The sequence below is a fragment of the Ursus maritimus genome, unplaced genomic scaffold, assembly GCF_017311325.1.
Source record: "Ursus maritimus isolate PB19 unplaced genomic scaffold, ASM1731132v1 scaffold_7, whole genome shotgun sequence".
NCBI classification, from domain to species: Eukaryota; Metazoa; Chordata; class Mammalia; order Carnivora; family Ursidae; genus Ursus; species Ursus maritimus.
The window spans coordinates 78,663,952-78,808,130 of NW_024426885.1; the positions used below are offsets into that span (position 1 = coordinate 78,663,952).

Here is a 144,179-nt window from a genome sequence, read left to right on the forward strand (position 1 = left end):
ACTAAGACAGTCATCTTGTAAAGTCCTGAATTAAAGTCCCCTTCCAGGATTTTATGGAGCTCTGGTCTGGATTGCTCACTAATTATCTCCAATGTCTAGAGACCATCTATCTGGTAAGCTGCCTTCCTGCAGATGAGAACCTCGAACGGACTCATTCCTCCCAGAGGAGGCTACGTCCACAAGCAAAAAAGGAAGGGTCCAGGAACAAAGCTGCCAGAAGGGATCACTTAAAAATTAATAAGGAAACCAGAAAGCCCAGCCTTGGCCATCACGCATGGCGTCGAGCAAGCTCAGCCTACATACAATGGTGAGAAAACAACCCAAATGTGTGGTCTTTGGGGTTTTAGCCTACAAAAAAGCAAAAGTTAAAAAGTAAATAATTAAATTCTTAAAGAAATATGTATTATGTGCCAGGTACGATGTCCTAGATGCCAGAGAGAGCTCAGGGGCTACAACCGGACCAAGATCTCTGTTCTCATGCAGCTTGCCGTCTCATGGAGGAAGAAAGCTATGGGCAAATTAAAAAGAGGAATACGAAGTGTGTTGACATGGGACTCGATCCCAGGACCCCCGAGATCATGACCTGAGCCAAAGGCAGACGCCCAACAGACTGAGCCACCCAGGCGTCCTGCAGGTAATTTTTGTACACCAATTTGAAAAGCACTGGTATGGAAACTTGAAAACAAAGCAGGACGTTGGCTATCTTGGGGAGAGAAAGAGGGAGCATTGGGGTTTGAAGCAGGGAAGCATCGATGAATGTGTGGCAAAAGCAGATGTATTGTCAACCAAGAGATGGAGAGGAAAGACCCTTAAAAGGAAAAGAAAACTCCACAAATGATGGTAAGTGTTAGGCCAATTTCTCCTGAGTACCAGAAACATGGGGCTTAGAATGCTTGACTTGTTTCTGGAGCCTTTTCTAGGAAGTAGGGGTGAATGTGTTTGTGGATATTTTTCTTATTGTGGTAAAATAAATGACATAAAACTTACCATTTTTTTTAAGATTTTATTTATTTATTTGACAGAGAGGGACAGCCAGTGAGAGAGGGAACACAAGCAGGGGGAGTGGGAGAGGAAGAAGCAGCCTCATAGCAGAGGAACCTGATGTGGGGCTCGATCCCATAATGCCGGGATCACGCCCTGAGCCGAAGGCAGACGCTTAACTGCTGTGCCACCCAGGTGCCCCAAAACTTATCATTTTTAAGTGTACCTTTCAGTGACATTACGTACACTCATAATAGTGTGTAACCATCACCGCTGTTTCACGAGCTCTTTCATCATCCCAAACAGAATTTCTGTACCCATTAAACACTAACTGCCCTGACCCCCTTCACTCAGAGCCCCTGCTAACCACTAGTCACCCTTCCGTGTCTAGGGACTCACCCATTCTAGGTACACACCTGATACACCCTACATACACTTAGACCACATCTAAGCGGAATCACAGAGTATATTTGTCTTTTTGTGTCTGGCTTATTTTCCTTCACACAGGAAGTGGAGTTTTAAAGAGACCGTCCCTCGTTTTACAGATGAGGATATCAAGGTCCAGGGAGAGAAAGGACTTAACAAAAGTGCAGCCCTGAGTAAGAGGCCAACCGGGGCCCTAACACCAGAGACCAACAAGTCATAGCACGGTGGCTTTCAAGGCTCTTGGGCTGCAGCTCTAGAGAACGTGACCCTGGACATTCTGACACACACAACAAATCCGAAGCTGCACAGAACAGCTTACACTAGGTGTGATGCAAGCTGACTTCTCTATTTCATTTTTTCGAGATGCCGATTTAGACCTGTTGCATTAATTTCATAAACAAGCAGTTTGAAAAACATTGCGATAGAATATGCTTTAGAAACTGATACCTGGGTGGCTTAGTCTGTTAAGTGTCTGCCTTCAGCTTGGGTCATGATCCCAGGGATGGAGCCCCACATTGGGCTGCCTGCTCAGCAGGGAATCTGCTTCTCCCTCAGCCATTCTCTCTCTCTCTCTCAAATAAATAAATAAAATAAAATTATAAAAACTTAAAATTTAAATTAAAAATTTTTGAAAAGAAAAAAGAAATTGATACCCGCAGCTGAGCAGGGTGTAAAAAATTTTGACATGAGCATGACCAGTGTCTCAGTCATGATAATAAAACCCATCGTGTGGACTGTAAGATGTGTGGTTCAGAAATGTAGTTCCCCATAGTCTTCATTAATGCAAATATTCACACAAAGCTCACAATAGATGTAGACTGATTGAAGATCCCGGCACACGATAATTACTATTGTTTAAAACTACAGGGGTGCCTGCCATTTCCTCCCATTTGTGCTCTCTGGCTCTTCTCTCTCTCTCAAATAAATAAAATCTTTTAAAAAAACAACCCAAAACCCTACAATTAAGGGGGCACCTGGGTAGCTCAGTCGGTCGAGCATCTGGCTTTCGGTTTCGGCTCGGGTCATGATCTTGGGGTTGTGAGATGGAGCCCCGAGTTAGGCTCTGCGCTCAGCAGGGAGTCTGCTTGAGATTCTTTCCCTCTCCCTCTGCCCCTCTTACTCATGTGCACTCTCTCTCTATCTCTAAAATAAATGAATAAATCTGCCAAACTAAAATTAAGTAGAAGTCAAATGAAATAGTTCACGCATTAACAATGTTTACTACATGCAAGTACCCTTGTAAGATTATACGTCTGTATCTATAAGCTTTTTTTTTTTTTTTAATTTTTTATTTATTTGACAGAGATAGACAGCCAGCCAGAGAGGGAACACAAGCAGGGGGAGTGGGAGAGGAAGAAGCAGGCTCCCAGCAGAGAAGCCCGATGTGGGATTTGATCCCAGGACTCCAGGATCACGCCCTGAGCCGAAGGCGGACGCCTAATGACTGCGCTACCCAGGCGCCCCTGCATCTAAGCTTTAACCTTACAACGATCCTATAAGGCAGATACTGTTATCATTCCCATTTCACAGATGAAGAAATGAGTAAACAATATAGTATACAGTCGATGTAAAATTTCACAAATGTTACAACCAGTTTGTTTCCAGCAGCACAAAGGGGAAGGGTGCAGTATACTTGCAGACCTCTGGCTGAAGCTCTGGCAGAGACACGCATTAAATGTTCGTAGCACCTCTGGTCTCCTAGCTCCCCCCGCTCCCCGCCCCCACACTGAGAAAAAATGCCTCAAGAACAAAAACATTTTGATTGGCCCCCGAGGGGTGAGGGATTTTTGTTCTCTTCAAAAGAGCCTAAACAATCAAGGGAAGTTGGGCAACCCATCTTTGCCCTACTTCCTGCTTCCGTTTTCACCACTAAAGCCCTGTGGGGGGCGCCTGGGGGGCAAAGTCTTAAGCGTCTGCCTTTGGCTCAGGGCGTGATCCTGGCATTCTGGGATCGAGCCCCACATCGGGCTCCTCTGCTGGGAGCCTGCTTCTTCCTCTCCCACTCCCCCTGCCTGTGTTCCCTCTCTCGCTGGCTGTCTTTCTCTCTCTCTGTCAAATAAATAAATAAAATCTTTAAAAATAAAAAAAAATAAAGCCCTGTGGGTTCTGCACACTAGCCCCCCCCCCATTCCTCTGGCCAAAGCTTGTCGCCCTGTCCTCTGGCCAGAGGAGGGCAGCACCACACCCTGCTGCTGTCACAGCCACTAGAAGTTTTAACCCTTTGCTTCCCTAAAAATCTTCTCTCACACTTGACCGTGAGTCCCTTCAGGGACATTACTTATTGTTGATTGGGTCTTCTGTGCCTCGGACAGAGCCCAAGGTTGACCTGTTTGAAAGGACTCGGATGTCCGTCTGCTGGGACGGGCTAAAAGTAGGCCACGGAAGATATGGTCTCTTTTCAAAGTCCTGGCGGGTAGGGGAAGAACTGGGCTGGCAGGGCAACTTTATGGTAAGGAAGCTGATCCCATTTATAAGGTGTCGCATCATGACATCAAATAATACAATGAAATCCAAGTGTGTTCATTGGGCATATCTCTTCCTCACTTCTTCCTGGGGGGAAGGGAGGTTCACTTCTTTCCTGGGAGAAAGGGGATGAGAGAGAAACTATCTTCCGTCTTTTATTTCCCCTCCACAACAATGCCCTAATTCTGAATCTAACAGGCCAGCACACAATTCTATTGGTTGATTATTTTTACACCCACTCTAGCCTGCCAGAAGACAAAATAAATAACTTTTTGAAACTTCAGTTTTTAGTCCCGGGAGTTTTTACAAATAAAATGACACGTGTTGAGACAAATTACATGCTTAGAAATCTGTCACTAGCATCAGTTTTGCATAAAAAAGTACTCAGCAACTGTTACAGGCGGCATCTCTTTGTTGGGGCTGGAAATAATGTGTGAATAGCTATGCTAATTTAGGGGCAATTTTCAAGTTTCACGACTACATAAAAAAGCTAAAAGTTGTTCAATAGGGTGTTGGTAGGCTTCTTTGTTGATTTATTATATCTTGACAGACTGATATGATTGAAGTGAATTAAATATTAGACACGCTTAATATTTTATACGTGATACGTCACCATAATAGCAAAGTACACAGATCACATTATTGACTGCCTTTGGATTTTAAAAATCTAGATTGTTATCCAGGTGAATACCACTTCATTATTGCCTGCCTTGCTCTGTCATTTGAAAAAGATAATAATTACCCTTCTTCCCATTTTAAAGCATGGCAGTCATCAAAACGTTGAAGGTGTTTTTGTAGGCGGTGATAGCCCACAGCAAGGACCTCCAGTGAGAAAGTCAAGGCTTTCATGGCCATCGATCTCCGAGCCTGATTGACACACCTCCACGTCGGTGCTCCAGCACTTCCCAACTCCGTGTTTGTTGCCAGATGCTCCTTAGGCCAAACTCCTGCAGAATGTAAGAATTTGGGAACGGGGGGAGCTGTTAAAAGTATCTCTTTGGGGCACCCAGGTGGCTCAGTAGGTTAAGCGTCTGCCTTCAGCTCAAGTCATGATCCCGGGGTGCTGGGATTGAGCCCGGGGACAGGCTCCCTGCTCCATGGAGAGTCTGCTTTTCCCTCCTTCCTCTCTCTCTGCTGTCCTGCCCCCCTCCCACTCATGCTCTCTCTCTCACTTGATCTCTCTCTCTAGCTTTCTCTCTCAAATAAATAAATAAAACATTTAGGGAAAAAAGTATCTCTTTGTCTTCAACAGGGTACTTCACCTTGGAAGCAGCAGATATCCATTTAAACTAGAAAAAAAAAATTCATTTTAAAGATACAGGAACGCTCCAAAGAAATGAGCTACCAAGCCATGAAAAGACATAGAGGAATCTTAAATGCAAACTACGAAATGAAAGAAGGCAATCTTCCAAGGCTACGTACTGCACGATTCCAAAGACATGACATTCTGGAGAAGGCAAAACTATGGAGACAGTGGAAAGATCAGTGGTCGGTGGGGACAGATGAATGAGTGGCGCACAGAAGACGTTTAGGGAAGTGAAAATATTCTGTGTATCGTAATGGTGCATACATGTCACTACAAGACCAAGAGTGAACCCTAGTAAACTTGGAGCTTTGGGTGATGGTGATGTTGATGTGTCCAAGTAGTTCATCGTTTGTAACAACTGGACCACTCTGGTGGGGGATGGTGATCACGGGGGAGACCGTGCATGTGGGGGGGAAGGAGGTATATGGAAATCCCTGTACCTTCCTCTCAATTGTGCTGTGAACCAAAAACTGCTCTGAAAAAAATACAGGGGTGTTTCTTAGACACCAAGACCTGGAGGTGTAGTTTGGTCTCGTGGGGGATTAAAATCTGGAACTCCAAGCCGAAGTCAGGCAGCTACACCTGTCTCTGTGTCTTTGTCTCTGGGACTGCAGACCCTCTCGCGTCTGACTTCCCTTGTGAAGGGGCATTATTCTCGCTCTGGAAAACACGCTCCTTTTTGCCTCCAGCAGAAGATAGCCTTACTCTGTTCCAGTGAACAACAGAGCCTAACCAGTGCCTCTGAACATGGAGCTGTCTTCTCATTTGAAATTGTTCTTAACCTGGGGTCCGTGTGGGGTTCTGTGAATTTGGAAGGGATATTTAAAAAATAGCATGTTCATATTCACTAACCTCTAACTGAAATTCGTTATTATTTTCAATAATGAACGTAGGATACGAAGCACAGCGAGCTTGGAAGACCGGTCACTTAGTCACTGGGACGTACTTTATGATGTGCCTCTCAGACTCTCTTCCAGGAATGAGGACGTATTCGCCAGGTGCTCAGAAAGCTGTTGGGAGAGTGGCTCTCAGCTGCAGGGTCACCTTGGGTCATCAGCTTCCTGGGGCTGCTTAGAGCCAATGATTGACCGATGCTGAGATACATAGGCCTTGGCCTCTCCTGATTCAAGACAGCTTTGAACTTCCCTTCCCTTTCCTTTTCTTTCCTTTCTCTCCCTTCTCCCCCCCCCCCCCGACCCCACCCCGGGTACACTTCTTAGTAAACCTCCTGAATGCCAGTCTCCAGCTTAGATTCTGCGCTCTAGGGCCATCACCGAGAGAAAGCACCGGTATTTTCATATCACAGCAGTTGCAGATATCCTGAAATATTATATATGCTCATACCCATTTCAATATTACAGTAGTTATTAGACTGCTCAATCTTGTTACTTAATACATTAAAAAATATATTTTACTATATTAAATTTGCTTTTAATATTCTGATAACTGTATTTCAATACAATTGGGTTTTTGTCATCTCATAAATTTTATTTCATGTATGCAAAGGATGGCAGAAGGGGATACCCCAAAATATGCCACTTTGGTATAAGAATTATTTTGAGTGACCAGGAAGATCGGGGTTAGCTTAGAAGGGTTTTTGTATGGGTTTCTCTAGACCCCGACTTCCCATCCCTGGTGACAAAAGTTACTTTTCTCCTGGTACAGGGAGGACATCTTCCATTTGGGAGTTTTTAGCTCTTGCTTTCGTGAAGAAAAGGGGGAAAATCAGAGACTCCTTCTTGCACCTGCTGTTTCTCAAGTGCCTTAGCTCAAAATAATCCTGTCCAGTCTCCACACAGATCAGGGTGAGGTTTTTAAAATAACACAACAACATTTCTGGAGTAAGAACTAAAATTATAGTTAGCATTTCCCAAGTGTTGACTACAAACAAGACTCGGCCACTATTGCACTTTGTAACAAGGCTGTGAGGACGTCCTACCATTATCACTGTTCCACACATGGGGAACCCAGGACTATGGAAGACAAAGAACGTCCAGAATCACACAGCTCATAGTAAGTGGCAGAAGTGGGATCATGGTTTCAGAGCCAAAGCTCCCTCCTTTTCTCTTTTTGAAATAACTTTTTTAATCATAAAATTTTTCAAAAATACCCCCAAATATATGGAAATGTATAATAAACTCCCATGTACCTATCACCCAGATTCAACAATTTCCAATTTTTTACAATTCTATTTTGCCTATCACTCCCCCACCACCCCCATATTTCTTTCTTTCTTTCTTTCTTCTTCATATCTGGAGTATTTTTTCTAAGATATTTATTTATTTATTTATTTATTTATTTATTTAAGAGAGAGAGAGAGAGGGAGAGAGAGAGAAAGTGGGGGGAGGGACAAAGGGAGAGGGAGAGAATCCCAAGCAGACTCCGTGCTGAGTGCAGAGCCCGATGTGGGGTTTGATTTCACATCCCCTGAGATCATGACCTGAGCCAATATGAAGAGTCGGACACTTGACCGACTGAGTCCCCCAGGAGCCCCTATATCTGGAGTATTTTTAAGCAAACCCCAGACATCATAGAATTTTACCCAGTAGAATAGTGGAACCCAGTAGAACACTTCGGTGGAATGATGTTTTAAATATGCCAATGTAGTTATACCATTCTCTGTTTAAAACATTTGAGCAGATTTCTCTTCCACTTTGGATAAAACCTTAACATGATCTGTGCAATCCTGAGTCAGGGGCCCGGGCTCACCCACAAACCCCGTCTGCTGACTCTCTGCATTGCTCCAGAAAATGCTAGGCAGACCCATCTTCCTTCAGTATCTCTAACTCTTCTTCATTGGCATGGCCTTCCTCCAGCTTTTCATAACCCTGAGAGGCTTCTCCTTCCCCCGTCCTCCTGTTTAAACACCCCTTCCTTGGAGAGCCCGTCCTATGCTAATCTACAGTCCCAGTTCTCCCCGGTAATTCTTTCTTACACCATCCTGGGCTTTGCTTTCATCTTGCTTCTCACAGTGGATAATTCTACATGTATTTGCCTGTGTCTCTGTCTCTGCCACTGAAGCCGTAAGAGATTTGCCAGTCTTGTTCACGGGTCTATACCTCGTCTCAGCGTGGCGCCTGGTACATGGTGCGCACTCACGAAAATGTACACGTGATGTATCACTTAACAGGAAAAAGTGGAAGTATTAAAGGAGGAATAATAAATTTCGAAAGGATGGCCTATTTTACTTCAACATTTAATTTCCCAGTGTTCCTGGCTACATTAACAGATATGACTGGTTAGCAGCACCAACTGATGAAGGATTGGTAAGTTATTTCAGATTATCCCCCTAAAAAGACACCCTCTTTCCACCATAAAAATGTGTCCCCATTGTCCTCAAGAGCTAGAACTTTATAACATACTTTTCTTTTGGTTCTAAATACATACATTTTTTAAAAAATGCTTTGGGGGAGCCTGGGTGGCTCAGTTAAGCGTCTGCCTTCAGCTTAGGTCATGATCCCAGGGTCCTGGGATCAAATCCCGCATCAGGCTCCTGGCTCAGTGGGGAGCCTGCTTCTCCCTCTGCCCGCTGCTCTCCCTGCTTGTGCTCTCCCTCTTTCTCTCTCTCCCTCTGACAAATAGATAAAATATTTTTTAAATAAATAAACGCTTTGGAGGTCTTGAGATCATAAACAAGAAATTTGGGTGGCTTTCTTGGAGATGTTAGGAGTTAGTTCCTAGGAACCTGTGTCCAAGGCAGTGAGCATGAAACAGTCGTTTCCCGTCACCATGAAGCTCGGATGGTCTGTCATGTGTTTTATCTGTGTCAGGTCCTGTGTCATCCTGCGATCCTGAATTACGGTTCTGCCGAATCTCTATCGCAGTCTTTGCAGCCTATGCCCCGTGAATAAGATGGAATTAACGTCCAGCGCTCCCTTGGCCGCAGTGACTGATGTAAGGGGCTCAAGGTGCTGGGCCAGAGTGCGTTTGGCATTACGATTTAGTTGAGTGGCCGAAAGGGAAACACTTGTTCTCTCTTTGTTCTACAATGTTTGTATTAGAAAAGTCATATATGTATATTGTGAAAATGGGGAAGTGCCGAGAAACATAAGGAAGAGAATGAATATTGCTGATGATCCCGCCACCAAGAACTAGTCACCATTAATATTCTGGCTTATTTGCTTCCAGATGTTTTCTTCCTTTGTGAACGCGCTGAGATTTCTTCCCCTCGACCTATAAACGTGCTAATTTTGTACAGTCTACGCTCATTTATCTCAGTCATATCCTATACATCTTCTGTTACACACGTAAGAGCAAACGAAACAGATTGCTTTCTAGCTTACTTTTCTCATTTAACATTATAATTCAAGCATTTTGTTCATAATATAGAAACTTTCTGAAAACTCTGTCACGAGCAACTATTATATTACAGTGAAGGGATGTGCCACAATTTACCCAACGATTTCCCTACTCCTGGACCCACCAGCTGCTTCCATTTGTCACTGTTACGAACTGTGCTCTGATCAACATCTCTCTGTATAATTATCTGTACTTATTTTCATTTTTAGAAATGAGATTCCTGGTTACAGTTTATACATTCAGGTCTCCCTTGCTATCCAAAAGTTTGCTTTTATGCCACCTCACTTTTAAAAAACACTGACGGGGCACCTGGGTGACTCAGTCGGTTAAAGATCTGACTCTTGATTTCAGCTCAGGTCATGATCCCAGGTCGTGGTCACGATCGAGCCCTGAGTTGGGCTCCACACTGGATGTGGATCCTGCTTAGGATTTGCTCTCTCCCTCTCCCTGTGCCCCTCCCCCTGCTCAACCTCTCTCTCTAAAAAATAAAATAAAATAAAATGTAAAATAAAATAAAATAACACTGACATTACTGTACAGGATTTTTTGCTAACATGAAGAGGATTTTTGCTTTTACTAAATGGTAATTGTTTCTTTTTGTTGGGCCATTATGGCTTACAAAAGCTTTCATAGGCACGCTCTACTTCTGGATAGAGGGGGAAACTGTATTTTAAGGTCTAATGATGCATATGGCCAGGAACTTGATTTTAAGAAGAAACATATGTTTTGTGAATGCAAGGGCCGTGTTTGCTCACCCGTTTCCCCAGTGACTAGAGCATTACGCACATTGAAGGTACTTAGTAAAATATTTGCTCAATGGATTAACATATGGCACCAGACACAGAAAATAAGGGAAGTTTCAGAAAACAGCATCTACCCGTCAGCCTCTCTCCTGTATCCGAGATATTTTACAGTGGTTGATAACTATATGATAACACTTACTGTGCCACCCTGGGAACTACGTAACTTCTCTGCGTCTAGTTTGCTCCTCTGCAAGACGAGATCGACACCAGCCCCGCTGAGATGTGGTGAGCATTACATCAGGTGACTTGTGCGGAGATGCCCTGGGGTGCCAAACACACGGGAATTGCTCAATGTATGTTTTCTATTACGACTTCATATAACTGAGAAATCCTGAAAAGATTTTTTCCTCGAAAGGAGGTACATAAGGAAAACTGATGATTCTATGTAAGCATCTCAACAAATGAGTCAAGAAACACAACTATGAAGGTTTTACAAGACTTCGTGACTTTTTAAATTCCTTGTTGGTTGTTTTTTACTATCCCAGGCCTATTCCCTTGAGTGGCTGGCAGAAAAATCTTCACAGGAAAAAGAGCTCCTCTTGCAGTAGAACAAGGAAGGGGCAGCTGGAAAGACTGGTGGGGTGGAAGGGGGGACAGCTGAGCGAAACAGAGGAGGACACCTGAGGGGATTCAGAAGGCAGGGAGCAGGCCTAGACTGAGAAGGGCTTTGAGACCTGAAGACTTTCAGACCTGGACAGGCTGCTCGATTGTGTGGCCAGGCCAGGTCACGGGCAGCAGTGCTGGTGTGGATGCCGAGCGAGGATCGAGCAGGTGCTGGGGTCAAGGCCAGGCACTGTCACACAGAGCACTGACTGGAGGAGCTGTGCTATGTATGGTCATTTAATCTACGACCATCATTGCAAGCCTGCTATGTGCCAGGCACTGTTGTAGGCCCAGGGCAGTCAGCAGTGAACAAAAAAAAGGCAAACACTTCGTCTTTTGTGGAATTATATTCTAGTGGGAGGATATAGACAACAAAAATTAAACATAATACATATGTACACGATATAATATGTAAGAAGGTGATAAAGGCTTTGAAAATAAGACAGCTGGATAACGGGGATGCCAAGTGTGGGTGGCGGAGGGGAAGTCTGCGATATTAAGTGGGGTTCGTATGGGTAGGTGGTGTTTAAAAAGTGATGTTGGGGCCAAGTCTTAAAGGGGGTAAGGGAGGAAGGTGCAAGGATACAGGGAGAGTGTGGTCCAGGCAGAGGACAGGCAAATTCGAAGGCCCTAAGGTAAAGTGTATCCATTTTTGAGTAAAATCAGGGAGGCCAGAGTGGCTAGAACATAGTGAACTGGGGAGAGAACAGGAGGAAGCAAAGGTAGGGACATTAATGGGGTACCCTTCCGTGTAGAGCCCAGGAGGCCATTGTAATGTCGGGTAGTCCTTGATCAGAGCGTCTCAGTGATGGTCTCTAAATAAGAGGGGCTTCCTTGGGCCACGTTCAGGCTGCTCAAATGGAATGTAGGTACATGGAATACACTCCTTTTTTTTTTTTTAAGATTTTATTTATTTATTCGACAGTGATAGAGACAGCCAGGGAGAGAGGGAACACAAGCAGGGGGAGTGGGAGAGGAAGAAACAGGCTCATAGCAGAAGAGCCTGATGTGGGGCTCGATCCCATAACGCCGGGATCACGCCCTGAGCCGAAGGCAGATGCTTAACCACTGTGCCACCCAGGCGCCCCCGGAATACACTTCTAAATGCTGCTATTCAGTTATTCTCCATGGTTCCTTCTCCCTGTGAGAGGTGGAGGAACTTGTGCGCAGCCCCAGGGAAAGAAGCGGGAGATGAACGTGGTCCCAGACAGGTACTCCCTGGGTACTGGCTTTGGAGACCTTTGAGTATGTTGTAAGAGTCTGGTTGCTGGGTCCAGCCCTCCTGCTCCTGAACCTTCCACCCCTTCAAGGGCATAACTGGGGACCCCTCAGTTTTTGGGGGCATAGGACTGTCTCGACAGACCCCAGTATGGAAAAAGCTTGCTGAAGTGGAGGGTCTAATTCCCCAAAAGGAAACCAACAATGTGGTAGTGCCTTTCCACTAAAAGAATCTTTCTAGTGATTAACAAAAGCATTCACGGGGCGCCTGGGTGGCTCAGTCCATTAAGTGTCTGCCTTAGGCTCAGGTCATGATCCCAGGGTCCTGGAATCGAGTCCCATGTCGGGCTCCCTGCTCAGCAGGGAGTCTGCTTCTCCCTCTCCCTCTGCCTGCTGCTCCCCCTGCTTGTGCTTTCTCTTTCTCGGACATGAATAAATAAAACCTTAAAAAAAGAAGCACTCACAATAATGAAGAGGAGGTGAGTATGATTAAGGACTATGAGTATTCAGGCTCTCTATGAGTAAATGTATCAATTCAACATTCTTCAAAATACTCAAAATTCTCCAGGTTTAGAGTCAAAAGCTAAAGCATTTCTTTACATTTTAAGATATTGGGGAGTGAAAAATATTGTGCCTTTAAGAGCTGCTTACTTTTATTTTTTTTATTTTTTGAAGATTTTATTTATTTATTTGAGAGAGAGAGCGCGAGAGAACACGAGGGGGGTGGGCAGAGGGAGAGGGAAAAGCACAGTCCTCACTGAGCAGGGAGCCCGATGCAAGGCTCGATCCCAGGACCCTGGGATGGTGACCTGAGCTGAAGGCAGACGGTTAACCAACTGAGCCACCCAGGCGCCCCTCAGACTTATTTCTAAACACGTGTGGTCTCTATATGGAAACACAAAGCTTCGGAATATTTAAATTTCAGTGATATTGAAACATTAAAATAAATATTTAGAATCCCCCTTATATATGTGTTTTCAGTTCATGTGAATATATGTAAAATAATACTTTAAATAGTTTAAAAAACAAAACAAAACAGAAAACTCTGCCAAGAGATACGGTCAAATGAGGGACAGCTACGTAGCTGGAATTAAGCCACTTGGAGGAGCTACTCTTTCTGAATGCTTCTGCGTCAGTCACCTTCACAGACATCTCTTTGCTGGTGTGACAGGTTGCTGACCTTAGATCTTAAACCCAGCCCTGGGTTTCCGCTTCCAGGTAGAACTCCAGATCAGACCAGCTTGCTCAGGTACAATGCTTGCTGGCCTTCCCAGCTCCTGCTGCAGTGGAACGAGCCTCCAGTCGCCCACAGGCTTGGCTAGTAAGCCCACACTTCCAACAGCAATTTTCCCCCTGGAACATGTTCTCCTCAGTCCTCCCACCTCGGGAGACACAACTACCACCTTTTTAGTTGTTCCGACTAAAAAGCTAGAAGCAATTCTTTGACTCACACTCCTCCCCTCCACCTGCAGCCCCACCACTGCTACACTCCTGGTCCATACCTTATCATCTCTCATGCTCCCAAGCTTGCCCTCCTAAAGGCAGTCAGAGGGGTTTTTAAAAACCTGTGTCAGATCATCTCACTCTTCTGCCTGAAATCCTCCACATCCCTCATGGCACTAAAATGAAATTCAAATTCCTTACCTTGGACTACAAGACTGTTACTTGACCAGACTCCTACCCACCTTCCTGCCTTTATCTTCACCCCTGGCTGCTATCCTCCAGCCGCTCTTGCCCTCCTTTGTTTCCTGAACCCACTCAGTTTGCTTCAGCCTTTGTATATTAGGTGTTCCTTTCCCTGGACCCTCCTGCAACCCCCTCATCTTCTCAAGGCTAGCTCCTTTATCACTGAGATCTCAACTTAAACACCATGTCCTCAGAGAGGCCTTCTCTAACCCCCCAGTATAAAGTGGGGGGGGGGGTTTCTTCTACTGGGGTTGGATTCCATCTAAGAATCTGACATGGGATGGTTCTCTTCATCTCCAGCCCATAATTCTGGACAGCTTGTTTCTCCCTGGCCACACGTCTAACAGGTCTGCATGCCCCCTTCATCCCTAGGGGGTCTCCCAGGGAGAGAGAGTGCGTGAACTAGCCTAGGTCCAACAGCCCAACTTGAAAGACCCAAAACTCACGCCCTCCTACATATAAATTAGCAGCATTATCTTTCCACTTTATAGAACATTTTGCATTTATACATGAATGTTCTTGTAACAACTAAGACTAATATCCATCTCGAGTTCTCTGCTATTTCTGTCCTATAGAGAGGGAAGAGGCATCACTGTGTTTCCCTTGAGAAACACAGAGAATGCTACTGAAATGATTTTAGAAGCTTAAAAAACAAGCGGTGAGGGGCGCCTGGCTGGCTCCCACGGGGGAGCCTGCGACTCTTGATCTCACAGTTGAGTTTGAGCCCCACATTGGGTGTAGAGATTACTTCAAAATAAAATCTTAAAAAACAAAAACCATGTGGTCGATGCTATTTGAAATATGCAAAATGAAGGTCAAGAGCCATAGAAGCAAACAGCCTCAGCAAAGGACACACCACTTTGGGTTTTGAGTCACGAGAAAAGTTAACGGAGAAGAAAACGGTCTAGCAAGTAGACTAGAAATAGAGGCTATTTTTGCATTTTAGGCAATGCCCGCCAGGAGTGAGTATCTCGGTTTGACCCTGCTCTCTTTGGCTGTATTAGTGAGTTACTCTTTGTTCTGATTAGAAAGGTAGTCAGGCTAGAGCCCAGGGAGGTCAACCACAGGCAGACACACGGGCGGAGTGAGGCCACACTGCCCCCTAGAGGTCTGCTGAGTGGGCGCCCGCGCGAGCCGGCCGCCGCCTTCTGCGCACGGAGCTCCCCGCCTGTACGATCCTGCCCTGCCGGGGTGGCCGGGGACTTGCGCGGCGCACAGCGGGCCCCACTCCTGAGCGGACCTGCCGGGTAGTCTTCAGCCTGTGGGAGGCTCAAGTCCGGGAGAGCCATCAGCCCCCGGGGGGACACACCGTGAGGGAAGCTGCAGTCGCCTTGTCCCCAACGCAGTGGCCAGAAGGAGCCCTGCGGAACTGCCCCCTTCCGCCCCTGCCTCCCCTCCCTCGGCCTGTGCACAGTGGGAGCACAGGGGTCACCAGGAGCCACCAGAGAGGCGGTGGGAGCTCTCCAGCTGGCTGCGGAGAAGGGGAACCCCGAAGGAAGCTTCTGGTTGGGGGGGTAGAGCAGCGGGCAGCACCGGGAGGAAGCAGGACCTGGGCTGCGCAGAACACAGGAAGCTCTTCTGACTCTCGGAGAGAACCAGGAAGGGGTTCTCTGGACGGGACTAGATGTTTCTAGAGGGAGTGGGGCCTCCGAGCCCTGGGATTTACGTGATGTCCAGTCCGTGTGTAGGTTTGGTGTTCTCACTGCTCGGGGATGTCAGGAACCATACAGTTCACGTGGAAAAGCCCACCCATTTAATCCAGTCACGTGCACACCACCACTTTTTACCAGTTTGATACATGTCCTTCCAGTCTTCTGCCTATTCCTATGCTGTGTAGACAACTTCATTTCCTACCTTCTCGTTGATAACAAAAGCTCTTTTCCTTAGTGCTTTTGAAAAAACGAGTTTGATAATTTCGTATAAAGTTACCGCCATGTGACCCCGCAGTGCCACAGCTGTGCATTTATCCCAGGGAAATAAACACTGGCGCCCATACAAAATCCTGTACACGAGGGTGCAAAGTAGCTCCACTCACCAACAACCCAGATGCCCTCCGCGGGTAAGTGGGTAACCGAGCATACCGCGGAATACCACTCAGCAAAGAAGAAGAAAAGAGCTCGACCACGCAAGGCAGTGTGGAGAACCTCAAAGGCATGCCAAGTAAAAGAAGCCAGTCCCAAAAGATCCAAGTGCATGAACCATTCCTGAAAAGACCAAACTGTAAGTACAGAAAAGAGTCCCGGTGGCCAGCGTGGGGGTGGGTGCAGGAGGTGCCGGCGCAGGAATAGCACGCGGGTGTTTGGCGTGACGGGACGGTATATGGTGGTGGGACGGTTTATGGTGGTTACATAAATCGATAGAGATGCCAGGACTCACAGAACTGTGTACACAAAAAGTTAGTTTCACTGTATGCTAATTTAAAAATAGGCCAAAATGCCTCCAAAATGCCTCTAATTTAAAATAATTTTTAATAAACGTTCCAGCAAAGGGCTTGTGTTATTATTTACCCACCTCTTTCCCTGCTGCAGGACTGTTAGATTGTTCCTGTTTCTACTTAAATAAAGCTGTCCTGAAAATTAAAGGGGCATACGTCTTTGTTCAGATTTAGGATTTTTTCATTAGGATGGAACACCGGAAGTGGCATTACTGAGACGATGCGTACGAATATTTTTAGAACTCTCGGTATCTGCAGCCAAAGTGTTTTCCGTGCAGGGTCATGTCAGTTGACCCTCGCACCGGCAGTGTCTGAGAGTCACTGAATTGGGCATAGTTAAGTATGTGAAATTGGAAGATTTATTCAGAGTTGTTTGGAGGATCCTTGCGGGGAAGGAGTAAGAGAAACAGGTGGGTGAACTTCTAGACCAGAAGAGAAATCAGACCTTCAGACCTGGAGATTCTCTGCTTCCTATTTTTAGGCATTTCTGATAATGCCGCCTTTCTCCTTACTTTTCTTTGTCCCAGTAGCTTTTCTGGATTGATTTCTGTTTTCTTATTTCTTCTAATCCCTCTCTTTTAGCCCTAATGCAGGAGCAAAGTTAGGTCACCAAAGTGGGAAGGCTATTTTATATAATTGACTAAGCAATCTTTTTTAAACACCAGTCATGTGAAAGGCACTGTTCTAGGCACTATGAGTCTGGGCACAGAGCAAGAAGAATGGAGTCTGCTGGCCTGGGACATACAGCCCGGCAGGGAGAGATGAAGATAGTATCACTTCCCGGCCCAGGACCACCTTTCCCTTTTCTGTGTTGTTAATGATAGCACCAAATACTGTAACACCAACAGATACTGTGTAGCCCTTTGAAGAAAGGGTGATAGATGGCTCCAATTGGCGTTCGTCAATTTCACAAGCCGTGTGAAATTAAGCTGTGCCTTGCAAGATGGGTGCCTCCACATCAGTGCATTCCAGGTAGGGAAAGCAGAGGTGGGAGTATGGGGGTGGGACTCCTTCTCTCTGATGTGCTTGTATGAAAACAAACAACCCGTGGTGGAAAAGCTCCTCTGCCGAGGTAAAGAGAAGCTGACTTCATAGCCCATTTGCATGCATCGGCTTGCTAGGGAAAAGGGGAAGGCCTATTCCCCGAAGCAGCCTTCCTCTCACACAGATAGAGATATCATGTATAATAAACTGGGAAAACTTGTGAAATGAGACATCTGTTCTGCACGCTCAGGCACCAAGGCACTCTCAAGTTATGCATTCGCACTTGTGATGATGAGCTGAGAATGAGTCTGGAAGGGGCCTCTCTCTCCAATAAAAAAGGTTCATCATCTCTCTCCAACTTGTATAATAATTATTTTGGAACACTTTGGGTAGGAAATTGAAAGAGACTGGAGGAAAGGAATGGTGACAGAACTGAAGAGGAATTGATGAAAGAGTCAATAAAGCTAAGAAATGTTGGGAAATGAATTTTAATGATGAACTGAACAATGCCTTCAGCTAATTTAACCAATTCGACAAAGCCGTTATATTGTATATATGGTGCTTATTTTGCCACAAATCTATGTAGACTGGAAGGTACATTATGAAATGCAAAAACCTCCTGTATTCAGCATCCGAACAAATGCCTAGATGCTTGAGAAGATAAAATGTGGATAGTCTGTTATTATATGTTTTTAGGACAGGATGCTTTTTTCCCCCTGTAATAAACATTTCATTCCTTCTGGATGCAGTCAATTTCCCCTATAAGGCAGCAGCTGTATATTGTTTTCTAACGTACTATTGCTTTTCAAGTTCACTCCTGACCTTGTAATATACAATAACTCATAAGTCCTACCAGATGGCCAAGGTTTCTGCATAGCAAACAATTAACAGAATGGAAAGGCAGCCTATGGAATGGGAGAAAATATATGCAAACTATACATCGAATAAGTGTATTCGTATAAGCAATAGCAAAAAATCAAATAGCCCAATTAAAAGACAGGCAAAGGACCTAAATAGGCATTTTTTTTCAAAGAAGATAAACAAATGACCAATAAGTATATGAAAAGGTGCTCAACAACACTCATCATCAGGGAAATGCAAATCAAAACCACAATGAGATACCACCTTACACCTGTTGGAATGGCTATTATCAAAAAGAGTAAAGATAATGTTGGCAAGGATGTGGAGAAAAGGGAGCGCTCATGCATTACTAGTAGGAGTGTAAACTGATACAGCTATTATGGAAAACAGTATGGAGTTTCCTCAAAAAATAGACCAAGCTACCATAGACCGAGCAATCTCACTTTTGGGTATACATCTAAAGGAAATTAAATTTGTATCTCAAAGAGATGTCTGCACTCCTGTGTTTATTGCAGCATTATTCCCGATAGTCAAAAAATGGAAACAACCTGAATGTTCATCAACAGATGAATGGATGAAGAAACCAGTGGTATGGATCAACACTGGAACCTTACTCAGCCTTCAAAAAAGAGGTCTTGCCATTTGTGACAACATGGAGGACATCATGCTAAGTGAAATAAGTCAGGCACAGAAAAACAAATACTGCATGATTCACTTATATGTGGAATCTAAAATACTCAAACTCTCAGAAGCAGGAACTAGAATGATGATTGCCCAGGGTGGGGAGGAGGGGGAAATGGGAAGATGTTGGTCAAGGAGCACAAAGTTTCATTTATGAAAGGTGAATACGTTCTGGAGTTCTAATGTATAGCAATGTGAATACAGTTAATAGTAAATACTATGTCGTATACTTGAATTTTGCTAAGAAGGTAGATCTTAAGTGTTCTTTTTTTTTTTAAGATTTTATTTATTTATTTGACAGAGATAGAGACAGCCAGCGAGAGAGGGAACACAAGCAGGGGGAGTGGGAGAGGAAGGAGCAGGCTCCCAGCAGAGGAGCCTGATGTGGGACTTGATCCCATAACGCCGGGATCACGCCCTGAGCCGAAGGCAGATGCTTAACCGCTGTGCCACCCAGGCGCCCCGATCTGAAGTGTTCTTATCACACACACACAAAGAAAATAAATAAAATAACTATATGATGCAATGTATATGTTCATTAACTTGATGATGGTGATTATTTCACAATGCATACATATACATCAAGTTCTATATCTTAAGAAAAAGAAGTCTTAAAAAATATTAGATATTCTTTTTAAAAATATTTTTTAAGTAAACTCTTTGCCCGATGTGGGACTTAAACTCAGGACCCTGAGATCAAGAGTCGCATGCTCCACTGACTGAGCCAGCCAGGCGCCCCTATTAGACGTTCTTTTTAACTGAATAAAAATGAAAACACAGCATATTAAAATTTGTAGACTACAGATAAATTACTACTTAGATGGAATTTTTTAGCTTGAAGTACTTATATGTTAAAAAATGGACAAGGAGGGGCGCCTGCGTGGCACAGCGGTTAAGCGTCTGCCTTCGGCTCAGGGCGTGATCCCAGCGTTATGGGATTGAGCCCCACATCAGGCTCTTCTGCTATGAGCCTGCTTCTTCCTCTCCCACTCCCCCTGCTTGTGTTCCCTCTCTCGCTGGCTGTCTCTATCTCTGTCAAATAAGTAAATAAAATCTTTAAAAAAAAAATGGACAAGGAATTTGATTATTTGGCAGAAAAGCAAAACAAAGGTCCACTAAACCAACAAATGGTTATCAATTATACTTATAATCACAGAAATGCAAATCAATATGTCACTTATCCTAGATCAGAAAAAAAACTGTGGACAGTCTTAAGTGTTAGTCAAGATATTGGGATGTGGTGGCTTTACTTATTTGCACCGTGGTTTTAGAGTAGAGTTTAACAAAATTGGTGAAGTTGAAATCTACTTGTAGATACGTGCCCTGTAGAGACACTTTCACAAGTCCACAAGGAAGCCAGGATAAAATGTTTATTTCAGAAAAACATGTTTATTTCAACATAGTAACAGTGAAAATGGAAAACTATTTGAATTTGGGGATTATTACTTCAAAACACATGATAAATTATATCATATGTGGTGTATTCACAAATAGAATATGACACTACAGCTGAATAAATGAATTTGAACTACATCAGTCAGAATGGATGCTCCCAACACAGAATGTGAAACGAATACACACAGTAGTAATTACAGAGAAATAAGGCAGATGTAATGTTCAGAAGCACAGAGCAGCCGGAAAAAAGACAATGAAGATGTGAAAACATGGATGGGAGGTTTCAGAACAACCTCCCCGGGGAAGGAAAGCAGATGAACAGACTCTAGAAAGACCACAAAGGGGTCCTCAATTGTTTCTTCATCTCTTTTCATTGTAGTCTTTATCTTAAGACAAGGCAAAATGTCAGCCACATGGAGATTTATTTATATGCTTTTCTATATATGTGAAATATTTCATAATAAAACGAATGGATACAAAACAAAACCGTTAGTGGGCTTGTGAATCACCGGGAACCTTGTTAAAATGCAGACTCTGCTTCAGAGGTGGGGCCTGAAATTCTGCATTTCTAACAAGCTCCCAGGTGATAAGGCTGCTGTTAGTACATAAGCCATGGTTGGAGTAAAAAGATTCTTAAGTGATAGTTCTTAATCTTATCTTCCCACTAAGGAAATTTTATTTAGCAAAAACCATTAACTCTTAGTTGTTGAAACTGGTTCAGTATTCTCTTTTACTTCCTGTGTTGAGTCCTGGAATGGAAAGACATTCCTAGGTGATGCTAATAGGTAGCTAACATTGAAAAGCACTGGTCTACAGAAAGTAAAGAATTCAAAGCATCTAAACATGGGAACTGCCTGTAAATGACATTCACAAATGAAAAAATAATAATTGTGATTTTTTAAAACTGTTAAAAAATGAAATTGTTACTCAGAACACGAGTGATACACAGAAATATTGTTTACGGAATTTAGAGGAGAGCTCTACTGGGTTGGAATGAAGATGGAACAAGACTGTGCCCACCCAGAGTCCCAGGTGTGGAATGAGCATAGGTGACAAAGGGAGTGAGTAGCTGAGCTGAGGTGAGCTCTTCTACGCCTCTGGAATCCTGCTTTTTCTGGAATGGAAAGCCCTTAAATCTTCTTGTTATACCGCTGGCCAGATGAGGTTGCTTTGCAACTCAGAGCAATCAACATGTTTGCATATTGTTACAATTTTGCCATTTTCCCACCTAGTGTAATCTCCTGGCTGAGTTCGAATTCTGACTGGTTGAACTATACTTAGTAGGACCTGTCTAATTCCCGTTTTAAAAGGGTAAGTTTCTTAGCCATTTTCTTAATCTGAAACGGTTGAAGGTAGCTTCAGGTGTGTTGCGGGGTATGTGCATGATGGGGTATTCCTCCTTTGCCTGGAATACCATCCCCCCTACTCCTACTGCATTCCCTTATTTACTCTCCTTCCCATTTTAGGACTTCTCAGACTAGCCTTTGTCAAGGGATCATGGTATTTTATTTTATTTTATCTTAACTTATTTGAGAGAGAGAGAGAAGGAGGGAGAGAGAGAGCACACACATGAGCAGGGGAGGGGGCGGAGGGAGGGAGGAGAAGCAGACTCCCCGCTGAGCAGGGAGCCCGGCTCCATCTCAGGACCCCGGGATCATGACTTGAGCTGAAGGCTGACACTTAACCGACTGAGCCACCGAGGCGCCCCAGATCATGGTATTTTGGAAAGAACTCAGATTGTCTGGGGGAGTCAGTTACCTCCAACACTGTGATGGTTTTAAAGATATGTCCTTACAAAATCTTCGCTTTTCCTCCCTAAAGAGAAGGGGCTTAATCCGCCTTCCTTAGTGCGGGCTGGACTTAGGGACTCAACTCTAAGCAATGGACACGACAGATGTGACGCACTGGCACTTTTGCAATCTGGTTCGTAAAAGGCTGTGGCTACTGTCCTGGGCGTGCATGCTCATTCTTCCGCTCTCAAATTGCTCACACTGGGGGAACCAGCTGCCGTGCTGCGAGGCAGCCTATAGAGAGGCACAAAGTGAGGAACTGAGGACTGCCAACAGCCATGGGAACAAGTCTGGAAGGAAATGCTTCCCTGGAGTGAAGCCTGCAGATGACTCTGGTCGTGGCTGACACCCTGACTGCAGCCTGGTGAGAGAGTCTGTGGCAAAACCACCCAGCTGAGTGGCTCCTGGACTCCTGACCACGGAAACTATGAGATGCTTATTTTCTTAAATTGCTAAGTTTGGGGTCATGTCTGAACTGACTACCAGAATGGAAAGAGATGTTCGGTTTCAGGGTGAATCCATGGATCAGTGGGCCCAACAGAAATGAAATGAGTGTGTGTGTGTGTGTGTGTGTGTGTGTGTGTGTGTGTGTGTGTTGAAAATATATCCCACTTCTTTGGAAGTGAAAAATGAATTTTTGAAAAAAACAACCAACCACATTCTTTGTTGTTATGGAAACCATTTGATAACCCTTAAGCATCTCCCCCCCACACACAGTCTCTCTCTCTCTCTCTCTCTCTCTCTCTCTCACACACACACATAGAGTCACACTCCCAAGAGAGTAGAGGACAGTAGCTTAGAAGATAAGAGGAAGACTGGCTGAACAACTTAGGCCCATGGGAGCTGCCCTGAAAGCAAGAAGTACCCTAAGTTAGAGCTGTCTGGTTTTATTGTTTTTTTTAAAATATTTTATTTATTTATTTGAGAGAGACAGAGCGAGAGAGCGGGAGCAGGGGGAGGGGCAGAGGGAGAGGGAGAAGCAGGCTCCCGGCTGAGCAGGGAACCCTGACACAGGACTCCATCCCAGGACCCTGAGATCATGACCTGAGCCAAAGGCAGACACTTAACTGACTGAGCCACCCAGGCGCCCTGGGTTGTCTGGTTTTAAATGACAGAAACCCAATTCAAGCTAATAAGCAAAAAAATGTAATTTATTGGTTTATATATATGGGAAGTCTGGGGGTAGAATGGCTTTAGAACTCTTGTCTATGTAGGCTTAACTGATGTCACCTGTTCTCTGTCCCTCTTTTCACCTCCATCTCTGTCTTATGCTTTGTCTTCTCCTGGGGCAAATGGCTTTCTTTGGCCACCAGCAGCCCAACTTCTCATACCAAGTTTACCTCCTTTAGGGGGAAGAGAACATCTCCCCTGGCATCTATTAATCCAACCTTGGGAACACTCTGATTGGTCAGCGTGGGTCACAATCCTTTCTGTGAAGTGTGGTTGGGGTTGGGGGTCAGGGAATATGCTGTGATTGACAGGCCTGCCTGGATCACAGAGAGAGAGGGTGAGTGCCTAAGGGACCCAAGAGGAGGAGGGAGAGAGGCCTGGGCAAACGAAAATATAACCACCACACTGCCATACCACCTGGAGGCTTGACAGAAACAAGCACTTCTAGACACACAGTTGCTGTTCTTAAGGTGCTCCAGAGAGAAATGGATTGTCTTCTAGAAACTTCTAGAAATGGAAGTCCCTGGAGGCCATGGCAGGCCATCAGGGCATTCCTACTTAGAGTTTTTCTAGTTGTAAGGGTGAGAAGTGAAGTATCCTCCATTCAGCAGGAGAGAGGAATTAGGTCAATTTGCCCTCATATTTTGGAGAAAGCTCATTTGGAGTTTCAAAACACAGAGAGAGTGAGGATGTAGGAATGTGTGGAGGTGGTAGACATCTGCTCATTTTTTTTCTTAAGCAAATTTGAGTTGGGATTCCAGCTTATGCAACCAAAAGATCCTCATAAAGTTGGTTTTTAAAAGATGCAGATTTTTCTATTAAAGATACGGTAAATGAGATGTAAGTGACTTTATTAAACTTTGTATTAGAGATTAAAATATTTTGCACTGGAAAGTGAATTGAAGAGCAAAAATATGCAAAAATGTGCCAACTGAATCCTCTATATTCAGAATCATAGCGTGTTAGAACTGAATGAGGCTTTAGAGATCCTAATTAACTGGTTTTCTTTTAAATGAGAACAAGTATCTTTTCAAATGTTTAACGGCTGTATTTCTTCTTCTGTGGGTTGCCTTTTAAAATTCTGCTGTCTTAAACCATGAGAGACTCTTAACTATAGGGAACAAACTGAGGGTGGCTGGAGGGGAGGTGGGGGGGGGATGAGGTAACTGGGTGATGGGCATGAAGGGGGGCACTTGTGATGGGCACGGGCTGTTCTATGCAAGTGATGAATCACTAAATTCTACCCCTGAAACTAATACTACACTATATGTTAACTAACTTGAATTTAGATAAAATCTTGAAATAAAATGAAACAAAATAAAATAAAATAAAATTCTTCCACCTTTCTTCTATTGGAGAATGAATTTGTTAGCAATTTGTGTTCTTATATGAAAAATATAAACATATCTGTCATATACAATACACACCTTTTCCCCCCATGTTGTTAATGCTGTTTTTTATATACACAAATAAGTTCTAGATTTTATGTATTTAAACTGATTCATATTTCTTTTTATGGATTATATCTTTGCACTTGTAATTAGCAAAACTTTCCAATCCCAAAATACAGTCAATATTCACTTATATTGTCTCATAGTTATTTTATGCTTTATTTTATCTAATTTTAAAAATTGATCTGTAATTCAATTATATGTAAGTTTAATTTGTGAAGTAGGCATCTACCTTTATTTTTTCCCAAATGGTTAGTCAAATGTCCCTGTACCATTTATTAAGTAACCCATCTTTTCTGTATGCATTTGAAATGTCACCTTAAGTTAAATATTGTCTTTATATTTATGTGAGGTGGCAAAACTGCTCAAAACATTTATTAACAGAGAATAATGTTTTATGTAATTAGCACTTGACTTTATAGTCCAACTTCCAGAATGGGGAAAAAAAAAAGGGAAATGACAGTTTCCAACGCTATGAACAGTGTTTGTTGGCATTTTTGAAATTACAGAACTTGAAAAAAATTCTGACGTTGCTTTATTTCAGAGTAGAAGTTAGCTGCACTTGAGAACTTTATACTCTCTGCAGTTTTCCTCTGCCATTTGCAGATTTTCTAGAGGACTTAACATCTGGTACTGAGAAAGCCTGAGGAAGGAACTTTGCCGTCAGGAAATTTTTCTAGGGATGTTAGGATTGAAAAAAGTGGGGACTGTGCATTAAAGATTTGAAAAGGGATACTTATGCTTCAGATTTTAAACTCCAGGGGCACCTGGGTGGTTAAGTCAGTCGGTTAAGTTTCTGCCTTCAGTTCAGGTCATGATCCCAGGGGCCTGGGATGGAGCCCCACATTGCATTGGGCTCCCTGCTCAGCGGGGAGTGCGCTTCTCCCTCTGCCCCTCCCCCTGCTCAGGCTCCCTCTCCCCCTCTCTCCCTCTCTCGCAAATAAATAAATGAAATCTTAAAAAAAAAAAAGATTTTAAACTCTATCTACACAGCTCCTATTTGGGATGGATTATGTACCTTCCACCAAAAAAAAAAAAAAAAAAAAAAGAGAGAGAGAGAGAGAGAGAGAGAGAGAGTTGTTCAAGTCCTAACCCCTGATCTTTCAGAATGTGACCTTATTTGGAAAGAGGATCATTGAAGATGTAATTAATTAAATTAATATGGAGTTAGCACAAATAAATGGGAAGACATTACATGTTCATGGACTGGAAGAATTAATATTGTTAAAATGTCTATACTACCCAAAGCAATCTACACATGAAATGCCATCCCTATAAAAATTTACATGACATTTTTCACAGAGATAGAACAAACAGTCCCAACATTTGTTTAGAACCACAAAAGATCCCGAATAGCCATGGCAATCTTGAGAAAAAAGGAAAACTAGAGGCATTACACTTCCACATTTCAGACTACATTGCAAAGCTATAAAGTCATCAAAACAGTGTGGTATTGTCATAAAACCAGACACACAGATCAATGGAACAGAATAGAGAGCCCAGAAATAAACCCAGGCATGTATGGTTAATTTACAACAAAGTAGCCAAGCATATACAATGGGGAAAGGACAGTCTCTTCGATAAATGCTGTTGGGAAAACTGGAGAGTCACATGCAGATGAATGAAACTGGACCCCTATCTTACACCATACACAAAAATAAACTCAAAATAGGTTAAAAACTTGAACCTAAGACCTGAAACCATAAAACTCCTAGAGGAAAGCATAGGCAGTAAGCTCCTTGACATCAATCTCGATCTTGGCGAAGATTTTTGGATCTGACACCAAAAGCAAAGGCAACAAAAGCAAAACTAAACAAATGAAACTATATCAAACTAAAAAGCTTCTGCACAGCAAAGAAGAGAAGGCAACCTACCAACTGGGAGAAAATATTTGCAAATCATATATCTGATAAGGGGTTAATTTATAAAATATATAAAGAACTCCTACAACTCAATGGCAAAAAAACAATTAAAAATTTTTTTTATTTTTTAAAAGATGTTATTTATTTATTTGGGGGGTGGAGAACCAGAGGGAGAGTGAGAGGGAGAAGCAGACTCCCTGCTGAGCAGAGAGCCCCATGCTCTCCATGGTCGTGAGGCCGGGCCAAGGCCATCAAGGCAACGGTGCTCACAGCAGCACCTGACCCAGGCTCATCGTATCATACACGGCCCCGGAATCCTGCTTGTTGTCCGTACCCCCACCTCTCGCAAGGACAGTCCATCCTGCCTGTGGGGACTGCGGGGGGCGGGTAACGCTAAAGACTCCCTGTATCGCTGTCGGTTTGCCGTGGAGCTTGGCCACGTGACAAGCCGTGGTCTGCATCCTAGTCACCTTCATGCCTACTGACAGGGTTCTGGGACTGAACTGTGTCCCCCCACATTCATGTACTGAAGCCCTAACCTCCAGTGTAACTGGATCTGGAGATACAGTCCTTAGGAGACAATTAAGGTTACATGAGCTCCTAAGAGTGAGACCCTAATCTGAGGGGACTTTGGCCTTATAGGAGGAAGAAATGTCTCTCTTTCTCTTATTCATTCTCTCTGTCTGTTTCTCTGTCTTTCTCTCCACCATGGGAGGACGCGGCAAGAAGGAAGCCATCTGCATGCCAGGAAGAAATATCTCACCAGAAACCATACTGGCACCTTAACCTCAGACTTCCAGCCTTTCTAGAACTATGACAGCATAAGTGTCTGTTGTTAAGCCCCAGACTATGGTATTTTGTTGTGGCAGCCCAAGCTAATACACAGGTTCAACACTCAAAGGGTTAAATACACATACTTCTTGGGAAGTGGCCATGTGGCTCTCCCTGCTTGGCCGTTTTCCCCTTGCCTGCCAAAACCCCAAGTCTGGAGGGCTTCAGGCCTTTTCTCTGCTCTACCTACATCCTTTCCGCGGACCTTTTATCTCAACCAGGCCCAAGGCTTTAAATACCACGTAAACACCAGGACACCCAAATCCGGTCCTCCTCTCTTCCCTCTGCAGCAGGCCCATATGTCCAACTGCCTTCTTGATGCCTCCACTTGGATAAATAATAGGCATTTCAAATATTTAAAGGTTCAAAACAAACCCTTCAATTGCCAACCCTGCCCCATCCATGCTGACACCCCCCCACTCGAAAAGTCATCCTCGATTTCCACTTCCTGATTCCCTCTGCCCACATCCAACCCAGCAGCAAGTCTTGTCAGTCTTACGTCTGAATGAGATTTTTATGTTCTAGCATCTCCTGCTTTCATTGCCACCACCCTAGGCCAAGCCACTGTGATCTCTTGTCACAGTCCCCTCAGTGATCTCCCTGCCTTATAACCCTTTACTCTGTCTTATAATCTATTCTCCATTCAGTAGCCAGAGTTATCTTTTTTCACTTTGATGTTTTACCAAAAATCATACGTGCACAGAGTTTACGTAGGCAAAGCAATCAACAAACAATGTCACCAAAAACAAACAAACCCAAGCCCTAAACTCCTCCCATAAACATTTTCCAGAGAAATTATTTTTAGTACATCAGCTCAGAGTTGTCTTATTTTTTGGGTTAGGTTTATTAAGGTATAATTTACATAGAGTAAACCTCACCAATTCACCTTTAAAAAAAAAAGGTGTACAAGTCAATGGCTTTTGACAAACATACATAGTCATGTAACCACCACAATCAGGACATCGCATATTTATTTCCTCTACCCACAAAACTGTATTTTAAAACATAGACGGAATCATGTTAACCCTTTTGGTCAAAGGCCCTCAGTGACTGTGTCTGAATTTGAATGAAATCCATACTCCTTCTCCAAGCCGTCGAGGCTCTGCAGAGCTCACTTCTGTTTACTTTTCCGATCCACTGTAATAACGAGGCCCCTTGGTCAGCACAGCCCCATCTGTGTTTTCATCCTACCTCAACTTCGCCCACCTTGCTGTTCCCTTTCCCTAAACCTATCTTCCCCTGATGCTCCGCCTCTCTCACCTTTTCTGATCTTCTCCCAAGTAGCTTTCACGGCGCCCCAAGTAAGTGCCAGTCAGATTATCCTGTTTCTTTCCTATCACAGTTGGGGATGATTTTGTTAACTTGTGTCTTTGCTTATTCATGTCTTGGGCCACCGGACGTAAGCAAGATAAGGGCTGGGACTTTGTCCACCTTTCGTAACACTGGATCCCCAGCTCCCAGATCATTACTTGAGCACATTGTATTCGGCTATTTGGCTGAACCATTTGGAATTGCTAACATATGACCATGTTTGACCTACAAAAATGGCAGTCGTAAATCATTCAACACAATGAATATTTGCTGAATGAAGTAATGAAATGAAATTTTATGTTGCTCCCACCAGGAGACCATAGACAGTTACATTTGTGTGTAGTTTGGTCTTTCTGAGTTCTTTGGTCACTTCTTATCCCAAAGTGCCTCCAGAAGTACCACTGGTGTTTCCAAACAATACTTTTCCATCATGAGAATATTCTTCTTTACTGAAACAGATATCACTAATAACTTAAATGCAAAACTTAACAGTAATACCTCTTTGAGGAAATTTACTAAGAGATGGAACTTTAGTTGGTTAGTTGGATTGAAGCATATCTTACACACAATAAAACTCACCCATTTCAGATCATAATTGGATGAATTTTGACAAAATTGAGTTACCGCCACCACACTCATGACAGAATTTCTCACCATGCTAAAAACTTCTTTCTTTTTAAAAAGTCGGTTCCCTTGTCCCTGCCCATCCCCAGGCAACCAGTGATCTGCTTTCTGTCATTATACTTTTGCTTTTTCTAGAATTTGCCTTCCAAGGATTTACATGAATGGGATCATATGTGTCCTCTTTCGTGTCTGGCTTCTTTCACTCAGCATAGTACTTTTTAAAAAATTTTTATTTAAATTTCAGTTAGTTAACATACAGTGTAATCTTAGTGTCAGGTGTACCATATAGTGATTCAACACTTCTATACGACACCCGTGCTCCTCACAGCAAGTCATCCCTGCACCCATCTCCCCTCTGGTAAGCATCAGTTTGTTCTCCATAGTGGAGTCTGTTTCTTAGTTTGCTTCTCTTTTTTTCCATTATGCTCATTTGTTTTGTTTCTTAAATTCCACATATGAGTGAAATCATATGGTGTTTGTCCTTCTCTGACTTATTCCACTTAGCATAATACACTCTAGCTCCGTCCATGTCGCTGCAAATGGCAAGAGTCCATTCTTTTTTAAGGCTGAGTAATATTTCACTGTGTATACACCACATCTTCTTTATCCGTCCATCAGTTGATGGACACTGAGCTGTTTCCACAATTTGGTTATTGTTGATAATGCTGAAGGAAACAGGGGTGCATGTATCCTTTCGAATCAGTATTTTTGTATTTCTTGAGTAAACACCAGTGTTGCAATTGCTGGATTGTAGGCTAGTTCTATTTCTAACATTTTGAGGAGCCTCTGTACTGTTTTCCACAGTGGCTGCACCAGTTTGCATTCCCACCAACAGTCCACGAGGGCTCCCCTTTCTCCACATCCTAACACCAGTTGTTTCTTGTGTTGTTGATTTTAGCCATTCTGACAGGTGTGAGGTGACATCTCATTGTAGTTTTGATTTGCATTTCCCTGATGATGAGTGATGTTGACCATCTTTTCATCTGTCTGTTGGCCATCTGGATGTCTTTTTTTTTTTCCTTTAAGTAGGTGCCATGCCCAGCATGAAGCCCAAATGGGGCTTGAACTCATGACCCTGAGATCAAGACCTGAGCTGAGATCAAGAGTCAGATGCTCAACTGACTGAGCCACCCAGGTGCCCCATCATCTGTATGCCTTCTTTGGAAAAATGTCTATTCATGCCTTCTGCTCATTTTTTAATTGGATTATTTGTTTTTTGGGTGTTGAGTTTTATTTTATTTATTTTCTTAAAGATTTTATTTATTTCAGAGAGAGAGAGCACAAGTTGGGGGACAGGCAGAGGAAGAAGGAGAAACATACTCCTGGACGAGCAGGGAGCCAGATGTGGGACTCAATCCCAGGACCTGGGATCACGACCTGAGCCAAACGCAGACACTTAACTGATTGAGCCACCCAGGTGCCCGGGTGTTGAGTTTTTTAAGTTCTTTATATATTTTGGATACTAAACCTTTATCAGATATGTCATTTAGCATACTTTTGAGATTAATCCACTACTGTATTAGTTTATTCCTTTTATTTCTGGCTGTTTTTTAACTTCTGTGCTTTTTGGTGGCAGGCATCTCGTGGACCATTCTCAGCTTTGCAGAGGCGGATGGTTTTCTTCTGAGGTGACTCTGAGGTGACAGCACCAGGAGGTGGTAAGGCCCAAGGAGAGAGCCACTGCCTGTGGCAGGACGACCGCGCACACGCGCTCCCTGTGCTGCTCACCTGCTAGGAGACCTAGGGAGGCTGCTTGGCCTCCCTCAGCCTCTGTCCTCAGCTGGGACGAGGCTGATAAGACTCCCTGTCTAAGGGTTTGTGTGAGGAGCACAGCAGTTCATGATGTGAAATGTTAGCACAGGGCCTGGCATGGAGAAAATGCCTGATACATGGTACCTCAGCTCGGCTTTTGGAACTAGAGAAGATCCTGCCTCTCCCAACACGTCGCTAGCTTAGCTTTTCTTTTTTTATTAAAGATTTTATTTATATATTTGAGAGAGAGAGAGCGCGCGCACAGAGGGAGAGCGAGAGGGAGAAGCAGACTCCCCGCTGAGCAGGGAGCCCAACACAGGACTCGATCCCAGGACTCTGGGATCATAATCTGAGCCTCGAAGGCAGATGCTGCACGGATGGAGCCACCCAGGTGCCCCGCCTAGGCTAACTTTTCTTTTTCTTCTCAGCCTTTTACTCAACTCAGCTTCTCAATCCCTAAATGACAAAGCCGCGGAAAGGGAAAAGAAGCCCAGGGCTGAGGCTGCCATTTGCTCTTTGAGAATTCCGCTCCATGTTTCCCTCCTTCTTACTTAGGTTGACTTGCAAGGCCGCTGCCCAGGCTTGCTCCCCACTCCCGGAGAAGGGGCTCTGAGCTTCTGCTCTCCAGTCTAACTGCTGATCTACATCCAGTGCCTCAGGGGTAATCACTGGCCCCCAACAAGTGGCCTTCAGGTATCAAGCTCATGGTCAAGGCCTCCCTTTGAGCAGACCAGCCAAGTGCACAGAGAAGGCCGTGGTTCCGTGACAGTGTACTGCAGTCAGACGCAACACCAGGGAGGCAGGACGCTTCAGGCGGCGGCCCCTCCCTGCCTCACTCCGCTCCCCTCAGGCCCTTCCGCCTGGAGGATGATGGTCGCTGAGCAAGGCCCGCGTCTCTTGTGTCTCTGGCGCCAGCTCCCTCTCACTGACCCCTGTCTCTCTGCCTCCTGAGCTGGCCTCACTTCCCCTTGCCCACCTTAAACCACAGGCCAGCTCCAAGGCACGAGGCAACCAAAACCAACGCCTGCTTTTGTGCAGACCATTCCCAGATCCCACCCTGCTGGATTTCACACCGATTGACTACTAATGATACATATCCCACTAAAATTTTAATTCCAAATGTCCACACTGGTCTCTGTACTTGCCCCCACACCCCAGTGGCTGCTCGGCCTCAGGTGCCCTCCTTCTGACCTCTGAGGTGAGAAGCAATGAAGGCCAACGTGACGCTCCTATTTCATTCAAAGAAGTAGACTCTCACCAGGTTTGCTGTCCATTCTTTTGGACTCTGTCCTGAGTCTTTCTCTCTCTTCTCACTGTCACCATCATCAGGATGGCAAATATTTCCTGCATGTCTCTCTTCCAGACATGATGCCGGGTGGACCACCTCACTCGATCCATGATGGCCACCGTATGAGAAAGCTAGTGTCACACAAACGGTCCGGTTCTCACTGCTGTTGCACAAGCTCCTTCTTTTTCTAGAATGTCCTCTGTTCACATCATTATGGAATGTCCCCTTCATCTGAAGTCCTCGGGGGGCCCTTCTCCAGCTTCCCCACCTCACATGGGTCTCCCTTTCCACTGAATGTCCATCACACTGCATATCATGACCCCAAAGTCAGGACAAAACTATTCTTTGGCTGTCAAATATATTAAAATCATTAAAAGTTAAATTTTCTCCCATTATAAGAAGGATACATGCTCATAATAGTAAATTTAAAAGGTAGGAAGAAATGACTGCTTTCCACGTGGTCTTTATGCATGCCTTTTTCTGCTCGTGTTTATCTTGTGTTTGCGATTCAGTATTATAAAATATACATCCCTACGTTCATCATCAACATGACTTGAAATTACTGAATAATATACCATCGAGTGAACTTACACGTTTTCTGTATGATTGGCTTCAAGGAGATAAAGTACATGAAGTAAAATGAGTTACCTGACACATAACAGGCAATAAAAAATTATCACACAGTATATCAATTGATTTATGTCTTATTGAAGGCTTCAAATGGAAGGAAGTCTGATCTTTTTATTTTCCAAATTACTTAGTGCAGTACCGCGCTCATACAAAATGCTCAATCATTTTGGGGGAATAACTTTTTTTCTCCTCATGATGAAGTAAGGTATGCTGACCGCAAAAAATCCAGAAAATAGAGAGGAACATATTGAAGATAATCTCAGTCCTCAGAAATAAGCACTTGAGGGGCACCTGGGGGGCTCAGTCGGTCAAGGGTCTGCTTTCGGCTCCGGTCATGATCCTGGGTCCCGGGGTTCAGTCCCAAGTTTGACCTCCCTGCTTAGCGGGGGCCTGCTTCTCCCTCTGCCCATCCCCTCCACTTGTGCTCTCTCTCTCTCTGTCAAATAAATAAATGAATAATCTTTAAAAAAAAAAATAAAGAAGCACTTTAAACATTGTCTGTGCCTTTTCTTTGAATCTAGATTTTCTGTTTTCTACATGCACGCAGGCCCACACACAAAGCTGAACACGTACATGAAAGAAATATCAGGCACTCAAAATTGTCCCCCCCGACACCTTATGAAATCTTGCACAATAGCTCCCTCCGCAGTGGAAAATGTCTTTTGCTCTATCTGAAACAAAGGGCACTATGCAATAGGGTCAGGCTCTCCAACGTGATTAACTCGGTAAATATTCTCAATGTGAGAAAATAAACACAAAAGACTTCCCGTCCTAGCAAATTTAGACCTCAGATAAACAAATTTATCCTGGAACTAGAGGTTCAGCAAGTTTAAGGTTAAGGAGCAGGTTGGGGACAGTTCAGCTCTTACATTTTGAACATTTTAAAGCGCAGGGGTTTGGGGCTCCAAGGGCAGTGGAACAATCCCCAGGGGGCACGGGCAGGCTGGTGCACTCCACAGGCATGCCGCGTCGAGCCACAGAGGGAAAGGAGCGCCAAGGGAGAAGCAAGTACATCCCGTCTTTCACCTAACCAACTACCGTGAGTGACACTCCCAGACGGTTGCTATTCATAGCTGACTGAGGTTTTCATTTCATACATTACTTTCTTTTCATATGGATCTTGAAAAAGTCACAGATAAAAGCCACATTCATTTCCTAATACTTAACAATAACTAGTTCGAGAAGCCTAATATGTTCTCATATTTTTGTCTTGCTCCAGTCTTATGATTTCCCAAAATAGATATATTATTGGAAGAAAGAGTTCACGGGCAAATGTCACACTTTGCTTGATTCAGCTAATTACATTTCTACTTTTGCTTAGGATAAGACTAATTTTCCTATTCTGCTAATAAACCATGTGATAGCAAAACACCTTTAGTACTTTTATGCTAGGAAGTGCCTGTGACATTTTAAAGAATTGGGAAGCTATTTCAGATAGGCCATCATGTGCATAAAGATTAATTTATTCATGTGAAATTGTTCAATAACCAGAAAAGGCTGATTTAAATAAAACCATTTCACAGTCATTTTTTGGTTACGGACACTGATTTCTTGCAAGAAACAAAGTGCCCAGGTACATGAAGAAAGGCTCAAACAACGGTAAACAAATATTGATTGCATCTAGCCAAGTAAGCAGCAGCTTTGGTTTTACAGATGGTGTTAACTTGTCATTAACTATATTTAAATGCTTATGATGAAACCTTGAAATTGGAAAAACAGTTTTGTTCCTGAGTCTCATGAATATTTTCTAAATCTTTTGTCCTAAATTCCCTGCCTGATAATCACCATTTTCAGTGAAGAAGAGGCCATAATACGGGATCAATCTACATGGAAACATTTTTTTAATCTGAAAAGTTCATATACATCCTACTTCTAGAAAACCTGGAAACTGCACAGAAAACTGGAGGCATTAAAACCTTTAATAAGGAGGGGCACCTGGGTGGCTCAGTCGGTTAAGTGGCCAACTCTTGATTTTAGCTCAGGTCATGATCTTAGAGTCCTGAGGTCGGGCTCCATGCTGGGCCTGGGGCCTGCTTAAGATTCTCTCTCTGCCCTGGAACCAGAAAAGACCCTGAATAGCCAAAAGAATGTTGAAAAAGAAAACCAAAACTGGTGGCATCACGTTGCCTGACTTTAAGTTATATTACAAAGCTATGATCATCAAGACAGCATGGTACTGGCACAAAAACAGACACTCAGATCAGTGAAACAGAATAGAGACCCCAGAAATGCACCCTCAACTCTATGGTCAACTAATCTTTGACAAAGCAGGAAAGAAGATCCAATGGAAAAAAGACAGTCTCTTCAACAAAGTTGGAAAAACTGGACAGCCACATGCAGAAGAATGAAACTGGACCATTTCCTTACACCATACATGACAATAGACTCCAAATGGATGAAAGACCTAAATGTGAGACAGGAATCCATCAAAATCCTAGAGGAGAATACAGGCAGCAACCTCTTCGACCTCGGCCGCAGCAACTCCTTGCTAGACTTGTCGCCAAAGGCAAGGGAAAGAAAGGCAAAAATGAACTATCAGGACTTCATCAAGAGAAAAATCTTTTGCACAGCAAAGGAAACAGATGACAAAACCAAAAGACAACCAACAGAATGGGAGAAGATATTTGCAAAGGACATATCACATAAAGAGCTGGTATCCAAAATCTATAAAAAACTTATTAAACTCAACAAATAATCCAATCAAGAAATGGGCAGAAGACATGAACAGACATTTCTCCAAAGACATCCAAATGGCCAACAGACACATTAAAAAATGCTCAACATCACTCGGCATCAGGGAAATACAAATCAAAACCGTGATGAGATACCACCCCACACCAGTCAGAATGACTAAAATTAACAAGTCAGGAAATGATAGATGTTGGCGAGGATGTGGAGAAAGGGGAACCCTCTTACACTCTTGGTGGGAATGCAAACTGGTGCAACCACTCTGGAAAACAGTATGGAGGTTCCTCAAAAAGGTGAAAACTGAGGGGCACCTGGGTGGCTCAGTCATTAAGCATCTGCCTTCGGCTCAGGGCATGATCCCAGAGTCCTGGGATCGAGCCCCACATCAGGCTCCTCTGCTGGAAGCCTGCTTCTTCACCTCCCACTCCCCCTGCTTGTGTTCCCTCTCTCGCTGGCTGTCTCTCTCTGTCAAATAAGTAAATAAAATCTTAAAAAAAAAAAAAAAGTTGAAAACAGAGCTACCCTACAACCCAGCAATTGCACTGCTGGGTATTTACCCCAAAGATACAAATGTAGTGATCTGAAGGGGCAACTGTACCCCAATGTTTATAGCAGTAATGTCCACAATAGCCAAACAACGGAAAGAGCCCAGATATCCATTGACAGAAGAAGGGATAAAGAAGATGTGGTAGACAATGGAATTTTATGTAGCCATCAAAAAATGAAATCTTGCCATTTGCCAATGGCAATCCACAATGTGGATGGAACTAGAAGGTATTATGCTAAATGAAATAAATCAATCAGAGAAAGACAATTATCATATGATCTCACTCATATGTGGGATTTAAGAAACAAAACAGAGGATCATAGGGAAAGAGAGGGAAAAATAAAACAAGACGAAACCAGAGAGGGAGACAAACCATACGAGACTCTTAATCATAGGAAACAAACTGAGGGTTGCTGGAGTGGAGGTGGGTGGGGGAATGGGGTAACTGGGTGATGGACATTAAGGAGGGCATGTGATGTAATGAACACTGGGTGTTATATAAGACTGATGAATTATAGGCCTGTACCTCTGAAACCAATAATACATTATATGTTAATTAATTGAATTTATATAAAAAATGTTTTAAAAAATGAAAAAACAAAAACAAACAAAAAGATTCTCTCTCTGCGCCTCCCCGTCCTGCTCACATGTGCAGCCATGTGCTCTCTCTCTCCCTCTAATTAAAAAAAAATTTTTAAACCTTTTTTTTTTTTTTTTTTTTTGAGAGAGAGAGCAAGTGAGCCCGGGGAGGAGAAGAGGCAGAGGGAGAGAGAGAATTTCAAGCAGACTGACCCCTGAGTGTGGAGCCCCATGTGGGGCTCGATCCCATGACCCTGAGATTATGACCTAAGCTTAACCCACTGAGCCACTCAGGTGCCCCCCCAAAAGAAAACCCTCCAATAAGGAAATCAATGTTAGTGTATTTTGGATGTTGTTACATTTTTGAAGGACTTTCTTTCATATCACTAAGTTCTTTCAATTTTTTTTCTGATTTCCTACAACTGAGCTAATTACTTTTGGGATTATTTCACATTTATCTCCCCATTTAGATAAGCCTCATGAGTGGAAGGACTGACTTTATTCCCAGCATTTATCACATAATCTACAGTAAATAAATATATATTTCTATATACTTGCCGCCTGCAAGTACTTACTTAGGGTAAGAAGTTTCCCAAATTTACTGCTCTCATTTCATTTACTCAAAAATTAATTTCAAACTCCTAGGAATACCCCTTCATCTCATTATTCTAGGGTTTGGTGAGCAGAGTGTGTGTTTCCTTGTGTGTGCCCTTTCGGAGCCATCTAGATTGATATCACACCCTGAGATCTCTACCTTTCTCATCAGCAAGTCACAAAGCCAGTTCCTAACGCCCTCGTCAGTTTGCTTGGTTGAAGTCCGGTGGCCAGGATGTCCTTCTCAGGATGCGCGGGGATATGATGAAACAAAGACAGTGATAGTAATCCCTTCACTTAGTAGCCAAGCCACTCTCACCGCTTAGGTAACACTCTACCAGTGCAATGGGGGGTGGCGGCATTGAGACTGCAGAGGGCTTGGCAGGATGTCGGCTGGAGTTCTTCCAAACATGCAGTCCATAATCTTTTCTCTTTCACCTCTCCTTCAGAATGTTCTTCCATAAAAGACCCCTTAAAGTGCAGAAGGAAAGCTATTTTGAGCGTGGACTTTGTCCTGCAGTGGTGTCAGGATGGAAACCGTCAGTGAGCTCCTGCTGGGGGCACCATCGGGTGCTCCGTGCTAATATCTCCCTAAAGCTCCATGCTCCGGATGCCAGCGCTCATTACTTCATGCAAATCCCAGCAAGTAACCAAAGATTCCCCAAACTTTAGAACTTCCCATGTCCCTTTCTCTCCAACCTTCCCTTCTTCCCAATGTTGTTGGCCTCATGGCCTCAAGGGTCCAGCCCGGAATCCACAACATACCCTAGTCCATGGTTATGACTAAAGCCCAGAAAATTACACACATGATCTCATTTTTCACTTTGGCTTGGTGAAAATTAATAGGTACTGAGGGTTTTTACAGGTAGGACTCTCACTTTCAGTTTGTCTAATTCATCCTGACTTCTACATTTAATCTAACTCTAGAGCTATTTCTTCCAGCTCCTTTGAGATAAAAGGCACAGACCCCAAGCCTTCCACTTGGTTCTGTGATTAAATGATTCTCTCTAGAGCTAGCTTCCCTACTGTCGGTCGAGCAGCTCCCTTGTTCCGGATGGAGATATTTTCTGTCTTGGACTTCTGTCATCTTGAAAGCAAGGTATTTCATTCATGCCTGTCTTCATCTTCTGGTTGACATATTACCCATACTTTCAAGCCATAGTGTTTCTAAAACAATTCATATTTCTTTTACTATTAAACTCCCTTTTCCAAAGTTCTCCTCTGCGGCCTATAATCGTCCTTCTTGATGTCTTTAAATCCTCAAGGAGGCCTTAGACCAGGAGTACACATTTTCCTTCATCATTTCTCATTACCAAATTTAGAATGACAGAATATTTTTCACATCATAGATCTTTTATTCTTTTAAGGAGAGGCATTCTCAAGTGGTCATAGGTACCTAGAACTGCTCATAGTATTTCTGGTAAGGGCGCATAGTGAATAGACGAAGACATTGTTTGGCATTGAGTTTATATCTTTCCTGACAATGCTGGTCCAATTTCAAAAAACATACTTATCTAATTAAAAAACAATTAATAATACAATAGTAATATATATTCACTGTAGATTATTTAGAAAATAATCTTAGCTAATCTCACCACCCAGGGAGAATTTATATTTTTCCTTTCAATCTTCCTTTCTATACACATATATTTAAACTTGTCTATTAAAATGTGATTGGGGGCACCTGGATGGCTCAGTCCAGTCAGTTCAGCATCTGCCTTCAGCTCAGGTCATGATCCCGGGGTCCTGGGATTGAGCCCAACTGGAGTCAGGCTTCCTGCTCAGTGGGGAGTCTGCTTCTCCCTCTCCCTATGCTCCCCTCCCCCAGCTCATGCTCTCTCTCTCTCTTAAATACAACCTTTTTAAAAAAATTCAGTGGCATTAAGTACATTCCAGTGTTGTACAACTATCATTACTACCTCTTTCCAAAACCTTTTCATCATCCCACATTGAAACTATGTATCCATTAAACAACAGCTCACCATCCTGCCCTCCCTACAGCCCCTGGTAAACTTTATTCTTCTCCTTTCAGTCTCGACGAATTTGCCTAATCTAGGTGCTTCCTATATGTGGAATCATATAATATTTGGCCTTTTGTCTGGCTTATTTCTCTTATTATAATGTTTTCATCCATGCTGTAGTGTATATATGAATTTCATTCCGTTGTACGGCTGAATAATATTCCACTTTACGTATACATGTTTATCCATTCATCTGTTGATGAACATTTGGTTTGTTTCTACCTTTTGGCTATTATGAATATTGCTGCTGGGAACACTGGTGTATGAGTTTCTGTTTGAATCCCTGCTGTCAGTTCATTTGGGTTTACGTTCTCGAAATGTAATCCCTGGATCATATGGTACATCTATGTTTAACTTTTTGAGGAACTCCAAACTTTGCAATGTGACTTCACATTGTACGTTCATGTCAGTAATGCACAAGGGTTCCAATTTCTCCACATCCTTGCCAACACTATTTATTTCCCAAGTTTTTTGTTTTGTTTTGTCTTAATAATAGTCATCCTAATGGGTAGATTTTGATTGTATCAAACTTTATTTATTCTTAAAAGATTTTATTTATTTGAGAGAGAGAGTGCACAAGTGAACACGAGCAGGGGGAGAGAGAAGGGGGCGAGGGAGAGAGAGAAGCAGACTCCCTGCTGAGCAGGGAGCCCAATGTGGGGCTTGATCCTAGGACCCTGAGATCATGACCTGAACCGAAGGCTGTGTCAAACTTGTAAAAAGCATGCCGTTTAAAATGTCGAATACTTTCTTATGGTTTACTAAGGAAAACATCAATCCTTTGCCCTAAGACAATCATTTTTATTTCATTTACTGGGCACATGGGTATCTATTTCCACATCTCCAGAGAACATGCATTGACTGGTATGTCTGGATCTACAGTTCTGGGGATCAACTATCACTGTAGAGAGATCGGGCTGGGCAGTTCAGTTAGGGAAACTCTGATGCCACTGCTTCCAGTTTTTTCCCCCTGGGCTGGTCAGGTAAGATTCTTCCAGTCCTCTGAGGAATAAAGTGGCAGCTTAGAGCTCACGGAGCCGGGGAGAACAGGGTGGATGAGCAGAGAGGGCTCCACGTGCATACATTCTCACTCTTTCCCATAAGGTCCCCCCCAACTTGGACCCTGCTGGGGGTCCCATAGCCAGAAACTGGTTTTACTCTCTTGAGGATACACCTCCAATGAAAGAGGAATAGAAGCACAGCTTCTCAGAGGTCAAAGGGCTCTGGCGTTCTGATTCTTCAATAAACGTTCAATGCATCTTCCTTTTTCAGTCTCTCTTCTTCACCTCATTTCCGGAAGAATCTGAGGCTGCTAATTCCTGAGACTTTGAGGACTTTCAGTATAAAACAAGTTGCCCCTTGGCTTTGCTGATTCCGGCAAAGTAACTTGGTTGTGGGAGGCCTGCTAAGTCTTCTACAGCCCACCCACCATCTTTCAAGTTTCCAGTTTTGTTCTTGTCATTTCTTCCACCCATTTCTCCTATCTTAGAGGCCTTTAAAAAATTCAGTCATTATTTTCGGCTCAGGTCATGATTTCAGGGTTGTGAGATGGAGCCCCCATGTCCGGCTCTGTGCTAGAGCCCCATGTCTGGCGTGGAGACTGCTTAAGATTCTTTCTCTCTCTCCCTCTGCTTCTCTACCCCCTAAAAATATATATATATATATATATGTATATATATACATACACATATATATATATAAATTTTTTAAAATTCAGTCATTTTAATTGGATTTGGGGGGACCAAACTTTGATGCAATTTACCCTCTGTACCTGGGAACTCTGTTGAATTTCTACCAAGCGTAACCCAGACAGCTGATAGCGATAGTCCTGTAAGTCTGAGGGTAAGCATGGCGCCTGCAGTGTGCTCGTTCACCAGCGGGCTCTTCACTGGAGCTGGTCTCTGGCATGCGGCTGCAGGGCAGCTATCAACACTTTCCCCCGTGCTGAGCTAAGACAGGACATAGGTCGCAGGGAATGCACGCATCTGTCCACAGCGTCTAGCGTTCGAGTGCACTGGAGACAGAGTACATTGGAAGGCTGTGGAATTGGGAGGCTGCTGCCAAGCGCCACTGGTGTACTGAGCAGTGTAGAAAACAGGGACAAAGCGAATATGAACCAACTGAAACCCAAATGTGACATTCAGGGCCTCACTGGCAGCTTTGAAAGATACCCTCATCACTGGGGACCAGAGGGATGGTGGAGCTGAAGACCGGACATGAACTTTAATTAAGAGTGGCAGAACTTCAGGGAAGGTGACTTCTCGGCCTGGGCAAATCCCTTTGACAGCCTCCAGGTCCTCAGAGCAAAGGAGTGGGACCGTGAGACTTGGAGCACAGATACTTGTTAGACACTCAAGGGCCTCAATCACCAAGATTCCCTTGAACACTCGGGACCTACAGAGATGGCCCGCTCCCCTGTTGGAAGATAGAAGAACTTCTCCTTGCTTGAAAACTACATAGAAGCTTCAAATATGCCGAGTAGTTTACAAAACGATGTTGGCCCTGCTCAGAATTTGCCCCCATGTCTCTCCTGGCCACCAGGCAATTCTAGGATCAGACTGTAGTACAATTCAAAAGGGGAAGTGAAGGGTTTGCTAAGGGAAGAGAGGGATAAACGGCAAAGGAGCTGCAGGACCCGGCTGACATGTGCCAGCAGGAACCCAGAGAATAAGTCTGCAGTGGGTTCCAAGGGGACAATCCAGTGGGTGGAATAGGAGTTAACACCCGGGCAAGGGCCCCAGAATGACTCAGAAGTTTGGCTTTCCTCCTATTTCTGTGACATTCAGAACCATGTTTACTAACGGATTGTTGCCACAAGTACTTATTGGCCATTGGGTAGGCACAAGGCAGTGGGTCTTCAGGGCTCCACAGGACAGACGGGCCCCCTGACCTTGTGCAGCTCAGTGGGAAGGACTGGTAGCCGACTAGTAAACACAAAGGTAAAGCAGATCAGGCTGCAGCCACGTCTCTGCAGGAAACAGCCGGGGTGCTGTCGCAGGGACGGGTGGAAGGGACAGCCTAGTTCAGCCAAGATGGTCAGGAAGGGCCTCTCTCTGGAGGTGATACGAAGCTGAGAACTAAAAGATAAGAAGCCAGCCACGCGAAGAGCTGGAGTAAGAGCTTCCAGGCTGAAGGGCAAGGAAACACAGATATTGAGGTGAGAAGGAGACTGGGTGTCTTCCGGAAACTGATAAAGGTCTGAGCTACATTGACACACTCCCTGGGTGTTGTTTTGCTGCTTGGGCTTTAGAACTTGACTTAATACTTGGAGCTTTGTGCTCTGGGCAAAAATGCCTTTGACGTACAGAAGAGATACCTATGTTGTAAAGTTTTTGCTATGAACTCACACATTATTATTTTTGGATATAAACAATAACATTAGTTTCCATTTATTTATCCCATTAAATGCCAACTACTTTATAAATATTGTTATCTCATTTAACTGTCCCAGAAATCCTGCAAGAGAGTGAACATTACCCCATTTTACAGATGAGGAAACCGAGGCTTAGAGAGACTTAGTAGCGGCCACAGGATTTCTTCCACTACCTGCCCCCAAAACCTATCCCAGCAGACTTGGTTGTGGGTTTCCAAATGTAAAACTCTAAGGCCTTTATTTTAATTTCAAGTTTTGGCCTGAAATGTAGCATATTACTTTGGGATACAAAACAAATGGAAAAGAGCCTCTCCTTGACATGTACAGTCAACATCAGTGTTCTGCTTTTCTACCCTGCATCTAGGAATTCTCATCTTTTCTTTTTTTTTTAAGATTTTATTTATTTATTTGACAGAGGGAGACAGCCAGTGAGAGAGGGAACACAAGCAGGGGGAGTGGGAGAGGAAGAAGCAGGCTCCCAGTGGAGGAGCCTGATGTGGGGCTCGATCCCAGAACACTGGGATCACACCCTGAGCCGAAGGCAGATGCTTAACGACTGCGCCACCCAGGCGCCCCTAACAATTCTCTTCTCAAGCGAAGAGGTTGCTACTTCAACAAACCAGCCCAGGTTTGATTTGGAGGGCAGAGCTAAAACCAAACCCGGCTTGGTTTAAGTCAAATTCAGCAAATGAAAGGACCAGGAACTAATCAGCAATAACAACAAAAACAAAGTAAGATTATATCTGAAGAAACTCCTCAGGTTTTTATATTCCAGAGGGATGCTGCCAGAGACTTACCAGGGACGTCTGGAGAGAACCAGGAATGAATTTACAAATTAAACTCTTATTTTAAGGGCCAGTCCAAAGGCTACAAATACAGTAATTAAAATTCAGGCATGTATAAACATATGAACAAGCCAATTTCGTATTGTTGCTGGCCCTCCAGTTTCTTAATTACAGAGTAGAAAGTCAATGTTACCGTCTCGAAATCCCTGGGATAATTACAAAGGACTAAATGACGGCAGATTTTCTTGGCCCAGAAATATGCTTGTCAAGTTAGTGCAGGATCAGATTCAAAGGCTGTTGCCTACATGCACTGAGCAAGAGTAATGAAAGGGTACGTTTGGTCAAATGATTCAAGGTGGTAGAAAAGACAGGGGCTGTTTCAGCATGATAGTGAGGAGAAGAAATGGCAAGAGGAGTTCTGTCTAGTCAAAGTAAGAAATCCATTCCAAGTTTCCAATGACTCTCACTCTACCCAGAGACGCACCTGATGGAGTTGAGTGACTGGCAAGACTAGCTAGAGAAAGAGGTGGGACGCTGGCTGAGAGGAGCCCAGGACACAGTTGTTCTCAGCTGGACCGGGTACTGCCCTGGGGTAATTTTAAGGAAAAAAAGAAAAAGGAAAAAAAAATAGTATGTCCTAGGCCTCATCCTAGACCAAATGAATCAGACCCTCTGGGAGTGGGGCCTAGCTATTAGTATATTAGGAGAACCCACACATGGCTTACATTGAAAATCACCAGCTTAAAGGGACTTGGGGCTATGACGCAGAGTAGAGGGAGGACAGGAAGGGCACACTGGCCATGCGTGGCCCTGAGAGGCTGAAGGAGCTGTGTCCCTTGATGGGCTATGAGACAGGAAGAAGAGAATGAGGCACCACTCTCCACCCCCTAGCTCCCGGTGGACTTTGTATGGTTTGGGAGATAGGACTCAGTCATCAGTTAAAGGACCGTGGCTCCTTCTACTCTGTTCGTGTATGACCAGTGGAGATAACCAAGTGTAACATCGGACTGCCCCTCCTTTAAGTGCACAGTACTGCTATATTACTTTCCAGGGTTGTTCTTAAAACGGAAATAGAAAAGTTCCAGATGGACCCACTCTCTCTGCTGCTTGTCCCCTATAAATTATTTCAGTTTGAGCTGATGTCTGCAGACCGACGGGGTGTGGTCACTACCTTTTGATGGTGACCGGGCCCCTCACAGCCTGATCTGGGAGAGTTTAACGGAGCTACCTACGTGTGGTTGATGAAAAAACATTACAGGGACTCCGTCACTGCTACTAGTGCCTACGAAAAGAAAGTCTAAGAAAACAGAAAGATGTTTCCTCTTCAGGCCTTGAGTTGAGGCAAATTTCAAACAAGTTCAGACTACAGAGGAGACCAAGAAGCTGAGATTTTAAGGATCCCAGGGCAGCTTTTTTTCTTTTCTCCAACATAAATGTCTCTATTGGTCCCGATATGTCCCATGTTAATCATTTAATGGACCTCAGTACAAGTGCAAATGTTACCTAAGGTAAATAGCAGCGTTCTCAGTTTATCACATTAGCCAGTCAGCTGGAAGAATCCCAGGAAAATTGGAAAGAATCAGTAAGTTCTAATAAATAGAGAGAGCTTGGGTGGGGGGGGCTGGGTGGTTCAGTCGGTTGGGTGTCTGACTCTTGATTTCAGCTCAGGTCATGATCTCAGGGTCATGGGATCGAGCCCCACATTGGGCTCGTACTGGGCATGGAGACTCCTTATGATTCTCTCTCCCCTTCTCCCTCTGCCCCTCCACCCCCATCTCCGAAAAAAAAAAAAGAGAGAGAGAGAGAGAGGGAAGTGAGAGAGAGAGAGAGAGCTTAGGTTTGGGATGCTACCTTGGGTTGGTAGACCTTTAAACTGGGAGGCTCCAGACTTAAGTAAGTCCCCTGAACTCAGTGGGTATATGTGGCTGCCAAAGACAGGGAACACGGACAAAGGACTAAAGAACTTCGAAGGCATATATTGGCTGCTTTTTACTCTTTAGGCTAGAGTCTTCTTGAACATGATAAATCCTGCTCAACTAAAGGAAAATGTTGACAGAGTTAGGATGAAGTCTCTTGAGTTCTGTTCCCTGAGGTTCATGGTAAATCTTAGGAAAATGTGCTAGATACTCACTGTGGATCAGCCTTTGAGCCACTCTCTGTAAATCATGTATTGCATTAGAAACCTGAATAACAGACAGGGTGATTATATTTTCCCTTCTGACAAACAAGGGGACATTTCAGTCAAATATTCAAATACTCAAACACCCTCTTTATGCTAGGGATGGAAGTACAAGGTTATGCAATATGAAAAACCAATCTTTGAGGAGTTCTAACTCCATGGGAAATAGATGGATGTGGAAGCAACATATTATCTGCCTAAGATTCCATTTGTCACACATCTATCCTGCTCTTTTCTTTGCCATGCTGTAAGTTTTAAGATTCTCAAGCACATTCTATTCACTAACTAATCAAATAGCTTTGAGAATGCATCTCGTGGTAAGAATCTCAAAAAGAGAAGAAAGCATTCCCTTAGATCTGCAGAAGAGCACATATCATCCCATATTGTCAAGCCAGTTCTGATCAAGTAGAGAATTCAGCCCCATTCACAAAATTATCTCTCTTATTCTCTTATCCAGTGTGAAGACTTATATAAAAACCATATAATCTTATTCAAATCTTTGGTTTAACATAAAAGTCTTTTAATCATTTTTTTTAAGAGAGAGAGAGAGAGAGCATGAGTTGGTGGGGGGGGGGGACAGAGGGAGAGGGAGACAGAGAATCTTAACCAGGCTCCATGCCCAGCACAGAATCTGATGTGGGGCTTGATCTTACAACCCCAAGATCAAGACCTGAGCTGAATTCAAGAGTCAGGCACCCAATGAACTGAGCCACCCAGGTGCCCCAACAGAAAAGTCTTTTAAAGACACCTAGCATTCTCAGTCTATTGCTATATCCTGTGAAAAGAACCTTATAATCGCTAGAATTCTGTAATTCTGAGTGGTTGACTTATGTAATAATTTCTTGCTTGAGGAAAAATGTTTAAATTGATCTCTCTTTTCTGAGAAGGATAAATGCATGCAAGATTTCTTCACTAAGCATGAAGAGCTTCATAATGTCCTTCTTCTCCCTTCATATATAAAAAGGTAATAAACCTATGATTTTGTTGCATTCCTTTTTCAAACCAAGAGTTTGAGAGTCTTTGTCTCCTTTAAATTCACACTGCTAAGTGCTCTGATAGAAGTTAAACTAAGAGTCAAGAAGAAATAACAGTCCCTTTTGAGGATGAGGACCTGAGAAAGCTTCACACAGGAGATGACATTTATGATGCTGTAACAGAACAGTCAGATTTCTGCGAGCAAAGAAGACAGGAAGGGGTTGGTAAGGGAGCGATTCTGGTGGAAGGAGCAGTAATGCCTTGAAAACACAAAGTGTCATGTGTTGAAGGCATACTGCCTATTTCAGCATGGTGAGGAGTGGGAACTGGCTACTCAGTGAAGCTGGAAGAGTTGGTTGGGTCAGATCAAAAGCTGAATGAAGCATTCTGGGACTTTAAAAAATATAAGCAGTGGTGTGCAGTAAAATACTTCTGAGCAGGGAGTCATGTGATTTGCTATTCACTGAGAAATGGAAATAGCAGCTATTCACTGAGAAATGGAAATAGCAGATGTACTGAAGAGAGGAAGACCCGGTACAGGCATACCACTTAGGAAGTCACCTGAATAGTCTCTGTGGAGGTTGACAAGGTCTGTGGCAATGGAAGGAGAAGGTGAGCATCAAAGATGTTCTAGAAGTGTAATCCTCTGGAAATGAGAATGAAGACGAGAGAAAGGTTGGATACATCTACAGGTTACTAAAAGGGGTTGTAGCATCCTTCTCTTTTGAAATGTATACTCATAATATATGCACTTTTTGTCTACAGGATGTCTCAGAGGTGAGAAATAGGGGAGCAAATTGCATAATCACTGGAGGTGTGATTAAAAACCTAGGATCATCAATGCAATCTATTTCGGAGGAACCTATCAACAACAATGGGAATACACTCTATCTCTTGTCTATGAAACCACCGCAGCATTTCTACTCTAGAGATGTAGTACTCTCTGGCCCTGGAATGCCCATCTTCCTCCAGAGTGACTTCCAACTTCGCTCATATCTCAGACTATTTCTGTGTGAATCATTCAACCACTTCGTTACACATGTGGAATGAGTTTTTACCAAGACTCAGTGATTGAATATTATAAGATGATCTATAAAACCTTCATCTATTCTTTTTGAGTCAGTGGCTCCCATCCTCTGAGTACCTACTCTTTAATTTAATTTAATTTTTTTTTTGTCTTTAAGTTTCTATGGTAAACACTTTTGGTAACATTTTTCACAAAGGATGAATTATGAACGTAAATGATACAAAGTAAGCCATTGATGCGGCTCGTCATTAGGATAAGTGATGTTAAGGACTTCTACAGCTCCAGTTTGACAAAAGGGGCTCACCTGAGCAATAAGTCTCAGCGTTAAGGTACTCCAACTTGTTACGTTTTCAGATTTAATATTAGAAAAGTTATGATCATGAAATATGCATCGACCAAATGAATTGAAAAATTACTTTCATCTCCAGTCAACCATATTGTATTATTTTCCAAGGGATGAATTTTGATGTCATGTAGAAAAGCTTCATTCTTTGAGTTATCTGTAATATTTCTTATCAATAGAGCCAAAGACCTTATTGGTATTTTCATTATAAATTTCAAACTACCAATGAAAATTTAAAAGTCAATGCCAATTTATAAAAGAAGGCAGAGAGGAAACGTATATTCCTAACATATTTTGGAATAATCCAAGAGAGAAAATAATTTTCTCTGGAAAGGTAAGACTGAATTGGGTATTTTGAATGTGTATTGTTGAGGTAAGTGAAACGTCTGATCCTAGAAGCTGAGAGGACGTATTACTGAATGATTATTTCACCTAAGAGGTTTATCTACAAGGAAGTCTTGAAACAAGAATATGTAATTAATATTTATTTCAATCTTAGCTGAATGTATTTTACCAAATGTCATTCATGCAGACATTCACTAACTTATCCAGAATTTATACAACATCATTTTTGAAGTAGGTACAGTGTTAGAGACAGAAGTGACTCAGGTAAAAGATCCCTCATTTTGTGGAGTTTATGACCTAGGGAGGGAGAGAGGTATTGGATATATAATCTCTAATTCATTCATTTACTTATTGACAAATATTTACTGAGGCTCTATCATGTGTCAGGCATTGTTCTAGGAACTGTGGATATAGCGATGCACAAAACATAAAAATGCCTGCCCTCGTGGAGCTTAACTTCCACTTGTGGTAAGTGCTACAGAGGTAAATGCAGGCTGCTGTGGAAACCCATTCAACCCAAGGCCCACAGTTGGTCTGACTACTTGCTCACATGCCTCCTGGAAGGAGCTGGGAACCTGAGCTTTGCTGTGTTTCCTTAGGGGTGGGTTCAGCCTGTACTAGACTGGAGAGCATGAGACTGGGGGAGGAGGGCTTTGTTTATGCCTAAAGACCCTGTACCTTGCAATTACATTTTCTGGAGCATGTTAACCACCTGATTGATGAGGTGTACTTGGGTCAGTTAAGGGTGTCTCTTATGCATACCTAGACTGGGCTATATGCAGGAAAATTCCAGCATTGTACGTCTATCTGTCTGTCTGTATGTATGACTATAGGTGAGGAGATTTCTCTGCTTCCAGGACATCTGCTAGGACCCTCACTAAACAGGGATTATCATCTACATACATCCTCTGGAGAGACATTTGGAACTAGGAAGCTGCACATCTTGGTTTGTGTTGGAAAGTTGCCCATGTATTTTAATTGTGTTGACTTCCTTCTGTGTCCTTTAGGTGAATTAACTCTTATTGTCCAGGTGGTATCCATGTCTGATCTCTCCACCGATCTAAACCTGTTACTGAAATCAGCCAATTTGCAGATGTGCAGCTTAAAGTGGATTCAATAAATATGATACAACATCTGGCTTTACTTGCAATTTTAAAGGTGATGATAAAAATTATGGGAGAACTTTTAAAAGCTTCCTAGTTTAGGCATTCCATGATATGACCATACACTACAGGGGCCACAGAACAGGGTCAGCTCCAGCCCAGCTCATTTCACTATGAAGGCCATCAGAGGGTAACAACTCATCTCTGCATGGACCCATCAGCTGCCTTGATGGGATGGTTTGAGGGAAGCTGGAGAAGACTGTTCTTAACCAAAAATTTTCCCACCCTTACTTCTTGCTCAGAATCCAATTTAATACACGGTAAGTGTCTTAATTTGCGATTACCCTAAAGCAGACCATTCAACAAGGACTTGTGACCAGACATTTTATTTGAAGGTGATCCTAGGAATTAGACATGAGGGAGTGGAAGGAGTGAGACAAGGAAGAGAGAAAAGCTCTGGAAAAACCTGAGAACAGAACATCCATCCTTATCACACCTCACGTGAGTGCTCTTACTTTATAAACCAATATGCTGCTAAACTAAGAGAGAAAAATACCCCTACATTATTTTTTTAATGTTTTTTTATTATAGTATGTTAGTCACCGCACAGTATATCCCTGTTTTCACTGAGTTTTCTGTTGTTAAAAGAACTTATGCCCATTTAAGAGAACATAACAGTTTGAGGAAAGGATACGGAGTAAATGACTAGAACAGATGACTCACACTGATACAGAAATAACGGAACAGACAGAAGAGCTCTTCTGCAATGTAATGAGAACTCTCAGGGATACAGAATTAGAGAGCACAAAGTAATTCCTGAAACTTAATACATGATTTCAACTTAAAATTCAGTAGAAAGCCTGGGGGGGGGGGGAAGCACTAGCAGAAAAAAAATTAATGATGTGGAAGAATAATGAAGGAAATATCTTATAACACAAAGCCAAAATATAAATAAATAAAAGCAATGAATGACAAGTCCACAAAAAATGAAGCACAGATTCAGAAGACCTTATGTGCATGGAATTTCATAAGATTACTAGAATCCAAGATGAGTAAAAAATAATTTTTTTTCAAACAAAAGGTCTCACATATCTATTACTGAAACAACCCACAGGTGCAGAAGCATTGTGTAGCAGCGAAAAATCACTTTGCCGATACAACAGGTCTATTGCTCAGGTGGTACTGATGTAGTTTACAGGGTATATGATGCAAGCAGGGGAACTTCATGTGGCATATCTATGTCTGCCGCCTCATGTGTGATCGATCCCTTGCAGACCCAGCTTGCGTCTCCTCCAACACCTCCTCTTGGAGCTGTAGCTTACCTGTTTTCATCAGAATCCACTGGGGAATGGGATGATTCCATGTTTGTTTCTTGGCCAGGAATCACTTGATCCTGAAAGTCTTGTGAGGAGACACAGCGAGGAACACACAACCACCCACACCACAATGGTGGAGGAAGGGAGCCAAGATGAGTCAAACTTTGATCCTGGGAAGCTAATAAGAATGGGAATATGAGCAATAATAAGAAAAACATTAATTCTGTGATATAATCATTCTTGAAAATAAGTTTTGTTATCAAATTTGTAATTTTTGCATACTCTTCTTTTTGCTTCTTACAGTGGAAACTAATACATTGTGTTCATGACTTTAAATTAAAATGTTAAATTTGCAACACAAAGTATTTCTTAAATCCTTATATTTTAATTTGTTACTTTATAAGCAGTATAGAGATATTCAGAGGAATGTTGATTGTTTCATGATTTAGTAAACACTAATTTTCAATAGATATTTATATTAGTTTACCAGGATTGCCATAAAAAAGTACCACTGACTAGGTACTTTGGGTTGCCCAGGGTACATTTTTTTCTATGCTGCTTAAACAACAGAAATTTATTTTCTCACAGATCCGGAGGCTGGAAGTTCAAGATCAAGGTGTCAGCAGTGTTGGTTTCTTCTAAGGACTCTCTTTGGTTTGTGGATGGCAGTCTTCTCCTTGTATCTTCACATAGCCTTCCCTCTGTGCTTGTGTCCACAAACAATCCACTTCTTTATTTCTTACTCAGCTCGGGTTCTACTAATCTTATATGACCCAAGAGAAAAAGAATGCCGTCTCGGTCAAGTGAAGGTGGCAAATCCTGGGTTGCTGACTGGATTGAAATTTTTTTGGAGGAGGGGTTGAATTGGAATCAGAATAGGAGACCCATTAGCAGATAATTCACATTCGTACCACTCATAGTTAGATTTTTATTACAAAGTTTCACTTACCACATCATGGAATTTTTTTCCAAACCTATCTGTTAGTTATTTATTGAAGTTGTAACAAATTACCACAAACTTAGTGGTTTAAAACAACAAAAATTGGTTCTCTGACAGTTCTAGAGTTTGAAGTCTGAAATCACTTTCACAGAGCTAACATCAAGATGTTGTCAGGGCTGGTTCTTTCTGGAGCTGCTGAGAAGAGAATCCATTTCCTTGACTTTTTTCAGCTTCTAGTGGCCTCCTGTATTCCTTCGTTTATAGCCCCGACCTCTGTCTTCAAAGCACAATGCTCCATCTTCTGTTCCAACACCCCACTACCTCCCCCTCTGACTTGGACGCCCCCTGTGACCATCCTACAAGGAGTGTCGTGACATCAGCCCACCCAGATAATCCAGAATCGTCTCCTACCTTAAGGTTCTTAATCCATCCGCAAAATCCATTTTGCCATATGAGGTAAAATTTACAGATTCGGCAGGATTAGGACATGGACATCTTGAGAACTCATTATTCAGTTTACCACACGATCCTTAATACATTTCATTTGTATAGATTTAAATTTTAGAAAACTTGATGTTTTTACTAGAATTGAGGCTGGCTGCACCTAATTTTTATCCTTTCATAATGATATATTGACATAGTCTGTCAGTATAACTGGAAAGTTATGTGTGTCTTATCAGTACTTCATTATAATTATAGGGTCATCTAAACGTTACATTACCTGGAAGATGAGAAAATGAGTGTGTGAAGTTAGCTTTCTTTAGGAGGGACATTTGCCCAATTTTTCATCTTGAAGGACACCTTCAAACACACCATTGGACTCTCATTTAAATGGTTACTGTGTGTGACTAGGGGGTCACACTATTAACTATTAACTCCTGTCCCCCAGGGAGATCCCACTTTATGATTAGCCCTTCCTTGATATGTTTTTTTTTTTCCTCAGAACTGTTGGAAAAAATTCATGAACACTGGTTCACTCTTTCTGTCCATACAAATAGAAACAGGAACTTAACTTCTTCTTTCTTTCTTTTTTTAAAAAAGATTTTATTTATTTATTTGACAGAGATAGAGACAGCCAGTGAGAGAGGGAACACAAGCAGGGGGAGTGGGAGAGGAAGAAGCAGGCTCATAGTGGAGGAGCCTGATGTGGGGCTCGATCCCATAACACTGGGATCACGCCCTGAGCTGAAGGCAGACGCTTAACGACTGCGCCACCCAGGCGCCCCTTAACTTCTTCTTTATTAATGGATATACTTAATAAAAATTGATGTATTATTATTATTAATAAATTATATATTCTATAATAAACATTATCATATTTACTAAAATTAACAAAAGCTAAATATAATCTATTCATCTTTTTAGGAATTACAACTATCATTTTTTTTTAAAGATTTTATTTATTTATTTGACAGAGAGAGAGACAGCCAGCGAGAGAGGGAACACAAGCAGGGGGAGTGGGAGAGGAAGAAGCAGGCTCGTAGCGGAGGAGCCTGATGTGGGGCTCGATCCCATAACGCCGGGATCACGCCCTGAGCCGAAGGCAGACGCTTAACCACTGTGCCACCCAGGCACCCCTACAACTATCATTTTTACACCTTGTATAAATTTTCCTTTTGCACATCATTATAAACTCATGGTCTTCTAAAAATTCAATGGTTCTAATTTAACATGATTATTATCATTTTTTGCAAGTTGGCTCAACTTGGTCATAGGGAACCCCCTAAAATTGGCCTCTTTGGCTTTTTAGAATTGCCTCCCAAGATTTTCAGAATACCCTGACCTCCTAGAGAAAAAATACGAATTTCTGGATGCCCCCTGATTGTTTCCTGCCCCAGGACATTAAATTAACTATCCTCAGGAGCCTTGGTTTCCTCTAGTAGAGAATGACATTAGCAATCAAAATCTGGGCTCCAGAGGTGTGTAACAGAAGTGTCGGTGATGAGCAGAGGACTGCTTCTGTGGCTGCTCGGGACGGCCATGGTCAAGATTTCATTTCAGGGTTCACAGTGGTCATTCCAACTTAACACATTCTGTTCTTGTACCCTGCTTATTGGTGTATGGTTTCATCAGTCACTAAGACTTTCCCATGTTGACACTGGTAAACGAAATAAAATAAAGGTCAGCAGTGGGAGATTATCTTTCATCTTTCAAATGGGCAAAGATTAGGATTGATGATGCTCAGTGTTGGCCAGAGAGAAGGGAAATACGACCTTCTCATGGGCCGTTGGTGGTAGCGTACATGGGTATAACGTTTTCAGAGAACTTGCAACATCTATTGACAGGCCAATATTCTTTAGCCTAGAAATTCCACTTTTAGGGATTTACCTCACATATAAATTCATACACACTATGTGTGACCACTGCAGCACGGCCTGAGCTGGTGTGTAACAGGAAAACATCTAAATGCCATTGTAAGGGGACGATTTAAATAAATCATTATGGTACAACTGTACACAGTGAAACGCTACAGAACCATTAAAAATAAAGAGGCTATACATGTTCCTATGGAAAAACACCTAAGATGCATTTATGGGTTAAAAAAAATAAGGTAAAGAAAAAGTCTCTCATCTATGGAACATAAGAACTAAGAAGATCGGGGTGCCTGGGTGGCACAGTGGTTAAGCGTCTGCCTTCGGCTCAGGGCGTGATCCCAGCGTTATGGGATCGAGCCCCACATCAGGCTCCTCCGCTATGAGCCTGCTTCTTCCTCTCCCTCTCCCCCTGCTTGTGTTCCCTCTCTCACTGGCTGTCTCTATCTCTGTCAAATAAATAAATAAAATCTTAAAAAAAAAAAAAAGAACTAAGAAGATCGGTAGGGGAGAAAGGGATAAAGAAAGGGGGGGTAATCAGAAGGGGGAATGAAGCATGAGAGACTATGGACTCTGAGAAACAAACTGAGGGCTTCAGAGGGGAGGGGGTGGGGGAATGGGATAGGCTGGTGATGGGTAGTAAGGAGGGCACGTATTGCATGGTGCACTGGGTGTTACACGCAACTAATGAATCATCGAACTTTACATCAGAAACCAGGGATGTACTGTATGGTGACTAACATAATAAAAAAATATTAAAAAAAAAAGAAAAAGTGTGATCCCATGTGTGTATGTACACACACACACACATATAGATATATATATGTAGCTATACATATTTGCATTCTAATAGCAAATGGCTGGATATATAAGAAACGATGGTTTTACATCCGGAAATCTGAATGGAGGTGGCTAGAGAGAGGAAGATATACTTTATAATAATAATCTTTATAAATACTGTCAATATTATCTCAGGGAAAACAGTTTTATTTTTGTGCTCATCAGTTTATATTGTTAAAAAACAAAATTCAACTGAGTAAGATTCAAAGATCTTTTGGCTTTATTCAATGATTCACAAATTGGGCAGCACCCCATTTAGCAGACAGAGAAGAGCTCTGAGGAGCTGTACAAAATTAAAGGCTTCTGTAGCCAGAAGGGAGCAGTAACAAGAAAGATATACTAGCAGGAAGTGGATTGGTTGGGGCAAGGTCACTTTCCTTTATGGGATGGCAGGGATCCATCAGGCAGATTTCTTCACTACTGCTGATCAGGTGATTCCTGATTAATTGGTTTGAGAGTCCATTTCTGGGACAGATCGAAACTGTAATTAAGTCTTGGTTTGGTGACCTGGGGCTTAGCATAAGTAACTCCATTTTGGTCCTGTTTTTAACAACATGGACTAAGAGTTAAGTTTAACTTTTATTTCAGATTTTCTTCATTATTTACTGAGAATTCCTTCTTGCAGTAGTTTCTCAGTTTTCAATAACATCATTCTCTACACCGAGTCACTGCTGGGCTTTGTTTCCCCTAATTATAGTGTCAGTACCTGGTAAGAAGATAAACTCCCTTCCCAAGGAATCTGATTGCATTAAAGGCTACAGTGTTCTCATCTGACAATAGTAAAACAGAGGCTGCATGGCCGACCAATGACAGTTTCTTAAGGGGGAAAGGTAAATTTTATTAAACAATGAAAACCCTTTACAGCATGCCTTCATTTTGCTGCTCTAATGGCCATTCTTCTCCAGCAAAAGTGGTTAAAAGGAACTGATTAAAAGAATTGAAGGGCGAGTTAAATTCTTAGAGATTTTCAAAGAATAATACTATTTCCCTCAAAATCACGCATCTGTTGCGTAACAAGTAAGTTTCAATATTCAGAGGAGACTACAGAAATATGAGATCAGAGAAATCAAAGGCTGCTATTAAGTTTTATTTCCTTAAGTATCTCCTCTCTGGGATTTCTTGTTCATGCACCTCATTTTTATCCAACCAAGTAACTCATCAAACACCATACTTATCAAAATAAATACCATGACCAGGACTGGACTAAGATTTGGGGCTATATCTGCTAAAAAAAAAAAAAAAAAAAAAGCAGTGTTTACATTTACAAATGTATGAAACAAAAAGAAAAAATAGAGGGTCAATCTATAGCTAAAAAAAGACTTAAAAGACTATTAACTAAGTTCAAGATGTGAACCTTGTGCATAATCTGAGTCCAGAAAGCACATTTGTAAAATGACGAAAAAATTAGAAATTTAAATTCTGCCTGATATTTGATGATACGAAAGCTGCTCAGTTCATCTCTAGGTGTGACAGTAGCATTGTGGTTGTTATAAAAAGGACTGCTTTTAGAAACACACACTGAAACATTTGCAAATAAAATCATACAATGTCTGAGACTTCCTTCAAGATATTATAAAGGTGTGGGGAATAGGTAGGGTTGCAGTAGGGACAGGATTGGCTATGGGTTCATGGTGACTGGGGCTAGGTGATGGTACAGGAGGACTTATTTTATTCTGTTTCTTTCATCTACTTTCAAAAAAATTTAAAAATCTGCCCTTCTTCCCTCCCTTGGGAAAAAAAAAGGTACAAATTTCATCCCTACCTTCCTGGAGTTTTCAGTCTTAAGTGAGAAAGCAACACTCACCGAGTGACTAAAAGATGAAGTGTGTTAAAAAGGAGAGTGCAGGGGCGCCTGGCTGGCTCAGTCAGTTAAGCATCTGCCTCTTGATTTCCACTCAGGTCATGATCCTGGGATCCTGGGATTGAGCCCCAAATGGGCTCCCTGCTTACTGGGGAGCCTGCTTCTCCCTCTCCCTCTGCCCCTCCCCCTGCTTGTGCTCTGTCTTAAATAAATAAATAAAATCTTTTAAAAAATGAGCGTGCAGGGTGACAGCAGACCTTGCAACTGAGCAAGATACCTAGAGGTGGAGGGAGGAGTTAGTTGAATGTTTCTTTAATGAAGTTTAGTTGGAATGAATATTGAAAGTGGGGCGGAATTGTGGGAGGGGAAAGATAGAGGTATTTGCCAGGCAGGGAACAGCATGTTAAAAGGCCTGGAGAAGTGGGTATAGTATATATATATCTTACAGTCTGTACAAGGTAAAATCGGATGTAAAGTTAAAAAGTCAGCTGAATATTTTGTTTGCATATGGCACAGCATTCACCTGCACTTGAAACAGGGATATCCACATTATCTTTTGGCGCGTCATCTCCAATCACACGTGACTAAATTCAATGAGCTGTGTTCTCAGTATCACGGATGTAAAGTCAAATAACACATGGTTGCTTCCTGTAAGAACGTCACAGTCTAATGACAATGACAGATACATCTATACCTGTCTATACCTTCTCAAAATGAAATGTGACAAGATCTCTACTAATAGAATACAGAGAAGACTGTAGGTTTATAGAGGAGGAGTGGTTCCTTCTGCCTATTAGGACAGTGAAAGGCTCAGAGGATAGCATGCCACTGGAGCCAGGTTTTAAAAGTTAAGTAGGACTTGGTTAGTCAAAAACAGGGAAGATAGGGCATTCGAACTCAAGGGAACAGCGAGAACGCCCGCTCAGAAGCCTGAAAGTACATATATCTGGGGGTTCACAGGTCAATGATGTAGTTAGAACATATAATTAAAATAAATTTAAAACAAGTCTTTAGTGCTGTGATAACATGTCACATGGACACTTGTATTTTTCATGCCCTTCACAAATAAATAAACATTTGCTAGCTTCAGGCACAGGCCTTTCAGGAAGGAGATGCCAAAGGGGGGAAATGTACAGAAAGCGCAGAGGGGCAGTGGGCAGAGACAGAAGCTGGATTAGGAGGTCGACATTTTTTCTTTTTTTTCGTCTAAGAGACTGATGACAGGTACAACTGAGTTAACACCAAGCATCAAACAAGCTTTTGGTAAATGAGTTTGGGTATTTTCATGACGTCAGAGCTTCCTTGCTGGCTCTTCTCCTGTACCTCTGGGTTTGGTAGTTTTTCTGGGCTTTGTCCTGAATCTCTCTTTAAAAAAAAAAAAAAAATCCTGGTAGTTTCTTTTTCCATGACCTCAAATAAACACTTAAGATTGTATTTATCAACAGCTTCAATGTCTCTTCTGAACCCTATATCCATATATCCAAGTGCTTTCATGCCTCACCTAAATGTAAGACCTACAACACTGTCCTCAGTCCTGCCTTGCCTCCTGTGTCTTCCACATCTTCACTAATGACACCACCTTCAACTCTCCTCCCTCTTTCTTCCCTACNNNNCAACTCTCACCAAGACCTTTTGGTTCTCCCCAAATCTTGAATCTCTCCGTATTTGTCCTTTACTACTGTCACTTGCATCAAAAGCACCGTCTTCACCAGCTTCCGCGATTGCCCCAACCATGTGTTCTCCATCTGAGAATGAAAAGATTGGGTAATTCCCCCCTAAAGGGATTACATCCCTTTAATGGCCCCCCTTTGCTCTTTGCTAAAATGCAGAATCCTTAGTAAAGCTAACAGCAAGATCCGACCCCTGCCTATCTCTCCCATCTCATTTCTAATCATTTGCTATGTTACTGTTGTAGTAGCTTTTAGGTTCTTGAACGTGTTAAGATCTTTTCCAGTCCATAACCTTCACACCTGGGAAGTTCTCTTCCACTCTCTTGGCTGGTTATCTCTTTTAGGCTAAGCTTTGGCTGGGACTTAGACGGTGAAAATGAGCTCCATCACTTACCAGGCTGGAATACTAACCATGGGTAAAGCCGGCCACAAAGTTTACAGGAAACTATTTCTCCCCAGAACATGCTAATTCTCCCAAGGACAAGCGTCATAACCACAAGCGCCATAATCACTCTTCACTGAGTGATTACTGTTGAAAATCTTTGTTCTCCAAAACCACAGACTATCATAAGCTTTGTTGTTTGAAACTATACATTAAGAATAAAATATCTCACTCTTGCCTGGAGAGTCTAAGACAATTTGATATATAGAATCACCCTTGATTTCCAACCCAAGTAAGATAAGGGGGTTCTGGATACAACACTCTGCATCTATCTTAACTTTGTAGTTTCTAAGGAAACATGACGCCGGATCCTTCTTTGACCTGATGTTGACCTCTGGTTTGCTTTAAGTCTATTCAAACACTGCTTCATTTATATTTCACTGAAACTCCATTCTTACCCCAAATCCTATAATAACTTTATCTTTTCTTGGTTTGGCCAGATAGGCATCTGGCCACACAATTCTTCTGTGTGTAATCTCCCTCACTGCAATGGGTCAATAAAGCTGACTGTACAAGGTGGTCCCTTGTAGGATAATTGTGCTGGGACAAATGACACTTCTCCAGAGAGGCCTGCTGTGATGTTGGAGCCCAGGATAAAGTAGTGTTCCCAATGCACTCCATGATAAGCCCATTCTGCTTCTCTTTCATGGTTTACCATATCCTTCAAGACCCCAAAGCGATGCAATGATTTACCCAAAATATCTAGTCAGAAATATTAACTAGTTATATTGTTCTACTCTACTGGTAGCTGTATAAAGTTGAGAGCAACCTAAATGTTCACTCCTTAAAGTCTGAAGCCATTTAAAATATTCATTGCTTCGTACCACACCTCAGGATGTTTGAATGGTGCATAAAAGCTGTAAAAATCTGTAGCAATTGGAAACACTGTTTTAACCGATTTGAAAAAAATAAGTTTCTAAACAATTTAAATAACATAGCCAAATAAGTAAAACAGGCCGGATAAACTGCAAATGAATCAGAAAGAAAAACACTGAAATTGAAGGGAAAAATTCTAACATATTCTTTTTGTTGTTTCTTTTCTTATACATATTTTGTTGGGTTTTTTCCTTACTCTGAAAGCAAGGCATAGAATTACCAAAAAAAAAAAAAAAAAAAGCAAAATGAACATAAAGGACACCATAGTTCTGGCTGCTCGCAGGTAACAGAATTTAACACCCGGTGCAACTTCTTTCCTAAACACACATTCTCGCTCTTCCTCTGAACACAACCACCTTTTATCCTAAACAACCAGCATCCCTGTCCCGGGAGCCTTTCGGTAACTGGTTTCCAAGCTCTGAAGCCTGAGGGGGGAGCCGGGAGGCTGAAGGCTTGAGAACAGCATGGCAGCAAGACTGAAATAAAACTTCCCACGTCGTGATTTTGCCTTGGGTTCATTCTGAAGTCTAAAAACAACCAATCAACCACTCAGGAGCTGTCTCGCCAGCAAATGAATGAACAGGTGTATGCATAAGCAACATCGGTTTAACACATGTCTCTATGTCATGTTCAAGTTCTCCTAACAACGCTGTTTCCATCTTCAGGATAAAAATTCAGCATAGTGTTTTCAGCTCTTGACATGGGCTAGTGTGGGCACATATTAATCTCCTGCCCGGCGCCCTTCCTATCCGACACCACCAGCCCGGGCTAACTAGCACCTTATCGCTGCACATTTTCCTCACCTCCCTCTAGGCAGTGACATGAGATGTTTAGTTTAATCCTAAGTACTTCAGTTACTGCAAAAACAGATACCTTATCAATGGGATTTGACCCGAGGGCAGAAACTCCACCGTAGTCATCAGTCCAAACGTTATGAGCCTTTTCTCTTTTTTTAAAAAAACTTATACCAGCCATCCCTCATCTACATTCCAAATCATCAAATATTTTTATCTTTAAAACGTTTGAATTTCTTTAAAAAGTGTTTAATTGTATTCATATGTAAAACAGAATAATAAAAATAATAATAAAAGTGGCCCAGTAGTAAGCACCGCTGCTTCGTACTTCAAAGAACATCCGCTAGATTTCCTATTGTTTGCAAAACAAATCTACAAAATATACATTAAATATTCCAGTTAGGAACAACAACAATTAGGCAAAACTTCAACAAATCATACTTGTGCCTAATGTACCATGTAGCAACATTCATTATGAAGTAGTTTTAATACAGAGAACATTATTTTTTCCAGATATTATAAGAAAACAGATCTTTCTCTTGGGAACATCTAAGCCATGTGAATATTTGACTTTCAAATGCCCAACATAGAAATGGCCACTTGCTTCTTGCTTTCCTAAGCCCCCATGTGGATGAGAGCCTAGCTATCCTGAACTAAACTTTCCTGAATCCACGGACCTGCCCACCCCAACTTCTCTTTGTATCTTCTTTCTTTTCTCTCAGACTTTCATTCTCTTACTGGTAGCAACTGCCTTTAAGGTATCACAAGTAACAGAAATAGCTTAGCTCCTGTCTATTCTCCTTCGGCACATGCCCAGTCACACCACTACTACAGGAACTTAAAGAAATTAACCTTATAGAGCCTGTCTCCTCATCTATAAAAGGAGGTAACGGTACCTACCTGGAGAGGTGGTAAGGATTTTTGAAATGAAGTACGCAAAGCTTTTAGCACAATGCTTTGTTGGCAAATGCACTGTAAGTGGTAGTGTTATCTACATTACTCTCTTCAGCAAGGAGAGCAATCCTTCACAAACCCATAATCTTAAGTGAGTGATACAAAAATAGTGGTTGTGATAAAACTGTTTCTCATTGTTACTTTTGTAACAATGACTCTGGAAGTAAAATTTGTCATTGCATTAATTGTGTTGCTGCTTTAACAAATTATGACAAACTCAGTGACTTAAATAACCCAAGTTTATTATCATAAGGCCTGGAGAAGGGAAGTTTAACATGGGTCTGCAAGACAGCTTTCCTTGTGGAGGTTCCGTAGGGAGAACCCAGTTCCTTGCCTGTTCCGGCCCGGCTCCTAGAGGCCACCCACATTCCTCGGGGAGTGGCCCCACATCACTCTGACCTCTGTGCCTCTCATCACCTCACCTCCTCTCCCATGGCTGCAGCCCACATCCCCTCTCTTCACTCCCACCCTCTTACTTTCCGTAGAGGGACCTTGATTACTTGCTTACACCAGATCGTTCAGAATACCCTCCCCATTCAAGATCCTTAGCTTAATCGCATCTGCAAAGTCCCTTTTTATCATGTAAGGTCACGGAATCACAGGTCTCAGGGATTTGGATGTGGACAACACTGGGGCCATTATTTAGTCCACCAGAGTCATTTAAAATGATCAGGCCATTTAACCTTCTGGAAACTGCCCTGAAATTTCACCAGAATCTAGAGAAAACTTTCTATCTTCTCATTTTTCACTAATAAAATCTGCTTTTCTTTAGGTGTAACCAGATGATAAAAATAATGCCATTTCTGATTCAATATGTTTTCCTAATTTGGTTAATTATCAATGTCTTGATAGGATAGTGTACTACAAGGTCATGGCAAATGTGTATTCTGTGTACACATTCTGTGTACACATTGTGAGACGCAAACAACCATATCCTCTGGGTCAATTATTTCATAGTCCTGAACGATGTACTCACCAACTTGCAAGACAAACTACTTCTTTTTATTGTGATAAAATACATATAACATAAAGTTTGCCATTTTAACCACTGTTAACTATACAATCTAGTGGTGTTAATTATATTCACAATGTTGTACAACTATCAACACCATTTCCAAAACTCCCTCATCACCCCAAACAGAAATCCTGTACCCACCGAGCAATAACTCCCATTCCCTCCACCTCCTCCCAGCCCCGGCAAACCTCGAATCTATTTTCTGTCTCTATGAATTTGCCTATTCTAGATATTTCATTTAAGTGATACATTACAACTTGTCCTTTTCTGTCTGGTTTATTTTACTTACCATAGTATTTTTCAAGGTTCAACCATGCCGTAGCATGTATAAATACTTCATTCTTTTTTTTTTTTTTTTTACAGATTTATTATTTATTTGAGAGGGAGAAAGCACTCATGTGAGTGGGCGGAGGAGCAGAGGGAGAGGGAGAGAAAGAATCTCAAGTAGACTCCACACTGAGGGGGATGCTTGACGCCGGGCTCGATCTCATGACCCTGAGATCATGACCTGCGCCTCAGTCAAGAGCTGGACACTTAACCAACTGAGCCACCCAGGCACCCCAGTACTTCATTCTTTTTATTGCTGAATAATATTCCATTGTACGTGTCATACCACATTTTGTTTACCCACTGATCTGTTGATGACGCTTGGGTTGTTCCCACCTTCTAGCTGTTATGACTAATGCTGCTATGAATATTGCTGTGCGAGTGTCAGTTTGAGCCCATGTTTTGGTTATACACTAGACGTGGAATTGCTGGATGATTAAGTATTCTATGTGTAACTTTTTAAGCAACTGCCAGACTGTTTTCCACAGTAGCTTTTCCATTTTACATTCCCACAAGCAATGTACTAGAGCTCTACTTTCTCCACATTTTCACCACTGCTAGTTATTTTCTTTTTAATTTTAACCATCCTAGTAGGCATGATGTGATATTTCCTGTATCTTTGATGTAAATCTTTTCATGTGCTCACTGACCATCTGCATATCCTCTGGGGGGAAATGTCGATTCAAGTCCTTTGCCCATTTAAAAAATTAGGTTTGTGTTCTCTATATGTTTTGGATATTTGTCCCTTACCAGGCATATGATTTGCTAATATTTTCTCTCATTTCATGGGTTGCCTTTTTACTCACTTGAAGTCCGACTTATTGTGTATTTTGTCACTTATACTTTTCATGTCATATTTCAGAAAATATTGCCAAACCTAAGTTTATGAAGACTTTTTCCTAATTTTTCCCCAGAGTTTTACAGTGTTGTTGTTGTTTTTTTAAAAGACTTTATTTATTTATTTGACAGAGAGAGAGACAGCCAGAGAGAGAGGGAACACAAGCAGGGGGAGTGGGAGAGGAAGAAGCAGACTCCCAGCGTAGGAGCCTGATGTGGGGCTCGATCCCAGAACGCCGGGATCACGCCCTGAGCCGAAGGCAGACGCTTAACCGCTGTGCCACCCAGGTGCCCCTATGGTGTTTTTTTCTTTTTTTTTTTTTTTTTAAGTTTTATAGCTTTTAAATTTAGGTCTTTGATCCATTTTGAGTTAATATTTGAATATGGTATAAAGTAAGGGCCCAACTTCATACTTTTGAATGTGGATATCCCATACCACTTGTTAAAAAACTGTCCTTTCCTCACTGAATGGTCTTGGCAACTTTGATGGAAATCAATGGAACATAGATGTGAAGGTTATGTCTGAGTTCTCCATTCTCTCAAGTCCACTGGTTTGTAGGCCCTCCTTATGTCAGTACTGCGCTGTCTGGAGTACTGCAGCTTTGTAGTAAGTTTTAATGTCAGGAAATGTGAGTCTTACCACTTTGTTCTTTTTCACATTGTTTTGGTTACTCTGGGTCGCTTGAAATTCCATATGAATTTTAAGATGGGCTTTTCCATTTTTGAAAAAGCACTGTTGGGACTTTGATAGTGATTACACTGAATGTGCCTATCATTCTGAGTAATATTGTCATCTTAACAATATTAAGTCTTCCAACCCACGAGCACAGGATGCCTTTCCATTTATTTAGGTTTTCTCTAATTCTTTCAGCAATATTTTGTAGTTTTCAGTGTGAGAGTGTTGTACCTCATTGGTTAAATGTATTCTTAAGTATTTTATTCTTTTGGATGCTATTGCAAATGGGATTGTCTTAATTTCCTTTTCAGATTTTTCACTGCTAGTGCATAAAAATTCAACTGATTTTTGTGATTTTTGTATCCTGCAACTTTGCTAAATTCATTAATTAGATCTAAAAGGAGTGTGTGTGTTGGGGGGTATGTACACATATTTGCATGTATTCTTTATATAATCTACGATATAGAGTTCTTCCATTCCAATTTGGCTGTACTTTATTTCTTTTTTCTCTTGTCTAATTGCTCTGGAACTGCCAATATTATGCTAAGGAGAGTGGCAAAAACAGGTATCCTTGTCTTGTTACTGGTATTAGGGGAAAAGCTTTCTCTCCTTCCCCACTGAGTATGATGCTAGCTGTGGGTTTTTTATATATAGCCTTTATCATACTGAGAAGGTTCCCTTCTACCCCTAGTTTATTGAGTATGAAGGGATGTTGGATGTCGTCAAGTGCTTTTCCCACATCAGTTGAAAGGACCGTGTGTTTCTCCCCTACCTTCATGCTATCCATGTGCTGTACTACACTGACTGACTTTGCATACTAAACCACTATTACGTTTCTGGGATAAATCCCCCTTGGTCGTGGTGTATAATCCTTTCTGTATGCTGCTGAATACTATTTGCTAGCATCTGGTAAGGATTTTTGTGTCTACATTCAGTAAGGATATTGGTCTGTAGTTTCTTGTAGTGTCTTCTCAGGCTTTGGTATCAGGTAATGTTGGCCTCATAGAATAAGTTGAAAAGACTTCTTCTATTTATTTAATAAAAGGCTTTTCTTTGTTAGGAGATTTTTTTTTAAATGAATATGTTGTTATTTTCTTCATAAATAGAAACCACATCACTTTATCTGTTACAGTGAATAAGGAGAGGCAATAATTCAAGAGAGCTGCAGAAAGCTTTCTTATGCACATAATAATAGAAACCATGCCTTTGGTGAGCTTTTCCTTTTGATCTCTGTTCCCCCACCCACATCAGTATGTTGCTTCCGGAACGGGACTCTGCCTTCGAATCTTATACTAGTTGGGAAGCTAGTCCAGCACCTTGCCTTAATAACAGAACAGAAAGTTGTTGGGAGATTTTTGATTGTTGATCCAGTCTTCTTACTTGTTATGGATCTATTCAGATTTTCTTTTTCTTCTTGAGTCAGTTTTGGTAGTTTGAGTGTTTCTAGGGATTCGTCCATTCCCTCCAGGATATCCAATTTGTTTGGTATACAACTGTTCATAGTATTCTCTTATGCTATTTATTCTGTAATCAGTAGTAACATCCTTCTTTAGCTTCTGATTTTAGTAGTTTAAGTATTCTCTTTTTTCTTAATCTAACTAAAGGTTTGTCAATTTGTTGATCTTTCCAAAGAACCAGTTTTAGGTTTCATTGACTCTATTGTTTTTGTATTCTCTGTTTCATTTATTTCTGCTCTAATCCTTACTAGCTTTATTTTTTTCTTCCTCTTTACGGCTTCAAACTCAATTTAATATATTCAGGAATGAGTTTTTTCCTCAAATACCTAAAATGTAAAAATAAATAAGCATGTCTGTGTCTTCAGACAAAGACTAGCCTACTTGTTAGATTTACTGTTTCAATCCACATGAACAGCTCTCATACAATGAACAGAATCTTACTATGTCTTCATGAAGATGTTCAGGAGGTCATGAGGGAGAGCTACCCCAGACTGAATGTTAAGGCCATCCTCTAGTTTTCAAGACTGTGTCAGCCTGAGAGACAACAATACCACAAGCCTCTCTGGCACCTGCAGGAAAAACTGAAATCAAGTCTCTCATTTTCAGATTATGGCGTCATCAGAACTTGGTCTGTTTTTGTAGAAAACAAGCATGACAAGAATCCTATGATAGCCTGTGAACAATGATTTCGCCCCTTGAGAAAAAAGCATGGATCTAAGTGACACACTTACTATAATGTGATTTCACAACACTCCCCACAGATGCGCTCCGAAGTCCCTAAGACTAGCTTTCTAAGGGTGTACTTGGAAGAGTTGCCTTCTCTCTGATTTTCATTTGCATCTCTTGTCTCGCTTTCACACTTCACCTTGTCTGACCGAGATCACCATCACCGGATACCTCATCCTGCCCACCTATCTCCTACTCCTCCCTGGGCTTTCCATGCCTCATAAACCATGATCATTCTGAGTGAGACACCCAAGGTCAGGTCTAAGGAGATGGGATCAGGTGACTTCAGCAAAATCAAGAAAGGCATTGACAGGTTTAGCAGAAGGAGTTAAGGGGTTAATAATTACTTACACCAATTAGGAGACTTTCTACGGAAAATAATGAAACACTAGTTCAAACAGTAAAGACGGTTATTACCTTAGATGACAGGAAGCCCATGGGCGGTATACTTCAGGTTTAATTCAACAGCTCAACGGCATCATGAAGGACTCAGGTTTTTTCCACATTCGGCCATGTCATCTCACTGTGTTGGCTTTGTTTCCAAGCTGGCTCCTCACTGGTTGCAAGACGGCTGCAGCAGGTCTAGTCGTCACAGTTGGACATGCTAACGTCCAGGGCAGTTGCCTTTTCCTTATGTGTACCATTCTCTTGCATTTTAAGTTTGAAGATTTTTTAAAGATGATAGTTACAGTTATTGGCATCTCTGTGCTTTCAACCCCTTTCATCTTTCCAAACCATGAGTTGCATCTGTTAAAAACAAAATGTTAAGATAAAATAAAATTTTAAAAATAAACTTCATGGAATAGATGCTGAGCGAGCTGGGGATTCTAAAGAGTTGGATAGAGGGAGAGGTGCATAGACTAGTAGAAGGTGAGAATCTCGTGGGGCTTGAATCCTGCAGGAATAGAAGTTTAGAACCAGGAGCAAAAGTTCTGAGCCAGGACTTCTTGGCATCTCCATTTTTTGTTTGTTTGTGTGTTTGTACCTTCTTAATTCTAAAAGATTTGTACTCTGTAACTTGCCCTGGCTAAATTCTCTTAATCTTATGTTCTAAACTGTCTCATTTAATCAATAACAAGTACTCCACTATCTTTGAAATATCCATTTTAGGCATTTCATTCACTGAATGCCATCTCCTTCCTTCCAGAATATTTAACTATGCCAACTGTAATATTTCTTTGAGTCATTAGGATCTCTGATCCACCCATCCTATAAAGTGTTGACTATTTATCACCCCATCACTTGTCTTTTTTATTTTTATTTTTTTATTTGTCCTTTTTTAGAACAAAAAAAAATTTACTCAGAAACTGCTCTCCTGTCTCAGTGACAAGAATTGAGTTACATGCTCTTTCCTAAACCAAAACTGGCAAGAAAAATATAGTTACCAGGATTGGTTTAAACCAATCAGGACTTTTTCTTTAAGTGGGGACAGAGTGACCTTCCTGAGAGGTGAATATGTACATACTGATTCAAGAAAAAAGAGAGAATAAATGTTGAGTGGTTAACTAATATAACTACTGTAGTATTATGTGCAATATTTATCCTTTTAGCCCCATCTACAAATGACACTTTTTAAGGTCACTGTTCATTTGTCAGGAATAGGTATCAGGAAGAGAAACACAAAGATAGCTCTCTTTCTACTAATCATAATCTAGAACTGGTTCTACTTAGTACCTGTTAGATGAGATGACTTTGCAAGGCATCTAACCTCTCTTTGTTTTGATTTCCACATCCACAACATGATATAAATACTGTTCTTAATAGGTCATGGGATAACCGGGAAGGTAACATAATTACGTTGCATACATACAATGCAATATTATTTCCACATTTTATCTTCCCACACTGCTTATCTCATTTATTCATTCATACATACACCCTTTTAAGAAATAATTGCTGACAGTCTACCTGATGTAAGGAATGGATATTTGAGCATCAAAAAAGTTTTCACCGTCACTCTTGCATCTAAGGTATTAACTCAGAATGATTTAGCAGCAACTGTTTCATCTGTTGGAGTACAGAATCAGACAGGGTAGTAAAGGATACAAGACAGGGTAGGTGGGGTGATGAAGGGTGTTGTTTATGGAACCATAATGGTTGCTTCGATTGCAGTGTGAACTGTCCTGTTTACTAAAGTTGCTGCAACCAAGTGTGTGAGTCCACAGATGCCAACACTGCTTTTCTAGCTTAAGTAATGCTGGATTTTAATACTTACCGATAGACAATGTAGGCAAAGGAACTCAACCCAAGAAAGACAAATTGATGTTACAAGAAAATAGTGAACAGGGATGCCTGGGTGGCTCAGTTGGTTAAGCTCTGCCTTCAGCCCAGGTCATGACTGCAGGACCCTGAGCCCCATGTCAGGCCTCCTGCTCAGTGGGGAGCCTGCTTTTCCCTCTCCCTCTGCCCCACCCCGCCTCATGCTCACTCACTCTCTCTGACAAATAAACAAAATAAATATCTAAAAAAATAAATGAATAAATAAAAAATAAAATATGTGTGTGAGGGGCGCCTGGGTGGCTCAGTTTATTAAGCGTCCAACTCTTGGTTTCGACTCAGGTCATGATTTCAGGGTCCTGGGATGGAGCCCCATATCAGGCTCCATGCTCAGTGGGGAGCCTCCTTCTTGCTCTCCCTCTGCCTGCAGCTCCCCCTGCTTGTGCTTGCTCTCTCTCTTTGTGAAAGGAAGGAAGGAAGGAAGGAAGGAAGGAAGGAAGGAAGGAAGGAAGGAAGGAAGGAAGGAAGGAAGAGAGAGAAAGAAAGAAAGAAAGAAAGAAAGAAAGAAAGAAAGAAAGAAAGAAAAGGAAAGAAAAAGAAAAGAAAGAAAACAGTGAACAAAAACTGAAAGATTGGCTCATGCAGGGGCTAGTGAGACAACATGAAATTGACATTTATGTACTAAGTAAAAAACATTCTTCCTGATAAAGAGCTAATGAATAACTTTTCTCTGAAAGTTCTCTGTTTGGGGGAGTAAGGAAATACTGATGGTTTTGAAGTCTGCTAACCAATTGTCCTAGAGGTCTAATTGCTCAAAGAGATTTTCCAATTTTGGAAAACTAACATTTCAGAAAAAAATAAGATGTTTAAACAATTGCTATTGTCTGTGCTTGTTCTTGAAAAATACAGGTAGGAAGAGAAATTTTTTTCCCAAGATTTAGAACATGTTACTCATCTTTGTGATGGGGAAACAAGATATTTCAGAGGGGACTTCTGGAGGAAATTATGCCTCTGAACAACAGTACTGGCATAAACAGGAAAATCATTACAGAACACGACTAGAAAGTGAACAGCTACAGTTTTCTCCTATTAAATGGAAGGAGCAAAGCACAGAAAGAATCCTGGCAATTTAAACATTGTATCCGGTTTCTAAAATAGTTCAGTGGATTTAGAACCAACATTTGATGGGAGGGAAGAATTCCCAACATCAAAGTCCCAGGATGTGTCAAGACACTAGAAGAGAACCTTTGTCACTGCAAAATAACTCCCTTAGCAAGGCATAATAGAGAATGGAAAAAAGCAAGTCACCTCCACCATTGGGCACGGTTCAGTGAAGTTCTACTCATCAACTGAAACACAACGTTCAACAATTCAGCTTGGCTTTTACATGCTGGGGAACGATGTAGTGGTTAGCTACCAGTGATGGTGATATTGTTCCTTTCAAACAAAGGTATCTTATCCGTGGAGTCTGGTGATCTATGCAACCTCCACATTCAAGCAAGGTTGGAGGGACTGCTGTTGAAGCATGGATCACTCCAGCCGTGCATGGAACCTTCTTCTGTTGGCTCTTTCTACTGCAATAAAAAATAAGCATTTAATCAATAACCAGGAAAGGAAAGATGAAATAGCAGGGCAGTAAGATATTAGAGTTAAAACTTTCTTGGAATAGGCACAAAATTAGTTGCTTAATGTAGTTGTAAGATAACAAATATCTATGACAAACTGGCCATTGCCTGTTTACTTGGCTAAAGGAAAAGGGATAACAAGAAACATTTTAATTATATTCAATAAGAGTTACAAATTGAGGGGTGCCTGAGTGGCTCAGTCGGTTAAGCGGCTGCCTTCAGCTCAGGTCATGATCCCAGGGTCCTGGGATCGAGTCCTGCAACAGGCTGCCTGCTCAGCGGGGCGCCTGCTTCTCCCTCTCCCTCTGTCTCCCAGCTTGCGCGCTCTCTCTGTCAAATAAATAAATAAAATCTTTTTAAAAAAGTTACAATTTGATTTGGGGCCAGAAACTATATAAAGTCTTTATGTAAACTGCCTCATTTAATCCTATCAATAACAGCATAACATAGGTATTACACCCAATTTATAGAAGAAAACAAATTGAGTCAACAGTTTACCTTGCTCAAGATCTCATGGATATTAAGTGATGAAGCTAGAATTTGAGAACCAGAAAGTCTAACTTCAGAAACCATGTTTTTAATCAATATTATCTATGCTTACATAGATAGCTACCCTATCCCCCAAAGCATTTAGCCTTTTCCTTTCCTTATTGTTTCTTTACCAATAAGCCTCTTCTTTAGTAACCTTTAAAAAAATATTATAGATGTCTGTAACTTAAAATACTGTATTTGACACCATGCAATCTTAAGAGTGGAACAACTATTTTAGAAGTCCTTTGAATAAATAATCTGGGAAAAATACAGTATTCTTTAATATAGTGGATTCATTAGAAAAGTTCTACTTAAGACAAATTAGAATAATACAGAACAATAGAATTCAATTGTTTTCTTTTCCACTCTGAGGTACACAACGGATAATGTTTTCTGGATAAAATTGCAGAACCACTAGCAGTTCAAGTCTTCCACTCTCTGTTGGATCCCCAGAGCTGGCAAACCAACTTTTTACTTGTTTCCCATTCCTCTCAGTTGCAAATCCTTTCCCACTTCTCTCAGTTCTAAATCCAATCCATTTCTACATTCCAAAGACCTAAATCCTATTCTTCCATCTCTTCAGATAATCTTGCCTCCTATATCACTGAGGAACCCGAGGCCGTCAGGCTTAAAATCCATTAATTCCCTCCTGCTAGACCAACAAATGTTATCTACATGTACATCCATCCTTCCAATCTTCTCTCAGAAAAATAAGGTCTTCTCTTGTTCTGGTCCAAATCAAATTCTCTGTGCTCTTGGTTCCATGTGCTCCTCTCTTCAAGGAATCTGAACCACTAATTTTCCATTCTATCTCTCGTGTTGTGGTAGATTGTCAAATACATTGCTATCATGCTTACAACCTCACATGAAGGAAAGCGATCCACCTGTGGTCTTTACCAAGAGGCAACCATGTTTTATACTATGCAGACTCCTGGGTACTAGTTGATAGGACAAGGTGGGCAACTATCTCAAAGGGCAGCCAACTTACAGACGGGCCAGAGAATGAAGACGTGGCCTGACGTGAAAAGATGAGCAGGGCCTGTTGCCTACTCAAAACTTTTCAAAGGTACTCACTGCTTTAAGAATGACAAACCATTTTAAGGAAGATGAGTGGATTTTTATTATTAGGAAGGTTATGAAATGATCTTTAATGCATGTCAGTCATGCTTGTGAAAGTCAGTCATTTTAATGTTCAGTGTAAGTTTATACAGTGTAGTTGCTAGAGAGCTATGCACCTTAGCACAGGAGTAACATATATTACTGAACATTATTGATAAAAATACTATTCATAGCAGCCTATTATATGAATTTCAAATGTCATCTGTGATTCTCACAATAATTCCACAATGCGGGTTCTAATATTCTTTCTTTTCAAAAAAGGAAACTAAGGCCCAGAGAACTTGAGTTGCTTCGTAAGGTCACTCAGTTAATGACTGGTGGAGCTTGGCGTCTGGATCCAAGGCTTATATACTCGTCATCCTCTTTATACTATCTCTGGCTTTTTCCTAGTGAAAAACGTGAAAGCATTGCTTAACTTTATCATTTGTCATCTTGGCCATAACGACAAAATGATTGGAGCTGGTTTAATAAATATATAAAACAGCGTAACATTAACAGATGAGGAATGAGAGGAAGGAAAAAAAATCAAGCTAAGGGCAAATTTAGTGTATAGGAATGTGTGCCATTGATTTTATGAGTAGGTAGACAGGGTCTCTAAAGATTACTTCATTAGGAAGGATGGTTGCCTTTGGGAAGAGTTGGTGGTACCTCCTGAGGATACAAAAGATCAGGCATGAGAGGTGATCATTATTAGGCACATATATTAAGCAAAATATAATGACATGCAACTGGCACAAATGCTTGCTGAATGCACTTAAAAGTATCATCAGGCATTTCAGCCGATAAAACGTAAGGTTAGGAAGTCCGCAAAGAAAAGGTAGATGTCCACCAAATATTAATTTGAGCAAAGTTCTGTGAAAATATCACTGACCATGAATACTCATTCCACAAAACAGCATATCGAAAAAGGAACATCTGACAACGGAAAGATGGCTTTCGGCTACAGAATGTCTTAAAATTTGCAGCGTCCAAGTGGAATCTATTCTTGATTTTACACCATTTTGTTCAGTGGTTAACATTTAGAGGTACACCTCTCTGAACCAGAGATGCCTGAACAAGGAGAAAAGTAGTTAAGATAGAGATGGGCTTACCAAGAGCAATTTAGTAGTGTCTTTGAAGGAAAAGCTCCATTACAAAAACATGATCCAAATTTCCTTGAATTTGGATCACCATATGACTTCTTTAATCTTTATTCTTTTCGCAACAAAGTGGTGTTCAAGTGGAAAAACCAAGGTATTGTTCAGATTTATGATTTTTTTTCTTGGCTCAAACAAAGATTCTGAGCAATAACCTATGAAGACACGTAGCTGATTTGAGTATGTAATTACACAGGAGCGGAGTTTCAGCTTGGAGTGGTGGTAAATAGAGAGCATGTTTGCTCCACACAGCAGATTAGCTCATACTTAATAATGCAGTCAATCTGCCGGCCTAAGACTCCACACGCCAAGGGATTAGGGTTGTGCTGTCCCTACTCTGCAAGTCTCTGATGCCAACAAGCACAATCCTTCCGGGGTGCCGCGTCGCGGAGCTCAGCTCCGCTAGCCCAGGTCCAGACACTACCAAAGGCTCGGGAATTGGATTTCCTGGAGAACAGAGCCTTTCTCCGGTTCTGGTCGGCCTGGCTGTATGCTAGAAAACAGGCTTGGACTTCGGCCGGCTTGCTGGGGCACGGCCCGGAGATGTACTCTGTAAACAGCGTCAGGCGCACCGCAGGCGGGTGGTTCAGAGAGCACATTTTCTACACCGCAGGTGAACGGGGCGGGGCCGCCCTAGTCAGCCGGTATTACAACGTGTCCTGTGGGGGCCGCCTCCGAGACACAGGCTCAGTCCCGGCTCATTCCCGCCCCAGAGCATTCCAAAGAGCGGGGCAGTGGTTGAGTCAGTCCGGAGGCGCCTACCACGCGGAAGCTCGCCCACGCGGGAGACCCAGCCGACGCCAACTCCACCTCAGCCACAGGTCTCCGAAGCTCCCCAGCGTTTCGTGCCGGCGCCACCGGAGCCGCACGTGGGAGCCCCCAGGCTGCCCCAGCGCTCCGCACCCCAGCGCCCGCGCCGCACCGCGAATTCTGGCGGCCCGGACCCAGGCAGGAAGCGCCGTCGGGACCCGCCCCCTGCCCGCCGGAGCCGGAAGTCGCGACCCCGGCCGGTACGTCGCCCTCCGCGGGCCGCGCCGCACCATGCTCCGCGGCCCCGAGCGCCTCGTCAAGGTCTCCGTGGCGCCGGTCGCGGCCCTGGCTGTGGCGCTGCTCTCGTCGCTCTCGCGCTGCTCCCTCCTGGAGCCGGAGGATTCCGCGGTCTCGGCGCTCAGCCCTTACTTCGGCACCAAGACTCGCTACGAGGATGCCAACCCCGGGCTGCTGGCGGACCCCGAGGCGCCGCGGAGGGACCCCGAGCTGCTGGAGGACACCTGCACCCCAGTGCAGCTGGTGGCCCTCATCCGCCACGGCACCCGCTACCCTACGGCCAAGCAGATCCGAAAGCTGCGGCAGCTGCACGGCCTGCTGCAGGCCCGCAGGCCTGGCGACGGGCGCGCTGGCTCCGCCGGCGGCCGCGACCTGGGCGCCGCGCTGGCCGACTGGCCCCTGTGGTACGCGGACTGGATGGACGGGCAGCTGGTGGAGAAAGGGCGGCAGGACATGCGACAGCTGGCGCTGCGCCTGGCCTCCCTCTTCCCGGCTCTCTTCAGCCTCGAGAACTACGGCCGCCTGCAGCTAGTCACCAGCTCCAAACACCGCTGCGTGGACAGCGGCGCCGCCTTCCTGCAGGGGCTGTGGCAGCACTACCACCCCGGCCTGCCGCCGCCCGACGTCGCAGGTGACGGCCCGGTGTCCCCTCTTTCCCTCTGCCCCCAGGCCCCCGGGTGCCCATCCTGTGGCGCGTGTTCAGGGCTGGGCTGTCTGTCTCCCTTGTCCCCATGCAAATCCGTTTATCAGGGATGCAGTGGACACCTTCCAGGGGCTGGACGCGGTAGTGGACGTCGGCGGACCCGACAGGAGAGGAGACAGCCGGGCGAGTTTCTCGGTGTCCCGTTCCCAGACAGAACTGCCCCCTCTCCGAGCACCGGCCCTGCCTTTCCTCCCTCCTTGGCATCTAGTGCCAGGACTTCTCCTCCTCAGGCTTTGCTTCTGAAAAGTGGTTTTTTTTGCTTACCGACTTTTTTTTTTAATTACATATTGGTCCTGGACCCACATCCTGTTTTAGGAAGCAACTCTAAAACTTTCTTTACTGCTGTGCTCTTTTCCTTCTGTTTCGGTCTTATATATACTGTAGACTTACCCTCCCTGTAGCTATGGTTCATGGTCACACTCAGTACTTCATTACTTTTCCAAGATTAGAGAAATCATCTAGTGGGGCCCTTGTACTCCACAGGTGAAGGAACTGAGCCCAAGAATGTGCTTTGTTGATTGCCCTTGGTTAGTTTGAGGACCAGAGTCAGGCCTGAAATTCATGTCCCCCCTCAAAAAATGTTTAATAGTCACAGATACTAATAATAACAGACACCTCACTCCTGCTATATGGCTTTGTGCCAGGCATGCCTGACATTTATTTCTCTAAATCCTTACAAAAGCCCTCTGAGGTTGGTAGTATTTTCCCCCTACCTAACAGATGAGAAAATTGAGCCACGGAAGCACTAAACAGTCTGCCTCATTTGGTGTGGCTAGGTATGGACCCAGGAAATCCGATTTAGAGCTTGGTCTCTGAGCCTTTATAGTCTACAGCATCTGTTCGTCCTGTAATTTAGGAGTAAGGATGAAAACATACAACATGTTTGACAGAGAGATGAGCAAGTGTTAATATTTTGTTGGCCAGTTTTAAGATCAGAGATGAGGTGAGACATTGTTTAGTTTTAAACCCAAGTGAAAAATGAGAAGTAAACTGGTTTGTCCTTTTTCCAGTTGTATCTTCTCTTACTCAGTTCACCCATCTCCAAGAGATCGTTCTGTTGCTTGTGTGTCATGTTACTGCTATGTGGGTAGTTCTTTTGGCTGACTTCTTTACGCACTTGTTGAATTGTGCTTTTTAATGATTAATATAAGTGAAAATTCCCTGCAAATCTGTTAAATTAAGTGAACGTTCAAAGCAGAATATACTTCACTATGACACAGTATGTAGCATATACCAAAAAGGGGCTACTGGCCCTCCTGGGATGAGGTCTTAGAGATTGAGCCCTTTGCCTAGCTACTTCATTATACTCTGTAGACAGTTGTTTTGCCTGCTGTGTACACCTGGGCTTTCAAGGGACGCCACTGAATTAGATTTTGTATTCTTACAGCAACAGGACAATACCTTTGTTTTTGTTTAAAGAGCAGCAGTAATGAGTTAATAGCAAGGATGGAGAATCCAGATCCACTTGGGAAATTGTGCTTTGAGGTCACAGAGGAAGAGGACAAAGGTCACTTATTTTCTGAGTCAAGATGTTTTCCGAACTATAATCCAGTAGCAGTGACATTGGCCAGGATTATCCATTTCAGGAGACCCTGAAATGGACACACGCACACATCAAAATAAATACGTTTTTTCACACCCACATCCAAAGCAAAACGCTATGACTGATTTGATTTTCTCATTTTGTATACAGCAGTAATATTCTTGGTGTTCTTTTCATGGTAAATAATTGGATGTTTGAAATCAGTGTGTTTTGAATATGACTGAAGAAACTTAAAAGGCACTCCAGTAGTTGAGGCATGGTTGCAGATGTTTTTTAATACATATTTGCTGCCAAATTGGGGGAATAATGGAACTTAGTAATTCTAAATGGAAAGCATTGGGTAGCTTTAGTTTTAAAATAAACCGAAAGCAGGGGCGCCTGGGTGGCTCAGTCGATAAGCGTCTGCCTTCAGCTCAGGGTTTGATCAGTCCTGGGATCACTGGGATCAGTCCTGGGATCAGTCCTGCTCAGCGGGAAGCCTGTTCTTCCTCTCCCACTCCCCCTGCTTATGTTCCCTCTCTCGCTGGCTGTCTCTCTGTCAAATAAGTAAAATCTTAAATAAAATAAAAATAAAATAAAATAAAATAAAATAAAATAAAATAAACCGAAGGCAGAAGTACTAATCACCGTGGTATACAGAAGATCTGAAATGTTGATGTGTTCAGTGCTGTTGTTGGTAGATTTTGTCCAAAGCAGAGTCTTTTGTAAAGAAACGCATTGTTGGGGGAGTTAGTAGAGAACATAAAATACCCTATGTAGACTTTGGCTTAGAAGAGAAAAACAGATTTGATCTGCCGAATTAGTCTCTCAACATTGTCATTAGGAACTTTGTTAGTTTTCAGTTTGCTTTCTCAAGTTTTCTATGCCTGACAGAAACAGTGCTTACAGAACAACATTTGTGCACTCCTTAGGATTTTCATGTCTAATTATTTTTGTTTTCTTTCAGAAAATACTTATTTCAACCACCTTTTTTTCCCACTGTGTAATGCAGTAACATTTTATCTCTGATTCTCTGTTTCTTTAGTCTTTTCTAGCATATACTCTCATGAATTAGTCATTACAAATGGGAAATAGTTATGCCCTATCTTTCTTGATCCATGTGTGCTTATTTTACTCATTCCATAAATAACAGGTTTTAGTGTTCTTTTTCATACTTGGAACAAAATTTTCAATAGTCTGTATTTATGTTGATGGTGTATATATATCCATATGTGGTATATATTATACGTGTGTGTGTGTGTGTGTGTGTGTATATAATTTTTTTTGCCTTTCAGACATGGAGTGTGGACCTCCAAGGATTAATGATAAACTAATGAGGTTCTTTGATCATTGTGAGAAGTTTTTAACTGAAGTGGAAAAGAATGCTACAGCTCTTTATCATGTAGAAGCCTTCAAAACTGGACCAGAAATGCAGAACATTTTAAAAAAGGTTGCAGCTACTTTGCAAGTGCCAATCAACAATTTAAATGCAGGTAGTGTGCCCATTATCTTTCATTCGAACTCTGAAATAATGTAAATAGTTCTCAAACTGAAAATGAAAACATATGGAAGCATAAAGTAATTCCTCTTAAAGGCCCACAGTTGATTTTACATTAAGAAAATATGTTCTAAGTCAAGAAAATTGTGTGTCTGATGTTTACTGTTTTGAGATTCATATACATCTTTGAGCTTTATCTAAATGTACAAGATTCTTGCTATATTGTGGAATTCTTTTTTGAGAGCAGAAGTATATAACGCTTCAACTCTAAGCATTATTTATATAAGTTATATTTTTGGAATTATTTCTCTATAAAATGATAAAAGTGGAAAATTATGTAAAATTCTTTAGCTTTTGAAGCCGTTCAGAAGTGTGTATGTGTTAGTTTTGAGAAGGGGTATTAAAAAGTAAAAAAGCAAAGTAGTGTAGGTATTTTCTTTGAGGCTTTTAAGCCTGGAGATGCTAAAAAAAATATGAGCACTCCTGTCTGTCAAAAGGTATTGGGGTGGATGTGCTGTCTGTTGCAGTTGGTATGCAGCCTGGTACATGGAGGTGGGGGGGTAAGGGGGTGGTGAAAGGGGGCACTGTCAATAATTATGCAGGGAAAGCAGCTGGAAAGCCAGGGTGTGTGCTCGTCTACCAATAGGAAACAAAAAATACTGAGATTTTTCTCTGATTTCCAAGAATTTATAATTCATACAGCAAACGTTGACATACATACAAAGAATGTGGATTCCTTATACTGTGAATAAATTTCCAAAAGGGTAGAAGTAGGAGATGTTGGGAAAATAATAGACTAGGCTCATGGAGCCTGAATGCTTTATAAACATCAAAAAAGTGAAGATGTATTTAAAATTGAATTTTTTGGGGGGCACCTGGGTGGCTTAGTTGGTTAAGTCTCTGCCTTCAGCCCAGGTTACCATCCCAGAGTCCTGGGATCAAGCCCTGCGTCAGGCTCTGTGCTCAGCGGGGAGCGGGCTTCTCCTTCTCCCTCTGCTGCTCCCCCTGCTTGTACTCTCTCTCTCTGTCAAATAAATAAATAAAATCTTTTAAAAAATTTTTTTTAATTGAACTTTTTCTCTTTCCCCAAAGTGGCTAAACATTGTGGACACCTACAGAGGTTTAAAAATTATTTTAGTGGATAGCTCAGTTGGTAGGGCACGTGACTTTTGATCTCAAGGTTGTGAGTCCATGTTGGGTGTAGAGATAACTTAAAAATAAAATATTAAAAAAATTATTTTAGTGGGAAGTAATTTAAGCCTATAGGTAATAATAAAGGCTGATATAATGATTGAATGTTGATATACCCACAACTCAGTTTTATCAAATTTTAACATGCTGCAGTTAGTTGCTTTGAATGAATTGAGGTCCCTTGGTCCCTCTCCAGGATTTTATTCCTCCTCTTTTTTTCCCAGCGGGAGTCATTGTCATGAATTGAGCATTTTTTTTTAAAGATTTTATTTATTTATTTGTCAGAGAGAGAGTGCACGCACAAGGAGGGGGAGCAGTAGGCAGAGGGGAAAAAGCAGGCTCCTCACTGAGCAGGGAACCCTGTGCAGGACTTGATCCCAGGACCCTGGGATCATGACTTGAGCTGAAGGCAGATGCTTAACTGACTGAGCCACCGAGGTGCCCCTCAACTTTTAATTTTTTATTTAATGTGTGTAATTTTAGTCCTACATTTTAAACTTTATGTACAGAATTCCTTTATATTAACTATACCAGTATCTAGCCATTACTCGGTTAGTGGGTGGTTAGACTGTTGAAGATTTTTTAGAAAACGATTTTATTTGGGTTTTACTGATGAAGTAACTGAGAGCAACATCTTTTTGGAGGCAATATAAGCATACTGGTTAAAATCATGGGTTCTGGAATTGGACTGTTTGTATTTGAATCTTGACTCTGTTATACCGTTGGCTAACTCTGTGGTTTTTACAAGTTCATTAATATCTCTAGGCCATAGTTTCTTTCTCTTTAAAATGGGTATAGGAATTGTACCTTTCTTTGAGGATTATTGCAAGGATTCTATGAAATTAATTCATGCAAAGCATTAGCACAATGCTTGACAGAGTAACTGCTCAAAACCATTGTAGCTATTTAAATACATTTTTTTTTTAACATAGAGGGATGATGTATGTATTTTCTATAACTCATTTTTACTTAGCAGTAGATCTGTCTTACCTAGATCTGTCTCGTTCTTTTGAATTCTGTGTGATTTCATAGGAAATAGGAGTCAGGTTCTGGGTCAATGATCGTTAAAAACTTACTTAACCCATCAGATTTTACCGGTGGAGGGGACTGGAGCTAATACAGTGCAAATTTTTTCTTGTAGGAAATCATTTTCCTGCTGAGGTTTTTCTTAGTTTTTCACCCTTTTAAATGATGCTTCAGTGAACAGTTTTATAGTCCGGTTTTTGCCCTTGAGAATTAATGAAGTGAATAACTTTAGGTGGAATTGTTGGGTGAAGGACAATGAATATTTTACCCTTGACATACACTTCCAAATTGTTCTCTGTAAGTATAGAAATTTATATCAACAATATATGAGAATGCTCATTTTCCCCTGTCTTATCCAATAGTGGTTGTTAATTAGTCATTTTGATTTTTGCCAATTTGATTAATGAAAAATGGTATATAGCTTTAATTTGCAATTTCTTACTCATGAAGATGAGATAAGCTTGTCTTGTGTCTGCTAACTACTTGCATTCCTTCTGGAGTTTGCCTTTTGTCCATTTCTATTAGATTATTTTTATGTTTTTCTTATTCTTAGGGACCTTTTATATGTTATGGATATATTAATTATATATCCTTCAATTTTGCTGGAGAAAGGATAAATCCTTTACTTATTGTATGTTGCTAACATTTTCTCTTAATTTGTTGCTCACTTTTTAAGTCTGTTTATGGTGCCTTTGACTGTACCTTTTACGTCTTTTATATAGCCACGGCTGTCGGTTCATCATGGCAGTTCAGTGTTGTATTTTGCCTAGGAATCCTCTCTGACCCCAAGATTGTTATTCCTTTATTTTATTTTAGTTTTTTAATGTTTAAATCTCTGATCTAGCTGAAATATTTTTGAGGTTCCGAAAGACTGGCAAGGAAGTCAGCATGGTTTTAATAGATGGGTCAGTGCTGTAACTCATCATGAGAGTTCCCACCCATTTTGCAGGTGGGAAGGTGAGACCCGAGAGGCTGGAGCCACTTGCTCAGGATGATTAGTGGCAGAGTTAGGTCTCATAGCCTGTCATCCTCTTCACTGTTTCTTGGTGAAATTTTTCTGTCAGCTCCCTTCCAGTTATCGAGTAGACCATTAGGACTGACTTTCATAGTTTCAGAACTGGAACTTTGAGTGTGAATGAGTCAGGTTCTTTCATCAAACATCCATGGTACTTAGGTGTTAGGAAAGGATTATCAACTCTTTTGTTCATACAGGCAAAGTTTTTAAATGGCTTTTACATGTGTTCTCAGTTAAATGCTCTTTTTGTGCTATATACGGCCTTAAGGAAGTTCTTTGAACTCAAACCTGGTTCCTTGGGAATGAGGAAAGACTGAAGTTAAAAGAAAGCAAAGTATAGGGCAGCCCTGCGGTGGCTTCCGTTCTCTCCTCTGTAGCATTGAGCAGCAGACGTGTGCCTGTGATAAGACAGCACGGCCACCTGTCATAGCCAGGGACTTGGTGCCCTATCCTTCTCTTCAAAACACAGGGGTGTCTAAAGGTAATATAATCAATTCATTTGCAATGTAAAAATCCCAGGTAACTTAATCTGAAATCTGCTGCCTGACTGAGCAGCTAAGTCTGAAAAATGGATGGTGTTAGCACGCTCTCTCTCTCCAGTGTGTGATTTTTCCCTCTTTCTCTCCTTGACCTTTGGTTTCCCCTTCCTTCTGACCCCCGATTTACTCTGTCCCCCTCCACCTTCTGCAGTCTTCACTCCGTTTTTGTATCCTTCTGTCTGTACCCCTTTCTAACAGTTATGACGTGAAGCGTTTGTTGTGTTGCTAAGAGAACTGTTTAGTAAATGTACTTTGTTATTACTCATTTTCAGGATGGGGACTAAGAGCTTTTGTAACTTTATCTTCCCTCCTCCAGCCCTCTAAAATGAACAAAATCAAGTTACGTTTAGCAAGTTCTTGGGTTAAACTCTGTTGGATTTGGTAGGCAAACGTACTCTTAACAAACACATTACTTTTAAAACCAGGAAAATGGTAACTTTTAGTTACCAGTGAAATGTCTTAGTTTCATTGGACTGGAATTTCTGCCTCCTCATGGTTTCCTCCTGACAGCTCCAGTTCCGCATGTTTCGATCGTACAGAGTAGGTCTTAACTCTGATAATCAGGAAAAAGCCGAATCATCTTTTCTCTGTGCTGAACCTACGCAGGTCCTTGGACCTTGCTGCACGTGGCATTCTGTTAATATTCAGCCTTTGGAAGATTACAGAGAACAGTGACTCACAAATTTTACCTTTCTTTTTTCCCCCCAGATTTAATTCAAGTAGCTTTTTTTACCTGTTCATTTGACCTGGCAATTAAAGGTGTTAAATCTCCTTGGTGTGATGTTTTTGACATAGATGATGCAAAGGTAAGTATTACTTTTGGAGTTTCTTTGTGTTTTTTGGGGTTTTTTTTGTTGTTGTTTTTTGGCATGATTTTTCTCGTTGTTGTTACTTGACTCAGCTTTTCAAAAAACAAGCAGAGCAGGGAACACGAACTGTCTTTGACTAACTCATAATATTCCTTGCATAGGGGATGAATTGTTTACATGGGGTCTACATACTTAGAGTTTGGGTTCAGAAAACTTTGGAAAAAATTATTCCATGATTAGATTTCTAGGTCTACCCAGGTAAAACCCTGTTTTACCCATCAGCAGATTTTATTGCTGGAAAGGATTGTAGAGCTATTAAAATCCAAATTCTTTTTATAGGAAGCCAAAGCTCAGAGAGGATGAATGGTTTTTCAGATACCTAACTTTTTTTTTTTTTAATAGTTTCTGTGATAAATTGAGCTCCATGTTCCACCTGGTGATGGCAATAAGTCCTCCCCAGTTTCTCTCTTCCTGCTTAATATTTCCTTTCTTTCCTCTTCATTCATATTGCTTCTTCCAGCTGACTTTAAGGGAGGCAAATTCTGGTCATTCCTGGGTTGTTGGGAGCCAGAGAGATAAGGTAGGAGAGTGTTAATTGTTTTCGTGAGCACTGAGGATAGCCACGTTGGATAGAATTCTGGTGTCTATATGGATCGTTCAGGAAAGTGGACTTTGAAACTTCAGTCATCTCTTGCATACATAAAAAACATTCAGTATGCCATGTGAAAATCAATTATTAACTTCAAAACTTAACATCAGATTTTGAAAAGAACTGTACTGTTTGCCAGATACCAGCAGGCTTTTAAGCTGAGAACTAATATACATTTAAGGATAAACAAGTGCTTTATTTTGTTACTCAAAGACTGGAGTGGCTACAGCCAGATTAAAGGTGGTTTTATGTGTTCCTGGGCTCATGTGGTAATGGGGCTTAGCCCGGTGAGTTGGAAGCAGCAGAGAGGACCCTCAGTGGATGACTGCTCTTAGACACTGAGCACCGATGGTAATGGGTGTGTTCTGTTTCCTCTCTCTCTGCTCCTCTCCTCTAACTGTCCAAAACTCATCTCTTAGAAGCTTCCTGACCATAAAATTAATAATTATGCCAGTATGGGTATAAACTGAAACTTATGGTCACCATTCACATGGGTCAAAATACTCACCCCTTTTCTCCCTACCCAGATTGCTCTAGGGAAAAAAGTTGATAAACAGAAGTAACTTCGAGTACTATGTAAATGATTGATGGGTGTTGGCCAAGGGAAATTCACCTCTTAGCAGAAGAACAACTTCATTTGCCCAGGTTACTGCGGTTGGTGGGAGGTTTGGCACGTCCTCACCTGACCCCTGTTCTCTGCTCTGCTCCTGTTGTAAGGAGTTGTATCCCTGTGGTCTCTTCCAAGTACCCGTGGCTTCTGGTTTAAGTACAAACTGGTTTCCCTGTGGAGAGGATGCACATCTCACATCGTAGCCAGCCTCCACCTGTTCGTCCTCTGGACACCTGCTGCTTTCCCTCCCTTTTCCTTATTTGAATCCTTCTCCTTTGAAACATTTTACTCTTGCTTTTTGTGCATCTGTCTCTTCCGGCAGGTAATTTGACATAATCCAAAAACCCTGGAAGTCATGATCTGGGTTCAAGTCGCACTTATGCTTCCTGTGCCTTGATTCCTATATCTGTTAAAAGATGGAACCGTATTGAGTTACTCAGGTACACGCCCTATAATTCTAAGATTCTGTAGGGGTTGACTCCCCCCCCCCCTTTTTAGGATTAGCCTTTTGTCTCTTTTTTGCTTGTGAAGAGTTTCTCTCTTTTTTCCCTGCAACTTATTTTGAAAAATTTCAAACTGATACAAATTGTAAGAACGATACAATAAACATTCACATTCTTCACCTATATTCACCAGTTGTTAACCTTTCTTTGCTGCATTTGTTTTTCTCCACATACAGGAGTTTCCTATTGCTGCGATAATGAATTACCACAGACTTAGTGGTCTGGAACAATACAAATTTATTATCTTACAGTTCTGGAAGTCAGACATTCAAAATGAATCTTACAGCACAAAAATCAAGATGCAAGTAGTTATTCTTTGTGGAGCTCAAGAGGAAAATCTGTTCCTTGCCTTTTCTAGTCTCTAGAAGCCATCTGCATTTTTTTTAAATCACTCTGACCTCTGCTTCTATGGTTAATCTCCTACTCTGACTGTCCTTCCTAACTACTCCTTATAAGGATTTTTGTGATTATGTTGGCACATGTAGGTAGCCCAGAATAATTTTCTCATTTTAAGATCCTTAATCACACCTGCAAATTCCCTTTTATCGTGTAAGAGAACACAGTCGTAGGTTCTAGGGATCAGGATGTACATCTTTGGGAGGCATTTGTTCTGTCTACCACATATATATAATCTTTTTTCTTTGCAGACATCAAAGCACTTCACCCTTAAATACTTGGGTATGTACCAAAAAAAAAGAACATTCTGCGACATAGACAAAATATAATTTTTTACATATATATGTAATAGTGCAGTATTACCTAGTATATAGCTAATACTGAAGTTTTTGCATTTGTCTTAATAAGGTTCTATATTTAGAGCTTTTTTTTTCTTTAAATTCAGGGTCTAATGAAGGATCACTCATTGCATTTACTTGTCATGTCTTTTTAGTTTCCTTTAATCTAGAGAAGTACTCCAGCCTTTTGTCTTTTATACATTGGCGTTTTGCAGGTGTCTAGGCCTTTTTTTTTTTTTCAGAATGCCTTTGTGTCCGATTTTCAACTTTTGATCAAATTAAGGTTTAAGCATTTTTGACAAGAGTACGTGTAAGTGATGTATCCTCAGTGCATGTCTTTTTGTCACATTGTTGATGGTGACATGTTTGGTCATGTGATTAAAGTGATGGCCAGCAGATTTCTCCCTTGTGGAGGTACTTTGTTACCTTTGTAAATAAAGAACTTCTTTCTTTAATCGACCGTGATCTGAAAATTTGAAATACATCTTTATTAAATTAATTGAATAAGAACTTCCTTTTTATATATTAAAAGCAAATAAGCTTCATCATTAAAAAATTCAAAATTCTCTTTTGATTTATGTTTCCTGTGATTATTTTCTCTTTAAATGATTTGATAGAAAATAATTTATCTATCTCTGCTTAGAACTTTTCACTGTGAAATAGGTTTATATAGTGAAGTATTTACAGATGAAATAAAGTGATGTCTGGGATTTGCTTCAGAATAATCCAATGGTGATGGTGGGATATAACTAAAACAGGATTGGCAAAATGTTGATTATTATTGAAGTTGGATGATGGGTACACAGGGGTTCATTATGTTACTGTTCACTATTTTTCACATTTGAAATTGTTTATTAAAATATTTTTAAGAATTGAAAGAGAAGAGACATTTATGAAATTCTGAGAATCACAGAGATTATTAGATATCCAGAACCTTGTGAAATGCTGGACCATGTGTGCCTTCATTCAACAAATATTGTTTGGGTGCCTGCTCTGTGCTAGGTAGGCACTTGGTTGGAATGGAAGATTCTAACATAACATAGGCATGGTCCTCTTTAAAGAGTGAAAGATACAAACCATTGTAAGTCAATGGGATGGCTATAATAGAGATATATATAAGGTATAGGGATACATAAAGGAGAAAGTTGATTTAATGGCAGTCAATCTTTAAAAAAGAAATGACATATGAACTAGGTACTTTTAAGTGGAATAGCTTTTTGCAGCTTTGTATATATCTTTGTATATACCCTGTAATGAGGATACCTTGATTTTCTATCTCTTCTGGAATCAGTTTTGGTATTAATATTTTCTTATAAAAATCATTCCAGTTTCAGGCACCTGGGTGACTCAGTGGGTTAGGAGTTCAACACTTGGTTTCAGCTCACTTCATCATCTCAGGGTCGTGAGATCAAGCACTGCTTGGGGCTCTGAGCTGGGCTTGGAGCTTGCTTAAGATTCTGTCGCCCTTCCCCTCTGCCCCTCTCCCCCCAGTTGCTTGTGTGCTTGCATTCTCTTTCTCTCTAAAAAAATCATCCAAGTTTTCAGATTTATCTGTAGAGTTTGGCAAATTTATCTCTTAGTGTTTTTTAAGGTTTATTTATTTATTTTAGAGCTCGCTGGGGGAAGAGGGAGAGGAGAATCTCAGGGCTCGATCCCAGGACCCTGAGATCATGACCTGGGCCCAAATCAGGAGTTGGACACTTAACCAACTGAGCCACCCAGGCACCCCTATCTTGCTGTTGTTTTAAACAAAATATTTCCCCTCTGTATCTGAGATTATTTCCCCACTATTATTACTTGTGTATTTGTATTTTCATAGTTTCCTTCATTACACTAATTTAGTCTTTACTGATTTTTGATTTTTTTTACAAGTAATGGTTTACCTTTATATATTTTTTAGTTTTATATAATGAAATCACCCACCTTTTTCTGATATCTAGTTTTTATTCAATATTATGTTTTTATTCTAAGATTTTGTTTATTCATTTGAGAGAAGAGAGAGAAAATATGCACAAGCAGAGGGAGAGGGAGAAGCAGACTCTCACTGAGCAGGGACCCTGACCCAGGGCTGGATCCCAGGACCCTGAGATCATGACCTGAGCTGAAGGCAGGTGCTTCACCGACTAAGCCACCCAGGCGCCCCTATTCAACATTATGTTTTTAAGATTTACCTATGATGCTGCTAGAGTTCACTTGTTTTCATTGCTATATAGTATTCCATTATATGAATTATCACGGGTTTTTTTCCCCCAACCCATTATCTTGTTGGTAGACATTTGGGCTGTTTCCAGTTTGGGGCTATTTAAGAACATTATCGTGTGGGTCTGTCGGGGCATATACAGACAGATTTCTTTTTTTTTTTTTTAAGATTTTATTTTTATTTATTTGAAGAGATAGAGACAGCCAGAGAGAGAGGGAACACAGGCAGGGGGAGTGGGAGAGGAAGAAGCAGGCTCCCAGCAGAGGAGCCCGATGTGGGGCTCGATCCCATAATGCCAGGATCACGCCCTGAGCCGAAGGCAGATGCTTAATGAGTGCGCCACCCAGGCGCCCCTACAGACAGATTTCTGAAGGTCTGTGGTAGAATTGCTGGATCACAATTCTTGTAGAACTTCAGATTTACTAGATAATAATGCCAATTGTTTTCAGCGTTGTCCTAGCTTATGTTTCTGTCTTCTTTTCATATCTTTTTTTTTTTTTCTGCTTTTGACTTTATATTCTTAAGTCTTTGGAATTCATGGTAGTATGGTTCATTTACTCAGCAGTTTTCATCCGGCTGACTGTTTTAGGTATACAGCAGTTTTCTTTTTCATTTGCATGTTTGTATAGATGCTCTGCTGGTCCCCCTTTTTAGTTATTACTCATCTTTGCAGTGAGTTCTGCTGTAACTCCTTCCTACCCGGCCAGTGGGGATGAGTGGCCATTCAGAGATGAGTAGTGTTCCTTCCAGTTTAGAGTTGTTCTCCTCTGAGATCCTTGGCAGGTGCTTCCTGCCCCCACGGAACACCAGTCTGCCTCCTGGTTGTGTATTACATACTGTTCAGGGGGGCTCCCCGCAGGCTTCATTCTGATGGTCTCATGGTTTCAAGCAAAGAGCTGTTGATTGTGCTCCTCCAAGGGTCCCCCATGCTTTGAGGATCTGTCTTCCGCTGGTTTTGTTTGATTTTCCCTGCACTTGGCAGTCCTCCCTTGTTTATGGTTGTGGTCAGGGGGATAAAGGTCTCCCAGTCTCTTTGATGAAGGCATTTATTTGCCTTTCTCTTTTTCATTCATTTTTTTAGGGGGATTTTGAGAGAACAGAGACGATGTATCCTGATTCCATCATATTAAAACCTGACGTTTTGTTTTTATTTTCTAACGAAGAACATTTGTAATGCTTTGTCATAAAATGTGGTGTTTGGCATAGTCTCATAGGTACTGATACAGTTTTTGAATGTTCGTGTGTTGGTGTTGGTGGGGTGAGGTCTGGAACCGAGGCCAAGAAAGAATTCTTGAGACGTCTTTGGTGCAAAAGTGGTTTTATTAAAGCACAGGGACAGGACTGATGGGCAGAAAGAGCTGGTGCCCCGGGGTTGTGAGGAGCAACTGATTGTATACTTTGGGGTGGGGGGAGGTAAAGATAAAGGACGTTTCAGAGGGATTTTCATCTGCTAAAGAAGACTCACGGGATATTGGAGGCCTTGCTGTTGTCTGATGGAGGCTGCTGTTGCCTCTAGCAAGGTATTAATGTGAAGACAGTTGGGAGCCTTCCAGAGGAATGTAGTATGCTGCCTTCCTCATTTGTCAGTGGACTGCAGGTTATAAGGACATTTAATTTTAACGGTATTTCCTTCTGCCTTTGTTTCTCACATCAGTTATCGTTACCAATTAAGGAAATTTATTTCTTGCTTTCTAAAACCTTCTATTGTTTATTGTTTCTAAAATCAGGAATGTGTGCTGAATTTTTGTTATCCAGGCAGATGATTGTGGTTTTTTTCTTCTTTAACCTTCTAACATAGTAAATTGTGTTAGTCATTTTCTAGTATTGAATTATCCTTGCATTCCTTCTTTCTTAAGATAAATTCTCTTACAGACTGCTTTTTCTCCAAGTTAGAACTCACATTTTTTGTTTTTCATGTATTTCTAGCAATTTTTCGTTAACTGCTGGATGTTGTGAATATATGTTGTCGAATGTCTTAAATTTTGTTGCCTTCCTTTAAAGAGTTTTGAATTTTGTTTTATTTTCTAGTTAGGTTACTTGTGGGTCAGCTTGATCCTTATGAGGTTTATTTCTGAGTTTCATACTCTGGATCTGACCTACAAAACTCGAAACACCTTTTTTGTAAACATGCCTTTACTGTTAAATTTACCCTTCTGGGGGTCTGTATTGGACGTCTGGGTGTGCACTGAAATTCTCCTACTTAGACTGCTTGGAACTTGACTGTATCCCAGCCTTGTGATAGCTCTGGAATTCAGCTTATAACTCCCATAGCATTGAGCAGCAGAATCAAGAGGACCCCCAGATTTCTGGAGCGGTTTTTCTGTGTAGCTTCCTCCTTTCTCATACTCTGCCCTACTAATTCCAGCCCCTTGACACTCTGCGTTCTTGACTCAGCAGGACTGCAGGATTCTGCCTGACATCCCTTCCCACTGCCCCCCCCCCCACAGCTGCAGGCCACAGTTTCAAAGTGCCTCCAGGCAGAAACTTGGGCAACTAGGGTTGACTTTGTTTTCTCTCCTCTCCCTGATCACAGTTCAGTGCTCATTACTCAAGGATGGAAAACATTTATTTTCCAAAATTTTCCCTTTTCCTCCTTGTTTATGTCCGGAGGGCATGCCTGGTATCAGTTACTCCATCATGGCAGATGGTACATTCTTTCAGTAGAAAGCTGAATTTTTTTTGGTAATGCTTTATTTTACATTCATTAAATCATGTTTATAGTGAGGTTGGTTTATGGCAGGGGCTCTCATCTGTGAACGGTCCTCTTCCTGGCCTGGCCCTAGTCCTTTTCCTGGGTGGGGGTTAGAACGCAAGGGGGAATTTTTGTGTGCACCAGTGACTAGGAATTGCAATGCAGTGGGCTAGAGTTTTCCTCGCCCTTCTCCTCTCTGCTTGCTTTGTTCAGTTTTGGGTACAGGCTTCCATTATCCTCCTAAAATGAGTTACGAAGCTTTCTGATGTAGGAAAAAACATCAGGGTTTGAAGCTGACTGCCAAGAAAGAAGACGTCTTTGGTGCAAAAAAGGTGGTTTTATTAAAGCACGAGGACAGGACCCGGAGGCAGAAAAGAGCTGCACCGGGGTCATGAGGAGTGGCCCATTATATACTTTGAAGTTGGGGGGAGTTAGGGCGAGCATTAGTCTCCAAGGAATTTTGGAAGCAAGGTTTCGAGGACCTTGAGGGGAGCTAGCTGTTGTTGGGAAAAGGTCATTTATTACCGTCTGATAAAACCTTAGTCATAAGACCCTTCAGATGTATATCGGTGGGCCATATGCTTGCGGGGGTGATTGCCAACATGTATCTTGGGGGGTTAGAGATACAGGAAATTTCCAAAGGAATTTTTATGTGTTTAAGTAGACTTACAGGATCTTGGTTGGGGGTGGGGGTGGGAGTTCAAGCTAGGGTTGCCTTTTGCCCTTAACAATATGTCAGCCTCCAGGCAGTTGAGTCCCTAGGGGAATGTCACTCTGCCTGTTTCAAGGACTTGTCAGTCGGCTGTAGGTAGTAAAAGAAATGTAATCATTTTTCTCCTGCCTTTGTTTCCCACATCACTTTCCATCCTTCCCTGTACCCTGGAATAATTTAATTATTAGAAACTAACTCTTCTTGAAGGTTTGGTAGAACTCCTACTTAAAACCAAATATGCCTGGTCACTCTCAGGTAGACCTTTGTCTCTAGTTATTTTGTATAGTCAGATTTTTCTGTGTCAGTTTGCGTAATTTATATTTTCCTAGAAAAACTGCTTATTTCATTTACATTTTCAGATCCTTTTGAGATGAAGTTTCAATAGTGTGCATGTATGATTTTTAAAAAATCTGCAGACATATCTCCTTTAGTTCATTTCTGATACTGTTTTCTTGAATGGATTTGGCAGAACTTTAATTCTTTTAATTTAAATTCTTTCATTTAAAAAAAATGTTTACTTTGTCCCTTTTGCTAACTTCTTGATTTAGTTGCCTCTTTAATGTATGTTTTGTTTTGCTTTTGGTATATGGCAATGGCTTACCCTTGTAGACTTATTATGGCTTGCCCTCAGTTTCTCTAGGGGCTTTTTCGGGGAAGAATAACTCATAATTACGGCAGTCTTCTCTTGTACCTGTTTTTATTTTTATTTTTATGTAAGCTCTACACCCAACGTGGGGCTTGAACTCTAACCCCCTACCCCCAGATCAAGTCACGTGCTCTACCAACTGACTGAGCCAGCCAGGCGCCCCATTTGTACCTTTTTCCATTGCATGTTTTAGTCCCCTAGTTTTAGTATTTATCTGATCAAATGATACATGAGTACAAAGTTTAACATTGAAAGAAAGTCTACCTTAATCACCAATTCCAATTCAAGACCTCCCTCTCCACAGAGACCAGTCCCTCCTGTAAGTTTGCTGTGTACCTTTTAACCCTTTTCTGTGCTATTTATAATCTATATCATCTTTAAACAATAAACAGTATAGTGTGTGTTTGTAGCTATACATGTCTTGGTAATAAATGGTATTATACTGTATTTATTATTCTTAACCTGCCCTTCTCATTCGGTATGTCTTGAAGAGATCTTTCTGCATCAGTACACGTAGATCTACAATATAGAAGTTTTACGTAACTGCCTAGTATTCCATAGCATGTGTATACCACCGTTTAGGCAATCATCTACCTGTTAATGAAATTTCAGTATTTCCAGGAATCTCTTTTTCCTGCTCTATAAGCAGTGCTGCTGTAAGACATTCTTATACATTCTGTCTTGTGTTCATCTGTGGCTATGACTTCATAGGAAATGGAATTAAATGGGCCATAGAAATGTGTGCTTTTATGGATTTTGCCAATTTGCCCTTTAGAACATCTATACCAATATGCATTCCTTTTCTCTATCCTTGGTCTACTTTTATTATTGTTTTTGTAAAACTGATACATGAACCAAAGTAAATTGTTTCCTGTCTGGTTTCTAGCTTCATAAAATTCTCACAGTTCCTGATCTATTGTTTGCATCTTTCTATGCTATAATGAATATTCTTCTATTTGTATCTTTTTTTCTGCACATATTTTTGCTATCACTTGAATATAATTTTCGCAGAAAGGGGAAGTGAGTGCGTGTCTTTAGCCCTCTGTCCTGAGCTGTCATGGATGCTGGATTATTGGCCATGAGCGCGACGAACTTGCTCTTGCATGCCAGCCTCCACATTCCCACGGTTCATATTTGTTTCATCATAAATCTCTACGTGGCCTGGACTTTTGGGGCAACTCTTAAAAGCTTGAAATGGCAAATATAAACTCAATAAATGCTAAGATTCTACTATACTTTGTGTAGAATGGTAATTAAACAGTGTAACCTTTTCTGAGTATCATTATTAAATCTGGGAATCTGTTAACATTAAAAAATGTCATAGTAATGATTTTTGAAATTTTTATTTTTAGGTATTAGAATATTTAAATGATCTGAAACAATATTGGAAAAGAGGATATGGGTATACTATTAATAGTCGGTCCAGCTGCACCCTGTTTCAGGATATCTTCCAGCACTTGGACAAAGCAATTGAACAGAAACAGAGGTAAAAACTTAAAAAAAGATTTTTTTTGGTGTGTATTGTCTTGAGTGTCCAATTAAGCTTCTGGAAAATGTTTTATAATGTATGGATTTCAAAAAATAGGTTTTCCTTGTGTTTTTAAAAAATATTTTAATATAATATTTAGGCTTATGAAAAAATTAGATGACATAATGTGAATTATAAGACATTTAAACCCTTCTTCGTTCAACCCAAGAACTAGAGCATTAGTAATGTTTGCGCGTGCAGTGGTTCCCTTTTCCTGCCACCTCTTGCCCCCTTTACTCCTTAACCCCTGCGACTGCTACTCTCAGGTTGGTGGATAGCATTGCTTTTGCCTCTTTAAAAATAGTTTTTATTGTAAGTGTATGTGTGCAAACAATATGTGTAGTTTTGCTCAGTCATATGCTCATTGTCTTCTGGGACTTGTTTTTTTTTTTCCTTCAGCATTACATTTATAATTTTCATCATGTTACATATACTATAAAGTCAAAAAAGAAACATTTTTACTATAGTATAGTACAGTATTCGGTAATGTATGGTATTCAGTAAAGAAGTACCACAGTTTATAGCATCTTTTCTTGTTGGTGGACATTTGGGTAATTTCTGTTTTTGCTCTTATAACTAGTGTAATTGTACCTGACTTCTGGTAGGAGTTGCAAAATGTTTTTATTTTGAACGAGAGTTTCTCATGGAAAAGCCTTTGTTAACATTCATACTTTTCAGGGTTTGTTAAAAAAAAAAAACTCATAATTTAAACCTATGGTAGAACCTAACTAACCCCATTTTATTTGACAAATAATGCTTCTGTGAAAGCTTATATATTCATAATTAGAGGCAAACATGCTGTAAAGATGAAGACAGAAGACTGAAGAGTGTGTATTTGTGTTCGCGGTATTTTTATACATACATGTAGAGAGAATGTGTGTGTGAGAGAGAGAGAGACTCTAGTTATGGAATTTTCTTGGGTTTGGTGGGAGTTAGGGAAGAAAACTGGATTGAGAGTGTGTGTGTGTGTGTGTGTGTGTGTGTGTGTGTGTGTGTAACTAGTTTATGGAATTTTCTTGGGTTTGATGGGAGTTAGGGAAGAAAACTAGATTATTTCGTTTCTGCTACTGGACACTTTTCGTGGAGCAGAATAGTCAAAGCAGGTTCTGTCTTTGATATAGGCATTAACTTCTTTCCTACTTAGTTTTATGAGTGTTTATAACCTGTCAATTTCATAAGATAGCAGATTTTGGCTCTTTGTTCATTGTTATCCTGTTGTTGAATGTGAGGAATGGCAAACTTAAAATTGCGTCAGAAAGATACTTAAATAATTTTTGCAGGATTTGCTACTACAATTTGATACCAGATTTAAAGTGTAAGAAGTTATCATTGGTGTTTCAAAATAAGTATTTTTGTACACTGAAAACTGAAACATTACAGAGAGAAATTAAAGATGACCCAAATAGATGGAGAGATATGCTATCTTTATGGATTGGAAGACAGATTGATCATCTCTAAACTGAATACAATCCCTGTCACAGTCTCATTTGGGTCCCTTTGTAGAAATTGAGAGGCTTATTCTGAAATTTATACAGAAATGCAAAGAACCTTGAAGAGCTAAAGCAATTTTGAAAAAGAACAACACGAACAAAAACTTATAATTATCTCACTTCAAACTTACTGTAGAACTGTAGCCATAGACAAATAGATCAGTGGAATAGAATCAAGTCAATAATAGACTCATATGTGGTCAATTTTTGACAAAGATGCTAAGGGAATGTATTGGGAAAAAAAGGATAGTCTTCAACAGATGGTGCCGGAACCATTGGCTATCCATGTGTTAAAAAATGACACTTAGACCCTTACTTCACACTATACACAAAAATGGGGCGTAGATTTAAATGTAAAATTGGAAGTCTTTCAGAAGGAAATGCAGGCTCAACAACCTAAATATAAGAGATAAAATTATGAAACTCTTACAAGAAAACATGGAAGTAAATCTTCACAATCATGGATTAGGTCAGGATTTAGTAATAAAACACTCAAAAACTCAGTCCATCAAAAAATTGATAAAATGGACTTCATCAAAATTAAAAATTTTTGCACTTCTAAAAACTATTTGGATAATGAGAAGATAAATTGTAGATGTAGAGAAAGTATTTGCAAAATATACATATATGATTAAGGATTTGAATCCAGAATGTACTGAATGTTACATCTCAATAAGGAGACAACGCAGTTTTTAAAAAGAGCATGAGGTTTTACCAGACAGATAAGTGGATGGCAAATAAGCACATGAAAAGATGCTCACCATCATTAGATATTAAAACCACAGTGAAATACCACCAGTATACCCCCTTAACTGGCTGTGAAATAATCGAAAAAATATATATTGGTCTCTGCCCCAGGTTCTTGACACAGGGCTCCTGAAACCATGTAATTTCCTGGGTGATCAGAGTGGCTTTTGTTCTAATGAGGCAGCTTTGGGTGGGACCCTGGACACCTCCTGGACACCTCCAAGATGACCGCTTATACCTGAAAAACCAAGCCATAAGTAGAGGCTTGGAATTTTCAGCCCCGAGCCCCATTGTCTTGAGAAGGAAAGTCTTTAGGGCAATAGAAGTGTCTTTAAGCTGTGTGTGAAGTTTGCACACACAGCTGTTTTAGTCATTAAAATTCATCTAACTAGGGGCACCTTGGTGGCTCAGTCAGTTAAGCGTCTGCCTTCTGCTCAGCTCATGATCTCCAGGTCTTGGGATTGAGCCCTGAGTCTGGCTCCCTGCTGAGCCTGCTTCTCCCTCTGCCTCCTCTCCCCTGCTCATGCTTTCGTGCTCTCTCTCTCAAATAAATAAATCTTTTAAAAAAATTCATTTAACTCAACAATTAAAACCAGGTGGATTTTATGGTAGTTCCATTATACTTCAATAAAATTTTAAAACAATATGGGTATTTAGTAAAAGGGAAAAGGGGAGAAAGAATGAAATAATCTTTTGGTAAAAGTGGGAATATTTTTGAAGAATTTACTAATTCAGAAAATGGAGTGTTTCCTTAGAATTTTTTACAAGATGACTGAAAAATGCTTATGACATGTAATTACCAAAACTGTGTTCTAAAATTATTAGTTCACTTCTCTGCCTCAATAAAATATACTGTAAAGTAATTGAATATTAAAAAAAGTTAGGACTCTTGCAGTTCCATAGAGGTGATCTGGATTAATATAAACAGGACAACCTCATGTTTTTTTTTTTTTTAGGGAGTTTATTTTTTATAGCACTTTTTGGTTCACAGCAAAATTGAGTGCAAGGTAAAGAGATTTCCCATATACTCCGTTCCCCTACATGTGCACAGCCTTCCCCACTACCACAATCTCACAGAATTTTTTTAAAAAACAGTTCTGAGAAATAGTTCATACATAATATAGTTCACCCTTCTAAGTTGTACGATTCTGTGGTTTTTGGTATATTCAGAGTCACCCTCTGAACATTCCCACCACTTGCATTCCCACCACCATCACCACTATTTATTTTTAAAGATTTTATTTATTTATTTATTTATTTATTTATTTATTTATTTAGAGAGTGCACACGTGAGCAGGGGAGGCAGGTTAGAGGGAGAAAGAGAGAATCTCAAGCAGACTCCCCGCTCAGCATGGAGCCTGATTCAGGGCTCAGTCCCACCACCCTGCGATCATGACCTGAGCCGAAATCGAGAGTCGGACCCTTAACCAACTGAGCCACCCAGGAGCCCATCTCTGGGAGGTTTTGTTTTGTTTTTATCTTAAAGTGAAATTCCAATATTTAGCTTTTTTTTTTTTTTTTAAGATTTTTATTTAAGGGAGAGAGCGCTGGTGAGCATGAGCTGGGGGTGGGTGCAGAAGGGGAGGGAGAAGCAAACTCACTGCTGAGCAGGGAGCCCATCCCAGGACCCTGAGATCATGACCTGAGCCGAAGGCAGATGCTTCACGGACTGAGCCACCTGGGGGGCCCGTTAGCTTATTTTCTTATAATATGCTTATCTCACTCACAGATGAAATACAGAGGGAAAAATGCAAGTGCTTGATTACTGCATTATGTTAGGTAGTAGCTGACTCTCTGTACTTAGAAGCTGGGGAAGCTAATTTTCATGCGTGGCTTGTGGAATCAGACGCAGTAATGCAGAGAGGTAGTGTGGTGCTGTGGACAGGTCCTTGGGTTTACTTTGAGTCCTGGTTCTGCTTTGTTGATGCTTCAGATTCCTGACTTCTGGAAGGAGGCTGGAAGGAGACTCCTGACTCCCAGGGTGGTTGTGATCATGAAATGAGATAATGTCTTTAAAGCATTTAGTATAATGGGATGTTTTCATTGGCAGGTTGAGGAAAGTCTACTCCTTTTGCATGATTACTCCTTTATTTGGGAATTGAAAAGAAGATTCATTCAAAACCATTTTAAAACACCTGCTGTTACACGTCAGGTAGTGTTGTAGGACCTGGAAACAGTGATGAGTATGACAGACACTTGTACTCGTGACTCCTACTATCTAGAAAAAATAGGAATGTATATGAAAGCCCTGGGTAGTGGTGTAACTGTTCATGTGAGACTGTGAAACAGTATAAAAAGTCAAAGGAAGGAAAGTTTGACCTTTTACAATGGGAAGTCCTCTCCTTTTCTACCTGAGGAAGGAATGTCAGCAGTAATTATGAAGAAACTGGCAGGTGCTTTTCAGGGACCGGTTATCTCTGTACAAAAAGACTGGTTGGGGTTTTAAAAAATATTTATGTAGTTGAATCAAGATTAAATCGTCTTAAATAAAGGGAAGAAAGTGTATTTAGAGACTTCTGTCAGGTTTTTATCCAAAACCAGATTGACACTGATTTTATGAGCGGTGCTAAATTTAAGAGTACTTCTAAAGAAAACTGACATATACTCAGCAAAGAGAATAATAGGGTTAAAAAAATTAATAGAATTCCTTCTTCAGAGCAGTTTTAAGTTCACACCAAAATTTTGGGTGGAAATTGCAGAGTTCCCACATACCATCCCCTCCTGCACATACACAGCCTCCCTCAGCATTAATATTACACACAGTGTGGTAGAATAAGATTGTAAGAGGGTCTTTTATCTTTGTATTTTTTCTGATGTATTCCATCGAAACATTAACCTTTTTTTCCTCTCAATTAAAATATTTCTTGTATTTGGACTTACAGTCTGTAAGTGAATATGTTTATATATGAGCAATATTTTGTCATTACTGTTGCCTGAGGGAACTTTCACTTAATTCTAGAGTCCCCAGGCTACCCTGGCTTTCCCTGTCCCCTCCTCCATCCCACACTGAGATGCTACTGTGTACACAGGTAGTTTACCTTTTTATATTAATGTTAAATCAGAGATGGTCTTCAGTGTTTCTATTTCGTCAGCATAATTTTAGGAGCATGGTTTTACTTTCACAGAAAAACCAAAGATTGCAAATGTTAATTGACAAGTGTCAACATTTTGACTGGCTGTTAAGTTCAGGGTCCTTGACTCTTAGTAGGATCTTGAATTTTATATTCCTTCTTGAATCATCATTACAGTGATGGGATTAAAGTTAAAACCAGTGCATTTACTATTTAAGCAAATTTAAGCAGCTGTGATTAGAAAAACAGATTGGGGGAACCTGGGTGGCTCAGTCAGTTAAGCATGTGACTTCGATTCAGGTCATGATCCTAGGGTTCTGGGAGTCTGTTTCTCAGTGGGGAGTCTGTTTCTCCCTCTCCCTCTGCCCCTTGCCCTTCTTCTGTTTTCTCTCTCTTTCTCTCTGTCTCTCAGAAATAAAATCTTTAAAGAAAAGCAGATTGGATTTACAAAGAGACAAGGCCTGTTCGGTTTTATTCTGCTCTTCCCTTCCCCATTACCTCTGTTGATGTATTTTTATCTTTCTAGATTGGGGGCATTCAATAAGGAATTCAATAAGCAGGAAGTGTCCTACTTTTTTAAAGTAAGGTTTAGGGGCACCTAGGTGGCTCAGTCCATCTGCCTTCCGCTCAGGTCATGATCCCAGGTTCCTGGGATTGAGCCCCACATCGGGCTCCCTGCTCAGCGGGGAGCCTGCTTCTCCCTCTCTCTCTCTGTCTGCTGCTCTCCCTGCTTGTTGTCTGTCTGTCTCTGTCAGAATAATAAATGAAATCTTTTTTAAAAAGTAAGGTTTACATTCTGAACTGAAATTGCTAGCCTCATGAGAGCTTTCACTTCATCATGGGTACTCTCAGACACCAAAATTAACTGCCGTAAATATTCATTATTGTCATTAAAATCTCATTAATTTTTATCTGCCTTTTCATTGACTCTCAAATCTTTGATATTTTCGGCGTTCACTGTTGAATAAGGGAATGGCTTTTTAATGTTGTGTAGTTCCGTATTTTAACATAAGATGGCAGCATTGAGATATACGTGTAGTGGCAACAGGTGATTTTTAAGTAGCTGTTTTGGTCAGTTATTTAGCCCACGGGAATGGGGGATTTTGTCTTTTCTCGTTCTTAGAAATGTGTGCAGATTCTAAGTCCTCAGATGCTTATCGTTCTGCTCCCTTCCTGAAGTCAGGGTTCCATGGGTTCTAAGTAGTATAGCAGGAAACTGTTAGTGCTGCTTGTGGAAAGAAACTGGCTAACCAAGGTTAAAAATATAACTGGCCTGACTGGGCTCTGAGTTCAGTTTCCAGTGTCCAGCTGGCTTCTGGGAAGACTTTGTGACTCTGTGTGGACTGCAGGCCTATGATGTGTGGAACTCTGTTTCAGTGTCCACCCCTCAGTGCTGCGAACAAGCCTGTGGTCCAGGAGGGGGTCAATATGCATTAAAGGAATATCTGACATCCTCCCTTTTTCTCCTGTAGTCCCTGTTTTAGTCAGTGTTACCGTCATCCTCCCAGGCATCCGAGCCACAAGCTGCCTTATGCTTGACTCTGCCTCCCTCACTTTCTACATCTGCTCACCCGGTTATGTTCTGTTTTGTTGGTTTGTTTATCCTTTCAGTTTGTATCTGCTCCTCCCACTTTTCTTTACCCTCACTGCACAGCTTCAGTTCAGGCTAGTATCTTTCTCCTAGATTTTAGCACATGCCTCTTAAGTGCTTCCTGGATTTTGGTGTTACTCAGACTCTGTTCTAGTGTCTTAAGCAGGCAGTAGAGGGTAAACATTTAAATTACTGTCTCAATGAACCTATGCCCTAGTTTAAAAAACACGTTTTTAAAAAAAAGTGCTAAAGGAGAATTAATTTGATCTGTGGAGTTTGGTAAAGGCTTTAGGGGAGAAGGAGTCTTTGATTGATCCCTGAAGACTTCTTTCCCCGACCTCAGCGTATGCACCCTTAATACTTGTTTTAATTTCCTAAAAACAGTTTATTGACGTATCATTCATGTGGATGGCACACATTTCAAGTGTACAGTTTGATGAGTTTTGCATGTGTATGTACACATGCAACCATCACCACAACCAAGATAACGAAATATCCATCACATGCAAAGATTTCCTTGTGGCTCTTCCCACCCTCCACCCACAGACCTGATCTGCTTTCTCTCACTATAGATGATTTTTTCTGGACTTCTATATAATGGAACCATATACTTGCATACATTTTTTCCTTTGCTGCTTTCACTCAGCATAATGGTTATGAGATCATCTGTGTTGTTGTGGCTATCAGTAGTTCACTCTTGTTAAAGCTGAACAGTGCTCCACAGTACGGATACGCCAAAGGGTTTCTGGGTTGGTTTTTTTTTAAGATTTTTTATTAGAGAGCACGAGTGGGGTAAGGGGCAGAGGGAGAAGCAGACTCCCCACTGAGCAGGGAGCCCGACTCGGGGCTCCATCGCAGGACCCTGAGATCATGACCTGAGCCGAAGGCAGACAATTAACTGATGGAGCCACCCAGGCGTCCAAATACCGCAGTTTGTTAATCCATTCTCCTTATGATCAGTATTTAGGTAGTTTCTAGTTTGAGGCTGTAACAAACGAAGCTGCTGTGAATTTTGGTTGTCTCGGTATGGGCATTGCTTTCATTTCTCTTGCGTAAGACCTAGAGATGGACTAGCTGAGTCACATGTAGGGGAATGTTTACGTTCTGAAGACACTGCCAGGCTCTGCCCTCCGTGTGTGAGAGCTCAGCTGTTCTACCTGCTGGCCGAAGCATGATAAGGGAGGGTTTTTTAATTTTAGCAGTTCTTGTGGGCGTGTAGTAGCTCGTCATTGTAGTTTTGGTTTGCGTTTCCCTAAACACTGTTAATACTGGCCATCTTTCCATGTACTCATTTACCATCCCTGTGTTTACTTTGGTGAAGGGTCTGTTCACGTCTTTTAGCTGTTTGTAATTGGGTTGTTCATCATCTTCTGTTGTTGGAAGAGTTCTTTATATATATTCTAGGTATACGTCCTTTCTCAGAGTTATGCCTTACAAATAGATTCTCCTAGTCTGTGGTTTGCCTTTTTCTTTTTGTAATAGGTCTCTTTTGGGCTGGTTTTGCCGCCCTGGGGAGGTGGTTCCTCCCGAGCATCTGTTTGGTACCCTGTCATGTTGAGGTTTTCCTAGTCTGGCTTATGGAAACAGACTCTTCCTGGCCCTGTGTTAGCTTTGGGAAGTGTTTTCACCTGTTCTTTTCCAGTGTTTTCCCTGGATTTGGATAGTTTCCTTGCAGGCACGTGCTGATTGGTACCAGCCGACAGCTCGAGGGGAGTCCCTGCACATCTCTCTTCTCCAGAACTCTGCCCTGTGAACTGCAGCCAGTGTGGCCTCCCTGAGTTCTCAGTCCTGTCTCACCTGCTCAGGAAGATTGTCGTGCTCCATCTGGGCTCCCCTTCCCTGTGCTGCTGCCTGGAAACCCGGTGGTGAACTGCGAGAACCCTTAGGGTTTACCTTCCCTCACTCGGCCTCTGCCTAGTGCTGAGTGTCTCAGAACTGCCGCCTCATTTATTGTTGCTGGCTTTAGAGCAGTTGAAGGCGGGAAGGTAAACCCAGTCCCTGTGGCTGGAAGCAGAAGCTATTTCTGTTCTATTTTTGCTGGAGAAAAAAAACAATGCTAAAGTCATTTTAGTTCTATATTTGTGCTGAGCTGTCAAACTGATGCTTCTCCACATGCCTCATTGGAGCTGATGTGTCAATCAGATATATAGGAAGACTTACAAAATATATTTATTTCCTGGTGATTTTCTTCCCAGAGCATGTCCTGCCTCTGGCACTTCATGTTTATTTGTGTGCTTACTAAGTATGGGAATTGTCTGAGATGTCTAAAGCTCGATCTGATATTCCTGGATCATGCTTAAAAACACACTCTGCATAATACTAGTTGAGTGTGAAACATGAATTAAGAGCTTAGAAAGATCTAAGCTGAGGACATTTAGAGGAAAAATATACAATTATTAGTTGTTTTTCTGGTTGAGCTTTTTGAATGAGCTTTAAGTACCTTCTAGAGCTATTTTACCTAAATTGAACACATACATAGTCCTCAATCCTCATTTAACAACATAATTTTAGACTTCAAATTAAATTTTGTTTTTATTGAAGATTTGATAAAATCTCCTTACTGACTTACATAAGTAAAAGGGGGCTATTTGGAGACCTATGTTCTTATCCTTCTAGATAGCATTCGTAACACACTTGTCTTTTTCTTATTTTAAAATGAGAGGGCTTGGGGCGCCTGGGTGGCACAGCGGTTAAGCGTCTGCCTTCGGCTCAGGGCGTGATCCCAGCGATCTGGGATCGAGCCCCACATCAGGCTCTTCTGCTATGAGCCTGCTTCTTCCTCTCCCACTCCCCCTGCTTGTGTTCCCTCTCTCGCTGGCTGTCTCTATCTCTGTCGAATAAATAAATAAAATCTTAAAAATAAATAAATAAATAAAAATAAAATGAGAGGGCTTGACCACATCTCAGCCTTCAGACATTAGGATCCCAACTGTGTAATTCTGTATATACATTGGTACATTACTCATTTGTTTTCTTACATTTGTGTTAATAGTTTACAGTGGTTTTGTCACGTTCTGGAAAATGTGACATTCCGAGTTTAATGCCTTTTTATCAGAAGACGAGAGCAGAGCTAAAGGTGTTCTATTTCATGTCTTTGTCCTCATTCTTTGGGAGACTGTTCTGCGAAGAGTTTTAAAGAAAGAATAGTCATTACAAGTCGGGGATATAAGTTAGTTTGAGAAATGCGACTAATAGAAATCTGTGTTAGTTGATGGATCAGAATACAGTCAGAATACAGAAAGCACAGAAACAGAAAGATGCAAGAAAAATAGGTAAGTTCAAAGCAAATTATAAAACATCTGAATTATTAATTTGAAGTATGTAAATATTAAAACGTTAATTAATCTGTCAAGACATTTTATTTTATTTTATTTTATTTTATTTTATTTTGAAGATTTTATTTATTTATTTGACAGAGATAGAGACAGCCAGCGAGAGAGGGAACACAAGCAGGGGGAGTGGGAGAGGAAGAAGCAGGCTCATAGCAGAGGAGCCTGATGTGGGGCTCGATCCCACAACGCAGGGATCACGCCCTGAGCCGCAGGCAGACGCTTAACCGCTGTGTCACCCAGGCGCCCCCCTGTCGAGACATTTTAAATATAGGACCCACGAGGGTAAAATCATTGGACTTCTCTGGGGTACATGTGATTGATGCAGGAGATACAGACAGGCGTGGGACGGGAGTGGACTGTTCCTCAGGATGTCAGACTGAAAAGGTACCGAGAGGGATTCTGGGGACGTTAGAGAGTCTGAACTCCCACAGCTGGATTCATTTTTTTATGGCCACATGCATTTCTCTGGGAGGAAGTCCCATTCCATTTGGCAGGTTCTCCGTGGTTTTATGTCCCCCCCCCCCCAAGTTAACAGCTACAGATGCAGTGGGCATCGACGTGCCTCACTACTGATTGCAGTAGTTGGCAGCTCCTCCTCTAAAAACATTTACATCTTTTCAACACACAACACTCACTCCCTTACTCCCTCATTCAGACACACACACGTTCCTACCCGTTTTCTGTTGCCAATATTTTGGGCTTAATCATAGAGCAGCTTTGCTTTGAAGAAGCTTGGGAATGAAACCCAGAAAAGTTCTTATGCCACTGGTAGGACTTAGATGTTTTCAAGGAGAAACTGGGGATTTGATTCTTTCAGATACCAATGGGGACTGTACAAACTGGAGTAAATCAATTCCTAGCAGATGGCCTAGAACACTTGTAAGATTTATTCACTGTTAAAAGACAGCAAAGAGCAGTGTGTTCTTCAAATGAAACCAACTTCAGAGAAATTACTGATTTACTGTATCGAACCTGGCACATACCTTTAATGGCTTTTGTTGAAAGTTGGACCTTAAATAACTCTTATGTATTTGCTTTGATGTCTTTAGAGTTACAAAACAAACAAAAAACCTTATTGTGTGTGTGTACACACGAACTCCACAACTCTTTAGCCTCCACTAATTGAGGATATCCCAAGTCCCCACTTTTAGTGAGCAGATAAAATTTAGGATAGAAATACAATATGTTTTTCCATTTAACATTAATGCTACTTAAATCTGTCAAAGAAAAGTGAAATGTAAGTCCTAAAAGGGGGCAAACACGTATGAGCTTGAACAGCTGTTCAAGAGGGATTATATTAACTCTTTGGAGGGAGAGTATGCTCTCTTTGGTCACATATATTCCCATGGCAATAGTTTGTTTCTTTGTTTTTTTAATTAACGAGCTTTATTTTTTAGAGCAGTGTTAGGTTCATAGCAAAACTGAGCAGAAAGTACAGAGTTCCCGCAAACTCCCTCTGCCCCCCAGCACAACCTCTCTTACTGTTGACACCAACATCACAGTGGTACCTTCATTTTAACTGTTGACCCTACACTGACACATACTCATCATCAAAGTCTGCGGTTTACACTGGGGTTCACTCTTGGAGCGACACATTCTCTGGGTTTGAACAAATGTATACTATCTTCTTAGTTTTGCCTTTTCCAGAATGTCACGTTGTTGGAATCATACAATATGTAGCCCTTTCAGATTAGCTTCTTTTACTTAGTTATATATATGCATTTACGTTTCCTCCACATCTTCTGATGGCCTGACAGTGCATTTCTTTTTATCATAGAGTAATATTTCATTGTCGGGATGTATTACAGTTTATTTACCCATTTACCTACTGAAGGGCATCTTGGTTGCTTCCACGTTTTGACAGTTATGAATAAAGCTAGTCTTAACATTCACGTTCAGATTTTTGTGTGGATATAAGTTCTTAATTCTTTTGCGTAAATACCAAGGGGCACAGTTGGTGGATTGCATGGTAAGATTCTGTTTAATTTTGTAAGAAACCTCCAAACTGTTTCCGCAGCGGCCGTATCATTTGCTTCCGCAGTGAATGACACTTTCTTTTGTCAGCAGTTGGTATTGTCAGTATTTCAATTTTCACTCCTCTAATAGTTGTGTAGTGGTATCTCATTGTTTTAATTTGCAATACATAATGATGTGTGATGTTGAACACCTTTTCATATGCTTACTTGCCATCTGTTTATCTTTTTTCGTGAGGTATCTATTCAGGCCTTTTACTCATTTTTTAATTTAGGGTTGGTTGGTTTCTTATTTTTTGAGTCTGTTCTCTTGACATTGTCTTTAGTAGAGCAGAAGTTTTTAATTTAAATTTTTTTTTAAGATTTTATTTATCTGAGAGACAGAGAGCTAGAGACCACAAGTGGGAAAGAAGGAAAAGCAGGCTCCCTGCGGAGCAGGGATCCTGACATGGGGCTTGATCTCAAGACTCTGGGATCATGACCTGAGCCGAAGGCAGAGACACCCATCCAACTGATGTCCAGTGCCCTAGCTCCATTGGTTGAAAAGATTGTCTTTGCTCTTTTGTATTGCCTTTGCTTTGTCAAAGATCAGTTGACTATATATATGGGGTTCTGTTTCTGGGCTCTCTGTTCTGTTGTTGTTGGTCTGTTTGTCTATAGTTTCGCCAAACGATACTACCTTGATTAGTGTAACTTTATGGTAAGTCTTGAAAAGTTGTAGTGTCAGTCCTACAACTTTGTTCTTCTTCAATATTGTGTTGGCTTATCTAGGTCTCTTGCTTCTCCATATAAATTTTAGAATCAGTTTGTTGATATCTACAGAATCACTTATTGGGATTTTATTTGGATTGTATTGAATTCATAGATGAAGTTGGGAGGAACTAACATATTGACAGTATTGTGTCCTCCTATCCATGAACATGGGGTATCTCTCCATTAATTCAGTTCTTTGATTTCTTTCGTGAGTTATGTAGTTTTCTCAGATCTTACACATATTACGTTATTTTATACCTAAGTATTTGATTTTGGGGGTACTAATATAAAAGATAATGTGTTTTTAATTTCAAATTTCCCCTTGTTTGTTGTTGGTATATAGAAAAGCAGTTGACTTTTATATATTAATCTTGTATTCTGCAACCTTGCTATATGTACTTATTAATTCCAGGAGTTTTTTTTTTTTGTTGATTATTTGGATTTTTTGCATAGACAGTCATGTCATCTGCAAAGCCAAAGTTTTATTTCTTCCTTCCCAAGAGGTATACCTTTTTTGGGCGGCGGGGAGTCTCATTGTGTTAGCTAGGATTCCAGTATGATGTTGAAAACCAGTGGTTAGAGGAGACATCCTTGACTTGTACCTGATCTTAGCAGGAAGGCTTTGCATTTTTTTACCATTAAGTTTGATGTTAACTATAGCTTTTTGTATGTCTTTTATCCAGTGGAGGAAGTTCCTCTATTCCTAGTTTGCTGAGAATTGTTATCATGAATGAATATTGAGTTTTGTCAAATGCTTTTTCTGAATCTATTGATAATGTGATTTTTCTTTTTTAGCCTGTTGATGTGATTGTTTACATTAATCGACTTTTGAATGTTGAGCCAGCCTTGACACCTGATACAAATCCTACTTGGTTGTGGTGTAGAATTCTTTTTATACATTGTTGGATTCAATTTGTTAATATTTTGCTTAGGATTTTTGTGTTCATCTATCTTAACGTATATTGGTTGTGTATATATATATTTTTAGTATTATCTTTGCCTGGCCTTGGTATTAGGGTAGTACTAGTCTCAGAATTAGGAGTATTCCCTTTGCTTCTGTTTTCTGGAAAAGTTAGTAGAAAATTGGTAGAATTTCTTCCTTAAAGGTTTGGTAGAGTTCTCTGGTGAATCCTTTGGGGCCATTGCTTTTTGGAAGGTTATTAATTACTGATTCAATTCTTAATAGATAGACTTACTTAGATCTTCTATTCTTGTGTTAGTTTTGGCAGGTTGTGTCTTTCAAGGAATTGGTCCATTTCATCTAGGTTACCAAGCTTGTGGGCATAGGGTTGTTTATAATATTCCTTTGTTATCCTTTTAATATTTTAGGATCTGTGGTGATCTCTTTTCTGATATGAGTAATTTGTGCCTACCCTCCTTTTTCTTAACCTGGCTAGAGGCTTACTGATTTTATTGATCTTTTCAAAGAACCTGTTTTTGATATTATTGATTTTTCTCTATTGCTTTTTTGTTTTAAATTTCATGGATTTCTGCATTCATTTTTAATTTTATTTTCTTCTACTTACTTTGGATTTGATTTGCTTTTCTTTTTCTACATTCCTAAAATGGAAGCTGAGATAAGCACTGCTTTCACTGCATCCCATAAATTTTTAATAAGTTGTGTTTTCATTTTCACTTAGTTCAAAATATTTTTAAGTTTGTTTTGAGATTTCCTCTTTGACCTATGTGTTATTTAGAAGTGTGTTGTGTAATCTCCAAGTATTTGAGGATATTCCAGTCATCTTTCTGTTAGTGATTTCTAGCTTCATCAACTGAGCATATGTCACATAATTTCTATTCTTTTAAATTTTTTAAGATGTGCTGTATGTCACAGAATGTGATCTCTTGGTGAATGTTCCATATGAGTTTGAGAAGAACGTGTAATCTATTGTTGAATGAAGTAGTTTGTAGGTGTCATTATATCCAGTTGATTGATGATCTTATTGGGTTTAATTGTATCCTTAGCGATTTTTGGCCTGCTGGATCTGACCATTTCTTAAAGAGAGTTATTAAAATCTCCAACTATAATAGAGAGTTCATCTGTTTATTCTTGGAGTCCTATCAGTTTTTGCCTCATGCATTTTGTGCTCTGTGAGGCATATATATATATACACATTAAGGAGTATTATTTATTCTTGGGGCATTGACCCCTTTATCAATATCTAATGCCCCTCTTTATCCGTAATAACTTTCCTTGCTCTGCAGTTGGTCCTGTCTGAAGTTTATATAGCTACTCCTGCTTTATTTTGATTAGTGTTAATTAGTATGTTCTATCTTTCTCTGTTACTTTTAATCGGTATGCGTCTTTACATTCAAAGTGGTTTCTTATAGGCAGCGTATAATTGGAGCTTTGTATTTTAAACACTCTGACAATCTCTGTCTTTTAATTTTGGTATATTTTGTCCATTGGTTTTGACAGTGATTATTAATGTAGATGGATTAGTATCTGCCATGTTTGTTACTATTATCTATTTGTTGCCCTTGTTCTTTGTTCCTGTTTTTGTCTTTCACACTTGAAAAACACTTGGCTTTTGTGGTTTCAGTTGAGCATTTTGTATCATTCCATTTCCTCTCATTTCTTAGCATATCAGCTGTCTTTCTTCTTTTGGTGGTTGCCCTAGAATTTGCAATATGCCTTGACAACTAACCTAAGTCTCCTTTCAGATAACACTGTACCACTTCATGGGTAGTTGCAAGTACCTTATAATAACAAAATATTTCTAATTCTTCCTTCCTGTCCCTGTATCATTGCTGTCATTCATTGTACTTACACAGAAACATACATTGTGTGTGTGTGTGCACACACACAGACGTGCATACATAATCAAGTGCATTATTGCTATTATTATTTTGAACAAATTATTATCTGTGAGGTCAGTTAAGAGTAAAAAATGTAAACGTTTTTATTTTACCTTCACTTATTCATCTCCAGTGTTCATTCTTTATGTAGCTCTGAGTTTCTGACCTATAACATTTTTCTTCTCTCTGAAGAACTTCTTATAACATTTCTTGTGAGGCATGTCCACTGGCAACAAATTCCCTCGATTTTTGTTTGTCACTTCTGAAGGATAATTTTGCGTGGTGCAAAATTCTAGGTTGGTGGGCGTTTTCTCTCAACACATAAATAGTTCACGACCTTGCTTTCATGGCTTCTTTCAAGATTTTTTTCTTTGTCTTTGATTTTATGAAGTTTGAATATGGTATGGTTAGGTATGGGGGTTTGTTTTGTTTTGGAATTTATTTTCTCAGTGTTTGAGCTTCCTGGATCTGTGTTTTAGGATCTAACGTTAATTTGGGGAAGTTCGCAGTCATTATTGCTTTAAAGATTGCTTCGTTTCTGTCTTTCTCTTCTGGTATTCCCATAACACATGCAAATCAAACCTTTTGTAATTGTCCCACAGTTAGTTCTTGGATATTCTGTCCCACAGTTCTTGGATATTGTGTTCTGCTTTTTTCAGTTTTTATTCTCTGTGCTTTTCAGTTTAGGAAGTTTCTGTTGTTATATGCTCAAGCTCAGAGATTCTTTCTTGAGCCATGTCCAGGTTACAAGCACATTCCTCACTTCTGTACCATGTTTTTAATCTCTAGTGCTCTTTGGGGTCTTTCTTAGAATTTCCACCTCTCTACTTATATTATCCATCTCTTTTTGCATGTTATTTAGCTTTTACATGTTATTCATATATTTTTACAAAATTCCTGGCCTGATAATTCCACCATATCTGCCATATCTGATTCTGGGTCTGCTACTTTTTCGGTCTCCTTAAGCAATGATTTTTTTGCCTTTTAGTCTGTCTTGTCAGTTTTTTGTACATGATACACTGGGTAAAAGGAACTATGGTAAACAGCCTTTAGTAATGTGGTGGTGAGGTGTGTGTGGGAACGGCACCCATGCTTCTCAGTAGTCTTCCTCTCCTCAGATGGCACAGGTTGGTTGGAGGTGGCTAGAGCTGGGTATTTCCCCTCCCTCAGACAGGTTAGGCTCTGGAAAAACAGTTTCCCCTGAGGGCCGGTCTTGTTAAGAGGAACAGAAAGCTCTGGCATCTTTCAAATGGTTCCTGTAGGTAAAATTCACCAAGTGTGGGTGCTCCCTGGGGTCCCTCAGAGTGTTTAATTCCCAACTTGTCCACAGTGAGCCTTTAGCAATTTGTCAGTTACAGTTTAGGTTTTCCTGCCCCGCCCTGGTTTCCACGGAGTTTCTACTCTTGTACAGGCTGATTCTCTACGTCCATCTGTCCGTCTCTCCTGTCTGAGGAGCAGCACTTTGCCTTGTGAACTTCTCTGATGGATCTGAAGAAGACTTGTTGATTTTTCAGTTTGTTCAGTTCTTTGTTGTTACTGTGGAGTGGCAGTTTCTAAGCTCCTTACTGACTGGAAACGTTGAAGTTCTAGTTGGCATACACACACACACACACACACACACACATACACACACACACACACACACACACACAGATTTTGATATTTTGGTAGAGTTTCAAACAGTAAAGTAAAAATCACTTTACGTATTGCTTAGTCAATATTTATAAGAAAACCATGCTGATATTCGTGGCTCTGAGTGGATTGCTGACTTGAACTATAGAGTATAAAAAGGCTGAAAAATTATTGGCTAATTGCTTTTGAATTTTATACTTCGTAATTATGAGTTAGATTTTTTATTGCTACTTTCTTGGGGAGCCTTGAAGAAGATTGCTTTATTATATTTAGTTGTAACACCAGAACCATTAAGGATTACTAAGTTGAGTTTGGCTAGGAAAAATAAAATAGTGAAGAAAAGTAGTTATGTTTGAAGTGATTTATATTGTGATCTATAATTTAATAGAAATACTTTTGAGTTAGTGCAAAAAATACTGAACATTCTTTTAGATCTCTTAACTTATTTAAGAGTGTGCTAAATTCTTTTTACCCTTAACCCAAACTAGACATTTAGTGAGCACTGAATTTTCCTTTTGAAATGCAAAAACCAGGAAGAAAGATTTTTTAAATTGTGTGGAACATGAAAGTGCTTAGAGTTTTTTTAGACGACTTTAGGGTTTCAATTTTATGTTCGTGTTGGTAGCATATTTTATAAAATATAAAACATTCTTTTCTATTTTATAAGCTGCTGCTTTGAGATAAAATTTTTCTAAGCCAGATTTTTAATAGTCTGATTTCTTAACATTTTCAAAAAAAGCCATAAACCAAACCAATCAAGTGTCTTCTTACTGTGTGCCCAGTAAAGATTTGTGCACACACATTTATATGATTGTTTACATGTAGTCCACTAAGTGATCCTTTTTTTCAGGTGTGGGTGATGCAAATTAATGAATGGGTGTTTTTGTAGTGACTTTAATGGTTAGTTCAGAGGTAACTTAGATAAGTTAGTTAAGCCCAGGATTCTCATCTGTGAACAGGGGATGGTAAGTAACATCCACATCCTAGGATAAACGGCCCTGACACTTCCCTGAGGCCTCTGTGGGCAACGTTTCCGCTTTAAGACTTGCTGGGAATGCGTCTGTAACCCTGCTCAGACCCTGCCTCCTCCTCAGAGCAGGGCCCTTCCTGCTGGGACAGGAGGGCTTGCTCTCCTCCTCGCCCTCCCTGGGTGCCCCTAACACACAAGTGCTAGTCTGCAAGAGCCAGGAGGAGCTTTCATTTGTTTTTTTGTCCTTTCACCTACCACCCTTCTAAAAACAAAACGAAACAAACCGGCGTGGTACCTGGCACTTGGCAGGGAATGATTAGACCTCCGGCATCTAAACAAGGTAACCAAATGGATCTTGCTTCTCTTTGTTTTGTTTTGTTTTGGAGAATTGGCTGCAGCCGTTTTGTGCACGGCCTTTCTGTGTGAACACAGGCAGCACCAGCCAGCGGCTTTCTCTGAAGTTGTAACAGCGCCTGCTGTGTGTACAAGACACAGAGGGGAAAAGTAGACAAAGGTGATCACAAGTGGAACTGGGCTCATTTCTCCTTTGTATTTGGTATTATCTCATAAACTTAAAATGTTTTTATCTGATCATTGTAGAAAATCCAACCTACAAAAAATTGTAAGTTCATTATTTTCTACAGACACTTTTGGATTTCTAAGCAAATTAGTGTTTTGGTTTTCAGGACTGTTCTGGAGAAGGCTACGTTCGTTTTCACTCTATAATGTGTAGTTATCCTTGTCTTAAGTTATTATTATTGTATTGGTGGATTTAACCAGACCTTTAAAAATGTAATTTTTTGTGTTGCCAGCTTCTTTAATAAAGATTGATCTGGGTGGGGCGCCTGGGTGGCACAGCGGTTAAGCGCCTGCCTTCGGCTCAGGGTGTGATCCCGGCGTTACGGGATCGAGCCCCACATCAGGCTCCTCTGCTATGAGCCTGCTTCTTCCTCTCCCACTCCCCCTGCTTGTGTTCCCTCTCTCGCTGGCTGTCTCTATCTCTGTCAAATAAATAAATAAAATCTTTTTAAAAAAAAAAAAAAAAAAGATTGATCTGGGTGCCGGGTGGCTCAGTTGGTTAAACGTCTGCCTTCAGCTCAGGTCATGGTCTCAGAGCCCTGAGATCGAGGCCCGAGTCGGGCTCCTTGCTCGGCAGGGAGCCTGCTGCTCCCTCTGCCTCTGCCTCTCTCTGTCTCTCATGAATAAATAAATAAAATCTTAAAAAAAAAAAAAAGATTGACCTGTACAGGAAGATAGTAGTCATGGCATTTATTGAAAAATTAGACTTTTTCTTACTATTTTCCTAGAATTCTAAAATTAAAGATTATTTATTGAGGTACAGTTAACATGCGGTTTTATATTAGTTTCAGGTGTACAACATATTAATTCAACAATTTTATACATTACTCAGTGTTCACCATGATTAAGTGTAAACACTGTCTGTCACCAAACAACGTTATTACTATCTTATCGACTATATTCCTGATGATGTACTTTTCATCTCCATGGCTTATTTATTTTGTAACTGTAAGTTTGTACCTCCTGATCCACTTTATCTATCACATCTCTTCCTCCAGCCACCTCCCCTCTGGCAACTATCAGTTCTCTGTATTCAAGAGTCTGTATTTTTATCTGTCTTTTTTTTTTTCTGTTTGTTCATGTGTTTCTTAAATTTCACATATGAGTGAAATCATACAGTATTTGTCTTTGTCTGATTTATTTCACTTAACATAGTACACTCTAGGTCCATCCATGTTGTCACAAATGGCCAGATCTCGCCCTTTTTTTATGGCCGAATAATACTCCACTGTGTATCTACATCACATGTATATAACACATCTTTGTCTGTTCATCTGTGGATGGACATTTGGGCTGCTTCCGTATCTTGGCTATTGTAAATAATGCTGCGATAAACCTAAAGAACCTTCAGGTTTAAACTTAAATTTGGGGCACAACCTAATTTAATTTTCCTCTGTAGCTTGGATGTAATTACTAGAACTTCTCTCATGATTTGTACATAGCTTTGTTGGTTTCTTCCCTTTACCCAGTACATGTTTTTTTTATATGCGCGTTTGTTATTTGTCTTATATCTTTTTTCTCTTTTCTCTCTGTTTGATTGTTTAGTCTAAGTATGTATGGCTGTCTACACCACTGTCTCTCCTGTATTCTCAACACAGTACCACCAGCCTCACGTGGTTTATTCAGCACCTGAAAATGGGCCAGGTCTAAATGAAGATGTGTTCTAAGTGTGAAGTACACACTACATTTTGAAGACTCGACAGAAAAAAAGAACGTAAAGTAGTTCATTAGTCATTTTGATGTAGCTTGTTGAAACGAGAATATTTTGTATTACATTCTGTCTTACATCCCGTTCCCAGTTTGTTGGAGTTCCTCTGTCGGGAAGAGAGGAGTGTTGCTGACAGGTCTTTCTCTGAGACCACAGGGGTGTTGCTGCTGTCCTTCCTGACCTCTTGCCCATCCTGATGGATCTCGTAGACCGCAGTCATGGAGCATTAGGCTGAGGGTGTGCCTGGCTTTCAGCTTGCTTCCTCCTGGTAGGAGGACTTAAAATGTAAACCAGTACAGTCGACCCTCAAACAACACAAGTTTCAAGTGTGTGGGTTCACTTACATGTGCGTTTGTTTTTATAAATTCACAATACTGTGTATATATTTCTTCTTTCTTAACGGTTTTTTAAATAACATTTTCTTTTCTCTTTATTGTAAGAATTCAGTATATAATACATAAGACATTCAAAATATGTGTCAGTCAACTGTTTATGTTATCAGTAAGGCTTTAGTCAACAGCAGACTATCAGTAAAGTTTTTGGGGAGTCAGAATGTTATACATGGGGGCACCTGGCTGGCCTAGTCTGTAGACTGAGACTCTTGATCTCAGGGTTGTGAGTTCAAGCCCCACATTGGGCATGGAGCCTACTTTTTAGACACAGGTTTTTGCCTGCACAGAGGGTTGGCGTCCCTCACTCCCACATTGTTCAAGGGTCAACTGTATTTTTATATTACTTATTTTCTTTAATTTGTATTACTATTAAATTCCATTATATTTACACTATGGCAGTGGTGTTGTTCACTTTGTCTTGCATATACTCAAATGCATAAAGGCAGGCAAGTAACGAATGAATCCATCCTTGGTTAGACAGTGTGCAGTATGTCCTCGCTGGAGTGACCCGTATTGCTGTTCAGCAGATTATTGCCTTACGGGAGTCTATGTTGTCAGATCTTCAGGGTTTCAAGAGGAGCGAAAAATCTGGATTTTTGAGAATCTGAAATCACCCTCTCTTATATACTGAAAATAATGCAAACTTTAGAAATAGTTATGCAGGTCAAACCAAATGTAATTGTGTTCTGAATGATACTGCTTTGTAACTTTGAGCCTGAGGAAATGCTTCTTGGAAATAAATACAGGTTTTAGATACTTTAAATGACCTAATTAGGATATATACCAGTTAAGAAGAGGGGCTCACAGTCACCTGTTGATGGATGGCTTTAAAATTTCCATTTAGAGAATATTAATCTCAGAAAAGTGGATGATTGTGTAATAGTATGTTACAGCTTCTATGTGTTTTTATGTATTTCTAGTACTCTATATTTTTATTTGTTATAGGGATGTTTTTCTGGTCCCTATTCTTCTGTTTACTTTTCTGTTGCTCATTTTAATGTGAATTTGGTTTCCCTGAACGTTTACAAGAAACCTCATGTCAGATTGCTTTTCTAACCTCACGGAGCTCCCTTTCTGGTGTTGTGTGTGTGTGTGTGTGTGTGTGTGTGTGTGTGTGCTGTTGAAAAGTCTGCTGCGTTCCTTTCTAGGCTTTTTCTGGCTCTGGTCCCCTCCCCTGACTTTTATCCCGACCTGCTCTCCCCTGGGTCCGGCTCAGTGTTGAGCCCGCTCCCAGCGGTTTCTCGTGTCTGTGGCCTCTGTCCTGGGATGGGGCCTAGGAGTGGCTGTTGTGAGAGTTCACAGGGGCTCCATTTCTGCAGCCCCAGAAGAGGGCTGTGCTAGTCCTCTCTTGCACTCACCAGTGAATACTAGATGTCAGCATGCTGTGTGCCCTCCGTCTGCGCTCTCCACATGGACACCAATACCGATATTCAGGTCTTGAGGCTGTTGGTGATTCACTGAGAAAACTTTTCCATATGGCTATTTGTAAATGTTTCCCTTGGGCTTTGGGTCACAGACAGCTTGCAGTTAAAGAAAGGTGACTTAGCTTGCGGTGTTGAAAGCTGATGTACTTCTGATGTTGCGTCAACTGCTCCCAACCACGAGCACAGTGAATCAGCTACAGTGGGCTGCATCTCTACCCTTTTGTGGCTCTCTTCCAAATTCAGTGCCCAAGTCAGGTGTTGTAAAACACTGAAGGATTACATGAATTACCATTCACTGTTCAGACTTGGTTCTAACCAGGAAATTTACTACATATTGCTTGTTCTTATTTCCTAGATACAGATAAAATAGCATTTGAAGTTCATTCAGAAGACCTCCCTGGAATAATTGATACTAAGGGCCCGTTCGCTCAGTTTCATTCATGGAAAAGCAATACAGTTTTGAAATACATATGTGCTTCAAGTTTCTTAATCTCCTAATAAAAACACTTTTCTCTCTGGGAACTTAATAGCAAGTGTGCAGTGTTTTAGATGGATTTTCAATACCACAGTGATCCTGAATTTGGAACTTAACTTTGAGTATAAACAGTTCCGTTCTTTGCCAGAGTTTTAGCCATATTGTTGAGTTGTCTATATAGAGATTAAAAAAGATGACAGCATTGCACACTGCTTCTCACTACTGTAGATATATCCTCCGTGACATGAATCTGTGTATATATTTCTTCTCCGTTTGTTTTTTAAGGTCTCAGCCAATTTCCTCTCCAGTCATCCTTCAGTTTGGTCACGCGGAGACCCTTCTTCCACTGCTCTCTCTCATGGGCTACTTCAAAGATAAGGAGCCCCTCACAGCTTACAATTACAAGGAACAATTGCATCGCAAATTCCGAAGTGGCCACATCGTGCCCTATGCCTCGAACCTGATATTCGTGCTCTACCACTGTAAAAATGCGAAGACTCCTAAGGAGGAGTTCCGAGTGCAGATGCTGTTGAATGAGAAGGTGTTACCATTGGCTCACTCACAAGAAACTGCCTCCTTATACGAGGATCTGAAGGACCACTACAAGGACATCCTTCAGAGCTGTCATGCCAGTGAAGAGTGTGAATTACCAAAGGTGAACAATACGTCTGATGAGCTATGAGTAACTGGAGAACATTTTTCATTCATCGGGGAGTGATTCATAGCGATTTACATGCTTGGAATATGGGGCAATCCATGGTTACAGAAGGCTTTCACAATACTTGAGTATTTCTGTCTTTTCACAGAAAAATGTTGAATTTCTTTTTGAATCTGGACATGGATGTGTAAGAAACTACTTTTCACTGGAGCAGCTCTCTTAGTAGAAAAAAATCTATTTAAAGAAATAGCTGGCACTGGAAACGTTTACAGAAATCAGATCCTATTTATATAAGAAATCTCACACTGAGATAGAATATGATTTCAAAATGGTACTTGACAGTGCTGGACTCACAGCATATGTCATTTGGATGATCAAAACTTGGCGGGACTAAGTGTAGGAACTTTCCAGTTGTGATGCCTTCTCTGCCTTTCGCTCAGCACAGTTCTGGCATCATCGGTCTTCATCAGAAACAGTGTGGTGCCCGGGACTGTCGCTTTAGAAGAAAGGTGACCTCTCTCTAGTTAAGAATTTGAAACAATATTAAGAAACAGAGTGTGATTTTCAAAGGACACCTTCACTGAAGGAAGACAAAAAGTATAATAAAATAGATATTTTTGTTAATAGTATTTATAAAGTATTCGAACACTTTTTCAATAATTCCTTTTAACCTCCTAGTAAATCCTGCAAGGCCTTTCTTTAATTATTATCCTACCTGTTTTACATTTATAACAATGGAAGGACAAAGAGGACCATTAGCAACAAGGAAGATGGATAGAATCAGAGTTTCTTAAATCCATTGCTTTGCAGTTTTTTTCATGCTGTCATTTTGCTTCTATTTTTATATTTTGCTATTATGTGAAATGTATCTTTTGGTTATTACTTTCCCATTCTTTTTTTTCCCCCCTAAGTGAAGACTTCATCCTGGCTGGGTTAGTTTCACAGATCTGAACCCATTTCAAACAGATACTTCTGAGTTTTGTCAAATGCCGTGAAAGTGTTTGCTATAAAAATAAACAGAATTCTTGTGACTTTACTACCAGGTCTTTTCTGCTGTGTTGATGTACAATCCGTAATTGATGATAAAAGGTTGGAACTTCAAACAGCTTTGACAAAATCAGGCAATATAAGGCAATTTTCTTCTATTAGAGATTTACTCAAGTAAATTTCTACTTCTTTAAGAAAAATGGAAATACACTTTATTAAAAATCTTAATAAGAAATATCACAACTACATATTGAAATTATAAAAGATGCATAGATCATCTGTTGATCGTTGATCTTCAAATGAATTACATCCATAAAATAGGTAGTCAGCTGGTACGTACTGCTGATGGACCCATGCCCTGCTGATCCTGCAACGGCTGCTCTTCTCTTACTTTTTCTTTTTCTTTTTAATTTGTAAATGCGTTGTGAAGAAGAGAATAATATAACAAGCATTCGTGTCCATTGTCCTGTTTCATCAAAATAACATTGTAACTAAGGATCCAAGTAAGAACAGTTGAGTTCTTTTTTGTGTTCTGTGCCTAGAGATAACCACCAACATAAAATTCAGTATTCACCATTCCATTGCATGCTTGACTCGAAACTTACAGTATTGTTGTGGGGATTTTTGAATTTTCTATAAAATAACCATTCTTGAATATCATATTCTTGAATGAGTGATTTATTTTAACTGCTGTGTTTTCTTTCAGGGACCTTTCTTGATCCAGATTATTTGTCACAAATTAATATTGTTAGTTCGTCAATACTTGTTGAGTACTTTTTATGAACAAACATCAGACTCAGTCTGTATGTGTATAAAATTGAATGAACCTAGTTCTTTCAAGGGGGTTATCTCAAAAGACCTTAAACCACATTTCGTGGTGTCTGACACATTGACTAAATAATTTTTGATTCACAAACTTCTAGACTATGAAGGTTCTATAGGAGGTATTTAATTTTATTGTTAAAATAGGACCATATAATCATTTTGGTGGTATTTCAGGATGGAAGAAGGTAAGTGTGGTCCATTTTCGCTAAAACTACAGAGATTGTGTTATTCTGGTGCTATTATTCCCATTTAGGAGATGCCTGAAACTGAGGAATTTCATGATAAAAGCTAAGGGTCTTTTCTAGGATAGGATAGATAAAAAGTTGAACATCAAAAATCATCTTTGGCTGACAAGAGTTCATTCAGAATAGGTGACCAAATCACTCAGTTAAGCCAAACTTAAATGACTGTTGGTTTGGACATTTTTGTCAATTAATAAACAGCCTGTCGACATTAGCCATTTTTCTGTCTAATCTACAACTTGACGTGTGCAGTGCGTTGTACTCACTGTTTATTACGGTCATGTTTCTCATTTTGAAGTTTCTGCTCTCCGCTACATCATCATTCACTTGATACTAATTTTGTATATAGTCTTGATCATCATTTTAACACTGAAAGCAAAACTCCGCTTATAAAGAAAAAAGAGCCGTTTTCTCTTCCAGGCATTAACCAACTTTTATATCTTTATGAGATTGCTTTCCTTTTGTAAACCACAGAGCCGCTGCATGCCCTGAAATACTTGGGAGTCACGTACGACCAAACCAGAACGTATTTCTCTAAGGTGGATATTTCATGTGGTGTTCATTAATGATCCTTGGAATTCGGACTGTCTTCTGCCAAATGGAAGCTGAAAATAAATATTTGCATTACTGTACAATTTGCCTGTATCTAGCTGTCCTGAACTTACTTCCCAGATTACCGTGTTCCCTCCTGGCAATTCCTTGTTAGGAATTTCCTTCCACTCACCTTGCAGCCCAGTCCACTCTTAAGCACCTTCACATCAATCTATTAATCTGTTTCGTGTGTGTGTGTGTGTAATTGGTATTTTCGAGAAAATTCCACAGCACCCCCCCCCCCCAAGATGTCATGCTCTTGCAGTTAAAAGACTTGCGGTTTGAGCTTCCTAACTGGCAGCGTGGGAGGAGATTAACCTTCAGCACTTTAACAGTTTGGGGCACCTGGCTGGTTCGGTCCGTGGAACGAGTGACTCCTGATCTCGGTGTTGTGAGTTTGAGTCCCATGTTGGGTGTAGAGTTTACCAAAACCAAACAAAAAGCCAAAAAACTATCATTACTGAGGTAATACATTTTAAGATAGAAGGATTCTTCATTTTTATTCTGTAACTAGTCGCAATTCAGTGACTTCGATGTACTATTCCCAGATTTTAAGCCATTATTTAGACCCAAGTCATTCATGTTTACACATTTTTGTTTGACATACTGGGAGAACAAATATTTGTTCATTAAAATGGCAGCCTTCTAAATTAAATAATACTCCTAGTATAACAAGAAAATGCCATTAGAATATTGTACATGATTGCTGAGATAGCTAATATGGAAAATGAAGCTGGGATGAAAATATGTAGATTATCTCTGCTTTCTTCATTAGAGTTCATCCTGCCAAACTTGGTTCTGATTGTCTTTGGACCACACATGAACAGTATGGGTGCTTTCGGAAACGTTTTCAACAACTATTCTGTAAAACAAAAATCCAGTTTCGGTATAAGTTATACAAATAAATACTGGTGAAATATGTCTTTGGATACATCCAGATGTGAAAGTTAATTGCTAAGAAGCATTCTTACATGGAGATAGGAAGGACGCTAGTTTTGTTCTTCCCCTGAGAGACCAGCATCCGACTCTTCTCCTTACAATTTCTGTCCTTGCCTTTGCCTTCCCAAGGATGTGTGGACACTAGTCTCGTTGTGCGAGAAGAGAGGACTTTTTCTGTCTGCAGCAATGCTTCCTGAAACTTCCTGCCACTCCTTGTGTTGGGGAGATGAGGAGGAGAGCCCGGTTTTCTAACTTGCCTATTTTAGATAGTTTTGTAGTCTCCTTAACCCACCCGAGTTCTGTCCACGCTGGGGGAAAAACAATTGGGTTTCACAGCTTTTCTCACTACTTCACTGCTGATGGCTGAAAAGAGGCTGAGGAGAGATGGAGAGTTTGGGGGCAGATGGCTGAAGAAATGAGAAACCAGCCCCTGCCTTTTCCTTGCTGAGTGAGACCCAGGCCGCGAAACTCCCAGGCACACAGGGAATCAGAAGCAGCTGGGATTCTGCGCGTGCCGGCTCGCAGGTCTTTCTCCTACGGGAAGTGGGGGGTGGCAGCCAGCACTGTGGAACTCCTTCAAACGGGAGCTGCTGATTCTTTGCCTCGGTCATCTGCTGCAGGGAGGAGATTAAGTAATTCTTGCTTTTCAAGTCTAGCTGTTCTCAGTCTCGCTCTTGAAAAAATAGAAGCCCAGCTGGAAGACTTCCTTCTAACCTGGGGGCCCTAGATGAGTTTCAGAGAACTGTTTTTTTAATGCGTCTGCAAACTGGTTATGGGGCCCCCCAGGTGGCTCAGTCGGTGGTGTCTGCCTTCGGCTCAGGTCATAATCCCAGGGTCCTGGGATCAAGCCCCGCATCGGGCTCCCTCCTCTCTCTCTCCCTCTGCCCTTTCCTGTGCTCTCTCAAATAAATAAAATCTTTTAAAAATAATAAAAGCTCTAGTTATTAAGGATGTTATAGGCACCACTGTAGGTAGGGGTCCATGCATTTGTTCGTATTTGCCCATACGTGGATTTGTCACGGCTCGTCTTCGGAGAAAAATCATCTCCTGTTACAAAGTCATAATGTAACAGGATACTTGGTAATTATCAGTGTACCTGGTGTTAACTAGGTTCCCTATAAAACGGTGTGTAAAATACTAGCTGCCGTTGGGTAAGGGAAATAGCTACACGTACCGCGTACTGTGGAAGGTATTTCACTGTGGCTCCACTTAATCTCCGTTAGGGACTGTGAAGTCGGCGGTGGGAAGCCCATTTTGCAGATGAGGAAATGTTGAGAATGAAAGTGCCTTTGCTTTTTTAAAAAACACTTTAAGCTCTATTCCGATGTGTGTGTTCTATCAGTGATAAAGTGGAATTTTGACCTAGTTCACATGGGGCACTCTGGTGTGCAGCATGTTTGAGTTGGCACTCTGATGATAAACCACATAAATCCGACTCCGCTCACCTGTGCAATGAAAATACTGCGTTCCTTTGTCCTTTTCCGTAGCCATTGGCTTTAACTGCTGAGGTCCAGAAGTGGCACACTTGCTCAGCAGGAACAAAAGAGAGACAAAAGTGTCATCCAAGTCTTTCACATGACCTTTCCCAAGACAGATTGCTTCCTTCTGTCTCCCCAGGCTCAGTGGACTGCACTGCGTACCTGGTGTAGAAGGCTTTCCGAGTTCGCCAGGAGGGGCAGGTTCATTGCTTGTTGTATTACAAACCATCCCTTAGAATTGTGTTTGTAGTATTTCAAAGCAAAGCACAATTCAGACCGTGTCGGAGATTCTAGATCATTTCAGTTCCAAAATAATGGGAGCGATAGTTATATTGTGTACTTACTTTCCCTGTCATTCCTTCATTCAGTAAAGCAGCCACTTCTATGGGCTCTTAGAGCCTCGCTCCCATAACTCCCCCTTTGAGTCCATAACAAAGTCCTGGCTAGGCTCACTGAGTGCACAGCAGTGGCAGCTGGCAGATGCCCCACCAGATACCCATGATGAAGATTGCTAAGGGGGAGTGGAAACGGCAAGAATTCACTGCAACTTGAGTGTGTTATGCCATGTCAATGATCTCTGCCCCACGCCATCATATAAACGTGCCAGTTTGATTCCCATTGAGATGACAGTGTGAGTTATAGCAAACACCACGCGCCCACTCAGTTTTTTTTGTCAGTAGAGTCCTGTTGCATACAGGCATTGCTAGAAAGTGTTTCCCAATCTGAGGACCTGAACACAAAACTCCATCTCCCGGTGATGACCACGTGAAGGGTAGCCTGCAGACTAGCCGCGTTTGGCATCCTGGGGGAGCTTGTGCACTGATGTGTGGGATTTTCCTGTACGTCTGCTGCTAATTCGTTTTCCTGAACCTGCTGTGGTGGCGGGGGATGCAGGGGGTGGAGTTGGTCAGGCGGGCTGTCCCTTGCCCTTTGTGAGCTGTCCTGATTCAGTTCCAGGCCCCATTTTCGTCTGGACCTTCTCCTTCCTTTAGCCCTTACTTTCCTGTTCTACTTGGTATGGATGTTTATTCCCAGGAGGTTCTCAAAGTGGGGCCGTGTAACCCAGCTGCAGCCTGGCTGTGCTTTCAGTGAGTACCTGTCGGTGACTCCAGGGTTCCCCCTTCCATCAGCTGCCCCATTGCTTCCCGTAGAGGTGACGCTCACATGGTATGAGCCATGGGCGGTTGGTCCCACCTTCTCAGTTTGGGGAACTATTGGGGTTACTTCACCAACTTGTGTTGTACATGTTGTCTGTAGGGTGTTCGGTTTTATAATTTTTGCTGCTCTGTTTTTATGGAAGGCGATGGGTTGGGGAAAGTTAAAAAATTATGCCATCATCGCCATCTTCTCAGACTCTTCCCAAGTCTTTTAGAGGGTCCCCACCATTCCTGTATCTCTCTTTTTTTAAGTACTTGTTCACATACTTTACCCAAAAGTGGGTTGTCTTGCATTTACTGAGATGTGTAAAGGTTCTTTATGTATTCCGGATACAGATTCTTTATCAGATCAATGTTTTGCAAGTATTTTCTTCTAGTCTGTGGCTTCTTTCGATCAACACTATGTTGTGTGGTTTACTGGTGGTGGTTCATGAGTTGCGGTTCATTCACTCTCATTGTATTATATTGTTCATGAATATACCATAATTTACCCATTCATCTCTTGATGGACGTTAGGGTAGTTTCAGGTTTCTGGCTACTAGCATGGTGCTGCTATTGGCATTCTCGTGCCTTTGGTGAACGAACATATGCATTCCTAACTCTGTATACAATTCCACTAGGAGTGGGATTGCTAGATCGTAGCGTATATGTACATTAGGTTTTGGTACTCGCTGCTACACATTTTTCCAAAGAAGTTGTACCAATCCACACTCCTGGGAACAGTGTGGGGAAGTGCCGTTTGGCTGACATTTTCCTTGGTCTTATCTGTCTTTTTTACTTTAACCATTTTTGTAGTGTGTTCATTGTGGTTTTCATTGGAACTTCTTAGGTAATTAATGAAATCGAGCGCCTTTTCAAATGGCCATTACACACCTTCTTTCGTAACATGCGTGTTCGAATCTTCTTCCCCTTTTTCTGTTGGATTGTCTGTCCTTTTTTTGTGTTGATTTTTCTCTCTGTCCTTGATACTCTGAAGTGTAAGTGTGAAATTGTCTTTGTTCTGTATGAGAGGGTAGACCTCAAAGCTCATGTCTTTTCCCAGCTCTGGAAACATCTTGGTTTTTCTTTCTTTAAAGATTATTTCTCTGCCATGTCCTCCACTCCCATCTACTGGAACTCCTGTTCGATGTATGTGGAATCCTTTCCATCTCTTTATCCATAAACTGATCCCCAAGCCTCTTCACTGCTTTCTGTATCTTTTTAACCCTTTATCTCTCGATACTGCTTTTTTATTCATTTATTTTTTAGAGAGGGAAAGAGATGTGGGGCTCGATCTCACGACCCTGAGATCATGACCTGAGCCAAAATCAAGAGTCTGATGCTTAACTGACTGAGGCATTCAGGCGCCCCTTCTCCACACTACTTTCTGAGTAATGTTCTTACTACTCCAATATGGTGAGGTGGATTGTTATTGTTTTTAAGTCATGACTACTCTTTAAAAACATCAGTGATTACTTAAAAATAATTTCCAATACTCCTGATTGGTTCTTTTCATATCCACCTGTTTTATTTCTGTGTTTTTATTTTATCTTTTTTTGTTTGGTCATTCTGGAACATTTATTTTAAGTCTTTGTCAGCCTATAGTGCAAAATTAATTTTTATTTCATCCTGAATGAATTCATGTCCACATTGTTGATTTTACTTCTTTATTTTTCTTTTCCTAGCATTAGATTTCCTTTTGGAAATGTGTTTGGCACACTTGTTCGGCATACAAGTTGTACGTATTTATGCCTGCTTTTTCTCCTTCTCTTCTTTCGGTCTTTCTGTCCTCACTTTAAGTTACTGCAACGGAGATTCCCAGTCCCAAACCACGTCTTCTAACAATACTGGGGGTGTGCTGTATCACTGAGCCACTCCTGGTCCTCAGCATTGTCGTCCCGATTCCCAAGGCACATTGCCCCCTGACCCCTGCTGGCCGAGGCCTACTGCTTCCTCTTAGGCCACGTCTCCTGAGAGTGGGTGTGCCGCAGTTTATTTCATCCTTTGAAACCCCAGACCCTGGTTTCAAGCAGCAAATTATTAATCTCTCATTTGGAATATTTTGAGTCCCCATTATATTTTGGAAGTTGTGGGCCCCATCACCTCTGCTGCTTCCTGGACGGGAGCAGCAGCCCCTCTCACCGCTCCATGCTCCTCGTCTGTTCCGGTTCATGGGATATGTAGCCTGTGTTTGAGGCCTTCCCGTCTTGTCTTTTTTCAATACCGTATTATTATTTGAGCAGAAGAGGTATGTCAAAGTAAGGACTTACCATCTTGACCAGAAATCCAATTACTGTGTATGTTTTTAATATTGGTGGCTACTTCCAAATGTGGCGAAGATTATCCAACTTCTCTGGACCTTGGGTTACTCATCTGTAAAACCAGGCTTTTGGACCGAGGCCCTTAAAGTCCATTCTGCTTCTGAAGTCTGTAGTTTCTGTAACTGACAGCCTTTGATTATGTCCATGTTCACTCAGACCGTTTGTAGTAGGGTGGACTTGGAACCCACGGCTTCTGCTTTCTGGCTCAAGGGTTGTTGCCGCCATAGTTCCAAACGGAAGACCAGATAAGGTTCCAAAAGTAGAACCTCTCTGACGCAAAAGTTGATTTTTATGCACAGAGCAAAGGGCGGCCACCGAGAAAGAAGCTTTTTAGCGTGGTTACTACAATCTCAGAAACCTGGGAGCAGTAACAGGGTGAGCGCCGTGTCTGACGCAGAGGAGACAGAGGCGGTGATTGGGGAACGGGTACCCCTTAGGTCGTAAAAACAGGTACAGCTACCACACCATTAAGGAAGTAGGGCCTGGCAAAAAGGGCCTGTGGCTTTTCATCTACCAACTAGACAAAAGTTTTTAAAAGCTACAAAAACGTGAAACTTTCAGAAGACTGGTGACTTTTTTTTCAGCCAGTTCAAGAAATCCTGGCTCTGGTTCTGCCTTGCCAGAAGCTGGTTCACAGAGTAGCTGAAGGCCTGGGTCTGTGGGTGACAGGAAGGCTGTATTGTGTTTGGGGACAAAACAAAAGCCTTAGAAGTTCAGCCCCGGGGTCTCGTGTGATCTCTGCCACTCGCTAGTGGTGTGACTTGATACCTTTGTGTCTCATCTGCTTATCCTCCTCTGGAAAATGAAGAGGGAATGTTAGGGATAGGCCAAGCAAGAAGACACCTGCACCGGGAGATCTGGAGGGGTCTACTTCCCCTGTGAATTCTGTCCCTTCGTTGTTAAGCACAAAGGGTCCTGGTGAACTGAAATTAGTTCAATTTCAAAACCCTAAAAGTCAAAAATACAAGAGATGATGTTAATATAAGTTGATTTAATTTTTAAAGGTGGTGAGGATAAGTGAGTGGGAATTTAAAGGAACAGCTAGAAAAATCAAGCCCCACTATGCCTTAGAGGAGCCGGTGCTGAGCTCTCTCTCCTCTAACCTCCAGCTCTATTTTGGGAGCTGCATTGGCAAAACCAATGATCTGGATTGGCCTGGAAAGGAAGCATCTGGTAGGGCATCTTTTTGTTGTCTCTAGCACCGGGCCTCAGCTCAGCTCACCACGCTCGAGTGGATTATGACTGCCCTCAGCTAATCCTGTGCTAAACTCTTCCTGCTTGTGACCTAAAGCAAGCACCTCATTTCCCAAAGCAAACAAGCACAGGCTTTCCCCAGTCCAGACCAAATGCTAATTTTCTCCTTTCGGCCAAATGACAGTCCAGTGACAGAAATGTGAGGTCCACGATGCCTTGGAACCGAGGGGAAGCACTGAGGCTTCTTGCCTTGAGTTACACATGGAAAGAGGCTTTTGTGAGAGCAGTCCCGTCGGGGGTCAGCAGGACCCCTGCATTCTGAGCTCAGAAAGTGAAACCAGAAGAGACAGCCCAAAACGTCCGTCTCTTGATGCCTTCTGTGACTTGCTAGCTCTGGAAGCTTGAACCTCCCTTCTGCCCGCTCTCGTCCCCTCTTTCACACCCTGTCCTCAGCAGAGGTCAGGGTAGAGGGCAAAGCCATTGACAAGGGAAGGAGTTAAGCTCTGAGAGTAGAGGGCAGGTTTGAAGTGCATGGGGTCAAGGGCTTGTCTGTCCTCTTTGTCCCTGTAACTAAGTGACTTCTACACTAGGGGGTGGGCTGAGGAGGGGGCTTTGGCATCTGGAACAAGTGCCTACCACATAATAGGGACTCAAAATAGATGTTCAATGAGCTGAGCGAGTTAACCTTCTGAGCCAGGTGTGGTGGTTGCTCTGGACTCTTCTGACTCTGGACTCTTCCTCTGCTGGGGCTAATCTAGACTAGGAGTCTTGGGGCGCACCCTCACCCCTGAAAGGAGAAAGCCTGGAGCAGCTGAGGGCTAGGTGAGGGACACATGCTCTTCTGAGCGTGTCGCTTCTTGGCTGACTTGCACTCCCTGTGCTGTTACTATGGTCAGATCCAGAGAAACCTGGGTTTGGGCTTTGGGAGGGGAAGGGACGCAGGAGGTCCTTTGCTCCAAGGAAGGGATCTTCTGCACAGGCCAGCCCAGCTTGCTGCAGTCTACAGGCGGGGGTTGGGCCAAGGTCTTACAACATGCATTTGCCTGGCCTCGTGTTTTGTGCTTTGAGCTCTGTTTCCCTCAAGAACCTAAGGTGGGAAGGGGGCCAAGGGGAGGGAAGGGGAAGGAGAGAGGCATTTGAAAGCCCGAGTCCCTTCCATCTCTCCCTATGTAAATATGACCTACATTGTTCACGAAAATCTGTCTGGAGGGAGCTGTGCTCTAAAGCTGAAACGTCGTCCATCCGCGGGCCAACTTCCCGTTCCACTCATCTCAGGCATGCCGGCGGGCAAAAAAGAGGAGCAGAGGGACTGACCGTTTGTGTGTGCACGGTGCTAGCCCAGGACGAAGTCACTCACCTACAGTCTCACTGACCCTCACGATAGCCCACGAGGGAGATGCTATTATTATTGGTATTTTACAGAGAAGGAGAGTGAGCCTCAGAGAGAGGTGCCTTGTCCGAGGTCAGGGAGACAGATCCCAGCAGTCTGACTCCAGAGCGGGGCCCTCACCCATGGTGTGTGCCCCCCCTCCCCTCCCCCATGCACACAGCTGCCAACAGCATGCCCGCCACAGCCCACCCTCGCCGATGCACAATACCACCCTGCCCACACCGCATGCTTGATGTCTGCGACTCCACCCGGAGACTCACGTCCTTGTGACTTACACTTGTGTCCAAAACACTGCATGACATACCACAGTGCATCGGTCCTTTCCCCAGAACGAGAGAATGAGTTCGTTGTTTCTCTGAGTGGGTCGTTCATACTTTCATGCTTCCGCCAAAGCAGAGTTGCCACTTCGGTCTATTTGTCTTCATAGAAATTATCAAAGTCTGAGTTTGTCAATCATTCCTCAAACACTGACTAGTTTAAATAGCTCCTTTTTGTAGCATTTCCATGTCATTTTGGGAAGGGCATGAGCCCATAATTATTCTTATCTGGAATGTTTCAGCAAAAGAGCTACAGAAATGTGGTAGGACAGCTGAAGGCCAGAGGGGGTGGGGTATTTCTGTTCTCAGTGAAATAGTGCTTTATTGGCACTGAAGTGAAGTCAGTTCAGGATGACGAGCAGGTCAGCCAAGGGACAAGAAGACCGTATTTCTTTTCAATAATCTAATTGGGTGCCCTTGGAAATCACTAGGTCCATGCACAGAGGAGGAAGGACATAGAGAAGCCCTGTATTCACTAGAATTACCATCCACTTTTAGGTGATTAAAAAAAAAGTCTCGAATATATTCAAGGAACTACTTCGAGGAATAACATCCTTCTATGCCAAGCATATGTGTCTTTAGCATATAAAATGACTTCATTTTTCCATAAAATGGACTTTTTAAAATCACTGGCTTGAACTTTGCTGAGCTAGAAAGGTGAAGCTCAAATTTTCTTCTTCTCCCTCCTTCCCGTCCATATATTTATGGGTGTTTAACTAAGGCTGATTCATTCTTAGCTAGTTGTGCAATAACAACTCACATGAGTATCAAAGGCCACAGTAAAATGGGACTATGAAAAGAAATGTAATGGGTAGAGTTGTTTCCATGTTCAATGGTAAGAGATTATGGCTTTCTTGCCATAGTTTCTAGTGTCGTTCTCTGATGACACTTTTCAAAGAGAGCCAGGAGACCCATTGTTCCCCAGTCAGTCATCCCATACGTGTTTTAGCAGAGTTCGTCTAAATCCGATGCCCGGGCGCGTCTGGGTGGCTCAACTGGTTGTGTCCAACTCTTGAGTTCAGCTCAGGTCATGATCGCAGGATTGTGAGATCGAGCCCAGGATGGGGCTCTGAGCTCAACAGGGAGTCTGCGTGAGATTCTCTCCCTCTCCCTCTCCCTCTGCTCCTCCCCCTGTACACACACTCTCTCTCTGTAAAATAAATAAATCCTTTTAAAAAGTACGTATATCTGATGCCCAGAAGCTGTGCTTCATCCTCCAGGCACTTCTGAGCATTTCCTGCGTCTCCACATGCACGGCCCCATCTCAGGAACTCCTGGTCTTCTGGCGGAGAGAGACCCTTGAGAGGGTCCTTGTTATACAAGAGCGAAAAGGGAGGCACAGAGCGCTCAGCTCTCCCTGGGATGGCCAGAGAAGCTTCCTCGAGAAGGGAACCTCTGAGCTGAGATGTGAGGGCTGAGTAGCGCCCACCTGGTGAGAAGGGGCAGGTGCTGCCAAGGCTCAGCAGNNCGTGTAGGGAACTGCAAGAGCGTGTCTGTTCATCTCACAGTTAAAAACTCGAATACTCTTGATGTAGGTCTGAACAAAACAGTTGTAGCAATGATTGGTTTTCCTGAGAAACATGAACACGGGGCCTTTGTATTTAGGCAGATCTAGCTTCATATCCAGATTCTACCACGTACAGATGGTAATCCAGAGGCTCTAGTGTACTATCTCTCTCTGAGCCTCAGCTTCCTTATTTGTAAGATTAGCATAATACTTATTTTGTGGGTGGGTTTTAGGGGTTACAAGAGATGGCATATGTACAGACCTATGAAAAGTAGGACTGCTGGATTCGGCAAATAAAAATACAGGACACCCAGTTAAATTAGAATTTTTTAAAACAATAAATAATTTTTGAGCATAAGTATGTCCCAAATATTGCATGGGACATACTTACACTAAATAATTATTTGTTGTTTATCTGAAATTCAAACTTAACCAGGCATCCTATATTATTTTATCTAATATAATAAACTCGTCTCATAAATGAACTATAACTCAGTAAGTTTTTGGCATAATGAGTATTTTTTTTTTTTTAATTCTGGGAAGTGCTGATTTGGAGTAAGCAGGAATTTTGGACTCTACATGATATGTGAGTGTGGATGTACATACGTGTGGATGTTTATATGTGGGGCGGGAAAACTATTAGTTAATGTAAGGAATTCAAAAACTTCTCCAGGGGGCGCTTGGGTGGCTCTCGTTAAGCGTCTGCCTTCAGCTCAGGGCGTGATCCCAGGGTCCTGGGATCAAGCCCCACGTCGGGCTTCTCCACTGGGAGCCTGCTTCTTCCTCTCCCACTCCCCCTGCTTGTGTTCCCTCTCTCGCTGGCCGTCTCTCTCTCTGTCAAATAAATAAATAAAATCTTAAAAAAAAAAAAGCTTCTCCAGGACTTATGAACATATGAAGAATTTTTTTTCAAGTTGGTTGACAACAACAACAACAAAATCAAGATGTTCGTAAGAACCATTCGAAGTCTAAAGTGCAGTCTAACGTCCACGCCAACAGATCTGACTTTCGGCACTATACAACCTTGAACATCTTAGGAAACTGGAATGCTAGAGCTGTTGACCTTTTTTAAGGCATAAGATAGCTCCCAGGCCCTCACTGGGTCAGATTCTACGTTTATGGCGTCTCTCTCCTAATCGTACTGCCGGGTCATGGCGTCCTTGCCTAAGGAGAGGACAGCTCACGGCAGGCCAGCCGAAAGATCAGAGTCTAGCACTTCACAGGACAATTAACTTATGCCAGCAAATCTGGGGAGGGGTTCAGAAAGGGATAAGATAAGTCCCCTGCCCTCTAAGACTTTATAATGATGCTATTGAGTCTGGAAAAGGAAAGAAAGATCATCGTTCCATGGAGTCACTTCCTGTAACATCTGTTGTGCACAAGCTAGGTCGGCTTCAGTCTCCCCAGAGCCCAGCCGGTCCCTGACACACAGTAGAGGCCTCATAAACATTTCATGGGTACATGAGTCGGTGTGGGCTGGATTCCCTAAGGAAGGTCTAATGGAGTAGTTGAGTCTGAAATGGGCCTTGAAGGAAGAAGATCTTGGTGAGCAGAAAATCGTCATCATTGTAGCAGCCGCCACGTGCTATGAACCACGCATGGAGCGAAGTAATTTATGTAAACTCTGCTCAGACGTTTCCAGTACCCTTTAAAAGTTTAGATCCACGTGGTCCAAAAGCCTATTTTTCTTGTGCAAATCAGCTTGAATGTTGCCTCTTCAGGGAGCTAGCTATTTCCCGACTGTCCTGTCAAAGAGCATTCCTTCTTGTTATTCTCTCAGCCCCCTATTCCTTCATAGCTTTTATGACCACTGAATATGAATTTATTCACTATTTTTGGTCTGCCTCTCTACACAAGGGCAGGAGATGTGTCAGTATTACCACTGCTGTGTTCCCAGCACCCACCAGCCAACTCATTTCCTGGCTCTTAGTAGCCTCTCAGTAAATATTTATTGAACAATACATCTGTCTGCAGAGAATCATCTCCTCAGTCAAAAAACCAACCAAACAAAAATACAACACCTAAAAACAAAAACATAGCTGACAAGGATTCGCCCCAGAGTTCCCAGATCCAACATCCAGCAGTGAGCCCAGGCATCTTTTTCTTTAAAAAAAAAAAACAAAAAAAAAAACATTATGTGAATCTACTGCATAGCCGAAGATGAGGACCTCATGGGGGGCATGCCACTGTAAGGAAAGCATGTGGACCCATGCTGAAGTCTCACAGATGAAATGTCCTCTGTGCAGTCGTCCACATAAAGCTTTCTAGAACCTTCTCTACTCTAAGAAACACGATGACCAGGGCCTTTACTCAGTATAAACTTGTTTCTGTGGGGGTGTTTCTAATCACCCATCATGTTCTCGCCAACTTTTTCTTTTATTTTAATTCCAGTATAGTTAACAAACAGTGTTTTATTAGTTTCAGGTACGACGTAGTGACTCAGCAATTCTGTACATGACTCAGGGCTCATCATGATAGGTGTGCTCTTCATCCCCATCACCTGTTTCCCCCATCCCCCCACTCTCCTCCCCTCTGGCGACCAGCAGTGTGTTCTCTGTAGTTAAGAGTCGGTTTCTTGGTTTACCTCTCTTGCTCTCTTTTTTTTCCTTTGCTCTTGTTCTTTCCAACTTTAAAAATGAGAAAATACCACCATAAGTAACAGATATATTTGAATTAAAATGTATTTTCCATGACCCTTAAACATGAAGAGATGCTCAACCTCGTTCAAAGTAAGAGACATGGAAATTATAACGACTGATACCACTTCTCATCTGTCAAATGGCAAACATGCAAAAGTTTGGCAATGCATTTGATTGGCAGGGCTATAGAGAAACCAGCCACTCTGATACATTCCTGGTGGAAGGCAAACCAACCTAGTGGAGGGAAGTGTGTCAGGATCTGCAGTATGGCACTTGCACGCACCCTTTGTCCTAGCACGCCGCTTCTAGGAATCTATCCTAGAGGTACGTTGGCAAAATACAGCGACACGCACTCAAGATTTTCATTGCAGCAGCATTTATAATCGCAAAGGAGAAGAACTAGCCCAAATGTCAATCAGTAGGGGATTGGTTGTATTCGGCCTGTGGTACGCACACAGGACGGTCCATGTAGCCATGAAAAAAAATGGGGAAGCCATCTCACCTACTGGTATGAAGTCATCTCCAGGGTAGTTTTTTAAGCGAAAAAAGCACAGTGCAGTGCAGACCTTTATATTGTGATACTTTTTGTGTAAAAAGGGGAGGGAAATATGAATATCTGTAGGCATTTGTTCATGTTTTTTAAAATAATGGAAAGATAGGGGCACCTGGATGGCTCAGTCTGTTAAGGGTCTGCCTTCGGCTCAGGTTATGATCCCAGGGTCCTGGGATTGAGCCCGACATCGGGCTCCCTACTCAGCAGGAAGCCTGCTTCTCCCTCTCCCACTCCCCCTGCTTGTGTTCCCTCTCGCTGTGTCTCTCTCTGTCAAATAAATAAAATCTTTAAAAAAAAAAAAAAAAGAAAGAAACTTAATGTGTAGTCAGTAGTCTTACTGTTAGTGGTTATATTGGTTTTGAAATGTTTGATATTAGTATTTATTTATATGATTTATCATGTTATTAGGAATCAAGTCTTTTAAAAACCTAAGAAAGCTGCAAATATAAAATGAAAGATATTAAGTAAAATCTTTGCATCTTAAATTTGAATTGAAACTATTAGCATGAACTTGATTTACTTTTCTCAAAAACACACAGTTAATAGCTCTGTCCACAGAGGCCTAAGAAAAATGACAGCCCAGTAGCGAAGACCAATTTGTGTTCTCCAAATGCCATTTCCCACTAGAAGGAACCAGCACACGTTGGAAGATTGGCTGATTCCTGGTCTGGGGCAGGAACCTACAAGATGAGCCCAGGATATCTTTTGCGCCCATGGCAAGTCTCAGGCATCTCAGACTCAACAGGACCAGAGCCAACCTGGAGGGGCTCCCAACTGGCCAGAGAGGACACCATTTGAGCATCGAAAACAATAGCTGTCATCAATTAAAACATATTGAACATAGAAAACTCTGAGTTCATAATGATACTTAAAACAGGAAATCCAAACATACGACACAAACCATTCACCACTGAAGGCAGCTAGCACATTAATACCTTACTTTGAAAACTAGTCAATAAAAGAAAAAAAGAATTAAAATTTACCTTGCCTTGTACAGACTTATTTGTGGAGTGGCCACACGGACCTTGAACTGCCTGTTCGTGGAATTTTTTTAAAAAAGGTTTATTTATTAATTTTTTAAGATTTTATTTATTTTTGCGCGCGAGAGAGAGAGAGAGAGAGCAAGAGCACACATAAGCTACAGGAAGGGGCAGAAGGAGAAGCAGACTCCCCACTGAGCAAGGAGCCCAACGTGGGGCTTGATCCCAGGACCCTGAGATCATGACCTGTGCCAAAACCAAGAGTCAGACACCCAACTGACAGTACCACCCAGGCAGCCCTGGAACTCTCTTACACGCGAGAGAAACCCTCGTGTGTTTAACTCCCTTTGTTGGGGTTTCTATTACGCACAGCCAAACTTAATTGTAGCTGAGGCAACGTGTATAAATGAAACACTACATTTTCTTTTTTTTTTTTAAAGATTTTATTTATTTATTCAACAGAGATAGAGACAGCCAGCGAGAGAGGGAACACAAGCAGGGGGAGTGGGAGAGGAAGAAGCAGGCTCATAGTGGAGGAGCCTGACGTGGGGCTCGATCCCATAACGCCGGGATCACGCCCTGAGCCAAAGGCAGACGCTTAACCGCTGTGCCACCCAGGCGCCCCGAAACACTACATTTTCTTGACTAACGAAGTTGCTTTCTTCCCACGAGGCTGGAACTTGTACAGTCTTTGCTCACCACACAGTTCCCTCCGCCAGGACTTCGTTGAGGTAAGAATTATAATCAGGGATGCATAATTTCAGCTCTGAAGACAAACTGGATAGACTCTTGGTTCACAATTATAAAACGGATATAGCGAGCATGGCAGCCTTTCCAAGCTGAAGCTGTCCAGAAGAGAAATAAAAAATATTTTAAGGACGACGGGGAGGAGAAGAGAAAGATGGTCATTGACATTTTGTGAAAGAGTGACTTTTGTGCAGAAGTAAATGAAAGTACCTGGGGTTTCCACCTCACATTCCACTACTATGTGGTCAAGGGTGTTCCAGGCCAAGCCCTGTGCTAGAGATGTCCACATACGTCACCTGATTTAATCACCACTAATGTCACCTCAGGTCTCCATTTTCGCTGTGATTCCCCTTTCTCCCTCCCTTCATGACACTGGTATGTCGGCATTTTCCCATTTTACCACAGACGGATCCTCCCATGTGAGGATGTCCCGGCGCGTGAACTGCCAACAGCACTGGTGGGAGGCCTTTCCTTGCAGAGCACAAAGGCAAGGGGTGAACGGGTCAGAGGAGTCTAAGAAGTTCCGGAGGATAACTGGGTGTAGCTTGAGCTCTAGCGTCAGGGCGTGCTTTCACAAGGAATCACTGCAATACGTCCACCTTGGCCCCTTTGTTCTTTCTATGGCCCTCCTTCCTATCCGTGGCCTCAGCCTCTGTGTGAGAGGTAAGGAACACATTTCACTTCATGGCTGCATTTTCCCCTGTATGTGGAACACCTCTAAAAAAATTTGAAACTAAAAAAGAAAAAAAATTAACAGGTTACATCTAGGTGTTAATCTTTTTCTTATTTTTTTTCACTTGCGGGTAATAGTATGGGGTCTTGGATTCCGCGTACCATGGTCTGTTTTCTTAACAGGAAAGTTTTCTCCTCTGGTTAATTCCCTGCTTACGTGTAATCCTGGCTTGTGTTTTTGGGAGTGCTATTATCTTCTTGTTGGATCTCCAGCCTCTGCCCTACTTTTTTATCACATCTTCACCTCTCACTCTTCCCCTTCTTTGTCCCCCTTGAGTTCAGCATCCACTCCACTCCCACGCACATACAGACCCGCATCGGACACACTGTCCCCTGGGTCCCCAGAGCCACAGATGGAAGAGAACAGATATTCATGGGGACAGCTGGGTCACTCTGAAGGTAGCAGCATGGGGTTCACACTGGGGCCTGGTGAGGAAAGCCAATGCCAGGGGGAAGCTTGATTAATGAAAGAGCGCACTGAGCGTAGATTCTGATTCCCAGCTGGTAGGAGATCTTTGAGGCTGAAAAAAATGAAAAAATAAGCAGATGAAAACACACAGAAGAAAATCGGTTATCTGTTTTTTTGTTATGCTTTCCTCTTCTCAAGCTTATTCTCCAAATCACTGCCTCGGTTCCCTTTCCTGTCGATGTGTGACCAACAGTGTGACTGTATTTCTAACTTTTTTTTTTTTTACCATGGTCCCATTATCTCATACAGCTTTTGATTTCTGATTCCCTCTCAACTAGCTCCTTTTTCATCTGTTGTCTTATCCATATTTGGTCTTCTATTTCATAAGATCCATCTTCCTAAATGTTACGGAGAGTTCAAACCTGATGTTTTCTAAAATTAATTAAGTTTCCTGTAGAAATATTTTTCAAACATATGTTCTTCTGAAAACCTCAAGTGCCAGATTCTCTATTGCGTAGGTTAGGTAATGTCTCATAGGTTTCGCTCACCACTTTTTCAATATTATCCTTGAACAAGGAGAGTTGTATTCAGCTCTAGCCGATGCCTGTAATCATGGAGAGATGGTCAGTGTCAGAATCCTTCGTTTGCGTCTTAGACCAGAGGATGTATATACACCCCCGAGCCCATTTTTCTGTTAGCTTGTGACTTATTTTTATTCCAAATCTGTTCACTCTAAGCAATAGGTCCCTGGCCCTTCCAAGGAAGAGCTTCTGGTCTTCAACGTTGATCCTCCCCACAACCCAGAGGAGAATAATCTCTGGCAGTTCTAGCCGCATTTACCCTCCCAACTTCCCCACCTTGGAGCCCTTCTGTTCTGTCTCCGGGCTTCTCACTCCAGGCTTTCATATGCAGACATCTGGCAGATAACTGAGCAACCTTTCCAGTTTCAAATGCCGCTGTAGCTTCTTTATCTGCTCTCTTTGGTTCATGAGTATTTTCATAGGATGTAGGAGAAGGGTCATCATTCTGCCCTCTGGAAGTTTTGGTTAAGAATCTGTGGAGATTTCTCTGCTGGGCTTTCAGAAACTCTCTGCACTTTCTGTTTTGCCCACCCCCAAATACGAACCCTGTGCTACGGCTCTCCTGGTTTCTTACCCTCCTCTCTGAAATAGCACTTGCATTCCAAGGCCACTTGCTCCAGAGTAGCTCCAGGTTGGGCTCCCACAGCTGACTCTGAGATGGTGATAAGGGTCAGGAGGTCGCTAGGGAGAGCTTGCGATCCACACCTGTGGAAGGATTGCAGGGAAGCAAGAATAGGCAGATGTGGAATTGAGACGCAGTCCCACAAAGACCTCAGACAACTCCACAAGGAGTTCTGGGGTTGGGGTGGCCCTTTAGATATCGTTGGGATAAGGGGGCAAATGATTGTTCTTTGGATGTGGGCTGCCTTGGAAGGAGGCATGACCTTGGGTCAGGAAGTTTAAATAGGGTCGATGGTGAAGACCTCTTCCAGCAGCACTCCAACCTCTGTGGGAACAAATCCTTCATTCCTGAAGGGGAACCTGGGTGGGATAGTAGTGTCCACCTTGGGCAGTCAATGGATATGACAGCCCAGCACTTTGACCTCTCAAGTTTTACGGAACTAGGTAGGAATATACAGAGTGCTATCTTCATTGGGTTGATTCAGGTATAAGGGCAAGATTATAAACTTCTTGCAATCAATTAGAGTAAGATAATAACCAGATGGCCTTAGATCATTTAGAGTAAGTACTTAGAGCTAAAAACAGTTTTTTTTGTATTTTTTAAATTTTTTAGAAAAGATTTAAAAAATATTTCTAGGATTTATTTTTAATTGAGATATAACTGACATTGACATAACATGTAAGTTTCAGGAGTACAACATAATGATTCCATATTTGTATACATTGTGAACTGATCACTGCAATAAGTCTAGTTGACATCCATCGCCCTACATAGTTACCAAAAAAAATTGTTTTTCTTGGGATGAGAACTTTAAAGATCTACTCTCCTAGGAATTTTCACATATGCAATGTGGTATTAATAACCATATTTATATTATCATAACTGCATATATTTATTAGCTAGAAAACGTTGGCAACTGGGAAGGAAACACAGAATGGCATTAGATAAATACAATCCTCCAGGAGTAAGTGGTTAACACTAGTAAGTGTTGCCTGCTCTGGGAGGTGGTAAGGAGAAATAATGCGGAGACTCTTGGATCCTCAAAGGGAACTTAGGTTGTCTCCGTTGTCTCTCTACGTGTTACACAAGAGCTAGAAAGTAGAATGATCACAAACCTTACGTGCCTGTAGAAGAGATTTTTGTCTCATTCAACCGTGAAGCAAATCCCTCAGGTTCATCCTGTCTTCCTCAGGGACAATTAATGCCTAGTGATCGCAGCAATTCCAACGGGGGTCACAACCTCCCGCACTCGCGGAGGAGCGGGAGCGAAATGGCAGGAACTGTGGGCTGCAGTGAGAACACTGATTAATCTCCTTCTGTCGGCTCCTCACCGTCTCCATGCGGGATTCGGGCCCAATGCTGCCAAATTGTGTAATTTGTGAGAGAAAAGAGAAGAGAAGAGAAGAGAAGAGAAGAGAAGAGAAGAGAAGAGAAGAGAAAAGAGAAGCTAGAACTCTAGACTTCTATGTGAAATTCCCAGTTTTTTTAGTATGGGAAATTAATTCAAACTTCAAAATAAAACAACAACAATACTGTATAAGCCAAGCAATAAATGTTATCAGGTAAAGTCAGAGCTATGAGCTGCCAGGTTATGACTCCCAAGTTACATCTTTCCTCAGAATCCTTCTCAGTAAAATTAGTGAGAATTAATGTACAATGGAATGATGCTATAGCTTGTAGTTTAAATTGGTCCCAGGGTATAGTTGAAATGGACAGCCAATACCAACCATATCACTGATATGCGTTTTTAAGATCCTAACTATATATTCCTTCATATTTGGCAATAGTCCAGGTCAGTAAAAAACCCTCGGGCTTTTGACCAAAAGCCATTATACAACTTTTAGAGATCAAAGATCTCATGCCGTTTGCTCTTCCAAGTCAGTAGTGACATGGACACATACTACTTTTTATTAGTACCTCCTCTTTCTACTGGGAACGCCTCCCTGTTCTTGGGAATTAGGCTCCCTGTTCCCTATTCCAGCAGTGTGGCTCCGTTGGGAGCTGCTGTGTTTTTCTCTTACCTGGATTTCCTGTTTACTCTTTCCTCATCAGATCCTGAGTGCCCAACCCAAGGCAGATGAATCAGAGCTCCCTGAGGACAGGCAGTCCCGCCTTCTCTGGTGGCAGGATCTGGAAGCAGCCGTGTGCAAGCAGGTGGTCTGCCGCAAGCGGGAAGGAAGGTCCGCCCACCCGCGGAGGGAAGCTGAGCAAGTGATAGGAAGAGAGACGGCGTCTTGGCTGCATTTGTGATCCTGACTCTAGTTGTTTCTGAGGCTCCACTGCATCCCTTCCCTACCTTCATTCTCATGGTTTATGAAAACCAACAGCATTCGTCATTAGGGAACTACAAGTCAAAACCACAATGAAATACCACTTCACGATCACTAATATGGCTCTCATTAAAAAGACAAGACAGTAGCAAGTGTAGGTGAGGACGTGCAGAAATTGGAACCCTCACTGCTGGTGGGATTGTGAAATGGGGCAGCCACTTTGGAAAAAAGTTTGGAAGTTGCTCAAAAAGTCAAGCATGGAGTTACCATATGACCCAGCAATTCCACTCCTAGGTGTATGCCCAAGAAAATCAGAAACACATGTCCACACAAAACTTGTACTTGACTGTTCATAGCAGCATTATTCATAATAGTCAAAAAATGGAAACAATCCAAATATCTATTGACTGATGACTGGACAAATAAAATGTGGTGGATTCATACAATGGACTATTATTCAGTCCTAAAAGAGATGAAGTACTTAGACGTGCTACAGTATTTATTGACCTTGAAATCATTATCCTAAGTGAAAGGATCCCGTCACAAAAGATCACATGTCGTGTGATTGCATATGTATGAAGTGTCCAGAACAGATAAATCCATAGAGAAAGATCCAGAAAGATTAATGGTTTCCAGAGGCTGGAAGGAGAGGAGAGTGAGTATTAATGGATATGGGGTTTCTTCTTTTAAATACAACTCTGATTCTGAAACTGTATGGTGGTAATGGTTCCAGAACTATAAGTATGCTAAAAAACCACTGAACCGTATACTTTCAAAGAGTGAATTTTGGGGTGTCTGGGTGGCACAGTTGGTTGGGCATCCAAATCTTGGTTTCGGCTCAGGTCATGATCTCAGGGTTGTGAGATCCAGCCCCACGTCAGGCTCTGGGCTCAGCGGAGAGTCTGCTTAGGATTCTCTCTCCCTCTCTCTCTCTCTCTAAAATAAATAAATCGATCTTTTAAAAAATTAAAAATAAAAGGGTGTGAATTTTATGCTCTGCAAATTGTCTCAGTAAAGTTGTTGTGAAAGACAGTGAGGCGTACTTGTTTTCAATCATTTCATCTCTGGTTTTCAGATAATGTCACTATTTCATTTCCCTGTCCTCTTTAGTCAGAAACCTAGTAACTAGCAAGACTCAGCAAATTAATATGCTAACAACCAGCAGCTACAATAACGGTTTATCACAGAGAATGGAGGATGTGGTAGACAAAAGCCCGGGATACAAAAATGGGTTCAAAACAAAACAAAGATTTAAAATGTGGAGGGTTCAATGCAGTCCTGCCCCAGGTGTGGTCTGGTTCAGGAAGGAGCCTCTGTAGCTGAGTGTCCTCATCCCGCCAGGCACATGGCTCACTGCACAAGAGCGCAGAGCTACCAGCTGAGTGAGGGCTGAGATCAGTCTGTTCTCTGCCCCCAACACCATGTGCCCTGGTGCTTCTGTCCAGAAGGACCCCTTTCTCTAACCTGCACCAAGGCACCCTGCAACCTAGTGACAGCCCTTGATAAAGAAAATAATAAAGCAAGAGACAAAAGGTGACACACACCAGGGGCGCCTGGGTGGCACAGCGGTTAAGCGTCTGCCTTCAGCTCAGGGCGTGATCCCGGCGTTCTGGGATCGAGCCCCACGTCAGGCTCCTCCGCTATGAGCCTGCTTCTTCCTCTCCCACTCCCCCTGCCTGTGTTCCCTCTCTCGCTGGCTGTCTCTATCTCTGTCAAATAAATAAATAAAATCTTTAAAAAAAAAAAAAAAAAGGTGACACACACCAAAGCAGAGAGTGGTCACTGTGGGGTGGGACAGTCAAGGAACCCTTCCTGAAAAACGTGAGAGTGGAAATGGCCCTTGAAGAAAGCGTAGATAGACATAGAAGGAGCAAGGAGGACAGTGAGGGGTTGAGAGAGGTGCTGAAGGAAAAGCTGAATGAGGAAGTGGAAATGTTGGGGCATATTTGGGGAAACACATGTGGCCCAGTTCATCCACTGGTCACATATTTACTGAACCATCCTTGGGGCCCAGGCCCTGAGCTAAGCATTGGGACTAAAATATCACTAAGACACAGCCTCCGGCCAAAAAGGCCAGAGATCTGGTAGGAAGGGGAGACCAGCAGCCCCACCTGAGAGGGAGACAGGTGCGATGGTGGAAGGTTTCAGTCTCTAGGTTCTCTATAAACAGAGAAAGAGCAGTTCACATAGGGAGTGCTTTCTAGTGTCCAGATGACCAGGAGTAAATCCTGGCTGCCGAGTGCTACAGGAAAAAAAAAATGTCCCTGGAAGTATTCTCCTATATAAGTAAAATGGATTCGGGTTTTCTCTCCTTGGAAATTGTATGGATGTTAGACCTGGAACACAGGCTCTCCGACGCTGATTGATTTCACGGCTACTTAATTGTCCTCAAGTTGTTGTCTGGGATCAAATGGATTATGAAAGCAGTGATAAAGGGCACATCCTAGGTGTCACTTCCGCTCTAATTTTTACCCTCAACGTCAAATGTCAGAGAATTTCCTCTCGTCCCTGTGCAAGACAAGAGAGGACGTGCGATTTCACACTCATGGTACAGAGCAGTTTAATTCTCGGAGACTCCTGAGTTATTTCGTGACGAGACATTCATGGAACTTCTGTGTAATCTTACGGTGCGGATGCGTGGAGGGGCATCTGCTTAGCGGCAGCACAATCAGGGGTCTCCCTCTCCACATATGAAGCATCAAGCACATCGCCAGCCCGGATCTGTGCTAATTTCTTTCCGGAAAAGTTGCTCCAGAATATTGGGTCACATTAATTGAAAGGCTTCAGGATTCAAATCACCTGAATATTTAGGGGACCCCGTTCAAAATCATGCTCAAATGATTGAACAAGTGAAGTAGATTTGAGGTCAAATGGTTAGTCTTCTGGGCCAGTTCCATCTAAACTGTAGGCTTCATCTTACATCTTGAAGCCTTTTCTGCAGATGAGCAAGAGGCTTCCAATCCAGCTTGAAGTACCAGCTTTCATGTTAGAACACGGGTGACACTCACAGGATTGAAAAGGACATGAGACAGAATGCACGTGCGGCGTGGTCCAGTCGTTGGTAGAAGGCTGGGGGCCCTCCTGTCCCATAGACTTCATCCTCTGGGAAATGGGAGAGGTCAAAGGATCTGACGTTGTCAGGACCCTGTAGGGATCCCCAGGAGGGAAGGGGCAGCCCTCTGCGTCCTCCAGAGACTTAACCAATGAGACCAGACTGTCTTCTCTGATAAACTCAGGTCTGTTTTATCAGAGGTAGACTATTAATCCAGTCTTTGTTGTATAAGAATATAATTTCTGGGGTTTTTGTAAACTACTTTTTTTGAGGTAAAATACATATAGAACGTAAGATTTGCCATTGCAGCCATTTGTAACGGTGCAATTCGGTGACATAATTACATTCATGATGTGTGCACCCAACACCATTAACTGTTCCAGAATTTTTTTTTTTAAGATTTTATTTATTTATTTGACAGAGAGAGAGAGACAGCCAACGAGAGAGGGAACACAAGGAGGGGGAGTGGGAGAGGAAGAAGCAGGCTCATAGCGGAGGAGCCTGATGTGGGGCTCGATCCCGTAACGCCGGGATCATGCCCTGAGCCGAAGGCAGACGCTTAACGACTGAGCCACCCAGGCGCCCCTGTTCCAGAATTTTTATCAACTCAAGCAGGAGCTCTGTACCACTAAGTGATGATGCCTTACCCCTCCTCCCCACAGCACCTGGTCACCCCTAACCTACCTTCTGCCTCTATGAATGTGTCTAGTCTAGATATTTCATGTATCATACGGTATTTTTCCTTTTGTGTCTTGTTTGTTTCACTTCACATAATGTTGTCAAGGTCCATTGGTGTTACAGCATGTCAGGACTTTCTTTCCGTTTGTGGCTCACTAACATCTGTTGCATGCACATGCTACATTTTTATCCATTTATCTGTCGATGGACACTTGGGTTGCTTCCAGCCCTTGACTATTGTGAATAAGGCTGCTGTGAACATTGGCATACAAGTGTTTGAGGCCCTGTTTTCAGTTCCTTGGGTTATATACCTAGGAGTGGAATTGATGGGTGGTACGGCAATTCTAGTTTAACTCTTTGAAGAACCACCTAACTCTTTTCCACAGTAGCTGCACCAATTTCACATTTCCACCAGCAATGTACAAGGGCTTCCGTCTCTCCACATCTTCGCCAACACTTGTCATTTTCCGCGTTTGGATTACATTCCAGTTGTTGTAAAATGTTTTCTCACTGTGTTTTCGATGCGCATTTCACTAATGACGAATGATGGAGCATCGTTTCATGTGCTTTGGATCATTTGTTTGTCTTCTTGGGAAAAATGTCTCTTCGAGTCCTTTGTCTATTTTTTATGGATTGTTTATCTTTGTTGAGTTGTAAGAGCTCTTTAGCTATTCTAGATATTAAATCCTTATCAGACATATGACCTGCAAATATTTTCTCCCATTCCATGGGTTGTCTTTTCACTCTCTTGATAATATAGTCTGTTTTTTTTTTAAGCAATATCTTCAGTTCTTTTTGGATGGGGGTATTTTTTTTTTTTAAGTAATCTCTATACCAGAGTGGGGCTACAATATCTCCAATTCTTAATGGAAGGAGGAAGTCATCCTTGGGAATGAAGAAAAATGCAAGGAAGAGATCGTGGGAACAAAGTGGAAACAAACAGTGGGAAGTAGAATACATGCATGCCTACATGAAACAGCTGTCTCCTTCCCCAGAGCCACAAACTTCTCAGAGGGTCTGAAGCCCTCTCTACTTCATCTTATCTAGTTTGCCGGAAATGAATGATAGAAATTTAGAGCACGTATTTCAAGAGTCATACAAACCTGTGCCAGAACCCAGGTCAGCCGCTTACTAGCTGAGGACCTGAGAGGAGGTATCTAGTCTGTCTGGGTTCAGTGTCTTCACCCTGGAACAATTCAGTGAGATGATATAAAGAAGGCATTTAGTGTACCTGGCACACAGTAGGAACTCAGTAAAGGGTAGCTGTGAATACCATTGTGCTACACCACCGTCTAGCCCTGAGTCTTTCTGGCACCTTCTTAGCTCTCCATTTGATCTAGAAGACTGCAGCTGATCTTCCTGCAGGACAGCTGCCTTGAACATCTCCCTTCTCTGTTGGTCCTTGACGTCACTCACTTTGTCAGGTTGGAGCTTTATAACTTACCTTTGAAGTGCCTACGTGTATTTTCATATTCTGGTGCCCCTTATGTTCTGCTTCTTACTTTCCCGGGGATGTGAGGGTTAGGGGGCGAGTCTGTTTGCTGTCTTCCTTTTTGTACATTTTCCCAGATTTCCTGAAGAACAGAAAGGGTGGAGTCCTGCATACTTTGCTTTGTTACCTGTAGGATTTGGCTCCTAATTAAAAATGAAGGCATTGAGCGTCAAAGGGCTAGGCAGTGCTCTATATGGAACTCAGATTAGGAATGAGAAACAAATATGTAAAAATTAGAGTTCAAGGCAGAAAATGATTAG

The 144,179-nt window shown here is 41.7% G+C and overlaps 1 protein-coding gene and 1 long non-coding RNA gene across 4 annotated transcripts; one reads left to right on the forward strand and one right to left on the reverse strand.

Moving 5' to 3' along the window:
• Positions 1 to 4,341: 4,341 nt before the first annotated feature.
• Positions 4,342 to 73,563, reverse strand: LOC103661916. 3 transcript variants are annotated; one of them, XR_568328.2, is made up of 6 exons: positions 72,975 to 73,563; positions 69,917 to 70,182; positions 66,809 to 67,138; positions 50,731 to 50,902; positions 10,418 to 10,539; positions 4,342 to 4,817 (listed from the first exon to the last, which is right to left on the reverse strand). It is a non-coding gene; the product is annotated as an uncharacterized LOC103661916 (long non-coding RNA). The 3 variants fall into 3 exon arrangements; XR_568329.2 differs by lacking the exon at positions 10,418 to 10,539; XR_005833287.1 differs by lacking the exons at positions 4,342 to 4,817; positions 10,418 to 10,539 and having other exon boundaries at positions 48,454 to 50,902.
• A 436-nt stretch (positions 73,564 to 73,999) lies between these two features.
• On the forward strand, positions 74,000 to 117,273 carry MINPP1 (multiple inositol-polyphosphate phosphatase 1). The gene is made up of 5 exons (XM_040624684.1): positions 74,000 to 74,697; positions 77,587 to 77,784; positions 82,269 to 82,366; positions 92,468 to 92,601; positions 115,865 to 117,273. Exons 1-5 carry the CDS (start codon positions 74,061 to 74,063, stop codon positions 116,259 to 116,261), a joined length of 1,464 nt encoding a protein of 487 aa, XP_040480618.1. The 5' UTR covers positions 74,000 to 74,060; the 3' UTR covers positions 116,262 to 117,273.
• Positions 117,274 to 144,179: the final 26,906 nt, after the last annotated feature.

Bases quoted from the DNA above. Each gene is read 5' to 3' on its own strand.
- MINPP1 (XM_040624684.1), top strand. From the start codon at position 74,061: ATGCTCCGCGGCCCCGAGCGCCTCGTCAAGGTCTCCGTGGCGCCGGTC. The intron at 74,698-77,586 runs GTGACGGCCCGG...TTTGCCTTTCAG, and splicing joins GCCGCCGCCCGACGTCGCAG to ACATGGAGTGTGGACCTCCA. The intron at 92,602-115,864 runs GTAAAAACTTAA...TTGTTTTTTAAG, and splicing joins GCAATTGAACAGAAACAGAG to GTCTCAGCCAATTTCCTCTC.